Source organism: Mustela erminea, chromosome 15 (genome assembly GCF_009829155.1).
Source record: "Mustela erminea isolate mMusErm1 chromosome 15, mMusErm1.Pri, whole genome shotgun sequence".
Classification (NCBI taxonomy): domain Eukaryota; kingdom Metazoa; phylum Chordata; class Mammalia; order Carnivora; family Mustelidae; genus Mustela; species Mustela erminea.
In genome coordinates, this window is record NC_045628.1 from 19,240,579 (window position 1) to 19,384,757 (window position 144,179).

At 34.8% G+C, this 144,179-nt stretch overlaps 1 protein-coding gene and 1 long non-coding RNA gene across 3 annotated transcripts; both read left to right on the forward strand.

The window, feature by feature from the left end:
* The first annotated feature begins 17,964 nt into the window (after positions 1-17,964).
* LOC116574243 lies at positions 17,965-90,652 on the forward strand. Of its 2 annotated transcripts, XR_004279163.1 has the most exons (5): positions 17,965-18,138; positions 23,469-23,583; positions 76,083-76,139; positions 78,369-78,578; positions 90,612-90,652. It is a non-coding gene; the product is annotated as an uncharacterized LOC116574243 (long non-coding RNA). The 2 variants fall into 2 exon arrangements; XR_004279164.1 differs by lacking the exon at positions 76,083-76,139.
* On the forward strand, positions 66,519-68,668 carry LOC116574242 (stress-induced-phosphoprotein 1-like). The gene is given in 2 exon segments (XM_032314909.1): positions 66,519-67,466; positions 67,469-68,668. Coding segments are annotated over 2 exon segments (1,629 nt in total). The 5' UTR covers positions 66,519-66,601; the 3' UTR covers positions 68,233-68,668.
* Positions 90,653-144,179: the final 53,527 nt, after the last annotated feature.

Genomic DNA, 144,179 nt, shown 5'->3' on the forward strand with positions numbered 1-144,179 from the left:
CACATAGAGAGAAATTTAATTTTTTTATTTTAATATGTATATATTTTATTTTGTACAATACAAATCTCTCACATTATTCCAGACTAAAGAAATGATGTATATGATCAGAATGGACATGGTTTCTGAAAATTTTAGAATATATTACATTACTAACTTTAGCTTTGTTTTGTTATGAGAATATTTTCAGTGGTGATTGATATTTTAAGTCATTCTAAAACACAAATTCCTTTTTATATAAAATGACTCTATTGAATTTAATATTTCAAATTTGCACTTGGAATGCAAAGATTTTAAAAATAATATATACTCAAAAAGTAATTATATAGTTGGAGGTTGAAATCCAATGTTTTAAAAAACATAACTGGAGATGATTATTTATTTGTAATATTGCTTAGCTCTCTTGCATTTATTAAAATTATTTTTATATAATTTAGTAGAATAAATCCTGAGTTTCTGTAATTTACTGAATGATCTCTAACTCAAATATTATCAGCTTATATACTTAATGTCTATTATTAAACAACTAAACATCAAAGAAATTAATGAAGAAAATTGAATTTATCATTCAGAATTGTTTATTAGAGATATTTATATAAGATAAATGTATTGATAAATTGATTCCAGATAAAAATCCCCAAACTCAAAGAAGGAACATTCAGGGAGCTTTAGAACAAACTGAAAATTAATAATACGACATGCTAGAGGGTATTACTGTAGTCATCTTAAGGGCATTACCTAGAGACAAATTTATATTAAAATATATAAAGGTTCTTCTATATTCCATTTGTAGTAGACAAGCCACTTTATCAGAAATACTTTCAAAATGTCATTATTGTATTATTAAATGAGTTTTTAAAAACGTTAATGCTAGCCAAAATGATCAAATGAGGAAGGATTGACATTGACACCTTTGTATTTCTCCCTATCCCATCTTAGAACGCTAGATGAATGGGAAGAGACAAACCGGGGAGGTTGCCGGTATGCAAAGCAATGTCTGACTGTGACTGAATTGACAGGACAATTCTGCGGACCAGAAATTCAATTAAGTCATTTGAAGCAATTCCCTTCTTTCCCTTCCTTATGGCTTCTACCTTATAACGATCCATACTTTCCAGCCTCCAACCAGGGACCATGATTTCCCTTGTACATATCACTCTCTGTCCCCATTTCCTTCCCTTCTATTCTTTGAAATTTTACTAGGAATCCCATTCACCTGATAGGCGGTGCCAATGCTGACATTTTCAGTACACTGAAAGCAACAGTGGACATATTACTTCTTCAAATCATTTTTTTCTTTCTACCTTTTTACAGGCCTTAGATGCCATTCTTTTCACAATGCAAAATAAATACAATATATTCAATTAAATCACATTTAGTGTAGTCTCCAAATAGAAAATACAAGCCAGACAAAGCTACCAACATAGTCTCAGTTATTGTTATTTGATCAGTTCCACTTTTAAAAACAGTATCAGTTTCTTACTCGTAGAGAGAATAATTATTTGATCTACAAAATGTAAATGATTGGACAGGGTAGTTTTGCTACAAAAACACTTCGAAATTCAACTCAAGTAAGTATCTTGAAAAACATTTGAGAAATGCTTTCGAGGGCTTCCTGGGTGGCTCAGTCAGTTAAGTGTCTGCGATCAACTCAGGTCATGATCCCAGGGTCTTGGAATCAAGTCCCACTTCAGGCTATTTGCTCTTGGAGAGCCTGCTTCTCCCTCTGCCTTTCCCCCTGACTCATGTTCTCTCTCTGACAAATAAATAAAATCTTAGGAAAGAAAAGAAAAGAAAAGAAAAGAAAAGAAAAGAAAAGAAAAGAAAAGAAAAGAAAAGAAAAGAAAAGAAAAATGCTTCTGAAAAACAGTTATTTGAAAAAAAAAAGAAAAATAGTGATTTGAAAGTCATCATAAAACTGAACATTGTTATAGATATATGGTATATCTTAATTAGATATATTGTAATGTAATAATGGATAGACTGTAAATAAGAAATGAATTTGGTGAACTCTTCATATCTTTCAGAATTTTTTTTTTAAAGATTTTATTTATTTATCTAACAGAGAGACATCACAAGCAGGCAGAAAGGCAGGAAGAGAGAGAGAGAGGAGGGAGCAGGCTCCCTCCTGAGCAGAGAGCCCGATGCAGGGTTCTATCCCAGGATTCTGAGATCATGACCTGAGCCGAAGGCAGCGGCTTAACCCACTGAGCCACCCAGGCGCCCCTTCTTTCAGAATTTTTAATACAATTATTTTACCAGAAACAAAACTTGAATTATTTAAAAAATACAACCTAAAGATTTAGTCCATGAACCCTTTATTATATAGTTCTCAATGTATGGCTAACACCCAAATACTTAACAGAGAGGTCTCAATCTATATTGCTACTTATATTAATGATAGCTAAATATCCCTTGGTGCTTGAGTAGGGTGCCACACCAAAGTACTGAAAGTCTAACTCAACTCATCTGGGCAGGTCTCAGAAATGGAATGATTAAGAGGAGGACTGAATGTGGTACAGAATAGATACAGAGGCATTTGTTAGAACCAGCTCTTCCAAAGAAGGTATCAGTAACTTTTCAGCATGAGAAACATTTTCTGACAAGTTAACCTTTAACTATATGGATAAGTGGAAGTGCTTATGATGAAAATGAGATAAAATAGCAGGGGGAAAGGAAAATGGAATGAACAGAAGCAATCCATCCTCCTTTAGGCCACTGACCAATTTCAGCATGTTTATCAGGTTTATATCAAGACCATGGCCCTTGCCATTGTCATTTAGAGGCCTCCTGACCATTTCAATTTCTCCTCTTCGTTGTGGATCTGTCCCTTAATTTGTCTCTCCTCCATAGCCATTCCTTAGAGCCATAGTACCTCCTTTCAGCCTCAAACAACAATTCTAGATAACTGTAGCTTTTATGTTTGTGACTATATTACATATTGCCTCTTTATAATCCCCTTTCTTCTTCTTCTTCTTCTTCTTCTTCTTCTTCTTCTTCTTCTTCTTCTTCTTCGTCTTCGTCTTCGTCTTCTTCTTCTTCTTCGTCTTCGTCTTCTTCTTCTTCTTCTTTTGGTATTTTATAGTTGGGCAATTCTTTTAATCCCTTCTTCTTTCCCCCATTTAAAAAAAGGGAGTGGGCTCATAAATGTTGGGTGACTGTAAGGTCTTTTTTTTCTTTTGAAAGAAATTTTTGATTTGAAAAAGTGTTGGACATCGGACATATGCTCATAGAAAGTCTGTACGACCAGTTTCTCTTTAAATTTCCATGGGCTAATAACTTGAGGTGACCTTGCATGCAGGTTGGCAGCATCTGTATCTCCTGTGCTAGGAGCATTTCTCATCTGTTGCCTCAGTCTCCACCACTCCCTATTATTTACCTTCTTGGCTGTTCTACTCATTTTCTTTGTTTACTGTTCCCTGGAAGCATTTGATACTGTATTCTTGTAATGAGCCCTGAAGCACTGTGTTACAGAGCTAGAAATGGACCAATGAGTTAATAATTCAATAAATAGGTACCCTCTCTTGGAAGACTGGCAGAAATATCTATATATTTATTGTTCACCAATATCTATATTTTCATTTCTTTGACAGACTTCTAGTTTACATTTCCAACACCCTTGGCAGTAATGTAGTGTCATGTGATTGAGTCCTCATAAGTGGAATATAAAAGGAAATGAGGAAGTCCCTCCTGGGCTTGGCTTCTAATAACTTCCTGACCTCTTTCAAGCTCTCTCTTTCTTTATGTGACTATAAACAATTAAGTGGAGGTTTCTGAGATCTTAAATGTGGCACAGCTTTGAGACGAAAGGAGCCAGTGCACTTGATTGACAATGTGGAAGAGTGACTACTGCTTACCTGCCTTGTAATATGCCATGAGACAAGCACAGAATTTAACTGAGATGAGCCACGGGGAATTGTAGGATATTTGTAAGATAAGATAGATTATCCTGATTAGTAAAACTGCACTACATGGAAATTCTAATTTATAGCAATTGCTATAGTGTTATATAACTAATTATTTTCTTACAGTTTTTAACCACAAATTAATGGCATGACTATTTTTAAGAGGTTTCCTTGTCTCTTGGAAACATTCTTCTCGATTTCTGTTTTTTATCTTCAAATCAAGAAGTGATATTTTGATATGTTGATATGACATTTGTTAAATTAAATTGAAAGAGATCTGTAAGTCTTACCAATAAGTTGGACATGTAATTTACTCTCCAAGCTAGGACACTTGAAAGTAAAACATTTTGCTAAAAATAATTGAAAAACAAATTTATAACAAATTATAAAACAAAAATTGTTGTAAAACAATAATTTTACAATAACAAATTGGTTTATTAGGTATTTGTAAAAAAAACTTTCATATTTTTTCAATTTCTTCTAGTTTTTAAAAATAAAATTCTTGGGGCGCCTGGGTGGCTCAGTGGGTTAAAGCCTCTGCCTTCGGCTCAGGTCATGATCTCAGGGTCCTGGGATGCAGCCCCACATCGGGCTCTCTGCCCCGCAGGGAGCCTGCTTCCCTTCCTCTCTCTCTGCCTGCCTCTCTGCCTACTTGTGATCTATCTCTCTGTCAAATAAATAAATAAATAAAATCTTTTAAAATAAATAAGTAAATAAATAAAATTCTTGAGGCTCCTTAGATGGCTCAGTTGGTTAAGCATCTGCCTTGGGCTCATGGCATGACCTCAGGGTCCTGGAATGGAGCCCCATGCTGGGCTCCCTGCTTAGCCCAGGGAACCTGCTTCTTCCTCTCCTCCCTTCCTCCCACTCATGCTCTCACTCAACATCACTCTTTCTCTCTCTCAAATGAATACAATAAAATCTTAAAAAATATAATTAAAAAAGGAAATAAAATAAAATTATTTATAAAATGTATTAAGTAGTGTAGTGCATAAACAATGAATGCTGGAACACTGAAAAGAAATAAAATAAAATAAAATGAAAAAAAATTCTCCCCCCCAAAAGTATAAAGTAATATTTATACATATACGTCAGCAAAATTTAAAAAAATAACTATTTTATATTGATTATCTAAACAAAAATAAGCGAATCAGAAAACTTATTCTTGTCATATATTTACATATTTTAACCACTTTCCCAACCATATGAGTTTTTAATACCAAGTGATTTGTACATTTCTAAAGAATGTATCTTTTCAATAGTTGACGGATTAACATTTTAAATTTTTATAATAAATTTGATCATGACTTCATCATAATTAATTTGTATGCTTAAGTAATTAAAAATATTTGACACATTCAATTGACTCTTAAGCTCAGACCAGAATATTTTTAATTGGGAGAAAGCTCAGAAAAAGTCCTGGTAAGAAAACAATAGTATCAATTTTTTTTAACTATTCAAATTTGAAAATATTATAGGCCAAATGTTTAACAGCTACTCTCCTTCACCTGTGAATTCCAGAGTGTCTTTTTTCAAATAAATATTTATATGAGGAAAAAAAACCAACATTCTATTCGCTCTTCCTTATTTCGAGCTTTGTTTTAAATAACTTCAATATCCTAAAAGGTTAAAAGGATTAGATTTTAGTTCTTCATTCACTGAATATTCTATTAAAATTCCTACCTGATTTCAAATAAATTTTAACTAAAATACAAAGTGCTGCTTTAAAAAATGTCTAAAACCACACTGGGTTTTTAAAGGTGATTTCTAAAGGTTTTTCCAAAGGTCAGATATTTTTTAAATACAACTGATAATGGGCACTAGAAGAAACAGATGTAATATCATGCAGAAATTTAAGAGCCACATAACAAAATATTTTTAATTCAGTTATGTTCAGTTTTTGTGAGTATGTGTGTTTGCATATGTGTATATATATGTGTGTGCATGTAGTACATATTATATTTTGATAGCTATAGCTTCTATTTCAATTGCTGGAATATGATAATTTATTTGAATGTAAGAGTAAATTATGTCCGTGTCTTGAAACCTATTTCAAGTACACTTTTTACTCCATGTGTTTTAAATTTATTAAGGATCATTTTTATATGATACTTTCTGCCCCACCAAAATTTATCATTAATGTTGACTTTATGGTAGCATTAACTAACGTTTGATGTTTAATCTTTGACAAAATGAACTTCTAATAGCTTCACTCCGATTTCATAAACTGGATGAAAGTATGCAGCCGATAGCAAGTATTAAGTAACTTCTTATTTGAAGTATCTGATGGTATTGATATAAAACTGGAATAATTACTTTACCTGTGAAGGATTTTCTGATAACAAAGCGAGTATATAGACTATTTTTCATGCTGTATAAGAAAAATTGAAGATGAAAATAGAATAAAAATAATTAAGAAAGCAACCTTTGGGTAAAATTTTTTTTTATATATATGTAAACACTTTCATAACAGCTTTAAGTTTGTAAAGATAATAATAGAACTTGACCAAAATAATAGAGATAGACAACAGAACTCTAACCAGGTGACATTTTCAAATATGGTTCTATGGTAAAGAATGATTCCTTTTTAGCACAGAAACTTCAGTTGTTAAATCCTTACAATTTGAACACGTACTTATTCACACATCAACTAGCTTTATTAATTCTTCCTCATCAGACTTGATATCTTAGACTTCCTGGACTGAATCTTGTCACCAAGATGGGCAGTAAGTATTGGCCAACATTCTGAGTGGTTACGTAATCAATAACAACTTTCTTGAACAGTAAAATCATATAACTAAATTTTCCAACAAATTTATATATTTTGGGGGTGCCTGGGTGGCTCACCATGGTTGAGCTTCTCCCTTAGACTCAGGTCATGATCTCCAGGTCCTAGGATTGAGTCCCATATCAGGATCCCAGCTCAAAGGGAAGTCTGCTTCTCCCTCTCCCTCTGCCTTTCCCCCTGCTTGTGTGCTCTCTCTCTCTCTCTAATGAATAAATAAAATCTTTAAAAAAGTATATTTTTTAGTTTATTGTCACTGAATATTTTTTTAATAGCACAAAGCAGCCAAATGAAAGTGTGACCAAACAATAAATAGAGTTAGAGCTTTGAACCATAAATGACAAAAATAATATGTATGACAAAAGCATCCAAACCAATATGTTCTTTTGCAGGGCTACTGAATTTCTATGAAATACATATATTTAAAATATAATTAGTGTATGATTTCTCCTTACTCCTTGTGGCTTTTGGTGTCTTGTAAACATTATCAGGTGTCATTCATGGCACATCTAGCTATTTATTAAAGGGTCAATAAGGACAGCCAAGTGAGAGAATGTACTTCATGTTATTAGTTAAAATGTTATCTTTAAAGAGATTAGTTCTGGGGCACCTGGGTGGCTCAGTGGTTAAGCCTCTGCCTTCAGCTCAGCTCATGATCTCGGGGTCTTGGGATTGAGCCCCGCATTGGGCTCTTTGCTCAGCAGGAGCCTGCTTCCCCCTTTCTCTCTCTGCCTGCCTCTCTGACTACTTGTGATCACTGTAAAATTAATAAATAAGTAAATTAGAAAAAAAAGAGATTAGTTCTCTTGGGTCTTGGAAAGTTTAGGGAATGAGAACTGGGATTTTAGTTGTCTTTCAGACTTAAATGAATGGTAAAACTCAGTTCACTACTCACGAGTCTCTACCACTCCAGGGACAAAGGCAGAAGATGAAAGTGAAAATATGCCATACTCATCCTAGGTGAATGCAACTATTGATAATAATTTTTAATAACAATGACAAATCAGGAACAAATACTAAATAAACCAGATGGGTCTCAGGGACAGTAGGTTCAACTGGATATATCCCTGGAAAACCAGCATCTGTTCACCCATGATATTGACACTTCTATACCAAAGAACCACATTTGAAATTGTCACCTGGATAGAGTTCTGTCGTCTATTCCTGTAATTTTGATTGAGTTCCATTATTGCATTTATGAACTGAAAGCTGATATGAACCTTAAAGTTCTAGGAAAGAAAAATCTCACTCAAATAGCTACAAATAATGAGTGTCGTATCTGGATGGATTGCTAATCACAATAAACAACCTAATATTCTCATTTTTAATCCAGTTACATTTGTGCACAGTGAGTCACATAAATTTAATCCAGAATTACAATTATTTAATGTTCTTATCATTCAACAGTCAGAAGTTTTAAAAAAATGCTGAATGTATTATAAAGTGAAAAAGCCCATTGGATTAAAGAATACTTGGGTATTCAGTTGCTTGCTCAGGAAGGGAGTTGAGAAAATGGAAGACTCTATAAACAGCGACACAAAGGTCCCTTTGCCATTAACATCTGTGACAGCCATGGTTATTAATATTATAACCATTTTTCACAGCAGGAATGGTTTCAACTTCCATTTTATATTACAACAAATAATTTGGGAAATGATTAATGAGATTTTTAATTATAGATTGAGTTTATCTTAAAACAATCTGTGGCACTACAGCTGGAAAGGATCAGGCTTTAATTACATCCAGGAAAAACCCCACAGTGAAGCAAAACACGTCCATTTCAGGATGCCCAGACCTTCTCCATGACTGGTTCACCTTCACACTTGGCTGCTTAGCTCTGTTTTTTAGCACATGGTGCTAATGAGGCCACAGTCATGTTTTCACTCCCCATATGTGCCAGTTAGCTTCTCTCTGTTCCCGTGCTACAGATTGTTTTCCTAAACTTGTGCTGCCAACTCAAAGATTTCTCCGCTCATTCACCTGGGAGACCTGGCAAAAAAGCATGGAAGATTCATCATCAAATTAAAACTACTGTCGATGGCTTGGAGATGGGGTAAGAAGGCTTGCTTGGAAAAATCAGTGTCAGTATAGTCTTCAAAATGGCATATTACTTCAGAGGCTTCCTCTGCCTTGATTACTGTTAGTTTTACTTTAAAAAATAATTACTTTAGGGAGACAGCATAGAGTAAAAGGACCCTAGACTAGGATTTTAAAAGCCAGATTTTATTCTGATCACTTTGCCGAAGTAGCTGTATGACCTTGAACTGTTACCTAATTAACCTATGCTCATTATCCTTATTTGTGAAGTCCGAGTATTGCCTCAGATAATTGTCCACCGGAGGAGCTCCAAGTGTTTATAATTCCATGACTCAAGATGTCAGGCACTGGAAGCATTATTGGACATGAAGCTGGAGGCTAAAAAGGGGGACCTGATGAATCTCACAAACTCAAACTGAATCTCAGGCAGATGGTTATTAGTCGTTAGTTGTCAGAGTGTCTTGTTGAGCAAAAATGTGCTCCCATTGACTTCCAGGTGCTTCTGTTTTGTAGCGCTGGTTTTCCAGTTTGTTGCTTCCAGGAAGAGAGCGACATCAGCCTTTAGGCCGGTGGGAGAAATACATGATATTGGTCTCGATGAATTTGCTCACTAACTATCTTTCTTTCGTTTATCCAAGCAGACTTCTGCTGTAGGCTTGGAATGAAGGCATTCTTCCTTGTCAAGTCCTGGTAATTATTTTTCACCATAAATAAGCACAGAGCCCTTTTCAGCTATGCATCAGCGAGTAACTGTCAGAAGACAAGTGCCATGACAAGAAATGTCCTTCCTTAAAATGATTTATTTATTTCTACCCAAAGACACCTTGTGGAGGGGAGAGGTTGACATGAAGTCTTTCCGCTTCACGTAAGAAAATGTTCTTGTTTACTGATCGAAAGAGGAATAGATAAAGTTATATTTAACATAAGTGCTTATCATAAAGACTTCCTGTTCGTTTTAACAAATATAGGCTGAATAGGAATCATAACAAAGGGAATTCTTGTTGAGGAATATAAATTATTACACATCAAAAGCAACAGTACTCATTTTTAGTTTATTCATAGTAACTGATTGGGGTGGGGTAGACTGTGAATGCTTTTATTTATGAATTAATGGATTTCCATGGCTTAGTGTTTGTGAGACATAACTTTGAGTATTGTTCCACAGATAATCAGCAATATATGTACATAATACAAATACTGGTTTTCATTCACTCACACACACAGACACACAGACACAGAATATTAATGGTCATTTATCCTAACTTTTCATTTTATCCCATTGATTCTTGCTTCAGGTTATAGGATAAGAGAGGGACAAACAACTTTGTCTTTCCGATTTTGCAACTTTTGTTGCTTTCTCTATTTCATCCTCATTCTGTGTGTGGAATGGAAATAATTAACATTAGAGTCTATTGCCATAAATTTTACAAGGATCTAGCATTATTCATTTTTCATAAATTTGTGGAGAATGTGGTGAAGTAATTAAAGGGGAAACACTATCCTTGATGAGGAAGAGGGCTCATGTCCAATTGGGGAAACACATATACCAGACTGCCTCAGTATCTTTGCTGCCTTTGAAAGTCACTGTATATGATGTTGTGCTAGTAAAATAACTTTATAGGAATCAGACAAATGCATTAATTAATTTTAATTGAGGACAATTTTTTGGCATTTTTATTTTGATGTGAGGAATAAAAGTCATTAAGTATCTGTTTATATCCTTTATGTAGAGTTTAACTGAGTAGGAGGAGACTAATACATTTTGTGGTAGTATTACTGATGGTTTATTAGCAATATTACTACACTTAGATTTTGGAAGAAATAAGTTTTGGAGAAAGAGTAAATTCTAAGTTGTCAGGACAACGACATAGAAAGGAATGTTAGGTTTTCCTCTTCTGCATCAAAACTCCTCCTCATTTCTCTCTTCATGATGTCACAAATTGGATAAGAAAATATTGATGAGAAATATCTCAAATCAGAATCAAAATGTTATGTTCAAATACTGAAAGCACTGTGTTTAAGATCAGGAGACAGAGAAGAATGTCAAAAACCACCTTACTATTATTGTTTCGGAACTAAGGGAAGAAGCTATTGGAGCCAAGAAAGAAGCAAGAGATGTACATTTGGAAAAAAAAAAAAAAAGGGCAGAGTGAAATTTATTATTCTCAGTTGACCTGATTATGTGAGTAGAAAATCTAAACCTAAACCTAAGAAAATCTAAAAGAATCACATAAGTTTTTTTGAGTCAACAATCAAATTAAGTAGGAGGGCAGGTCAAATTAATAATCAAGAATCAAAAACATTTACTATATAAACTGTCGCAAGATAAATCATATTTTGGAAAAAAAATATCCTATTTCAATAGCAAATAAAAATAAAGACAGCAGTTCTTCCTTAATCTATCTGTTGAAAACAATAACAAATAAATAAGAGAAGGTTTTTTTTTAATAAGTAGGTAAAATATGCCAACTTCCTTGTGGAAAATGAATTAGTTTGCCATGAAAATCTGAAAAGCATGAATGATAAACTAACTAGAATCTTGGGTAACAAAATATATATTGAAGCAATATTATATAAAATACATTTTAGATAATTTATGGACTTTTATTCTTGTATTTCTTTTTTAAACAACAATCTGGTTGGCAATAAAACATGTTTAGATTATAGGACATTTTTATGTTTTGGGTATTAAACCTCCGACTATTAAAAAAAGGTTGTTATTTTCAAACCTTTATGTTACCAGTATATCAAAATCAGAGCATAAAGGGCATAAAGTTGCTTTAGGTCATGTTTAGGTACTGTTTAACTACTTTTTCTTTAGCTGATAAGCCATCACAAAATTAAGGACTAGGTTTAAATAACTACAAAGCCAATTCTAAAATTATATCATTATGCTCTACTTTGGAAATTGAGCACATATTCTGTAGAAAAGTTAGTGGAGATTTAATTGATTTGCCACATTTCTTAAATAAAGCAGATGCTCGTTAACTCCTTTGCATTGTGCTTTCTTCTATAAAATGGCAATTGTGCAGAAGAATTGGAAGAACATATTTGAAAGGGCCTCTGTATTGACACACATCACTGCTCTTCTTCCACGCATGCTCCTTAGTCATCATAAAGCAGGTGGCACCAATGGCAGAAGATAAAGAAATATCAAGGATTAACCATCCATCACGAATACCCAACAGTTTACCTTGTCCTTGAAAAAATAACTCAAACTCAATTTTAAATATCAATGTAAACAATCATATGCGCTTCCAGAAAGTGCACTAGAAGCAATGTACTTTAAAGTTAGTTCAGTTAACCAGCAGTTTGATGATTTTAAATCCAAAATTAGAGAAATGGAAGAAAGGGTAAAACTACTGGAAAAACACAGTAGGGAATGTAAGTAGAGTGTGAAAACTGCTGTGGAACAGATTGCTGTTATAATTAGAGACAACATTTCACTCTCCTTTAAATACGAGTCCCTGGAAATTGCTCTGAGTAAAAGAGAGGGAGACACAGATGTTTCAGTGCACAGCTGGCGGGAATCACAAAGACCATAGTCAGACACAAACCAGTTGAAAAATAAACCAGCTAACTAAGTAACAGTAACACCTGGCTAGACCTTAGATGCAAATATATATTGTTCTTAATAGATTACAGTAAACCCACCCACCCGAGAGGGTTGATGGTGAAGAAGATATTTACCTGGTACAAAATACATTGCATGTATATAACGATTTCTCTAAGTCTCATGATAGATAGAAGTGAAAAGCCTAAATATAAAAGAACGAGATATTTGAAACGTATAAGCTCAATATAGGGTTAATCGTAGCTTTAACATTAAATTATGTCTCATATAAATCTTGCGAAGAAGCAACCAAACATTTGGTGATGAATCAAGATTCTTTCTCCTGTACAGTTAAAAGAACCTTGAATGCATGACCAGGAAGAACATTCCACATGCCCAGTTTCTGGGCTCACCAGCCTTCTGCATGTTCTCTGAAGGATCACACATCCTCTACCCTCTCTCTTATTTAGTCTTGCTACAGCAGTGGTAGGCAAATAAAAAAAGAATACATGTTCTTTTGGCTTAATTGACCCGAATCTCAGAAATAGCATGATTCCTCATTTTGTCCTCTCGTATTTTAATTTTATCAAATAACAACACATACATGAGTGTTTTCTTCCATCTCTTTCTCCCCTTCCTCTTCCTCCTTCATCTTCCTCCTCTCCTCCTCCTATTCCTCCTTCTCCTTCTCCTCCTCCTTCTTCTTTGTTTCCACAAAATACACAGAACAGTTCCTAACAGCACATTAGCTGTACAATTGTACTTGCAGACCTATCCGCTAGATTTTCTTAGGCTGTTCCGGTATTTGCCAAAAACACATTATCCCGTGAGTGTGAAGATTGTCCGTGAGGTGGTAAGTGACTGTTACCCGGCCTCTAGGAATCCACAGGCTGTCTGTGTTTGCCCTTCCCCAAAGCAACCCGGGAAGCCTGATCTACTTGTCTCTACAATGCAGACAATTTTCACTTTTCTTGCCTTTGCTTCATTCTGCTAGGGAGTGTAAAGAAGAACAATCTCTCTGATGAGAATCCCGATACTCAAAGAGCCTTTCTTCAGAGTGTCTCCCTTCCTTCTGATTGCTGTCCCATGGAACACTCGTACTTCAGCATCATGAGGAGAGGAGCAAGTCTTTTCTTCTAAGTTTGGGACATGCTATGTTTTACTGGATATGGTTTAATCAGCTGGGTTGGTTTTTTTTTTTTTTTTGAGATTTTATTTACTTATTTGACAGAGACACAGCAAGAGAGGGAACACAAGCAGGGGTGGGGTGGGAGAGGGAAAAGCAGGCTTCCGGCTGAGCAGGGAGCCTGACGTGGGGCTCAATCCCAGGAACCTGCGATCATGACCTGAGCAGAAGGCAGATGCTTAATGACTGAGCCACCCAGGTGCCCCTTATCAGCTGTTGTTGATAAATGTATTGTACAGAAGAGATGTAGTAATCTAATCCCATCTTCCCTTCCCTAACACTTGCATATTAAGGAAATATTTGCTATAGCTCAATTTCATGTGTTAACAATCACTTGTTTGTAAGTGTCTTGACTACCTCTATTGATCAAAAAAATGATTCTATCTTTTGTTTTGGAAGACTGCAGAACAGGCACAAAAGAAAGAATGAATCCAAGTTACTGATTTAAAAAAATGTGGAATATATTATGAAGATGATACTAGATCAACAAACACAGTGGCTCAGACTTTTTTTTTTTTTTTTAAAGATTTCATTTATTTATTTGACAGAGAGAGATCACAAGTAGGCAGAGAGGCAGGCAGAGAGAGAGGAAGGGAAGCAGGCTCCCTGTGGAGCAGAGAGTTGGATGTGGGGCTTGATCCCAGGACTCAGGGATCATGACCTAAGACAAAGGCAGAGGCTTTAACTCCCTGAACCAGGCGCCCCTGGCTCAGACAATTTTTTTTTTTTTTAAAGGCATTGTTTAAACTTAGAAACTTCTATTCATCTGTAAGAATAGAATTTTAGTGCAATTCCTTAGTCGAACTCTGAAGCCCCAGATGATATGACATTATACTCTTTAATAACTCTGCATAGTGCTCCAAATTTATTGATCACATTCAAAATAATGTACCTAATGACTGTATTTCCCACCAGAAGGATTTCTGCATAAAGCAAAGAAAATATTTTCTTCTAGTGCTCTGAACAGGACGTGCACATACTAAAAACTAATTAAACACTTTCTGATTTACTAATTATTCATTCACTCATTAACTTCACGGATTTTATTAAGCACCTGCCATTGCGGGACTTACAGACTACAGTAAGAGATCAGACAATAAATCTGTTACATCATCTGTTTCATTAAAAGAAGAGAAATGTTGATGCTAGCATAGGGAGTAGGGTAAGGTAGACCTCATAAAGAGACTGTGATTAGAACAAATCTGAAGGAAGTGAGCTAGATTTCCACTTGAATTTCTAAGTGAAAACTGCTCTAGGCAGAGAAAAAGCAGGAAAATATCTAATATATTCAAGGAACAGAAATTACTTTTGTTGAAGTATTATTAAGAATCTAGATGTAAAACAGACAAAAAAAAAAAAGAATCTAGATGCATTTTTTACATTCTCTCCTCTTCCTAAAGAGGCTCTGTTTTTGTGTTTTTTTCCCCCTCAGGGTGGCTTTAGAGATTCCCCATGAATTATTTTCACAGTTATGGTGACAGGAATCCAAATACTATCTTTTGACACCACAGATCTGTTTTCCAACAGACATTCATTCCTTCCATCTGAAACGACCATGGAGAAAATAGAGTTGAGATGTAATAGAGCTTAAAATCAACTTTATTAAATTGAATTTCTCCAGAATTGAGAAGACATCTCACTTTTTCTATTGCCTTCAGGTAAACACTTCCAAAGTGGTATTTTAATAACCATTTAAGCACACAAGGACAGCTGTTCAGGTGGTCTCAGAGAGGATGAAAAATTGCATATGTCATCTGCCAGAGCAGATACTAAATTACCTTGGCCTACAGAAACTTTTTATTTGCCTAGGAGGTATTTATTTTCCCACTTGAGGTGTTGGAAAAACAATGGTCTAAACTTCCTGTGACAGAAAATATATCAGTGAAAACTTAGCATCACTTTATTCTTTTATTATATACTGTTACTAGTGGCCTAAACTTTCTATGACAGAACATCAGTGAAAATAGCATCACTTTCATCTTATACTACATCCCATGTTACTATGTTTCTAGGTTTATGGATAGCATATGTCAAGGATTTGATCATTTCTTAATAAGCATTTCTTTAACATTTCACATCACCTATTCAATCAAAAGAACACACAGTTCATGGAGATTTAAATTACATATTTTCTTCTTAAAGTTGGTAGATTCATGCTTCACATGCTACTTTTCTAAGTACTTTTTTTTTTTTCCCTTGGAGTCATTTCAATATAATCAATCTCTTGAGCTTTGTTAATGCACTGAAAAGTAATTAATTGAAAATATTATTTCAGTATTACATCTAACATTGAATGTCTATGAGAATACCTTGGTAAATTTGTGGTGGTTTATGCCAAAAGAGGAAAAAGAATGAATACAAGATGATTTTTGTTACTTATTAAAGTGCTTTTCAGTGTTGCCTACAATTCTCCATATAAACAAATTTTTATTTTGTTACTTATTAAAGTGCTTTTCAGTGTTGCCTACAATTCTCCATATAAACAAATTTTTATTTTATATAAAAATGTTGACTCGTATAGTGATTGTTTGAATTAAGAAAAAGAACAAAGCACCTCACATTCCTTTGGATGGTCACCATCAAACTTACAAGTGTTGGTGAAGGTGGGGAGAAATTGGAATATTCACACACACCGTGAGAATGTAACAAGGTACAGGTGCTCTGGAAAACAGTATGAAATTTCCTCTAAAATTAAAAATAGACTTACCATTTGATCTAGCGATTACACTTCTAGGTATTTACCTAAAATAATTGAAAGCAGGGTCTCAAAAATATATATTCATATGCTCATATATGTAACAGCATTAGTCACAAAAGCTACAACGTAGAAGCAGTTCAAGTGTCCCTTGATGGATGAATGGATAAGCAAAATGTATGTACCCAAAATCTGTATACACACACTGGAATATTATTCCTCTATGAAAAGGTAGGAAATTCTAACAAATCCTCCAACACAGATGAAGGTTACAGACATTATGCTAAGTGAATAAATCCAGTCACAAAAAATAGCTACTACATCATTCTACTTACATGAGGCACATAGAATAGTCATAATTATATAGACAGAAAGTAGAAATGTGATTACCAGAGGCTGGGGGAAAGGGAGACATCAGAGTTATTGTTTAGTAGGTACAGAGTTTCAGTTTTACAAGATGAAAAGTGTTCTAGAATTGGGTGGTGGTGATGGTAGCACAGCATTGTGAATGCATTAATATCAGTAACTTGTACATTTCACATGATAAGCACCTTGCAGGAAAATTTTAAATGTCCTTACCCTGAAACTTCTGTCTGTATTATTTTGCCATCATTGTTGTGCCTATTTCTTAGGTAGTTTTATCCATATTTAATTTCTGTTGAGTTTAAAATTAACATGATGTGAACATACTTCATTATAAATGGCTGCTGAATATCCTGTTAATGAATGTTTTGTAGTTCTCTTTTTGTGAGCAGACTTCTTCCCTTTCCCTCTCCCCCTCCACTTCCCCTTCTCAGTCTTCTTCTTCTTTTTGACCTGGTAACTAAATAAAGCTTCAATGAACTACTGTGCCTAACAGATAGGATCATTTCCTCAGATATGCAAATGTGAAATAAATTGAATCAAGAAATATAAACTTAAGATACATCTTGGAGTGTTAGTTACAGAATTACTATTAAGGCTACATAAAAGGGTAATTTGACTTCATCAAATAGAAATTTCACCTGCAGTGTTAGTTTTGATTATGTGTCCTTTTGCCTACTGAATTATAAATACATATCCCATTCATTATAAAATAAGACCTTTCTCATGCTTATTTACTTATTATTCCTTTTTTGTTTTGTCTTTTTCTTATTTTTTTGTTTTCAACAATGTATTTGAATTAGCTGACAATGTAATAAAATATTATCTATAAAAATGGTTAAAATGGTAAATTTTATTTCATGTGTATTTTACTGTATTAAAAATCATTGAAAAAAATCAGTACAAAAGAATTGATATAATTCTAATGTATAAAGTTTGATTAAATTGTAAACACATGAAGCAATATTAATCATATCAATGTCACAAACTGAAAAGAAAAAATGCCATTTCTGTTCCCCCAAATCTTAGCATCACATTGACAAATTAGGATCTACACACAGGAAAAATGATGATTGAATAAATTTCATTATGTAGTTATAAATTATGATTATATTTGATAAGTTATCTGATAATGAGAAAAAATATTATAAGCACTTCAGATATTCTGACTTTTCATTTTTAATGGTTAAAAAAGAGGAGTTATATAAAATGTATATTCCTAAACTGTGTCTAATAAACAAAAGTCCACTTGGGAGGGAAAAAAAAAGGTCTCAGTTAGGATTTATTCGATACATATTCAAGGTTATGAACTGTTTTCTTGCGATGACTTTTCATTCAATGTGCTTGTTGAAAGAGGTCATTGAGAGGACATGACCGCAGGTTGACCTGCGAGCCCATCCGGGCAATTGGAGGCTCCTCAGCCCCTCCCCTTGGAATGTTCTGCCAACCATTCCTGAGGTGGGAGCAGTTTCAAGGATGCAGCCTTGAGAAGGTTGAGGCCTTCGGGACCTGGATCTGTGGCAGAATCCTGTCAAGGGTACTGCGTGAACCTTTAAGATGCTGGCGGCAGCCACGGAGATCTGCTCGTCTGGCGGCCGCCTACGACAAGCCTCATAAGTAAGTTCTCTTGCTTGTTCAACCTGCCACCTACCAGTCAGGGGTGGCGGTCCCTGTGAGGTCCCTCCTGGCCCTTTGGGTGCGGGGCCAGCGTCGGATTTCAGCTGGAGAGCTTCCAGGGCTGCCAAGTAACAGAACCCGAGCAAATCCTCCTCCTCCAGGCTCCTGCGTGTGCTTTTTTGACTAGAGGACCCACAACAGCATAATGAGTTAAACAGTTTTTTTTGTTTTTTGTTTTTTTTTTAAAGATTATATTTATTTATTTGACAGAGAGAGATCGCAGGCAGGCAGAGACAGAGAGGAGGAAGCAGGCTCCCTGGGGAGCAGAGAGCCCGATGCGGGGCTCGATCCTGGGACCCGGGGATCATGACCCGAGCGGAAGGCAGAGGCTTTAGCCCACCGAGCCATCCAGGCGCCCCAACGAGTTAAACAGTTTTAAAATACATGATCGTATTTGTCCGCTTACCTTCTACAACGTAAGAACTGAGAGTTGTATAAATCCACAGGGCAAATCCTGTTTGACTTCTCCCATTAGCAGAACATACGGGCCGGCTGTGTTTCCCTCCTCCCGCAGAGGCCGCTTTTCAAGAATTAGGGTGACCTTGGGGCGCCTGGGTGGCTCAGTGGGTTAAGCCGCTGCCTTCGGCTCAGGTCATGATCTCATGATCTCATGATCTCATGATCGAGCCCCGCATCGGGCTCTCTGCTCAGCGGGGAGCCCGCTTCCCTCTCTCTCTCTCTCTGCCTGCCTCTCTGCCTACTTGTGATTTCTCTCTGTCAAATAAATAGATGAAATCTTAAAAAAAAAAAAAAAAAAGAATTAGGGTGACCTTGTACAGAGCTGATCCAAACCCCGCACAAGGACCCATTTCTTTCACAGTATCCATAGATAAATTTCAAAATTTGCAGTTAATCAGGGGATACTCACAGAACTAATGCTATTTAAAAAGTCCATGTAAATATTTATCATAGAAAATGTTAAAAATCCCCCCCCACCCAAAAGGGTTGACTAAGCAAGTTGAATCATGACCAATAATCCTGGTGAGATTATATATATAAATCCTGCTTTAAGTTGAATGTAGACCAAATGGACATGAAAAAACACATTTTTCATATCCTATATTGGCTAAATAAATGATACTGCTTAATTTTGCCTTAGAAAAATACATATATGTGTCCATATAATGGATATAATAAATCGATTTTGATACATGTTTAAAATGTTCTATTAAATAAAATTATTATTTTACTAATATATCTAACACTGGATACCTATACATTTTTAATTTGGGAAGTTTGTAGCAATTTGTGGCAGTGTAGGAAAAGGAATAAATATAAACTTACACCTCATTTCCCTTATCTGTTTCTTCATCTCAATTTTTAACTTCTGTATATAATTCAAAAAATATATGTATTAGCCATATCAGAATTACTATTAAGGCTACATAAAAGAGTAATTTGACTTCATCAAATAGAAATTTCTTCCTGTCACATAAATAGTATAAAGGAGGACTGTTCAGACAAGATACGACAGCTTCATTATGTCCTCAGTGACCCAAACTTCTTTAGCCTTCTATTCCATCTTCCTTAGTGTGCACCGTTCATCCTCGTTCTTGTAGAATGGCTTCTGCATCTCCAGCTATCATACTTGTGTCCCCGCACAAGAGAGAGGAAAGAAGAAAGGTGATAAACAGAAGGTGTGCATGGATTCTACAGGTTTGCCAACCCTAACAAGCTAAAAGCAACAGATAAAGGTTTTATTATATGAAAAAATAGGATAAATATTTTTAATTTTCTTTAAGCATAAGAGATTCGAATTAGGAGTCAGATTGTGGGCAGCAATCAAGAGAGTTAGAAACCTTTTCATTATAACTATGAACAGGGCTATAACACAAAAGATAAAAGAATGGGTCAGATATTTGTTATTATCTAGAATCAGGAAGGGGGCCAAGAAGAAAGCAACAATTAAACCAAAAAGAATGGATGCCAGGTTTTAAAGTGCATAGAAATGTTGACTTTAGGAAATCAACATCAAGGCTGTGGCTGGTTACAGAGCTTGCACTGAAAGAAACATAAAATAGGAAGTTATTCTTTATACTCCATATACCTTTTAATTTCTTTTGGTTAGAAAACTAGACTAAATATGAGTGATTCACTACTATTAAGAGGAAATGATAGCAATTTGTTGCCAATAGGAGGATTATCTTAAACATTGATTTTTTATCTTGGCTGGAGTAAGTGTAGGTCTTTTAGAATTATAATATCTATCCCAGATACTACAAAACATTCAAGTGCACTTTTTAAGAAAACATAGACTTGCTGAACAAGTCTTCTGATGAGAGATTTCACCTGTATAAACACAGTAGGGGAATATATATTGGTCCCACTAGTCTATTGAGCCTCCTGCTGTTTCAATCCAACTGTGGCAAGGCTTTTAAGGATTAGTATAGACCAGAATGTTTGGCTAGAGAAAAATTAACTGGCAAAAACAAAACACCCCAAGTGGTTCTAAACACAAAACTGAATTTTGAAGTGACTCTCAATCTCTCTCTTTCCCTATATATGTGTGTTTGTGTGTATATTTTTCTATCTTTAAAAGCTATAATTAAACCCTTATTGCAATTAAATAGCTTAGAGAAAGTGCTAGAAAAGTATCTGTTCCATAGTAAGCACTTGGTCAAAAAGTATCTCTTATGAAAAAAAAAAAATTCCTAGAAGAACAAAATACAATTGTTTTTTAAGAGTTTAATTAGAAGGTGCCATTTTATACATCACTGATTTTCAAACTTTAGGCCCTCAAACCCCTTTTGTAAAAACCATTTTATGGAGACTTTCAATGTCAAAAAATGTAATAGAACTATTCTAATTAAAACAGAAGTCTGGAACCCTGCTCCCTCTGCCCCTCAATCCAATGCCTTGAGACTCCACGGGCAAGTCCAAGTTGCCCTAGGAATCCTCAAACATATTAAATGTGGTAGAACAGGCCATGCAGAAATTTATACTTCTAGTTTTAGAATAATATTTCAAATTTGAAATGTTCTTGTCTCTCTATGTTGTTGATTGTTCAATATCATATCATGAACCATAGCTACTTCTTGTTCTTTTTTAAAAAGTAGTTTTATTGAAATCTGCCATTGTAATATATTTCAAGAAACTTTAAGCCGGTGAGAACCAAGCTATTAAATTAGGCTACTGGTCTATACTCCCTTTTCCTAATGTATCATTATGGGATACTCCCAGTAATCCTTTTTTTTTTTTTTTAAACAATTCTTTCTATTCTCCTCGTACTAATCTGGGAATTAAAATGTTGTTATGTTATTCAATTATTTTCATTTGGGTTCTTACTCAGCATTTTAAATCAAGAGCAAGTGGCACACAACAAAAAATTGGATTATTTGGAATTCATGTCAGTGGCAGTATCAAATACTAGAGCGTGAAAGTAACCTTCTAAAGAAGTAGTGACTTTTTTAGATCATAATTCCTCTGGGACCTGACCTTCATTCTTATGTATTTTCCAAATTTGGCTTTATGTTCTATTGATTTTATAAACTGAATAATGACTTTCCGTAGATCCCATTTTTAAAATAATAACAAAAGTCAGACCTGGTTTCTAAGAACCTGATTTGTTCCTTAAACTTTATGTATATATATGCATATATATGTAAACTCATATAGACACACTTACATAATCATGCCATTTAAGTATTGGATTATTATTGAGATGACTTTCTTTGATACTATTCTCTTTGTTTTATTTCACTGATTTTATCAGCTTCTCAATACATGATTTTGGTTAGTAATACTAATTTAACTTTAATAGTAAATTGCATAAATTTTCTACTGTTGGTACATCACATACATCTTTAATTCTGATAATCAAATGATTGTGTTAAATAGTGATGTTTCTAATACATACATTTAATTTCTACCTCATACTACTAAAGGTATAAATGCTCCAAATTCTAAGCCTAAACCAGCATATATTTTGAAATAGTTTTGAAGTGTAATGCCTTTAAAGTGTATTCCCATGAAAACTAAAGTGTAAAACTCATCTTTTTTTTTTTTTTTTAAAGTTTTAAGTTAGGAGCAAAAGCAAATGGAAAGCAGGGAGTTCCTACATATCTTCTGCCCTGATGCACTCATCACCATGGTACATTTGCCACAGTTGACACACCAGGATTAACATCAGTATCACCCCAAATCCATAGTTTACCTTAGACTTCACTCTTGGTGTTGCATGTTCTATGTTTTTTGACAAGTATATTAACATGTATTTACCATGGTATCATACAAGATAGTTTCACTATCCTAAAAATACCATATTCTCTACCTATTCTTTTTTCCCTGCATAAAAAACCCTCTGATAACCGCTAGTATATTTAGTAACCATAGTTTTGCCTTTTCTAGAATGTCATGTAGTTGGAATGATAGAGTAAGTAGGTTTTACTGATTTCTTTCTTTCACTTACTCCAATGCATTTAAATTTCCTCCATGACTTTTCATGGCTCAATAGCTTATTTATCTGCCAGTACATAGTATTACATTGTACAGATGTATCAAAGTTGATTTTTCCATTTACCTACTGAAGGACATCTTAGCTGCTTCTAAGTTTCAGCATTTAGAAATACACTGCCATGTATATACATATGTTGGTTTTTATGTAGACAAAAATTTTCAGCTTGTTCGGATAATACCAAGGAGCACAATTGCTGAAATGTATGTAAGTGTTTGGTTTTATAAGAAACTATGAAGCTGTCTTTCAAAGTGGCTGTAGTATTTTGCATTCCCAACAGCAGTGAATGAGAGTTCCTGCAGCTCTACCCTTCAACCAGCATTTGGTGGTGTCAGCATTAGAGATTTTAGCTGTTCTAATATTGTTATGTATTTTGAATTATGTTGTTTTTCTGAGGTCTTGCTATTATTGTCCTGTTAGTTTGGTTTATTCTTCATAAAAAGATGTCTTGTCAGTAATACCTAACCTAAAGTATATGGCAAAAATCCCATTTTTCATGAACATATCAAAATATAACAGTGATTTGTCCGAGAAATTTCTCTGCAGTTATTTCCTATGAATGGTCTTAATGTCCTTATTGTTTCTTTCCCTGAAGAGAGCAATGACTGTGCTATTCTTACTTTTCATTATATTCAATTAGATAATCATCCTTATTGAAAATGGTTTCCCAATCTTTCTTTGGGGAATCAGATTTTGCTTTATGTAAGGAAGATAAATTCTTGCTTAGCATAAACCTATTTCCTTACTGTGGCAGACACTGTTGGTTGCTTTCTCGATCCTCCCTCTTCCTCACCAACTGACTCTTGATTTTGCTTAGGTGCCAAACTGACCAGCCTCAGAGAAGTATCCGAGCAAGTCAGAGCAATCTGATTCCATTTTGCTTCTGGTTGGAGCACTGGAACTCAGCTACTCAGTTCTACTCAGGCAGACAGGTAAGGTGCAGTCCATGAGCTATATATATATATATATGGAGAGAGAGAGAGAGTTTCTTGATAAAATAGAGATAGACAAGTTCCTTTGGCCGTCTTCTTTCTAAATCGGTCTATGAAAATATGTTCACTGGAGCTATGGCAGCTACTTTGTGACTAGGAAGAAAGAAGTAATATGTTGAAATGCACATGGGGTGGGGCGCCTGGGTAGCTTAGTGGGTTAAGCCTCTGACTTTGGCTCAGGTCATGAACCCAGAGTCCTGCCTCAGGCTCTTTGCTCAGAGGGGAGCCTTCTTCCCCCTCTCTCTCAGCCTGCCTCTCTGCCTACTTGTGATCTCTCTCTCTCAAGTAAGTAAAAAAAAAATAAATAAATAAATGCAAATGGGAAAATGATAAGAGTTTGTTTTTTATGTGAATTTTGACTTACGGAATCACTCACAATACCACCTATTTCCATACTGTTTGCTTTGTGACATACTTGTCTTCATATTAAAGACACTAGGATCTGATATTCTGTTACTTGCAGCCAAATGAATGCTAACTGAAACTGTCCCCTAAATAGAAGATATAGTGCAAATGGACTTGCCCATATCTTTGAAACATGATCAGTGTTTTTTACATCATTAAAAAAAATGTCATCTGGCTTTCTTGCAGTCCAATTAAGCCCTAAACCTCTCAAGTACAGGGTGTTACTTAATTATAAAATTTACCTGCTCTTAAAATTCATATTTATAAGAAATTTAAAGCATCTTTTTGTTTGTACTTTGTATTTGTGCCTTCACCTGATCTCAAGCCACTTTAAACAGAAAAAACCCAAGATATTAATTTCTATTGCATTTGTCATCTCTCAAACTGTACTCGCCAAATCTAGAAAATATGAAGACAAAAGTTCATAATAGGTAAAATTTCTAATATGAATTACTTTAATTTCCTTCTTCTGTATCTTACAATTCTTATTCTAATTTAATTTATTAATTTAATTTATTTTATTTTAATTTTATATTATTTTAATTTTCAAGTAGAGCCAAATGGGTTACACAGCTCCTTCTTTTTTTTTTTTTAAAGCTTTTATTTATTTATTTGTCAGAGAGAGAGCGAGTGACAGCGAGCACAGGCAGACAGAGTGGAAGGCAGAGTCAGAGGGAGAAGCAGGCTCCCTGCGGAGCAAGGAGCCTGATGTGGGACTCAATCCCAGGACGCTGGGATCATGACCTGAGCCGAAGGCAGCTGCTTAACCAACTGAGCCACCCAGGCGTCCCACACAGCTCCTTCTTAATCAGCAATACCCACCTACCCCACCCCTAAACAACTGGCACACAAAACATACATTCTGTTAATGAAATTCTTTCTATTTTGAGATTAAGATTAGTAGCAATGGATTAAGAGAGTGCTCTTTGACAAAAACTCTCATTTTCTTCCATTTGCATTTGGAATAAAATTCAAAGTTCTTACCACTGAGGGTTATGCTGCTAACTCTCTCTCTGTGTCTTTATAAAATATCCCCACAAAGTCTCATAGTTGCGAAATTCTCCAAAGTATTTCCAAACACAGAGTCCAAGACTTTATAAACATAGGACCTGGGATTGTCTTTTCCCAGAGAGCTTCACTTCTCATTATTTTGCTTTTCCTGCAAATATTACCAACTCAGAGAGTTCTCTTCCATTCACTCTACTGAAGCTTCTGCTTCCCAGCTAGTCAACACAAGATGGCTTTTGTTTGTTATTTCATATCACTTTTCCTTTCCTGAATACATATTTTAATCTATGTCCCTACTTCATTATTGCCAACCCTTTTTTCCCAACACTGACACAAAGTATGACCCATGAGAATACCTTGTAAATTTCACTCTCACTCATCATAATGCTTGGCAAACAAGTGTTTTGAAAATAGACTTTTGAATAAATACATGAGTAAATGAATAATGATTTATAATAATGATATAAATGAAAATGATTTTAGACTCCCTTTTCTTCTTTCATTCTCAGGGGCTTAAACTTCAGCCTGCTCAGCAAGTTGATTCACCGTTTCCTTTCTCTTTCAATTTTCATAAACAAATATGATGTACTTCTTAGAAGTGCTCTGGTATCAATTGTTTAATTAATATTTTTCTGCCATACCAGATAGGATAACCAGTATCCTTTTGGTAACATTTACCCAGAGATAAAAAGTTTTTATTTTCATCCATTTAACTGAACTATGATTGGATTTTTTTTGAACATTCTAAAAATATTTTTAAAGTTTAGATAGTCTAATTATCTGATATTCTAATTATCATATTCCTCATATTCATAATAAATCTTTTATAAATTTTTATAACTATTTTATAACATGGAATGGTTTTTTTTGGGAAAAATTTATGTATTCCTCTTTAGTAGCCGTTGAATTAACAAACAAAATCAATTTATTAGTATCAGAAGTTTGTAAGTATTATTGCACATAATTGAATTCAGGAAATACAACAAACACAAAAATAACAAATACATAGGGTCATTTTCAACTACAAAAAAAGTATGGTGAATAATTTTTCATATTCAAATATTTTCTTGTTTTTATAAATGTATTATATGCATGGATACTCACAATCACAACACTGTATATCCATTTAACATGATACTATATTACTCTTTCCCCCTAATATTATGTTTCAAGTATTCAAACTGATATGGGACCTTATTTAAAATGGCTGTGTGATTAATTGTATTGGCGTGTATTGGCATTAGACCAATTTATATTAAAATGTTGTTTCTGGGGGTGCCTTGAGGGCTCAGTTAGTTAAATGTCTGACTCTTGATTTCTGCTCAGGATATGATCTTAGGGTTGTGAGATCAGCCCCATGTTGCTTCTGTGCTCAGCAGGGCAACTGTTTGAGATTCTCTCCCTCTCTCTCTTCATCTGCTGTTCCCCATGCTTGTGCACTCTTTCTCTAATAAATGAATAAATAGATCTTTAAAATGTCATTTGTTAAATATTAACAGGGATTTTTGAATTGTTACACATTTCTTAAAGCTATAAATTCTTCATTTGCAAAACAGATAGTGTCTAAATTTAGAGATGTTATCGTAATTAAATGAGATAAAAATATATATGTATATGTGTTATATATAATAATGTATGTGATTATGTGTATATAATATACATATATGCACATATATACATACACATATTTTATATATAATGTATATATAATATATCAGTACCTGGTGGTTATAATTTTCAAAAGTTCTTCATATTGCATGTTACAGTAGCTACCCAATATATATTTCTGATTGAATTGAATTTTGTCCATTACAGCCATGAACTTTAATTTATTGAATGATTTATATGTCTTGGGTTATTTACCTTTTTCTGATTATGAAGTATAACAAATGTTTTAGGAAGTATTTCTATTAATACAAAAGTTTAATATGAAAATAGACATACAAATTTAGATAGGGACAGAAACCTTTTTCCTTTTTTTAAAAGATTTTATTTATTTCTTTGAGCGTGTGCGCACATGAGAGAGAGAGAGAGAGGGAGAATGAGCGGGGGTGGGAGTGTAGAGGGGGAGGGAAAAACAGATTCCCTGATGAATACAGAGCCTGACATGGGCTCGATTCCAGGATCCTGAGATCATGACCTGAGCTGAAGTCATGCTTAACCAACTCAGCCACCCAGGCATCCTCAGAAACCTTTTTCTTATTTACTCTCCAAGAACAGCTCTACTTATATTAAGGCACATTTACATAATGCTCTCTTTTCATAGAAAATACCTTTAGAATTCATGTACTTGAAAGCATTTATTGGAGCCACCTACAATGTCTTGAGAATATAAGTTACATATTGCATATTGAATAAAAGATTAATATTGTAAAGAGTTATGCTTCTAGATCAGTGTTTATAAACAAAGCATGATGTTCTCTTCTGCCCTTTTCTTCCCCATCCTACTCTGCATGGGTGGTTTAGGATTACACAAGGCTTTCTTGAAAGTTCCAGTGGTTGAGGTTGGTGTGGGCATTTAGTTTTGAGCTGGCAGAAGTCGTAAACACCCTGAGTTGCACAGAGCCTCTATACAAAGTAGTAATCTATTTTGAAATGTCAGAACTAACCTCATTTGAAATAATGAGAGGTAGATGTATAATATCTATATGGAATTAAGATTCCGAATTTGTAATGTTAGAAGATACCAAGCCTTCAAAAAAAAAAAAAAAAACAATAGTATCAGAATCCTCTACCTTTAATTAAAAGAAAATTTTTCTAAAAATATATTAAATTTGTCATCTTGGGTTTTCTTATTATATTATCTTGTCTAGTGTAACCAGATATCATTCTCAAGGCATGAAAAATTCGTTTAACCCCTTCCAATTATTTTTACCTCTTTTTATGTTATACATGTTTTTGTTTTGGCTAGAAATTCCAAATGAAAATGCTAAATAAAAAAGTTTATAGTGGTCATCATTTTTTATCGCTTCTTGTAATAGTTGAAAAAATTAGAAATTCTTTATAATCCATTGTTATTTTAATAAAATTTTAAATTTCTCACTACTTTGATTAAGACTTTATCTTATAGCCTTTTAAAATTATCAACAATCTTTTTTTTCATTTTGACATCTTGCATGGTTTTTAAATTGTTTTGTCTATAAGAGTTAAAATACTGTATGTCCAATGTTAAATTTCTCAGTTGTGTAAAAATTCAAATGATACATATGATTACAAATACACATGACTATGGTTTTAGATTTTTTAAAAAGGAATAATGCTTCCTTTTAAGATTTAACAGGGAATAAGTCATTCCTTCAAATAAACACCAGCTATCATTTATATATATATATATATAAAATAAAAGAATATAAAATTATATATATACACATACATATATATAATTTTATATTCTTTTATTTATTATTCTTATAAATCTTTAATTCAATCAAATTTTTTCTGGTAGAGTCTTTGGTCATCTAATTCTTTAGTAAGTAAAATCACTGCTGTTTTTCAAGATCTTTCCCTGCTTGGGTTACAGCTGCTTTTATGTTCTCTGGTGATTTGTTGGTCTACGTACTCAAAGCCGTATTGCCTTCTTTCTCAAACTGTTTCAAGTTTATCATCCACTTCCATCTGGTCAGTGTAATCACGTTAACCATTTACCATCTGTTTAATCTGCTCATACTCTGTTAATACCACTGAAGGAAGATGAGGACTCCACTAGATATCCCTACCCTCTGACCTCAGCTGCATTTCAGGCTGGACAGCAAACAGGCTGGACAGGCCAAACACAACTCACTAGAGGCACTTTCACTGGCCTCAGATTTGCTTTCAGCTTCAAGGTAACATTCTTTTTACCTAAACCTCAATTCCTCTTCTTATATATATCATTGTTGTTTAAACTTTGATGGTCCATTTCCAGCCTGTTGGACTATATTGCCTAACCTCTATAAAAATCTTGTGAAATGAAGAAAAACTACAGATGCTTACTGACAAGATTTAGAGGAATGTTAAATAAAGTAATTAAAGTCCTTAGAAGTGTGTCTGGTAAATCAGCAGTGCTCAGTAAATGTTAACAATTAGTATTACTTATCATAATCACCAAAGCTCCCCCAAATTATTTTACTTTACATAAATGATGACTAGTGGTATTGGAAAATCCTTCATTATTTAAATAGTATTAAAATGTTGATATTAGAAATGATAAGCTCTTCTATGAAGGACATTCTAGTCACTTCAGATTAATTACTCATGAAATAGTCTATTACATATTAAAGTCAGAACTATAGAATTTAAAAGAGGTAAGGACTCAAGATTTTCTTATTTTGGGGTGCCTTGGTGGCTCAGTCAGTTAAGCATCCAATTCTTGATTTTAGTTCTGGTCCTGATCTCAGGGTCATGAGATTGAGCCCTGCCTCGGGCTCTGTGCTCACTGAGGAATCTGCTTCAAGATTCTTTTCCTCTGTTCCTCTCCATTGCCATCCCCACCCACTCACCTGCTCTTTTAAAATAAATAAATAAATAAATCTTTTCAAATAAAGATTTCCCTTATTTTAAGATCTTTAATCAATGAAAAAGCCAGAAAGAATGTGATTTGTCCAAGGACCTTCCGTCAAAGCTTCACCAAAACAATTAATATTAGAGGAAAATAGGTTCGGCTTCCATCAAAGCTTCACCAAAACAATTAATATTAGAGGAAAATAGGTTCGGTACATGTTAAAAATCAATTTCTGTGTTTCATCATTCACCAAGATTATCAGAAACTATAGAATATCAAACAAACAGGCCCTTATTCTGGTTATCATTTCTAATGTTATTTTAATGTATGTTTTAAGAGTAGAATTTCAACTGAGGATTCAATTCACTGGCTTATTTATTTTATTTATATTAGAGAAACAGAGGCCTAATATGTGCTACCATTAAGCTAAGTAAGTATTTTATAAATAACACCAAACTTGAGCTTCATATAACCCTACTAAATAAGTACTCCTAGGATTCTCACTTCTTTAAAGATTTTTTTTTAAAGATGAATTTGCTCTTTCAAACAAATATTGGTCCCAATTCTTGCACGCAAACTTCCTCATATTTCATTGTTTCCCAGTCAAACTGTGTTTATCTGGCTGATCAAGCCTTCTACTTCCAGGCAGAATCAGGTAAAATGAGATGAAATAGGGTATTTGAGTTTATAACCAGTTTTTTATCATTTACCCTCTATGATTATAGTCTAGGAAGACTGTGACCCTAGAAAATGACTGTATAAATATATGTTTGCAAGGTGCTTGTTGAAAGACTCCTTGACAGGTTCCATATCTCTTTTATTATCAGGTGTCCTCTAAAAGAAACCTAAGATACATCTAATAATTGCACAAATAAATTCAAGAATTTGTTGTCTACCATGGAATAAGGAGTAATTTGGTGAAGTTCTGATTTCATAGTGTAATAGCATGTATTATAGTACCTGTAAACATACCATAATCCTTCTATCCAATTTCCTACTAAACTTTTAAGTATTTAAAGTTGCCTAATAACACAGTGGTAGTGTGACTCACGTATGTTCCTCAATCAGACTTTGGTTTCTTTTTCTTAAAATTTTTAGTATCCTTTTCCATTGATTTCCTTTACCAAAAAGTGTTTGCTCAGCTTTTGAAATATGCAAAAGATTAGGGTTGCTCATACACTGATTACCATTTTACTGCAGGATTTCTGAAACATGTATCTCCTTGTTATATACATCCCAAACTATAGCTTCTGTGAAATACCTAAGCTTTAGATTTGCATTTCAAAGAAGATTGCAAACTTTGCATTATAGTAAAAGTAACTATTTGATGCTTTCATGGAAAACAATGTTTAAGTTCTATTTAATCTGCAAGGTCAACTCTAGATCTAGCATTTTTATTACACAGAGTTAGGATCCAGAGTGTTTATATTTGGAAGCTTTTATTTAACTATTGATTTTATGCTTATCTTTTTCTATCTCTTTGACTGATAATGCAGAAGTAATGCAAATAGGTACAAAAGAGTCTTCAGTAAAATTTTTGGAAATAGGTATAATGGAAAAGCACTATTTCCACCTAGGTATCTGAATTACATCTGAGTAAATGCAGAACTAAGATACTCAGTAGGGATGGAAGCAGCCACAGGCCATTTCCTTCTTAGGAATGACTTGTCATTTGCTTTATTGAATTTAAATCATTTAGAACTCTTAGTGTCCTCAGCTCTATGATAAAATCTGATTTTCTAATTTAACCAATTTGTTTTCATGCTTAGGATGGAACAATGGCCTTTTCAAATTCTTTCTTTACTAGTACAAGCACCCATAATCTTCAGGCCTTATACTACGTGTTGGGAATACAAAATTGTTTTCCCATTCTTATTTAGAGGATTAGTAGGCTATACATGTTTGTAATCAATATAAGCATCATAGTAGAGATTTGTCATGTAACATATAAGTAGCAGGTAAGAAGGAATCCAGTTCTATCTAGAAAAAGAAGAAATAGCAAGGTAGGAATGAATAAGGGTTTTAGGAGTCCTCACTGGTTCTGAGACTGGTGAAGAGGGCTGGCTCTCCCTCCCCTGTGTATACCACACTGCTTGAATTCATTTACTTGAGTTATTTCTAGTTTTGGGCAATAACAAGTGAAGTTCTTGTGAACAAGCCAAGTTCCTCTTCATGTACAAGTCAATGTAGAAACACTTCCTTTCATTTCTCTTGGATAAATGCTGAGTGCATTTTCTGGCTCATGGAGTCCATTTATGTTTCCCTTTCTGAAAAACTTCCCAACCACGTTCCAAAATAGTTACACCATTTTACATTCCCACAAATAGTGTGTGAGAGTTCCATTTGTTCCATATGTTTGTCAATACTTGGTAGTCAGTCTTTTTGCTTTTAGCCATTCTGAGTGTGCAGTAGTATCATATTGTGATTCTAATTTGCATTTCTCTAATGATTAATGATGTTGGGTATCTTTTCATACACCAATTTCAGATCCTTATTTGGTGAAGCGTCTGATCAAATAGTTTGCTCATTTTAAAAATTGGATTGCTGGTTTTCATATGAATCTTGAAAATGTGTTTTGTTCTGGATACAGATAATTTATCAGATATATTATTTATAAACACTTTTTAATACAGCCCATATCTTGTATTTTTCCTCTTAGTGGTATATTTCAAATAACAGAAGTTTTACATTTTGATAAAGCAAATCTATCGTTTTTTTGGCTAGACTGTGGTTTTGGTATTGTATTTAAGAAATTGTTGCCTAATCTGGGGTTACAAAGATTTTCTCTCATCTTTTGTTCCAGAAGTTCTATAGTTTCAGGTTTTGCCTTTGCGTGTATGATTCATTTTGAATTAGTGTTTTAATATGGTGTGAACTAAGGAACAACGTTCTTTAAAAAATATATGAATATCCAGTTTTTCCAATACAATTTCTGCAAGATCTGTACTTTCTCCTTTGAACTGCTTTTGCTCGTTAATCAAAGATCAGCTGTCCCTGTAAGTTAGTGTGTTTTCACGATGCTTTATTCTGTTCCGTTGTCTATTTGCTTACCTTTAAACTGAAATTTGAAATCAGGTACTGTTAGTCCTTTAACTTGGTTCTTTTTAAAGATTATTTTGGCTCTTTACGTCCTTTGTATTTTGATATGAATTTTGAAATCAGCTTATGAATTTCTGAAAAATTATAGTTGGAATACTGATAAGGACTGTGTTCCACCTGTAATAAATTTGGGTAGTATTGCCATTTTAGCAGTAGTAATTTTTCTGAGTCCTGGACGTTGGATGTTTTTCCATTTATCTAGAGTTCCTTGAATTTTTCTGACCAGTGTTTTGTGCTTTTCACACTTCTTGTTAAATTTGACCTTAAGTACCAATTATTTTATACTTTTATATATTTTATATTATTTTATACTTTGATGTTATGGTAAATATTATTTGTCTTAATTTTTCAATTGTTCATTGCTATTATGTAAAATACAATTATTTTTTGTAGCTTACTCTTTTATTCTGCAACCTTGCTGAATTCACTTATTAGTTCTAGCAGTCCCTTATGTAGATCTCATTGGATTTTCTATATAAATGGCCATGCTGTCTCCATTTAAAGACAGCTATGTTTTTTTTCCTTTATATCCTGGATGCCTTTTATTTATCTGGCTTTTAGCTTGCTAATTTGATGTCTTGCATTGATTGATTTTCAAATGTTGAACTAAACTTGAATCCTAGGATAAACCACATTAGGACATGGAGCATTTAGATCCATAGATGGATTGTTATGTAGATAGAGTCAATTTGCTAAAATTTTGGTTAAGATTTTGGCTCTTGGGTTCATGAGGGAATTTGTGCTGTTTTTTATTCCGTTTGTTTTGTTTTTTTGTAGTGTCTTTGTCTCATTTTGATATTAGGATCTTGCTAACCCAATAAAACAAGAAGTCTTTACTATGTTTCAATTTTTTGAAAAAAATTTTTTTAGAATTAATATTATTTCTTCCTTGAATAATATGTTCACTCTACTAGTAAAGCCATCTGGATCAGGAGCATTCCTCCCAATAAATGTTTTAATAAGAAATGTAATTTTTTTAATATCAATTCTCATTCCTGATAACTGAAGCTTTAGTTTTTTTCTCTTCCCCTTATCCCCAACTATCTGAGTAGAAATTTATCAATTTCATTGGTCTTCTCAAAGGATCAGCTCTGGGCTTCATTGATTTTTCTATTTTCCTATTTTTCTAGATTACAGATTTCTACTCAGATCTCTATTATTCCCTTCCTTTTCTTTGAATTTTATATTCCCTTTTTTCTTAATTTCTTATGGTGGTTGCTGAAATAAATGACTTAACAAAGCATTTCTGTTTTTATAGTATAGGCATATAGCCCTATAAATTAATTATCCTCTAAGTATCCTTATTTCTTCATTAACATCCCACATATTTTAAAATATCTTGTTTTCATTTTCACTCAGTTAAAATACTTTATAACTTTTATTTTTATGTATTATTTGGATTATGTGTTAGTTGGAAGTATGTTATTTAGCTGCTTAATATTTTGTGATTTTATAGAGATCTGTTACTAATTTCTAACTTAATCACATTAGGATTAGAGACAGTACCATTAAAATAATTGATGTTTGTTCATGGCCCAGATTAAGATCTATCTCAATAAATATCCCACCTATTCTAGAAAAATTTGTGAGTTTCACTTTTGTTAGGTACAGGGTTCTTTAGATATCATGGTAGTAAAGTTAGTCAATATATTCTATTTTTTCTAAGATTTTATTTATTTATTTGTCAGAGAGAGAGAAAGCACAAGTAGGCAGAGTGGCAGGCATATAAGAGGGAGAAGCAGGCTCTCTGCTAAGCATGGAGCCCAATGTGGGGCTCGATCCCACACTCCAGGATCATGACCCCAGCTGAAGGCAGCCCCTTAACCAACTGAGCCACCCAGGCACCCCATAGTCACTATATTCTTACTGACTTTATATGCTCTTGTTTTGTCAATTATTATTAGAATCATATTCAAATCTCAACTTGTAACTGTGGCATTTGTTAGTTCTCATTGTAGTTCTGTCAGTTGCAACTTCATGTGTTTTGGATTTGGTTAATAGATGTGTAATGTTTAGGTGTATTATGTCCTCTTGATAGGTTGACCACTTTATCACTATGGTAATATGGTAATACTTTTTTGCATAGACATATTTTGTTTGACACTCATAAAGCCAACCTAGCTTTCTTTTGTTTGGTGTTAGCGTGATATAATTTTTTATTCACTTACTAATTTGTGTCTATATTCAATGTGCATTTAGCTTAGGTATCACATAGTTGGGTCTTGCTTTTTAAAATTCAGCCTGACACTTTTTGACATTTAATTGAGGCTTCTCATACTGGAAAAAAATTTGGTAGTATTAGCCATTTTATACTTCATAGTTCAAAAATCCAAACAGAATTCCCATGAGTTTCCCAAACAGGCAGAAATAAAATTTTTAATGCAATATTTTCTGGCCATAAGAAATAGGGGGCATTCTAGGGGCCCATCATTGAGAAGTGGATGCATATAGGAGGATACAAACTAAGAAATACTTTGAAGTGTTCAAAAGCCAAAAAAATCTACTGTGATAAGCAATGTGCTTAGATCTTTAAACAATGTTGAGTAAAAAGTATCACATAGAAAACTCTCTATATCAAAATGCCATTTATCTAAATGTGTGTTTGAAATACATGCCAGGTGTATATATACCACATCTTCTTGATCCATTCATCTGTTGATGGACATCTAGGTTCTTTCCATAGTTTGGCTATTGTGGACATTGCTGCTATAAACATACACAATGGAATACTATGCAGCCATCAAAAGAAATGAAATCTTGCCATTTGCGACAACATGGATGGAACTAGAGCGTATCATGCTTAGTGAAATAAGTCAAGCTGAGAAAGACAACTATCATATGATCTCCCTGATATGAGGAAGTGGTGATGCAACATGGGGGCTTAAGTGGGTAGGAGAAGAATCAAAGAAACAAGATGGGATTGGGAGGGAGACAAACCATAAGTGACTCTTAATCTCACAAAACAAACTGAGGGTTGCTGGGGGGAGGGGGTTTGGGAGAAGGGGGTGGGATTATGGACATTGGGGAGGGTATGTGCTTTGGTGAGTGCTGTGAAGTGTGTAAACCTGGTGATTCACAGACCTGTACCCCTGGGGATAAAAATATATGTTTATAAAAATAAAAAATCAAAAAATAAATAAAAATAAATAAATAAATAAAAGAAATACATGCCAGGCTATATAATTAAAATAATTTATAAAAACTCAAGGTTACACACTAAGCACTTTGGATAGAGGGGAATATAAGAAGGGAATATGCAAAACAGAAAACAAAGAGATGCATGAATAATATGTAACTAAAACTAAATGGTAATTTACTCCTCAGATCCAAAAATTAATTAAAACAATTAAGTAATTAATTTGTAAAAGATTTTATTTATTTCTTTATTTGAGAGAGAGAATACAAACATGAGTGGGGGGAGGGCCAAGGAAGGAGAAAGAGGGAAAGGGAGAGAATCTCAAGCAAGAGTCTATGCTGTGGAGGAGCCAGAAGTAAGGCTTAATCCCATGACCCTGAGATCATGACCGGAGCTCAAACCAAGAGTCAGATGCTTAATTGATTGAGCTAGCCAGGCAACTCTAAAAATTAATTAAAATTTAAAATGAAAAATAAAATAATTGTAATATTTTATCACAATTATTTCATTTACCATTAAGGAAATAAACCTTTGAACCAGGTGTTTGTAAGACAGAAGGTATACTTATGAAGTTATTGATTATTTATTACCCTCTAGAGTATGCTCATATTAGTTATCATGAAAATTAGCTTAGTATGAATTATAGAAATATATTTAAGTACTTCATGTTTCTGTTAATTCATGCATGCCATTATGCAATTATCAAGAAATGTTAAGCAGAGATCAATTACTGACCCTAATCAATATTACAAAGTCAGACTTTACAATTAACTAGAGTTAGATTATGAGCTTGAATTTTAGTCATGTCTAGACAGTTTCTAACATAGCCTTCTTAATCATCCACACCCAATATCTCTGGGAAAAAAAAAAAAAAAGGTAAAAGGATGGCAGTAAAACTAAGAATCAAATGCAATATGTTTCCTGAGTTTGAATCAAACTTCCATTAACCATGTATTCGATGGATCTGAACTTTAAAAAACCAATCATTTACACAATATTGTATGTCAAATATATTTCAATTAAAACTCTGTCACCACTGCCAACAACCGAGGCCTCGTCTGAGAACAGCCTGAGCCACAGCTGGCACACGGAGCTCTTCAGGGGGCACTGCTCACTTCACCGTCTCCTAGACGTGTTTATTTATTATGACAGTTTTTGGCAAATGGCAGTCAACTCTCTAAAGAATGTGGTGATTTTTCTAATGCTCCCACAAGTGACATTCAGGCCAGCCTTGGTCCTGAGAGCAGCATCACCAGTTTAAATGAGGTATTGATGTCCTTTTCATTCACACCTACTACCTCCTTCAGTTCAGGATATCTTGCTCTTTTACTTTATTCCTGAAAAGCAGAAAGACTTTTTACTATCTCTCTTGGGTAATCTAATACTTAGGTCGGTGCATGTATCTGTTTTTACTCTTTAAACGACAGGCCCTACCCTGGCATGTTTGGTCTTCACTTCATACAGAAGAATGTCAAGTGTCAGCTCCTTCAATTGTAATTTCTCAGATATAATCAAATTTAGATAAACAAACTCAATAGATGTCACCCATAACCAAAAATAAGCAAATGGATACATAAATAAATAACCTTTAGTTTGGTGCATGTATTATATAATTTTCATTGAACTTTATGAATTTTATGTCTGGCTTGTCCCAAGACCTCCAGCACAGTGTCCTGGTGTGTGTGCATATGTGTGTGTAACTTATATTGTATCTTTATATCCAGGGTACACTGAGTCGCCCCACTAATTTTGCCAAAAGTACTCATTATCTAATTTTCTTTTATTCCAGAAGAAAAGTTAGACTTTATTTTGAAAGTACTGTGTCAGGGATCCCAAAGATCACAGTCAGGTTGGATGATTTTCTGGAAGGATTCATAGAATTCAGAAGAGCTGTTACACTTCTGATTATGGTTTATTACAATGAAAGGATCCAGAATACCATTAGGGAAGGAAAAAGATGCTTACAATGGAGTCTAGGAGAGTCAAGGATGATGTTCCACTTGTCCTCCCTCAATAAAGTCACAGGGACAAAGTTACCAGAAACAGTATGTCACAACACATGTGATGTGTTGTCAATCAGGAAGGCTCACTTGAGCCTTGGCCTCCAGGGTGTTTATTGGAGGTCAGTTACTTTGGCATGTAGCTCCTAAAAGTCAAGCTGATACCTGTGATCCAAAGCTCCAGGAATTAGGAAAAAAAAAAAAAAAGACTCTCACCATAAACTACATTGTTATTATAAACTATCTGACATGCTCCAAGATTTCAAATATACAAAGATACTTTCTTTAGGCAGGATGTTCCAAGGGTTCAGATTATCTCCAGGAGTTGGTGAAGGTTAGTTCTGAAGACTATGAAATGCAAAGAGTTTTAACAACCTAGATCCCCTGATTTAACTCTTCCACAGTAAATTAGAAGATACAGGGATATGGAATAGCGAGCTTCTCTTTCTCATTTTTGTTTAGTGGCATCTTTATAAAAGGATGGAGGCAGTAGCAATTGGTAAAATGGCCTGATAGAGAAATGTTCCTTGAAACTACTATTTTTACTTAAATTGAACATATACTTAGGAGGATAAGAAGAGCTGCAGTTAATCTCACCATATCCAAACTGATTCTTGGTAGTTCTATTTCTCTAATATCCTCTGGCAAAAATTTCCAGTGGGAAGCTTCCAGAAGAATGGACAACTGTTAAATGGGATTCTTGTGTTCCCATTGACACACTTAGTCTGGAATCTTACACCAGCTAATGGTCTACATGGCATCCTTTGTTCACTGAGTGCATACTCTGGGAGCCATAACTGTATTTTCTGGATCTACTCTCATTCCCTGGCATTTCTCCATTAGCAGTTTGGATGTAATGGTGTAGTGTGCTTGGCTCAATTTGATGGCAAGCTTTCAAGTGAGGCTGCTGATTATTACACCACAGTTCAACAACTCTGGGTGATAGTGCACAAAAACATAACCTTTCTGTTATGCCTGTGGCATTTGGCAGGGCACACAAGTGCAGAGAGACCATTAGCAGAAAGAACCCATTATCATTCAGAGTTGATCCTGAGCACTCAGAATCCTGGATGCGGTGTAAAACATGGCTTTCTTCTTTCCATCTGCCTCTTTTCAGTCTACACGCAACCTTCTTTAAGTGGATTCCTGGAATCTCCTTATTTCTGGAACTTGTCATTTCACTTTTACTTCTCTGGGTTCTGTACAGAATTCCAGCTTCATCCTGCTTATGGCCAGTTTAGTTGATGTCATTGAGCTAGGCTTGCTCCTTATGTCTGAAACCGGAGAGATCAGGTGATCCTATGTGGCCTAGATTAGAAAGACACATTTAAATGTGGACACTATGAAGGACCATTATATTCAGGGAACTGCAAACTTGTCTTCAGCTAATATGAATATCACTTTGCTCTCATGGCCTAAATTTGATGTATTTTTATGTTCAAAATCCTGGAGACCAGATTAGGGGTTATAACTATCCTCTTCATATCATAATATGAATAAGATATTCTCAACATTTTCTTTGCTTTCATCTAGTGGAACCATTACTGTTAACAGAAAACTTATCAGAAATGCTAATTCTTGGGGCGGGCACCTGGGTGGCTCAGTCCATAAGCATCCAACTCCTGATTTTGGCTCAGGTCATGATCAGGGTGGTGAGATCAAGCTCCATGTCAGCCTCCATGCTCAGTGCAGAGTCTGCTTAGAATGCTTTCTTTCCCTTTCCCTCTGCCTTTCTCCCTGCTAATGTGTGCACTAAATAAATAAACAAATAAATAAATAAAATCTATTTGAAAAAAGAAAAAGAAATGCTAATTCTCAGGCTCACATAGACATACTGACTCAGAAGCTCTGGAGATGGTTCCCAGAAATTTGTGTTTTTAATAAATCCTTCAAGTACTTCTGAGAACATCCAAGTTTGGAAGCACTGCCTTAAAAAAAATGAGAAAATGGAAAATAAGTATTTGTTTAGGAATTGGAAATTAAGGATTAATGTTATTAGTATAGCTTATGCTTGCGATAAAAGAAAAAAAATCATGGAGGTAAGTTATGGTTTGGATGGTGAATAGATCTAGGAAGACAATGGATGATAGATACATATATTGTCTCAGTCATTCCATCTAAATAAAAATGCTTGCTGCTTTGCCAAAATTTCTTCCTTTTGTCAAATAAAGCAGCTCATCCGTGAACAGTAATTTTTGACTTGAGAGGGCTCCCTTTGCTTCTATGGATCTGTTAATTGAGAAGCTCTTTCTTCCCATTTTTTTGAATGCAAATTTTGTGTAAATATGCAAATGGAATTATGTCCCTGCTTCCAATGGAACAGATTAGATTGCCTGGAGGGATGGTATCTAGTCAAAGTCAAACTTGTTTCTGACATACAGGACCTATGTAGAGATGCAGAAGTAGGTTAAATTACAGATTATCTAGATCACTTATTGATGTTTCTCAAAAAAGGAAACAAAGCAAATGGTGGTATAGACCAGAATAAGTCAATTCTTTCTTTAGAAAGGTCAATGCCCACCCATCCCTTAGAAATTTATCAATCCAGAAGATAGACACTTCTGTCATCAGATTGCTTACTCTTGGCCCAGGAGACTTAGATTTTGCAGATAGAGATCTGTGTGGCTTCTACTTTTGTTTAGTTCCCTCTAAGAGAAATGTATTTAAAGTTTTAAAGTATGCTTAAAAAAATGGTAGAAAGTATCTAGAAATTACTCAACTCAGTCTTAAAACAATTTTACTATATATACATATTGTTTCTCCCTGTTCCAATCAGGAAAAAAACTCTGGACTCAAAATCAAGAAACCATGTATAGGCCCAGCAGGGTATTTTTCAGTAAGTATGCTCCTAGTCTTGAAAAGTATCAGAGCGCCAGCTAAAGTTGCTATTACATTTTATTCAAGATCTACACGTGTCCTGCATATCAGTTTGACTATCTCATTGTCACTTTATGGGGTTGACAGAACAAACATCCCACCAAAGATTATGTTTTTTTTAATCCCTGGAATTTGTAAATATTATACCTTGTGTAGAAAAGAGGGCATGGCAAATGTGATTAAGGTTATGATATGGAGATTATTCTGGATTATCTATGCAAACCCAATCTAATAATGAATCCTTAAGAGCAGACAGACTTTCCTGATGGTGGTTGGAGAGAGATGTGACTGGAAGAAGTTCAGAGAGATGTGGTATAAGAAAAATGTGTCTCCCAGTTTCTAGGTCTGAGATGGAGGGGCTGTATCCAAAGACTGGAGAGAGTTTTCTGGGACCTGAGAATGGCCATTAGCTGATGGCAGCAGGGAAATGGGGACCTCTGACCTTCCACTGCAAGAAACTAAATTCTGCCAATAGAAGAATGAGCAAATAAACAGATTCTCCCTATAGCTTGCAGGAAAAGGAACACAGTCCTGCTGACATTTTGATTTTATACTAGGGAAGCCCATACCAGACTTCTGACCTACAACAACTATAAGATGATAAAATTGTATTGCTTTAACTCAGGTTTGTGGTAATTTGTTATGGTAGCAGTAGAAAACTGATACCCTTCAAACCTAATATTTCAAAAATTTATCTTTTAACATTGCTCTAAACTGGATCCTCCTCCAAGTTTCCCTGTCTCCATGAATGGAGTCATCATTCACTGATGTTCATGCCCTCCCATCTATTTTAGGTGTATCCATCTACGGGATAAAAGCCTCTGTCAGCATGATCTTTCTAAGAATGATGAGGGGAAATGGGCATTGGGCAGATCACTGGCAGTGTCTGCCACGTGCAGAACATGTGAACAAGTCCATTGCTGAGATATATGTAGCCCAGGAGACGGGTACAAATGGAGGGTGTATGTGCTACTTGTCTGCATCTTTAGAATGTCCTGCATCAGTGTAACAAATTTCTAATGTGCTGTCTCTTCTGACTTGTCAGATAGATCTTAAAGTCCAGGTAGACAAGATTTGAATTTAGGATTCTCAAACTCCTGGTGGTTCTGTTTCTGTCCATAGTATTGCAAAGAGAGCTGGAACATACCCAGACCCTAATGCATGAGACTCAGAGAAGAGCCCCCTCAGCATAGTTACAAAAGATGAACAAAAAAGTAAAAATGCTCAGTATTCATCATTATGATGCTCTAGTTGGCAGACAGGGAATAAATGACAAACATAAATATGTGGTGAGTTGTAGATTGTGACAAATCCAATTTCACTAAATGTCATCAAATTTTTATGAAAGTGGTTATATCAGTTTTCTATTGCTGTGTAACAAATCACTACAAACTTAGTAACTTGAAACAAAATATGTTTATTATCTCACAATTTCTGCATTCAGAAATTTGGGACTGGCTTAATTGGATCTTCTGTTAGGGTCTTCCAAGGCTTCCATCAAGGTGTTGGCTGAACTGAATTTCCATTCTGGTGAGTCAACTGAAGAAAAATCTCATTTCAAGCTCCTTGCTAGCAAAATTCATTTTCTTGCATCTGTATCATAGGGGGCCCTGTTTCTCCCCCACATGGATGTTAGCCAGAAGTTCTTCTGTTGTTCTAGAGATCACCTACATTTCCTAGGAGCTGCCAATAGTTCCTACCATGAAGGCTTCTCCAACGTGACTGCTTACTTCAATAAAACTATACAGTGCTTGGAATCTTTGACTTCAGAGAAGGCCAAGCTCCTAGGGATAGTCAATTCACTAAGGCAGGCCAATTCAAGATATTTTCTTTTCATTAACTCAAAAACAAGCAGTAACAAACCTTAATTATAGCTGCAATACTTCTTGACCTCTCTATATTCTATAGATTAGAAGGAAGTTACTGGTCTCGCTCATTCTCAGGGGATTATAGGGAAGAGAAATGCCAGGGGACTGGGATCACTGGAGCAACTTTAGGGTCTGTATGACACATGGAGTATATGATCTATTTTACATTGTTGAATATTCTTTTTATTTTTTGATGATGAATATTTTTGACAACACTTGGTGCTGTCAGTTGTTTTATTCGTCTATAGGGTATGGATTGCTTTATCTTACTGCTTTCAGTTGGCATTTCTTTCATTATTAGTCATATTGACTTTTTTCATTTTTTAATTTTATATTCCTCATTAGGATTTCCTTTTCATTGTATTCACTGTTTATCTCTTTTGCTGTTATTTTCTCAGATTTTTAATAACTATTTGCCTTATGGGATGCAGCCAATATACAATTATGTGACATTAAAATTCCTTCCGCTCCAATTCCTGTTGTAACTTTTTTTAACATTAATATAATTTAACTAATCTTTTTATGTTTCATGATTTTTGGAACATTTTAAAGAAATGTCTCATGTATAAATACATAAAAGAATTTCTCTCTCTCTTAAGTTTCAAATATTATATTAAAAATTAGTTATTTAATTGACATGGAATTTTTGTGTGTGAGTGGTAGGGATTTGTATTTATGTTTTCCCATATGTGTGTCAGTTACTGGATCTATTTACAGAAGTATTATCTTTGTCTACTTTTTATTTTTCCATCCCATCCAATATCCGATTTTAATCTTGCCTGGAGTTTTATTTTTGTCATTGGATGATTTTTACCAATACCACAATATGTTATTCTATAATAAGCCTTGATATTTAATGGAACTTAATATGTGGAATTTACATTTTTTTCTTCTTCAAAGTTGACATTTTTGTTTTTGGCCTTTTCTTTTCTTTTTTCTTTTTTTTTTTTAAGATTTTATTTATTTATTTGACAGAGAGAGATCACAAGTAGGCAGAGAGGCAGGCAGAGAGAGAGAGAGGAGGAAGCAGGCTTCCTGCTGAGCAGAGAGCCCGATGCGGGACTCGATCCCAGGACCCTGAGATCATGACCTGAGCTGAAGGCAGTGGCTTAACCCACTGAGCCACCCAGGCGCCCGGCCTTTTCTTTTTAATACACATTTTAATATTAATTTATTTTCTCAGATCAAAAGGGTTAAAAATAAGGTGGGGAATTTTGGTTAGAAATGCATTGTTTTTATATGCTGATGTCAGTATAATTGACCTTATCATATTGTTATCTTCCTATAAATAAACATGAGATATCTATTCATTTATTCATTCATTTTTCCACAAATGTGAGCTGCCTATTCATTTATTACATTTTCCTTTTTCCTTTTAAAGGTTTTCTTTATTTATAAGAGAGAGAGAATGAGTGAGAGAGAGAGCGAGCGCGGGAGGTGGGGGGGAGAGGGAGAAGCAGCCTCCCCACTGAGCAGAGAGCCTGATGTGGGGTTCGATCCCAGGGTCCTGGGATCATTACCAGCCACCGAGGTGCCCCTAAAATATATTTAAAGATTTTATTTATTTGTTTATTTTAGAGAGGGAGAGCCTGAGCAGTGGGGGGAGGGGCAGAGGGAGAGGGAGGAAGAGAAAGAATCTCAAGCAGACTCTCCTCAGAGCTTGGAGCCCACACTGCGACTGGATCCCACCACCCTGAGACCACAGCCAAAATCAAGAGTCAGATGCTCAACCAACTGAGCCATCCAGTCATCCCTAAAATGTATTTAGTAGTATATTTTTCTTTTTTCTTTCCAAACATAAGTTCTGTATTTGTTTAAGAATTATTGATCTCTAATTTACTTTCAGAGTAATTTAAAGTTGAAAGAATTGAGAAAAGAAAGGTTACAGGCCTGAGGTCAAAGCAAATAGGTAGAGTGGAAAATCAAACACTTGCTATGTGCATTCATGTCTGAATTTTTATAACTATCCATGCTACATCCTATTTCACTTCCTTTCTTCATGTGTTTGTGAATTTTGAGTGTATCAAATCATTTAATATTTATAGTAATAAAGTATATTAACACATTTAGTTATAAAATGACTTTAATAGTTTAACTGGAGAAATATGTCAACATAGCTTATAATTGACTTTTAAGAAATACGAGCATCTAAATTTATTAGAGTGGCAAAGATATATACAATTAAATACAGGAAAAGCAATTATTAAATCTGTATTATCAAATAAGTTAATTACAGTGGCCAGATATGTATATATTATTTTGAATCCATTAGAAAATTTCAGAGAAATATTAGCAAAAAAATCTATAAATTTAATATCAAATTTCCATTGCAAGTGCTAGGAAAACTCCTCACATGCCCCATAGACTTATTTTACTATAGTAATTCAGATGGTCTGAATTGATTGAAATGGAAAATTATTGACTTAAACTATTTCAGAGAAAACCAGCTGTTGAAGTCAGCTGTTCTGATATAAATAAACAAGTTAAACCATAACAGCAGAATCTTAGAAATTTGGAAACTTAATCATGCCATCTGGAAATAAATAGACTAATCAGAGAATGCAAATTTAGAGAAAATAAAATTATAAATAACTTAAAACACAATAACAAAAATATATTATCTTTACCCTAAATATATTATCTTTACCCATTTGCTCACTACTTATGAGATGACTGAATCTTTTTTATTTCTGTTACACTGTAGTATTATATTTCTATTAGTACAAATAGTTAATTTTTTTAAGGAGACAGATGGTAATTTCTAAGCTTTTTCTATGCATAAACTAAGTTGCATTTCATTATGTGACTCGGGTTTATTGCCTGTAAGTCAATTCATGGAAATTTTCAATATGGAGATCAGAATGTTGGGGTGTGTGTGTGTGTGTGTGTGTTTCTGTATATGTGTGTAGAGAGAAAGAGACAGAGACGGAGACATAGAATACAATCTTAGTTCCTCTGAAAGATTTTTTGAAACCTTCTTAATCTTTAAATTCAACAGCACTCCAAAGTGGAAAAATGTCCAAGAAATAATGAAGACAGTTGTCTCTATAACAATAAACAATAATTTAATAATACTGAGCGTGGGCTTTCAAACTTACATCTCTGTGTATGTATGTAATACAACCAGCTCAGAATTGATTGCCTTGGTCACCTGGCTAATAGCAGCAGCTACTGCTGCACTGTCCAAACTTCCTAAACCCTGTTACACTCTACACTTGGGGCAGAATTGCATGTTCCGAGATAAATGATTATAGAATCATTTCAGAAGTTGTGTGATTGCCTGTTTCATAAACTTAATTTTGTACACCATTCACATTTCAGTAACCTGTTATTTCCATTACACAATTGAGGAAATTTCTACTGGTAAAAATGTAGGAGTCATACAAATGAGTCTTCTAAATATCCCATATAGGGTTCATTTCATTTAATCAATCATTAATATCCCTTTGCATTAATAATAACAAAATTAAATATAACCTGTACATAATGAATGGTTACAGTGAGCATAATTTCAGTCACTTGAAGAGAATTAGAATGCATTAATTTGTGACAGTCTTATGAATATTGATGCCACACATATATGATAAAATAAATTCTGATATTTCAAATTGCAGTCTGTATATTTATGATGAATTTTGCAATTTGCAAGATAGAGAAAGACAAAGAAAAATGGAAGAGAAATACAGAAGATAGAGTGGGTTTGATTCAAATCTCTAACTCTTTGTTCAGAAATAGAACTGCCATAGACAGAGAGATTTTCTACTCTGAATTAAACCAATAATGACAGTTCTCTGTAGTCATTTTGGCTCCCACTAAATCCTTCTTCCATGAGTTCTCAGAATTCCACTTTGATAATACTCAATTACAGAGCTAATATTTTTTCAAAGAATAAAACCACTATTTTCTTGTTTTTTATTTCAATGCAGGGGAAAATGCCATTATTTTCATTTGAAGAGTGTGGAAAATAGGGCTTATACATGTGAGTTCTTCCAGAGATGCTTTTTAGATCTGGTGATACCCAGTCTAGTATTATCAAATTGTTGTACATCTAACTGCAATATTTTAACTATCTTTGAAAGCAATAGGCATAGACATTTTCCCCCAGAAAGAATCTATATCTGAAAAATTTACACATGTTGTAATATTGAAATACTTTGCTAAATTTAATTCAAGTAAATATTGCTTTAGTAGGAACCAGATTGATTTATTTCTGTCTCCTGGCCAAGGGAAATCATGCATATTTCAGCAAAAGCATTCTACAAAATTTGAGTAGGAAAAATCCTTGATCAAGATCACCAAAGTACTGTTTGTTCTATGGGAAAGCTATCCGAGGTAGCCTACAATTTTACGAGGTGTGAATCCTATTCTCTAACCATTGTTCTTGATGTTATTGTTCTGGGGTGGATTGGGTTCAACTCTTGAGCTGAATTACCAGAAACCTGTTCTCTCAACAGTTATGGTCTGATACCGTGTGCACTGTATTAGCTGTTTTTCTTTTTATTTTACAATTTGGAAAAGACAAAAGATGATAATAAATATGTCAAAATAATGGCATAACAACATAAGTACTTAAATTAGTCCTTGTCATGAGGATAGAAGCTGAGAAAATATAAGAAACTAGGTATATGAAAGGGTTTGCTTCATTTGCTTAATTATTTGTGAACAATAATAGGATTTTGTTTATAAAAGTGAGCTGCACAAAAATTTAACTTTCAGTTCATTATTCTTTGAATATTTACTAGGTATCATACTTTGTGCAAAGGGATCTTTGTGCTTACTTGAATTTCATCCTTACAATGACCATAAGAGTGTGAAAGTCATAGAAGAGGAAAGAGGTTTGTCAAGGAACTACACTGACAAAGCTCCTTGGGCAGAATCTGGCTCAAGTGTTCCAGCCACCAAACCCAAGATGTCAACCACACCTTTAGAATTTACCCCAGGAATGCAGCTTCACATTGCCCTGAATGGTTGATTTTTTCCCCCCTTTTAAGAAAATAAACTTCAGTTTTAGGAAAGTTAGTTGGTCCTCTACATCAACAACAAACACAGTGGAATAACCATCATTTACTTCCCAAGAGGCATATACAGAATTTACCTTTAGTACTGTGGTGTTTAGATCAAAGAAATGCCTTAGGCCACAAGGATATTTCTCTCTAGGAGGTCAGTAAGCTCCTCTCCCCTGCAGGAAGGCTTTGAGGGGAAAAGGATCCTTAGGCTGGTACTTTTGGTACCGTTACTACTTGAGATTTTACTTCTGATTCTTCTTAGGAAACTTCTTAGGAAATACTTATCCAGAGATAGATGCTTCAGGAAAATAAAGCCTTTGCTCATCACTTCAAAGACTGTAAGAAAAACAAAGTCATCATTACATTTTGAAGAGAGTGGCCATGCGTGATAATTCAGGTGCCTAGGAAGAAACAGTAGCTTTTTAGATTAACATCAATAAAATGCTTTAATTTAAAACAATTTAGAAGATGAACACTCAGTTCCGAAGTCTAAACTATTTGTAGATCAAAAGGCAGGATTTAAAATTGAGATTTAATTTTTTAGTTATTTTATACTATACATTCAAGGACATGGAAGGGCAGGAAAATTATGCCAGGAAGCAATTTCCTAAGAAATTAGAATATAGTGATAACTTGCATGCTTGTATAAATTTTGTTACATGAATTCTCCACATAGCCGAAGCTACAGATTGAAATGAACATTTTTTATAATGTGTGCTTTCTTCAAAGGACTTCCAAAACAATATAGCAAAAAAGCATGAAATTAAAATTGCTTTCCAAAGAAGAGCATACAGTTTGCATCTGCTTCAGATTCTCTTAGCACTTTAATTTTGAAGTTATACTTATACAATAGTTAATTACAGATGGAAAAATCCAATCAATCAGCCAGCTGCTTTGATTGTACTGCGCCAGGTAACTGCTTTCACTGATGTGTGCCCCACTTAATTTAAAAGACATGTCAACAGATAGGAATGTGATTTTTGTGAGTGCTGGTATGTGTGTGTGTGTGTGTGTGTGTGTGTCTTTTTTTTTTTTTAAGATTTTATTTATTTATTTGAGAGAGAGAGAGTACATGGGATGAGAGAGGTCAGCAGGAGAAGCAAATTCCCTGGTGAGCAGAGAGTCCAATGCGGGACTTGATGCCGGGACTCCAGGATCATGACCCAAGCCAAAGGCTGTCGCTTAATTGAGCCACCCAGGTGCTGTTTGTGTGTGTGTGTCTTAACAAGACAGAAATCCAAGGGCGTTGTGACAGTCTGAGACCAAACAATCTGATTAAAAAAAAAATGTATTTCTCAAGTTTTATACTTAAAAGCAACCAATCTGATTGCCTTTTCATGATTCCTCTAGTGTAATTAATTAGTTGGCTTAATTTTTGTTTGGCAGTATTGTTAAACACAGTTCATGTGAGCGTCTTTGGAATTCTGTTTTGTTTTTTAAGATTTTATTTATTTATTTGACAGACAGAGATCACAAGTAGGCAGAGAGGCAGGCAGAGAAAGAGAGGGGGAAGCAGGCTTCCCCCTGTGCAGAGCCCGATGTGGGGCTAGATCCCAGGACCCTGAGATCATGACTTGATCTGAAGGCAGAGGCTTAACCCACTGAGCCACCCAGGCGCCTCTGGAATTCTGCTTTTTATATAATTTAAGAAAAGGAAAGTCCCACATCATTTCACAAAGGATTTCAGGTATTACATATTAAACAGACATTAACTGAGATAGCAAACATCATAACTATATATATATATATATATATATATATATATATATACACATATATATACCATATAGATATAAACTGTATATATTTACACATAAATATAAAATATATAAAAGAAATTTGTAAAATACATTTAAAAAGGCAATGAATCAAGATAAAAAAGAGACAAAAGCCATTATGAGGTTGTAAGAGGGACTGATCATATCACATTAATTTCAAAACATCAGCAAAGCTAAAACTTTTCACTATTTTATGATTTTATTTTCGAAAATATAGCTATGTTTTTATGTGCACCTTACAAGCAACATTTTTTGGGTTCTAAATTCCAAAAGGAACTTCTCACATAGGGCTTTATAAAGAGAGGTGTGAACAGTTGATATCCTGTGGCTAATTTTAGATGCATTAGCTGACAAAACCGGATTGGACAATGTTGGAGTTGATGAGTTTAATTTTCCTCCTATTCCTCAAAATAAAAATATACACAACAAACATATAAGGAAGTAGTTGAGTTCTAACCCTGCTCAGGAATTTTCTTGAAACCACTGCTCTACCTTAAAGATGAGTAATAAATAGGATGCATATTCTGAAATTCCACTTTCTGCACTTTCCCCCCATTCCGTGTGTTGGGCAGTATAGAATCTTTCAAAAATATACACTCTGGACAGACAGGCTAGAAATGCAGTCACCATCTGACCCCCTGATTGTGTGTACCATTGGCTTCTTTTATGAGTCTTATCTTCTTAAAAATGGATTTAGTAACTTCTATCTCATAGAGATTTTTTTAATGATTAAATGAGATAGTTGGCACCCAAAGCCTAGGTGTTATTATAAATAAATGCCCAAGTTATTATAAAACACAGAAATCCAAATATTTACTAGATTGAGAGAGAGGAATAAGGTTGGATAGATTAAGATATTAAAAGGATTATTTAATATTTAATATACTTTTGAAACTCAATATTATACATGGATATTGTAGATGATTATTTTCTTAACAACATACTTCTTTCATTTGTATTGCTTCAGTGATACCCTTGACTTATTTCCGTTCAATCCTAAGTGCCCTGTTTTTATTGCAGAGATAAAATAGAAGTATGGTCTCCAAGATTAGATATTGGAGATATCTCTAGACAAGGTTAGATATTGGATATTAGATATTTCTACCTTATAGGAAGGAAGGAAGGAAGGCAGAGAAGAAGGAAGGGAGGGAGGAAGAAATCTTTCCAGGCTGCTCTCAGTATTTTTCTGTCTTCCTGGCCCGATTGTTGAGTGGGCTAGACTAGGTTTGCCCTCAGTGGCCAGCAAAGTAATACAGCCCTTTCAAGTCCAAAGACCTCTCTCAATAGGCTGGACTAAAATACGGCATATACTTCCCAGGCTTAATGTGAAAATGAAGAATACTTGATCATCTTCCTTGAATATGTTTCCTGTTTATTTGCATAGATGTGGCCTGTGGAAATTAATCAATATGTATATATATCCAGTGTTAGTTTTAACGTACATATTGATATGTATTACCCTTTCTTGCATAACAAGTTACCTCAAATCAAATGTTGACTATAGCAGTTTCCATGAATCAGGAATTAAATCAGGAATCAGCTTAAGTGGGAAATCATTCCTCATGGTCTCCCGGGGGCTTGCCATCCAGCGACTGACCAGGGCTAATCTTTCCAGGGCTTGACTGGGGAAGGTCCTGCTTCCCATTTCGTGTGAATCTTGACAAGTCCTAGTTCTTTGCCATGTGTGCCTCTCCCTTTGCCATGTGTGTCCCAGAATATCCCCATAAGATGGCAGCAAACTTCTCCCAGGGCAAGTAATTCAAGAGAGAGTTGGAAAGGGGAGCAAAGGAGTAGAGACAGAGAAATAAATAAAAGAAAATTCAAAATGCAAAGCTGCAGTCTTTTTAGAATCTAATTCAGAAGAGGCAACCGATCTCTTCTCTCACATTTTATTCTCTCCAGAAATGAGTCATAAAAATCAGTCTACACTCAAGTAGGGGGAATTAAATTTTACCTGTTGAGGGGAGAAGTATCTAAGCATTTGTGGATATAGCTTTAATACTACAATGTATTTGTCTAAAGACTTAACCCATCTTTATATTCTGGATATTTATTTAAAGCAAATAAAGCTAATGTAGCTGCTGTTACTAAAAGCTAAAAAAAAAAATTGCTTTTATATACAATACTGCAGAGAATTAAACTGAATCCAGCAAGGTCCTGCTTATATAATGGTTTTTGTACTGACTTATTTATTTTTACTATCCATCCAGATAATTAAGATTAGTCAATCTGAGTTCTAGAGATAATTCAGAGGTTGTGCTTTTTATCTTCATATGAACAGTGTATCCAAGACTATCTGACCCATGGCTTCTCCCTTCTCACCTTAATTACTGAGAACATTTTTGTTTTAAAGCTATAGATCTTTTCTCTTGGTTTGTGGTACCAAAATTTCCATTAATTATTTGTATAACTGGACAACTCATAAAAATTCATTCTGCCTTTAAGTACCTATGATATGCTCATTTTAGAAATGCAGATTGTACAGGTCTGAGAGATGAGTTTTTCTTTGTTTCCATCTTGGAGAAAATATTGAGAGCTAATAGGGATACAGACACTCACAGTAGCCAGATGCACCCTGAGGACCTTCTGCTTTTTGTTCATAACCTTTTCTTTTTTTTTTTCATTCTTCATGAAGCAGCTTGATGTTTATATTTTTATGCTACCTACCGATGTTTGCAAAAAAGAAAAAGCTTTAATACTCTTGGATCTGTTCTATTTGCAACTTCTTAGATTTTCTTTCTGTAAGTAGCTGTAGTTTGCTTGACACAAAAGCCTGGCTAATGCTCTTTTTAATGGTTGAGTAAGGCTGAAAGTATTCACATCAATTTCCTATTGCCACAAAATGATCTGGGTCATGGCAATCTACAAGCCAAGTTACTAGACCATTACTAAACTACCATCGCATAAGGATAAGTTAGCAAGTTTGACCTTTTAAGCTAAACTGCAAAATGTTCTTTTGATTAAAGTCTACAACAGTCCCCAGAGATCTCCAGGGCTGAATGTTAGGGATTTAACACAACACTGAGATCTTGGCAGATAAATGTACCTTTACTCATAAGCTTTTCAACTCACACACGGTTTTAAATTCCCCTGCTCTATAGAATTACCATTCTGCGCTTAGTTTTATTTTGAAGGCAGTTGCACTCATTTTCAAGATGAGGACTCATGACCAGGAAGCCAATTTAACCCAAGCAAGTAAAAGCTTTATTCTTCCAGAGAAAATTAGCTATTTCAGGATAAATACTTTAATTTGTCCTTTCAGCCTAAGTTTACGGGAAATTCCTGGCCACTTTTGAATACTTTTCTGATTTCTCCCTTGACTATTATTCCTCTTGCCTTTTCAATTTTTTTTTCCCATTCTTAATTCCTAATTCACCTCCAGAGAATAATAGCTCAGTAAACCTTTTATCATTGTAATTTTTGTACACTGCTGTACCCAATATTTTTTTCTAATCTGGTCTATATATTTTGGTATGTATTTTCTACAATGCTAGCTTGAACATAAATCTAAACCATGTATCATCAATAGCAGCTTTATTGTAGATGCACATGAATATTTTCATTTTCACATTTTTATGTTTACTGGCATAGAAAATATATTATAGAGCTAGAAAGTACATGTAGGTAACCATTTAATTATTTTGTCTTCCACAAAACAACATCAAAGAGTAAATAAATGTCATTTCTTCCTTCTAAGTTGGGAAACTCAGACTTCTAAGTTCCTCTTCAGAATTGAATAACATTAGTTCTTTAGAGTTAATGAGAAAACTTTCAAGGATTTTGGTTGATATGTGGGTACAATTACTTTGTGGTTTATTTTTCCAGGTTATATTCTTTTGCCTGGTTATGCTTGTTAAATATATTTATATAAAAGAAAATTGTTTCAGTATGACTATTTTATTAATATACCTAGTAGTAAACAGGAAATATTTATTGGATTTGCACTTCATTTTTTCTAATAATAGTTTTGTGCTCTTTCAAATCTAGTAGTTTTTTTGGGATTTATGCTTCTGCCCAAACTGCCCAAACTTTATTATTTTTTATAACTAAGTTTATTTTACCTCAGGAGTCTTCCTTCTTCACTGAAGTTTTATAAATTTTTCAAACTCTGCTATTTGAAGGTCAAGAGATCCTCAGAATTTTTCCAGGAGCTACTTCCATGAGTGAGAGAAGGAGGTGGGCAGATAACTTCCAGGATCATATCCTAACAGCAATCCTAATATTTCTTCCTTAATTTGTATTGTGTATTAATTTGTGGAGTACTTGTATAGTTTTCATTTGCTCTAAGGGTAGTATCTAAATACATTTGATGGCCATGGCTCTAAGGTGTCATTTGGTTTTCAATATTATTTTTCTACTACATATTATGCTTCCTCTGTATATTATTTGCTTATTCTTTTGTCCACTGCTAACTTCAGGTCTTCACTAACATTAATTTACATTTATTTTGACCCTCCATATCCTCATATTTCATATCCTAACTTTCCAATTTAAAAACACGTGCATCTTTAAAAATAAAACAAAACAAAACACATGCATCTCTCTCTCTCTCTCTCATCTTCTGTCTCTGTGAATTATGTCAAACAGGAATGGGATTTACTCACAATCAGACTTGGTCATATACCTTAACTAAGACCATATTTATCATTTATAACCTATGAATTTATCTTTGACTTAGTTGGTTAATTTATCCTGAATACCTTGGCCAATATATTATCTAATAAAAACAAGTGAGAAGAGTCTTGCTAATTTCTAAGTTGTGAAAGAAGGGGCAACTCATCTCTGTAAGACATCTCTGTAAGAAGATTATCTAAATGGATCATTGCATACTGAGATGGTTCTATACTTTGGCTGTTACCCTGAAGACATCACAGAAAAACATTGCTGTCAATTGTGTTTTAAAGTTTATTGAAGAAGTTGTTTTCGTAATTATTAAATAATATTTGATAAATCTTACAACACATAGTTGTATTAACTGATTGGTGACTATATTGAATAGCTATATATTATGTGAATAAATGTTTCTTGTATACTTACTTGGCCTCCCCATATCTAAAAGTTCCTGGGAAATAAATTGCTCCTTCAGAGTACATGTGAATTTTACATAGTTTATTCTCAGGTATCCATTTTGCCACTGGTTAAAGCTCAAAGCTCTTTCTAAAATTTCTTAATAAAGTACAAGTAAGCATGTTTTAAAAAATCATGGAGTAAGTGTAAATATAAAATTCGTGGAATTCAGTCAGTTAGTGTACATATTGTATCATCTATCCTGTGTAGAATATTAGGTTAGAGGAGAAGTCGTAAGAAAAATAAAAATAGATAGTCATGTCTTCAGAGAGCTTAATACCACTTTTATAGACAGTGTGCACGTAGGAAGTTACAATTAAAAATACAACACAGTATATCTTAGGCATCATATGAACAGTATAGAACATTACTTTTTCAGAGTTTTAAGGAGACTTGAGATAATCACAAATAGCTAAGTTTTTATAAAGTTACATGTATTTATTTGAGATTTCGTTTTGACTGAGGGAAAGAGGAATAAGGCTGTGTTGGTGGCCAACTCCACCTCTATTTTCCTCCACCTTGTCTCCTTAACAGTTTCCCGAGTCTGTTCCAGTATCTACCCTCATCCAATAGAGATTCATTCATACTGAAACCTAAGGCATGGGTCTTAGTTATTTTAATCAAATCAGGGGATCCCATTTCCTTTGGTATAAATAGATTTAATGACTATGTGATTTAGCTGTGGCCAATAAGATGCTGGGGGAATTCAGGGGATCACTAGTAGCTTCCTCACAATTAATAAGAAAAATAATAAATACAAGGATAGACAATCTCTTTTGCTGTGTTTATCTCCTGAAACTGTTGTAGGCATCTTGTTAAAATAAGAATACTCAGTGAAAAGATAAAAAGCTCTTATACTAAGAGTAAAGCTTTTAAGTGTAAAAACTCTTATAGTAAAGGGAAAAGAAGAAAACCTTTGGGTGACTGCAAATATTTTAACAACTGAATATTCCAACTCAAAAGGGTTCCTTATATTTGGACTATTGATTAAGAAAGTCAACTATTATCCTCATTGCTATTGTGTTGAGGCAGACTTTTCCACTCCTTGCATTTATCAATATAAAATATATCTTATAGTATGGAGAATGGAGAGTATGAACCATGCTGGAGAGATAGAGAGGGTTATGCTTACTTATTCACAAGGAGTAAGTTGTTTTAAATGGGCTTAGGGAAGGTACTTGGCATTGAAGATATGTTAATATCAGTCATAAAAATCATCCAATAGGTAAACACCTTAAGATCAGCAAGAACCAGTAAAAACAGAGCTTACACATTTTGGCAAACTACTACTTGTAAGGTACTGTACTAAAGATGTTTGACACATTGTTGGCTTGTCTTATAATTAGAGGTAAATTAGAGGACAGTATGGATGTTGGGAGAAAGGAGACCTAAGATTAGGCAGTGACATTACTAGAGACCTTATAGGCAGTCCTCAAAAATGTCCATGGCCAGAGCTTATTAAATACTGACTTAAAGGAATTGACAGTGGGGAGAAGGCATGATAGATGTGATACATTGGGAATTCAATTATAGCTTATATTTTGTTTTTGGTGCTTTTTGATGTGCACTTATGTGTTGGTAGAAAATCAGATTTTCAAATGTCAGAAAGGTTCATGACCCAATTACATTATGTATCAGACAATCAAAATATGTAGGAGTAGATCTTTCCTTTTAGAAAGACTTTTCATTTTCTGTCATTCTGAACGAATATCCAGAAAATATAAATACACACAGCCACACACATTAAAATATAAAAAAAGGATATATTGCTACAAGATTTCCTTCCACATCTAGCAAATATTCTCTTGACCTCCTAAGTATTGGCAGGTGATGGAAGAGGCATATAGGATCTCTCCATCTGCTTGCAAATCAGGACAATTTTTCTCTTTTAGGGGGTGAAGCATACATCTGCCATCAAAGCAGAGGCTTGATTAAGCTTTACATATCATGTGATCAGTGAACACATTTCTATATTTGAGAAATTGGTTGACTATTAAACTTAATTTCAAAGTTGTTGGGTTTTCTAATTCTGTTTTCTGTAAAAGAGAATGGATCAAAAACTTATTCAGATGCTGCTTTAAACTAGAAGCTCTAGGATTTCTTTTCCTTAGATAGAGGTGAGACATATCTAACTTTAGGTAGCAGTAAAAGAGCTGAGGGAGAAGGAGAAGCTGAAGATTTTGGAGAGAGGATCATTGAAGGAGTGAGGTTAAGAGAGCAAAGACTAGTCCTGAAAAGTAACAAGGACGTGACTGGAATACTGTGGGGGCTGATGAGTTGAAAGTGGTAGATTAAAGGTCGAGAAGATGGTAAATTGGAGAGTTCTTGCTTGATGTTCTTATGCTCAGTAAAGTAGAAATTGAGGTACTCTATTTTGATCAAAAAAGATGGAACGTTGAGCTTGGATAAAAAGGGGAAGATTTGTTCTGTGCGAAGTAAACTATGAAATCCACAGAACAAAAACACAAAGGTTACAAAAGATGAATGAAGAGACAGACAGAGTTAGTCAGGAAAAGTATGTCATGGGTCAGGTAAAAAAAAAAAAATGCTCATTAATCTTTTCCAGTAAATTAAAATATAGAATGGAGATGTTGGATGATCTGATGTACTGACAAAATGGAAGGGAAGAGAATGTCATTTATATTTGGAGAAAATGAAACGTTTGCTACTGCCTGGATATGACATTGGTTCTATTTTTATGCTTGTTTATTTTAATAATGGGGACACAGTAGTTTGCCTAGGTCTTTTTTTGAGAATGTAATGTGGATACAAACAATAGCAAATTTGAGTAGATATCACCGTTAAGGGAATGATGTGAAAGCAGGTAAGCTTCTATACTTGCAACTTTTCGTTACCTGCTGCTGCTAATTCCCTTTCATCTTACGATGCCCATGCTCACTTTTAGAGCATTACTAGTTTCCTTTATCTGGCTCCCCACAAATCACAACCTTAACAGCATTGGTCACGTCTATTTTATTGTACCTTCATACATAAAATTTCCATTACTTCAGTTTTCTATAATTTCTAGGTGGAAATAGCAACCCCATACACTTAATTATCACACATGCAACTTTTGGTGATGAAGTAAACGGTACTTTTATGGATTTTAAGCTTTTAATAAAACTGGAGATTCCAGAGGGGACTTTATCCATAAAATGCTCTAGAGCATTATCAAAAGCAAAATCTATTGTTATAGTTCTAATAAAAGGAAATGAGTGGTTTTTATAATTTCTAATCTATTTGGGAGAAGAAAACAGTATGTGGAGTGTCTAATTTGATAATGATGGTCCTTTTTTTTTTTTTTTTTTACAGATTTTTAAAATTTATTTGACAGAGATCACAAGTAGGCAGAGAGGCAGGCAGAGAGAGAGAGAGGGAAGCAGGCTCCCTGTGGAGCAGAGAGCCCGATGTGGGGCTCGATCCCAGGACCCTGGGATCATGACCTGAGCCCAAGGCAGAGGCTTTAACCCATTGAGCCACCCAGGCCCCCAAAATGATAATTCTTAACACTTATATACTGTTGTATACTATTTAAAATATTTTAACTTGTCTTATTTGAATCATACTAATTTCTTAGAAGGTAGGAAAAACAGCTAATAATTCTAACTTTGTCATTACTTTATCCTGGCACATTTTGACTAAAGAGAACCAAGACCAAAAATGTGTATTTCCTTGCCTACAGTTAGTAACAATGCCTCTACCTCAATTCAGTTCCTTTTCTTCTGTGATGATTTCCACAGGATGAATCACAATGTGTTCAGGATATATTACTCTGTCATAACAAACCCGATATTCCAGTTTTCTTTTTTTCTAAGAGTTATGCGACTTGAATAGTGATTTGCAAGCTCTGAAAACTGATGAAAAACAAACTGCATTCAATTTCTTACCTTACATAATCCTAACGTGCCTCTCTTTCATCTCTTTAAAGAGAGCGCTATGCTGGACTAAAGCAAGAACCATTAATCACAGGAGCACAGTGAAGGCATAGACCTTTTTGCAGAGAACTTATTTGGGTCATCCCAACTGATCTCTTCTTATCATTAGAAATAGTGATTTCACTTGTGATAACTAATGGAATATTTCTCCTGCACTGTATTCTAAGCAGTGCCCCAGTTCTGCACTATTCTTAGCAATTCAGTTTCTGAAAGGCACACTGACAGCTTGAATGCAAACATCCTTGCCGGATAAACTAGACCTGCAACATTATTTGTCTTATTCTGTCCCCAAAACATTTAGATCAGTAACACTTTGCCATTATGAGTTTATTTTCTCTTAATCTAAATACAGCTAGATTTTTTCCCCCCAAAATGTATAATGATATTAAAATGCGAAAACAAAAGACAAAGCAAAATAAACACCCTTATGCCAGATACTCTTAACTGTGTAATTAATTTTCTGCTGACACACGAGCATTGTATCACCTATAGCAATCATTGAGTGAACACCAGTGAAAGGCAATAAACAAGAGATAAGCTTTAAACTAAGAAAGACCTGGGTCTTAGTCCTGTATCAGCTCCTATCTCTGGAGCTATGTGTCTGAACTCGGTGAATATCAGTTTTCTCAATTAAGAAAGCAAACAGTGAAAATACTAATACTCCTCTGGAGTTGTTTTAAGTCTTAAATGTATTGCATATGTTCAGAATGCCTTTATATTTGTGGAATGAAAATACTAGTATTGCTTTTAAAGTTTTTGTTGTTGTTGTTTATTTATTTATTTATTATATTTTATATATATATATAATTTATTTATTTATTTGATATATAGAGAGAGATCACAGGCAGAGGCTTAAACCACTGAGCCACCCAGGCGCCCCTAGTTAGCTTTTAAAACGTTTTAAAACATTACTTCAAAGATGTGCGTATAACCAGTTCATCCCTATGATAATTGTGTCATACAACAAACCACCGAACTTAGTAGCTGGAAACAATACTCATTTCTTATCTCATACTTTCTGTAGGTCAGAGGTCTGGGTTTTCTAAGTTGAGTTCTCTGCTCTAAAGTTCACAAGATTAAAATCAAGGTATTGGCTGGTATCTGGCCTCATCTGGAGGGTGGTCTAGGGGAGGACTTGCTTTTAAGCCCCCACACATTGTTGGCAGAATTCATTTCCTTTAGCTATAAAATTCTGGCTTCTTTAAAGGCAGAACGGAAAGAGAATGATTCTGTAAATTTGATTCTCTAACTAGAGGTAAGAATTGGGCCTTCTTTCAAAAGGATCACCTGATTGGTTGGGTCACTCACTGGTAATCTTTCTTGATTAACAGAAGTCAGCTGACTAGGTGCTTTAATTACATCTGCACATTTCTCCATTTTTGCCTTTACCATTGGTGAGAATCCGGTCATAGGTTCTGCTCTTATTCAAGGAGAGGGAGTTATTCAAAAGTGTAGTTTATTGGGGATCACCTTAAGGTGTGTACACCACAATGCTTTGAGTAAAAAATGTGTATATTGATGTAGAAGAAATAAAGACCAGACCAGGAAAATAAGAATGGAAGGGAGGAGAAGAATAAATGGCAATTTTTGAATACTTTGCCCCCTGTTAAGACTTAATGCTTCCCTTTCTTCTTGCACACCACTGAAGGTGGGAGGGTACTTGGACCTGCACCTTGAAATGCAGAGGCTGCATTTTAAAAGATTGAAATTCTCTTTCAAATTCTTTTTGATATATGGGATTTAAGAGTTTTATGGACAGTCCTCCGCTATTTCTGGCAAGTGATTTTAAATCGTTTTGAAGTCATATACTACATAGAGTAGCTTGAGTCTAACACTTGGGGGAAAAATTTTTCAAGAAATTTATATCTGAACTCAAACAAGCTTTAAGGTATCTGGAAAACTTATCTTCTCTTTGTATTTGATGAAAATTTAAGCCCTACAGATTATCTTGAAGATTAGATTATAGGCAAAATTGTGGCACTGGTTAGGTTTCTTTTATTACATACTAACAATTGACTGTACTTTGCATTTTAAAGATATATTGACTTCTGTTCATTATAGAATCTTTTAGAACTAATAAAAAAATTAGAAGAAGAATCAAAACCCAAATGCATTCCAGTTACCCAGTGGCAAAAAATATGTGTTGGTATATTTATTTCAAAGTATTTTGATGTATATTTTTGTGATGAACTTGTTTCATATAAGTATGGTCCTATTAAATATATGATTAAGTTTTGTGAGGGCATTTCATTTGCCTTGATCATGTAAACATTTTTATGACATCAAAAAGCATTTGTTATATCTTTATTATACTTGAGTGTACTAGTGAGAGACAGAAAAATTAATCATCAGAAATTTTTTAGTTTCTAGAAGCACTAGTTTTCTAGAAGCACTAAAATATACTTAAAAACATAAGACATTTATTATAGATTAGTTACCTTTTCTTATGTTAGAAATGTTGGGTGTTTATAATTTATAATTATAATTTCCTACTGTGAATAATGGAATAACAAATACTTTTATCTACATCGGATTTTATCTACACTATTGTTTTGGATTTAAGATTATTACATGGGAGGTGTAGTTACTTGGCCAAATGTATATTGGAATATTATTTTATTTATTTTATTTTATTTTAGAAGGAGAGAGAGAGAGAACACAAGGAGGAGAAGGCGGAGCAGATGGAGAGGGACAAGCACATTCAATGCTGAGTGCAGAGCCCAACACAGGGCTCTATCCTATAATCTTGAGATCATGACCTGGGTCTGACACTTAACTGATGGAGCCACCCAGGTGCCCCTATGCTATGTTTATGGCTCTTTTATGTTTCTCACATATTTCCAGGGGTCAATTAAGCAGCTGCCTTTGGCTTGGGTCATGATCCCAGACTCCTGGGCTTGAGTCCTGCCTCAGACGTCTCATTCACCATGAAGTCTGCTTCTCCCTCTCCTTCTGTCTCTCTCCCCTGCTTTTGCTCTCTCTCTCTCAAAAAAGTAAAATCTTTAAAAAATAAAATTTCCAAAGATGTGTCCAAGATGACCATTTAGCTATTTTCTTATGAATCTTTGAGATCCACACCAAAATATCTACTCTTTTTGTATTGGTAACACTTCTTTGTTTCTCGTTCCTATCCCTGTCTCTCACAATGAAGCTCTTCCTCCAGAAAAGAAAAGAAAAGAAATAAATGCTTTAAATAATAATTATCCATATACCTCAAAAATGTAAAACAATACTTGCTGAGGGTATTTAGGGTAACTTAAATGCTTTTTGTGCACAGTTAAAGAGGTTTGAGGTTTATGAACTGTTTGGATTTGCTAGCATATTTTGGAAGTATAATTATGTTAAGAAGTACTTTGAAGAAACAACTCTTTAAGGTGACAGATGTAATCAATAAAGTTGGGTTGAGACTATAGTTTGACAAAGTTTATCTCTCCTTCATATATATGAATTATGCAGACTATGGTTTTTTAATAGAGAGGGAGCATAGACTCAAAACAATTCATGGCTGTGTGGTAGCTCCACTCCACCTAGTTCAGAAACAAAAAAATATTCAACAGATTTTATGGACCATTTGCTGATCATCATGCTTAGACTCCCATACCTTTCACAAGTTTGACTCATCACAAATTTGACATATTTAGCCATATTGTAGCCCAGTGTTATTTCATAATAAAGTTGTATTCGGACAACTTAAACTGAGGTCATACCTAAGTCTTGTTCCTCCTGGCCAAGGAAATGACATCCTTTCAATTTCTTAAGTTAGAACCCACTGAGCATCTTCAGTTCCTTCGTTTAAGGGAAGAAATTTTGTTGAAAGCACTATTCTAAGTACATTGTACTTAGCCTTTCATTCTCGGAAAGAAATTAGACTAAATGCCTGAAGACTTAGAGATGCTAAAGGGCAGGATCAGGAGTCAGGCATCCAGATTCTTGTATATGTATACTTTGATCCACATTACCACATTTCTTTCCAAATGCACCTGGTAACGGAATCCTTCTTGTACATGTTGGCATATTCTTGGACTCATGGAGTCTCCACTAGGGTACAAGTTTTGTGGGAAACGTTTGATCAATTGTTTCACCTTCCTGAGTCATTCCAAATAAGGAAAGTTTTATGAGCCTATTACTTTGGGTTGTTTCCATTGATAGATACTAACACAAAGCCTAAGACTATGCTGTATCACTTTCTAGGGAAATAAATAATTTAAGATATTTTAATGAATTTTGCTTAAGATGTTATTATTTTTACCCACCAAACAAGAGAAAATGAAGCCTATATATTGATTTCTTTTTTAAAAAGATTTTATGAGGGGCGCCTGGGTGGCTCAGCGGGTTAAGCCTCTGCCTTCGGCTCAGGTCATGAACTCGGAGTCCTGGGATCGAGCCCCACATCCGGCTCTCTGCTTGGCAGGGAGCCTGCTTCCTCCTCTCTCTCTGCCTGCCTCTCTGCCTGCTTGTGATCTCTCTCAATAAATCTCTCTCAAATAAATAAATAAAATCTTTAAATAAATAAATAAAAAGATGTTATGAATCTATTTGAGAGAGAGAGACATATAGTGACAGAGATAACAAGGGAGAGCACAAGCGGGGAGCAGAGGGAGGAACAGGCTCCCGCTGAGCAGGGATGTGGGGCTCGATCCCAGGACCCTGGGATCATGACCTGAGCTGAAGGCAGACACTTAACTGAGCCACCGAGGTGCCTCTATATATTGATTCCATCCAAACAATGACAGCATTGAACTGTTTGTGAGCTTGAATGCTAGGATTTAATTTGAAGTCTAAGTTGTTCATGAAACATTGGACATAGTCTTGGAGGGCCAGAGTTAGTTAGCTCCTCATTCCCCTGACTCTACCTTTATCTCATATTGATGTAAGTCTCTCAATTCCCTGTAATTCTAAATACTTCCAGTCAAATATAAGGAGGTGGTGGCACATTGAAAGCCTGGGATATGAATTCAGTAATAACGAGAGACAGAGGGAAAAAAAAAAAGTATTGAAAATTTTATAGTCTGGAAGTTACAAATTTTTATGCAGTGCTTTGGGCTATGGTTGAACTATATACCACTTTAAATTAGAAGCCCTAATTCACTCTTTATGAGAAGAAGAAGAATTACAAAAGTATTCCTTTTACTTCCTGCTGAATCATATTAACTAATGCTGGAGACCACAGAAAGCCAACTTGGGGCTGTTAATATTAACTTGCCTTCCATCCCAAGACTTAAAAGAAAGATTCAAGGAGAAACTGGGTCATCAGAGAAGAAGGACAGGAGAGTTTCAGGTCAACACTGAATCTGCATATAGTGTTCCCTGCTCAAAATAGTTAAAGAGAGAAAAGAAAAAAAGGAATTATTCTGGATCTAACAGTAAGTTTGTTCACTAGTTTATTCCAAGTTGAGAGGACATCATTGTTTTGGAAGAATAAACATAGAAACCTTATTTCAAGGCTTCTGCTTTTTGTTAATTAAAAATTAGAAAACATGAAACGAGATAATGTCATGAAAAGGCTACTGATGAAAATGGAACGGGAAGAGACAAAATACAATTGTGTAAAAAACAAATCCAATAGAAATTTAAAAATGCATTTTATGTAAAGAACAGAAATGACAATGAAGAAAATATAATCGGTAATATGAAGGATAATCTTAAAATGCTGTTAGAGAATGCAGATAAAGAAAGGGGGCTTTAAAATCTGATTAAGATGATTACTATCCAACAGAAAAACTTGGAAAAGCTCTAACCAAAGAGATGCTTATAAGCACCTGAAACAGAAATGGAATATACTTTTAAACACATACCAGAAATTATTAACCAATTAGGCCAGGAGTGGGGGACTTTTTTTTTTTTTTTCAATTGAAAAATAAAGGAAAAAACTCTACAGGCCCTGATCTCGAAAATAAGTAGAAGAAAATAATTGTCATATCAATTACCTAGTATTTTTTAAATTTTTATTTATTTATTTATTTATTTGACAGAGAGAGAGCACAAGTAGGCGGAGAGGCAGGCAGAGAGAGAGAGAGAGAGGAGGAAGCAGGCTCATGCCAAGCAGAGAGCCCGATTCAGGGCTCTATCCAGGACCCTGGGACCATGACCTGAGCTAAAAGCAGAAGTTTTAACCCACTGAACCACCCAGGTGCTCCCTTATTATTTTTTTTTTTTAAGATTTTATTTATTTGACAGAGGGAGACAGCGAGAGAGGGAACACAAGAAGAGAGAGAGAGAGAGAGAGAGAGAGAGAGGGAGAAGCAGGCTTTCTGCCTAGGGGAGAGCCTGAGGCAGTGCTTGATCCCAGGACCCTGGGATCATGACCTGAGCTGAAGGCAGAAGCTAAATGACTGAGCCACTCAGGCTCTCCTCAGTTACCTAATATTGAACAAAATGTTAGTGATCTAGTAATTATATTTTTTACCAAGTTATTTCCAAAGATAATTGGGGAAAATAATCAGATATTTAAGAGTATGAAATTATAACCAAATTCTAAAAACACAAGTCTTTAAAGCCCTTTTCAAATTATCTGATATAAATGCCAAATAGAATCAAGAATTCACATAAGGCCTTTATAAGCCCATCATCTTATGTAAAACATAAGCACAATATTAAATCTTTAAAAAATTTAAATATGATGCTGTGCTTTAATTCAATCTTACAACAGTACTCCAACAAAATATATATAATTTGTATTTTAATTGTTCCTGCCATTTTACAACAGTGAGCTTTAATACCCCATTTTCACTCCACATGGTGTCTTTCTCTATGATTAGATTTTCCTAGGAAATCAAAAGAAAATTCTTTAAATTTATGGATATGTAATTGTAATAACAACATTGGATTTGTATAAGGCAAATACTCACTACTGAAATACAAATCAATTGTTAATTTGACTTGGAATTGCTTAATGAAATTGAAATTTAACATAGAAGTTATTAGTAACTGGAGAGATGGTTGCAAAAATTACACTGTTAAAAGTTGTCAAAGATTTAATGCAAATAAGTAGTTGATTTAAAGGTTTTATTCTCATTGGTAGAGTTGAGATCAGTACTTTTAGATTGCTTAATTAATCCATTAATCTATTTTATCTCCTATAGTGCATGCTATATAGTTAACTCTTTTATTCATTTTACTAGGGTGTCTGTCTACGAGGTGACCTGATTGTTATGATTTATTCATTAATGGCAACAAAATACTGCTAATTGCATTATATCCATTATCTTTTGGCTTTACTGTTATATGCATAACTAGTTTATGATTATTTTTCTTGCATAATTAACTAAATGAGCTAAGAGTTCAGATTAATTTGAAAAGGCATCATGAATCTATGTAAAAAGAGTGTTACAGAAGAACCCTCCCAATTATGAGACTTACAACCTTGGGCCCATCACTTAACCTCTTTCAGACTAATTTCCTTTCCACCTATAAGATAGGTTTATGGAGATAGCTCTGTGTGATTTATGGATTTTGTCAGTATTATATATTGGAATACGTATGAAATTAATATACTGAACTTTGTGAACTTACTGAACTTAATATACTTTTGTTATTATTGTATTGATAGAAAGTCTTACTATGCTCTCATAAATTTGAAAGAAAGATTGTAGATCAAAGTCTAGTTCTGTGATTATTGAAAAATTAAGTGGTGAAATTCTGTTATCATTTGGGAAAGAAGAGACTGAGGTTAGATATGTTGATACCTTTAGTGACTAGGTTAATAATGCCTACAGCATATATATTACAAAAAATGCATACAACATATGCAGAACAATGGTGGACAGAATTTTCACAGAATAAGAGAGCAGTACTATAGACTTTACAGGCCAAGAGGCAATTTTAGGATATTGTGTAGATATTTATTAATCACTTAAAATATTTTTAAAAAACACATTTTTAGCTGGTGGAGATTGAAACCAAGTGGGAATGGAGGTGGGATGGGGGCAGATTTTGTTCATTGACCATAGTCTGCTAACCCCTGGCATAGAGCAAAATTTTCTACTTTTAGAAAGTTAGTTGTCCAAACTTCTTTTGATAATCATACCATTGAATTTTATATTTCCACAGATATGATTCTTCTTCACTTACCTGATCATCATGTGGGAAAAATAATATTGGTTTTGCATAATGAATACATGCAGAAATAAAGGATATTGTAATTTTTGTTTAGTTTGTAATCCACAAGTTAAGTAAAGAAAAATGTGTATCAAAGAATTTGGGGGGGTCCCGGCAGCTTCTAGTAGGTTCCAGAAGGCGGTGCGTGCGGTTGGGAACGCGGAGCGGACAGAGTCGATTTAACGGGGTTCCGGGCCGGGCTATGGAGCAGGTAAATGAGCTGAAAGAGAAGGGCAATAAGGCCCTGAGTGCGGGCAACATCGAAGACGCGCTCCAGTGCTACTCGGAGGCCATTAAGTTAGACCCCAAGAACCACGTGCTCTACAGCAACCGCTCGGCGGCCTACGCCAAGAAGGGCGACTACCAGAAGGCCTATGAGGATGGCTGCAAGACCGTGGACTTGAAGCCTGACTGGGCCAAGGGCTATTCGCGGAAAGCAGCAGCTCTTGAGTTCTTAAACCGATTTGAAGAAGCCAAGCGAACCTACGAAGAGGGTTTTAAACATGAACCAAATAATCCTCAGCTCAGAGAGGGCTTACAGAGCATGGAGGCCCGGCTGGCAGAGCAGAAGTTCATGAACCCTTTCAACATGCCTAATCTGTACCAGAAGTTGGAGAATGATCCCAGGACCAGGACGCTGCTCGCTGATCCCACCTACAGGGAGCTGATAGAGCAGCTACGAAATAAGCCGACCGACCTGGGCACGAAACTGCAAGATCCCCGGATCATGACCACTCTCAGCGTCCTGCTGGGAGTGGACCTGGGCAGTATGGATGAGGAGGAGGAAGTGGGAACGCCTCCCCCACCTCCTCCTCCCAAGAAGGACACTAAGCCAGAACCGATGGAAGAAGATCTCCCAGAGAACAAGAAGCAGGCGCTGAAAGAGAAGGAGTTGGGGAATGAGGCCTACAAGAAGAAAGACTTTGACACAGCCCTGAAACACTATGACAGAGCCAAGGACCTGGACCCCACCAACATGACTTACATGACCAACCAAGCAGCTGTGTACTTCGAGAAGGGCGACTACAGTAAATGCCGGGAGCTTTGTGAGAAGGCCATCGAAGTGGGGGCGAAAACCGAGAAGACTATCGACAGATTGCCAAAGCTTACGCTCGAATTGGCAACTCTTACTTCAAAGAAGAAAAGTACAAGGATGCCATTCATTTCTATAACAAGTCTTTGGCAGAGCACAGAACCCCAGATGTGCTCAAGAAATGCCAACAGGCGGAGAAAATTCTGAAGGAGCAGGAGCGGCTGGCTTACATAAACCCCGACCTGGCCTTGGAGGAGAAGAACAAAGGCAACGAATGTTTTCAGAAAGGGGACTATCCCCAGGCCATGAAGCATTATACAGAAGCCATCAAACGGAACCCAAAAGATGCCAAATTGTACAGCAATCGAGCCGCCTGCTACACCAAACTTGGGGAGTTCCAGCTGGCGCTCAAGGACTGTGAGGAGTGTATCCAGCTGGAACCGACCTTCATCAAGGGCTACACCCAGAAGGCAGCCGCGCTGGAGGCCATGAAGAACTACACGAAAGCCATGGACGTCTACCAGAAGGCCTTAGATCTGGACTCCAACTGTAAGGAGGCGGTGGATGGTTACCAGCGCTGTGTGATGGCCCAGTACAACCGCCACGACAGCCCCAAAGACGTGAAGGGACGGGCCATGGCTGACCCCGAGGTGCAGCAGATCATGAGCGACCCGGCCATGCGGCTCATCCTGGAGCAGATGCAGAAGGACCCCCAGGCGCTCAGCGAACACCTGAAGAATCCTGTAATCGCACAGAAGATCCAGAAGCTGATGGACGTGGGTCTGATCGCAATTCGGTGATGACTCGCTCGTCATCCCCTCCCTTCGCCCTCCTGTGGAAAGAGGAGCTGGGACCGCGGCAAGCAGCGCTGAGCAGAGGGGAGAGCAGGGGAGAGTGAGCAGCTTCTCTCTATATATTTACATAGACCTCCGTGGAAGATAGAGACTCGTGTTTGCGTTACTCGCACCGCCGCTGCCTCTGGGCCCTCCCAGCACACCCATGGTCTCTTCCGCTGCCCTTGGGTTCCCTGTTCCCTTCCCCGCCCTCCGTCGCTGTCTCAGCTGCTCTCCCATAGTTGGTTATTTTTTATTTGGGGCAGTGGGCCTGTGTGGGGAGGGGAGGCTGTTCTTCCCCGACCTCGGGTCCCAGCTGTCGTCACATTGTTAACTCCACATGCCCTTCTCCAATAAAACAAGCCAGTCGGGCGTGGTTATAAAAAAAAAAAAAAAAAAAAAAGAATTTGAATTTCCCTTTGTGAGGACATTCCAAACAGAACAGGTGTAGTTGGGAAATATTTTCACCTCTAGAACTCTTTCTAAAACTTACTGACTAAAACAGATAATAATCATTTAACTGGAAAATAAGTCTCAGTCGGCTAAAAAAATTGCTTATAAATAGTAGGTTTTTTTTTTTTTTAATCTTTCTGCAGCGTGGAAAACAAGTCTGTGGTTTACTATTAATAGTCAAGCATTTTTGTCACAGAATTATGACCCATGCAGGAGGAGTAATTAAGTCCATCACACACAATAATAAGTGCTGCTGACATTCTCAAAAGGAACCAGAATGTGGTTCTCTGATGAACTGAAAGACTAAGTAGATATTTAAGAGAGATTTTGTTCTTGTCTCAAAATTTGAGTTTTGTCTTGACAGATGCTTTTAAAATTGCCCAAAACAATCTTGTTTGGTATAAAATTGTGTTCCACGCAAACATATTGGTGTTTAAATACTTACTGCATTATTACGGTCATGTGGACAATATTGCTGTTGGCTCATGCCAGGCGCTGCTTCCCTTTAAGCATTAAACTCTGAAGTCAGAGCACCATGCATAGGAAAGTGGTACAGAACTGTTTAATCCCATAGGCTGGTAAATGCTAGGGATGAGGAATCTGACTTAGGGGTTACTCCTATTGCTCGGACAGTGAAGTGGCCTGAATTGAAGAACTTTGAAAACATTAGGGCAATAATATTAATAATAGCTAAACAAGTGTGGGGCACCTGAGTAGCTCGGTCTGTTAAGTGTCTGCCTTCAGCTCAGGTCATGATCCCAGGGTCCTGGGATCCAGCCCGGAGTTGGGCTCCCTGCTCAGCTGGAGCCTGCTTCTCCCTCTACCTCTGTATCTCCTTGCCCCTACTCATGTTCTCTCTTGCTATCTCTCCCTCTCAAATAAATAAATAAATAAATAAATAAATAATTTTTTGTTTTAAGTCTAAACAAGTAAGACCTTTTAAAAAATCCTTTAGACTATGAAAATGAAAGATACTGTTCTTCTGGGGTCTAGGTAGCAGGTGAGACACAATAAATTGCAAAGGTTGGGTATAGCCATAATTAACTAATTAAAGAAATGGTTATTAAGTGCTGGAATTGTTCAGATACTGTGCTCGATGTGTAAGTCCTACAGACACACATCTTTCAGGAGAAGATAACATTTTAACAGAGGCTGGAGCTATTGGTCTTACAATGTGCATGTGGCCCAATTATGTTGTAAGTAACCACAGAGGTTAAGAGAATTTGGCATGTTTTTTCCTGGTCTTTGACTATTGCAATTTCTTGTGACTTGTGACTGCGTTTCTTGTTCCCATCTTTGGTCCTTTCATGTGTTTTCTTTGACTACTAGTTTCCCCCACTACACACAGATGCTAAAGCACAACCTACTCCTTCCATTCTAATTTTATTAGTCATCATAGTTTCTTGGTGCTGGTAGAAGAGGTATTAATTCCAAGGTATAAATGGAATTTTCTAAATAGTATTGCTGTTATTATCTTCCTTTTAGAACTGAGCAAAAGAAAACAGATGGAAAACATAGGTTTGAATGGCAAATATTAATATAACACAAATATTAATAATCAGGATAATGGATCAGTAAGATGTGGACATGCAGGGAATTCATATTTTTAATTACTAAATGTATCATGTAAAGAAAGGAAAAGAAGCTAAGCAAAAATAACCAACTTCTCCAGTCCACTTATAAAGTGGATTGAGGAACAAGTAAATCAAAGAGATTATCTCCTCTATTAACAAAATTGATCTGGATGAAGCAAGAGGAGATTTTCTTAAATTTTTTTTAAGTTTCTTGACTTATTTGAGTAATCTGTACACCGAGTGTGGGGCTTGAACTCACAACCCTGAGATGAAGAGTTGCATGCTCTGAACAAACACACAAAGAGAAGAAAAAAAAAAAAACAACAGTTGCATGCTCTTCCGACTGAGCCAGCCAGCCACCCCTAGAAGGAGACACTTCTGATAAGAAAGGCAACCTAGGAGTAATTCCCACATGATGAGACTGTATCTAGGCACATCTTATGTATTTAGATAAAATGTGAAGAACAGATTTTCTCCATGAAACATTAAATATGTGATTCAGAATAACTTGTATTCTCAAGATGGCTCATCTTTTTATATTTTTGAAATCACAACTGGAGAAAACTTACATTGTGAATGCTTTCTTACATGGAACCAGACATAGAATGGAAATAATAGTAAAAACTAAAACTAAAAGAGACAATTTTTCTGTTTTTAGATTATAAGGAAAATGAGATTGACAACTTCTTTAATGTTTGAAGTTAAAAATATAAAATCAACATAAAAAATTAAAAAATCACATTTTGAACTTCTACAGTTTGAAAACATTTGTTACAAAGTAGTAGATAACTGAAATAAAGACAAAAACGATTTATAGTAAAGTACAATAAAATTTAAAAGAGTTTTCTTTAAATAACTTACACTTAATAATGACCACAAAAATATGTTTCATTTCCTTTCGCTTTCAGGGACCATGTTTTTTTTTTTTTTTTTTTTTTTAATTTTTTTGTCAAAGGGGAGGGGGGACAAGAGAGGGAAGCCACAGGTGGGGGGAGAGGGAGAAGCAGGCTCCCCATGGAACAAGAAGCCAGATGCGGGACTCTATCCCAGGACTCTGGAACCATGACCTGAGCCGAAGGCAGACGCCTAATCGACTGAACCACCCAGGTGTTCCACGAACATGATTATTTCTGGTAATTCTGACTAAATGAAATCAGTAAATTAATATAACCTTACAGGAGGTGTGTGTATGTGTGTGTGTACAGGTGTGTGTGCCTTCTCTCCTTGTTGATTTAAAGGCTTCATTATGGATATAGTATGTGTTCATATCAATGTGTTCACATATGAGTGTTGGAGAGTATTAGAAAAAACCACAAGTGATGCCCCGGGGATAATATTTCTCTCCCAATCTCCCATATGCTTTTCTTAATGATCTCTGATAGGAAAAAAATATATATATATTTTCTGCATCTTCTTCCTAATCATGGTTTTCTTTTCCTAACAGAGTTCAGATAGTACCTTTTCCATCCCTTTTCTCTACTAATATAATGCACAGTATTGATTTCATGTATTTAAACTTTATAAGCCATATTCTATTAAATACTTTGACTCATTATTATATTTGTGAGATTCATCTGTAAATATCGATAGCTGTTGGTTCACGTTCAAAGGGGTGAAAACAGTATGTATTATTTATCAGTTCTCTACTTGAAAGAATGAAAATTGTTTCCAAATTGTTCTATTATAAGTAATGCTGTAATATTCTTACTATCCATCCCTCCTAGTGTTCCTATGGGAAAGTTATCCTAGTGTATATACATAGAACTGTAATCACAGGATTTGATTTATACACATCTTCAATTAATTGATAATGACAAATAGTTATCTCAAGTATTTATACCCATTTATGCTTACATGTGAGTGCTCCTGTTTCTGCATATCTTCATCAACATGGGTATTATTAGATTTTGTTGGTTTTTTTTCCATCTGGTGTCTTGAAAGTGTATCTTACTATTTTATTATATTTCCTTGGTATATGCATATATAATTGTATTTGTATATATAGAATAAACATATACATACGTGTGTGTTTGTATATGTAGTATGTACAGTAAAAATAACAAATGGATTAGACTAATAAACACTACATTCAAGTGAGTGTTTACTTGTGATAGGCATGAAGGAGTGTGACTCTGGAGATAAGTTGCTTGGCATATATATATATATATGCAATATTTTTTTAAAAACTAAGTATATATCTAGAGGTATGCATTAACATTACTTTATTAATACAATGTGTTACATTAATTTTGTACTTTTAAATAGTCTGAGGTATTTAAAACTTTTATTTTATAAAAACAACATATGCATGATCATTGTAGCAGACACCCTTGCCTAGATCTTACCACATCAATTGTCAAGTCATATTATTTCTTCTCCAGCCTCTCTTGCAGCCATAAAGGGTCATGTAGCTATGTTGTGACAGTGTAGGCATAAAAATTTTTCTGAGAGATTCTGGGGGATAGTTTCTCTGTTTTTGAAAGAAATGAGCCACAGAGAAAGGGGTTTTGCATCCTGACTGGATTTCCCTGCTTTCTGACTTTGAATACAGTTGTGACACTTAGAGATATAATGGCCATCTTGCTGTCAAAAAACAAAAAGTCAACACTGTGAGAATTCTAGAGATGTGGTTGTATTTTAAAACTACCAAACAGCCCGGATCACCAATCTCTGATTTTTTGTTATCTATATCATATATTTATTACTAATTAAGTTAGTTATTTTTATGTTTCTGTTCATACGGTTGAATGCTTTTTAACTTATAAAAATTTAAATGTTTTGAAATAATCAGAATATCTTAAAGAAAATAAATGTTAAATATAATCTCATACAGACATAGTTCCCTATACTGCTTGACAAATTAGGTTACTCCTCTTAGATTTGCTTTATTTTGCCCTGACCTCCCCTCCCACATCCTCTTTTCTTAGAAAGTCATTTTATGTGGAGTCCTCTCTCTTTAGGTAATTCAGATGAATCACATCAGGAAAAACAGTATACATTATGATGCTTATGTGAAAATTGGCTCAGACTTCTCTGGCAAGTCTAAGAGAGTCACTGACAACATTCCACATGTGGGCACACACAGTTCCACACAAATGTCACAGCCCCGTAACTAATACTGATCATTCCTAAGAATGATCTCACTTGGGTTAGTTTTCACTCTGATAAATTTCTTTCCATTTATGTTTGCAGCTGTTCTGATATTAATAGATTTCCTTTCTAGTTGACATGCTTCCTCTCCTCCTAAAGCAGCCCCCTTTACTCTTCCAGCCATTTACACTTATACCTATTAATCTCCCAGCATTTCTTGTTTGAGGTCTACCCATACATCAGCATCAGTTTTTAATCCATTTGGAGAACATTCAAAAAAGTTACTGTACATGCCCTGTCGGTCATCAACCATAACATACAAGCTAACAGTTGAAAAGAAGTATCAACATACTATCATCATGAGCATATTGCAACCTAGCCATTGCTTTATTTTTGTTCAGTCAGCTCTACTGACCTCCTGGTGGACAGTCATGATATCAATGAGCTGTAATTCGTGCAGCAGCACTTCCATGACACCTCACAGCATGCCAATGATCAGTACAGATAGATATATGCTGATGGGCAGCAGTCTTTTTTTTTAAATTTAATTTTATTTTTTCAGCACTCCAAGATTCATTGTTTATGCACCACACCCAGGACTCCAGGCAGTATGTCCCCTTCTTAATACCCATCACCAGACTCATCCATCCCTCCACTCTCCTCCCTTCCAAAACCCTCAGTTTGTTTCATTCTGATGGAAGTCAGTATGTAGATTTCTCCCTGTAGTCAAAGGCTTGACTACTTGAACAATCTTCCTTCCTTCCTTCAATGCAATATGGTTATCAACTCAATGGACTTTTATTCCTGTTGGTCTTTCTTGCATTGAATTCCATTTATTCTATATGTGTTCACTGAGATTTTTAATTTTTATTTATTTTTAAAGATTTATTTATTTATTTGAGAGAGAGAGAGAGAGACCAAGCAATGGGGAAGGAGAAACAGACTCCCTGCTGAGCAGGGGGATTAACCCACCTAGACACCCCCAACTGAGATTTAAAAGTAATACTTCCAAATTAAGGTTGTGTGTTGCAGAATTACTTATCAATTGGAATCTCTCCTTTAATGTCTCTAAAAATATAAATTTTTCCTCTCTGTCAAATTCAGAGAAACATTTTTTAAAAATTATTTTACCTATTTATTCAACAGAGAGAGAGATCACAAGTAGGCAGAGAGAGAGGGGGAAGCAGGCTCTCTGATGAGCAGAGAGCCCAATGCCCATTCCGATGGGAGGCTTGATCTCAGGGTCCTCAGCCAAAAGCAGGGGCTTAACCCACTGAGCCACCCAGGTGCCCCAAATTCAAAGAAACATTTTTATCAGAGATGTTTGATTATGGGTTGGTGTCTGCTCTGAGAGGTGATCTTGGCTATGGGTGTTCCATGACATGTAATTTCTCCTTGCATCCTGGAACTTCAGGAGAATTTACTCTAGATTTAAATTACTAAATTCATTATTTTCATTATTTTTTGCCCGTAATATAGAATTATGTTCCAGATTTTAACCATTATCATTCTTATTTTGTTGAGGCTGATGGTTTGCCCGTAATATAGAATTATGTTCCAGATTTTAACCATTATCATTCTTATTTTGTTGAGGCTGTACAGTAACCTAGTTAGGCATCATATATATATCTCCTAATTTCAGAAATACTCTTTCTTAGGCTTTTTATATACCTAATTGTCATGAAGTAGCACTGACATTTTCCCATGTACATGCCAGCTTTTGCATTCTCAGCATGGGCTGAAGTGACTTGTTCCCTTGGTCAATCATGTATGATAAGATGTTTTTAGCCAGTTTGTTCATTCTCATTTTATTATTTAATTAGTAGAATTCATTAAAATAAACAGAAACTACTCTAGCTATTTTAATACAGGACTTGGGTACTTAAGGAATTATTTGAAGGACTCTAATCTAGGCCTTTTGAGTGACCACTTCACAACTAATCCTCTAGGGGAACAACTTGCTTTCAGACTGTCACTGGAGCTAAGCCATAGTGAGAAAACCTGTCATATTTATAAGACTAGATTATGGACTTCCAACGTCACTGGCCAGAAATTAGATAGTCACATTAAAATGCTGGAACAATTGCAACCATCTCTTGATTCAAGGAACTAGGGAATGGACATGACATCAGTTTGCTGCCATAGGAAACTTCCATCTAAGAATTTGGCTGCAACACAGGAGATACAAATACCCCACTTCTGCCTTCCAAATATCTCAAGACTGCTTCTGATTAGCAGAATTTAATTCATATCTGAAATTCTGGTTAGAGAGGAAAATGTAGTGTTCAATAGTCATTAAAAATTATGGGATAGTTGAAGCACATTGAGACATCCAATCAAAATTATCTACTATGGATAATTATGCTCTTAGTGTTTTTAATATAATAAATAATATATAGCAGCTCTAAAAGTATCATTGTTCTTGAGATCATTGCCAGACTTTTTTTTTTTAAAGATTTGTTTATTTATTTTTAGAGAGATGAGAGTAGGGGAATGGGGCAGAGGGAGATAATCTCAAGTAGACTCCCTGCTGAGTGTGGAACCCAATGAGGGATTCAATCCCACTATCCCAAGATCATGACCCAAACAGAAATCAAGAGTCTGTCTCTTATCTAAATGAGCCATCCAGCTGTCCCATTGCCAGACATTTTAAATTCTCATTTACATTAGACTTTCTTGAATGTATGCTTTTGGTTTCAGAAAAGAGTGTACCGACTGCCATTGTCTCCCATGAGCTCAAATTGAGATGGAATAAGTGTAAGTAATAAATGTGTATTATATGTGTTGAAGGAATGTCCTGGATAACATAAAATTAAAGTGGATGCTAAAATTTGAAAGTATCAGCTAAATTTTTAAATATTACTATCATTTTAGTTTGTTCAAATTATCCATGCAATTAGTTATCTCGGAAGACATTTATTTACCCAATGATAGTGAGACATGCAAATATTTTTCATAGATAGGGAGTTTCTAAATAGATTTTGAATTTCATAGAAGAGACCATTGACCTGAAATTCAAGGTATTATTGATTTGCAAGGTAGTACTCATTTTATTGTACAGTTTTATGTCTTATTTCCAGAAATATTGAGTAAGTTTGAGTAAAACTTACTCAATATTTTATTTTTACTTACTTGAGTAAAACAAAAAAAAAAATTGAGTAAGAAATGGCCTTACTCAATTTGACTTAACCTACTATCTGTGAGTTTTTAAGTCATTGGGCAAAATGATTACTGTTTTTATTATTGCAGTCATAGCTAAAAGCAAATTACCAAAACAATAAAAGTATTATCAAGCATGTTTTGTTGGTTCTTGATCAAAATGTTTTATGCTGAAAATACTAGGTTTGTGTGTTATTTGTAAGATAAACAAATGATCTAATTTAGATTCAATTACATATTTCTTTCATAGACGTAGCCTCATTTTTTGTCTTGTTATGGGTAATAAATTTATATAATGTCCCTAAATGACAACCAGTGTAAAAAGTTAGAAAATGAAAAAAAAAATATGCTAGTGACTACAGATTCTCACAAGTGATTGAAAATTTAATGATTCATAATGACTTGGCAAATTCATGAGCAGTAGTTTAATCAAAAAATTATTGTTGACATAATTGCATGTTTAGTTAATTCCCATAAAATTTATAAAATTTATTTGCTTTGGACATTCTTGATTTGTTGTCTCACCAACACATGATTCTGACTCAAATTTTTTATAAAAGAAAAAAAGTAGACTCACCAATGATTAATTTAAAATAAGTTTAAGGCACTTAGGTGGCTGGACAGATAAGCATCTGACTCAATTTCAGCTGAGGTCATGATCGCAGGATGGTAGGTTTGAGCCCCACCTTGGGCTCTGTACTGGGAATGGAGCCTGCATAAAATTCTCTCTCTTCCTTTCTCTCTGCCCCTTCCCACTCAATCTCTCTCTCTCTTAAATAATATAAAATTAATTAATTAAAATAAGTTCAATTACTTTTACATAATGTTTAACAATTCAGTGTGATTTTCAAGACTTAAATGTAATTATGTTTGTCTTTCATATTTTAAAGTATATTCATTTTGAATATTGCTCACAGTTTTCAAAAATTATAGACTTTAAACATTTTTAATAAATTCATCAGCTCCGTTATATACATCATTTCTGTAAATAATGGTTAACTAAATTTGATTATCTTTTGTATACTCAGTAGTAGACGTGCTATTAGAAGCCTTCTCACCCACGGTTTTGAGGGATTTTGAAGTAGAAAAGTGCACCTAACTTCCTATTCCATACTAATTTTAAGGGTCATCACAAATAATCCTAGATTCCCATTACTATATTTTAAGAACCAATTCAATCAAATTTCTCAACTCATAACTTTGTAACAATTCTCAGTAGTATAAGCAGTGGAGAAGGTCTGAGGTTGAGAGAAGGGAACTTTGTGGACATTACAAGTTTGAGATGCTTATAAGACATTCATGCAGAAAGGTCAAATCAGCACCTCAATAAAATGGTCAAATTTGAATGTATAAATCAGAATCAACATACAGATGGTATTTGATAGTGTGAGTGTCAATGAGCTCAACCTGGAAGATCCTGTCTACAGAAAAAAAAGAAGGCTTAAAACTAAAGCTCAGGTCAGTGCCACTTTAAGCAATTATGCAGAGGAGGAACTGCCAGAGTGGATTTCACACAACCAGGACACAACCAGGAGGAACCTGGAAGGATTTTCAAAATATGGGAGCGGATCAGTCAGCCATGTCAAATCCTTCCATGGAACTGAGTTAAATGAGGACAAATGATTTCCCCTTGGGTTTGACAAAAAGTGTGAGGTACTGGTGATATTTAAGGGATCTTTTTAATTTGGGGCCAGATATATCATTTGTAGGGCTCAGTGCAAAATGAAAATGTGGTTCCTTTAGTTCAGATAGCAGGGAGAAATTGATGTTAAGGGTACTAAAATATGAAAGTTTTTTTTCCCCCATTTTTTTTTTTTCCTTCCACAGGCTCTCTCTTAAACTGTCACAGTGATTTCTGGCAATTTAATGTTGTGTTACGCAGCATGGAGATAATCACCAATAGAGTACAGATCCTTGCAGGCATCAGGGTTCCATCATCTGGATGATGGATTCACACCTGTGTGCACAACCACTGAACTGGACTGACATCCCATGACCAGTAAGGATGAGGCAGCAAAGCCTAGTATGGGACCTTCTGTAAGTTTTCTGTTCCAACTCTTGCTTAATGGGTGACTAGCCAAAAGTTTGTAATGTCTAACTGGGACATGTTTGATACCTAGATTAGAAATGGGAGGTAGATTTGATCCTGCCACATGTCCCGCTTAATATATCATGGTGCTAGACAGCTGCTGCTATGCTCTAACCTGAGACAATAGGGAACATGCTTTCCTGACTGCACCCCTCCTAACACAGACTTCTGCTGGGGATGGCCTTGGGCAGCGGTAACTGGGAAGGGGGAGACTGGGTGGGACCTGGGTGCCAAGGGCAACAGCAGCAAATATTCTGTAATACATTCCAGAAAGTCAGGGAGGTGCTAGGAGGGATACCATGTGTTAACCATGCTCCAAGATAAGTTTATCAAGAATTTTATGATGGGCTGGAGGGAACCTGGGTGGCTCAGCTGGTTAAGCAACTGCCTTCTGCTCAGGTCATGATCCTGGAGTCCTGGGATCAAATCCCACATCTGGCTCCCTGCTCGGTGAGGAGCCTGCTTCTCCCTCTGATCTCTACCTTCTCATGCTCACTTTCTCATTCTCTCTCTCTCTCTCTCAAATAAATAAATAAAATATTAAAAAAACTTTCATGATGGAAACACGAGAGCATTTATTTCCAAAAGCATGTTCCCTCTGAGCATGTGGTCATATATGATTACCCTGGTCTTAAACCCAGGAAGCTGGCTCTGTTTTCTGTGGAAGGTTAGAAACTAATACTTCAAGGAAGTGGACTAGGAGATGATTGTTATCGCTGTGACGTGACCATTCTGTTTTCATCAATGGGTTTTAAATTTTAGTTCTTTTAATTTAACCCCTCCAAGTACAACTACAAACTGTGGGCAGCAGCTTAAATAGATGCTCATCAACTTATCTTCCAAATTTTTATTTAAACGGGGTCCCTTGTGGTCTTACCTGTGTTTGTATAATTTAATGTCATACAGGAAATTGAGTATTTATGGAAAAACTTGGAAGTCCTCTCCACTGTAATGTATCTGCTCTCAGTTTCCCGGCAGTCTTGGTCAGCTTGAACTCCAGATCTTGCCTCCCTAGGACAATAAGTTAGTGTGTTTCCACTTCATTTCAAGCTGCTCCCTGATTTGAGCACTTTAGTATGTATATTGTGTTTCCTTTCCCTCGAGGGCTAAATCCATTTGCAGTAAGAAATTTTATTTGATCAAAACCTTCAAAGAGCGGGACTTGATGTATAATATTCTTGATCTGAGGGAAGGTTGATACAATGCAAATTAATCTACCTTTGTCAGTACTGGGACTTCATTTGATATTCCGGCCAATAAAATTCAAGAAGAAATCTTCTGCAGACCTTCTTGAATGTCTATGTCTATTTTTAAAAAAATGGACAGGTAATACTAGGTACTGAAATTTCTGTTGTTCTTTTTGTCTAGATTTTGGACTGTGTTTCTAGAGCTGGGGTAGTCATTTTGTGACTAGAGAGCTATAAGCAGGAGTTCAGAAAGCCAATGCACCACAAATGGTTGAGAAGAATGACAAAAATGGGTTAAGGTTTTGAGAGCTCTTCGACTCTCTAAGTTAGCACTTAAGTTTAATCCCAGACTAGTTGTTAGATGACAGAAGTGTACAGATACTTTTTAAGCCACAGTTTTTTGCTTTTGTGTCACTTGTAGCCAAGCTATTTCTAATAGATACAACTATTCTCTGAGTTTATCCTAGAATGTCAAATACTCAGAAGTATTGGATAAAATAACCTGGATAATTATACTTGAAATGGCAATTGTCTCATATTTCTTGATAGTGTTCCTCTTTTCCTCTGCCTCCATTCTGCTTTCCTTGTAATTACATATTCTGGGTGACTAGGACGTTGTTAAGTTATGTTAGAAGTCATAATCTGACTGCTCTTCTGGAGTTTCTTGCTAATATCTGTATCATTATCTCTATCTGTATCAATATTCATATCTATACATCCTATTATTTCATTTCTCTGGAGAACCTAGACTAATATAGAAAGATGATAAGTAGGTAGGTAAATAGACTTATTTTCAGAAGGTGGCTCACATGATCATGGGGGCTGGCAAGTCTGAAATTTTCAGAGCAGAATGGTAGGGGCTGGAAATTCTTTGAGTTAATGTTGCAGTCCAAAGTCCAAAGTCAGTCTGAAAGCAGAATTCTTTCCTCTTTAAGGGACCTTATACTTTTCTCTTAAAGCCTACAACTGATTGGATGAAGCCTACCCATACCACACAGTCATCTGCTTGATTCAAACTCTATTAATTTAAATGCTAATCCATACCATCTAGACTGTTGTTTGACCAAACAGCTGTGCACCATAACCTAGCCAAGCTGCTAAGCTGGCACATAAAATAAAAAATATACATATGCATGTGTGCACAGGGGTATCTTGGAGAAACGGTTGTTTTTACTGACTTGACAATACTGTATCACAAGTTACTATAAGCCATGTGTATATTTTGAGTTTCATATAATATCTTTTTATTTACCTATGTAATTGATAATTAGATATGGGCCACACTGTGTTGTAAGCATTATTTTTATGTGGTGATCTGATTGAGCAGTGTTACCGAGATATAGTCAAATATTATTCTGGATGCTTCCATAGAATGTTTTTAGATGAGATTAACATTTAAAGCAGTGGACTTTGAGTAGAGCAGATTTTCCTCTATAAGATGAGTGGGCTTCATTCAAAAATTGAAGGTCTTCAGAGAGAATAGACTAACCTCGTTGGAGCTAGAAGGATTTCTGCCAGCAGATTATTTCAACTGTAGCATGGATCTTTCCTGGTCTTCAGACTGTTGGCCCACTCTTAAGATTTTGGACATGCCAGCTTTCATAATTGCATAATCCAATTTCTTAAGATAAATATATATATTTATTTATGTATATGCTATTGGCTCTGTTTTCTGGAAAACCCTAAACAATAAAGCACTTCTTCCAATTGTGAGGTTATTGATGCTTTGATAAATGCTGTGTGATGTAGAGAAGTTGGAAAACAAAAAAAAAAACATATTAATTCAAATAGGTTAAAAGTTGTTGATGCATTATTGTGCTCATTATTTAGTATTATTACACGTAATTCATTAAGTCAAAAGAAAACTTGTTTTTTTTTTATGGTTAGAACTTCTTTTTCTTTTTATTTTTTATTTATTTTTTTTTTAATTTTTATTTATTTTTTTATTTCCAGCATAACAGTATTCATTATTTTTGCACCACACCCCGTGCTCCATGCAATCCGTGCCCTCTATAATACCCACCACCTGGTACCCCAACCTCCCACCCCCCGTCCCTTCAAAACCCTCAGATTGTTTTTCAGAGTCCATAGTCTCTCATGGTTCACCTCCCCTTCCAATTTCCCCCAACTCCCTTCTCCACTCTAAGTCCCCATGTCCTCCATGCTATTTGTTATGCTCCACAAATAACTGAAACCATATGATAATTGACTCTCTCTGCTGGACTTATTTCACTCAGCATAATCTCTTCCAGTCCCGTCCATGTTGCTACAAAAGTTGGGTATTCATCCTTTCTGATGGAGGCATAATACTCTATCCCCAGGGGTACAGGTCTGTGAATCACCAGGTTTACACACTTCACAGCACTCACCAAAGCACATACCCTCCCCAATGTCCATAATCCCACCCCCTTCTCCCAAACCCCCCCCCCCCCAGCAACCCTCAGTTTGTTTTGTGAGATTAAAAGTCACTTATGGTTTGTCTCCCTCCCAATCCCATCTTGTTTCATTTATTCTTCTCCTACCCACTTAAGCCCCCATGTTGCATCACCACTTCCTCATATCAGGGAGATCATATGATAGTTGTCTTTCTCTGCTTGACTTATTTCGCTAAGCATGATACGCTCTAGTTCCATCCATGTTGTCGCAAATGGCAAGATTTCATTTCTTTTGATGGCTGCATAGTATTCCATTGTGTATATATACCACATCTTCTTGATCCATTCATCTGTTGATGGACATCTAGGTTCTTTCCATAGTTTGGCTATTGTGGACATTGCTGCTATAAACATTCTGGTGCACGTGCCCCTTTGGATCACTACGTTTGTATCCTTAGGGTAAATACCCAATAGTGCAATTGCTGGGTCATAGGGCAGTTCTATTTTCAACATTTTGAGGAACCTCCATGCTGTTTTCCAGAGTGGCTGCACCAGCTTGCATTCCCACCAACAGTGTAGGAGGGTTCCCCTTTCTCCGCATCCTCGCCAGCATCTGTCATTTCCTGACTTGTTTATTTTAGCCATTCTGACTGGTGTGAGGTGATATCTCATTGTGGTTTTGATTTGTATTTCCCTGATGCCGAGTGATATGGAGCACTTTTTCATGTGTCTGTTGGCCATCTGGATGTCTTCTTTGCAGAAATTTCTGTTCATGTCCTCTGCCCATTTCTTGATTGGATTATTTGTTCTTTGGGTGTTGAGTTTGCTAAGTTCTTTATAGATTCTGGACACTAGTCCTTTATCTGATATGTCATTTGCAAATATCTTCTCCCATTCTGTCAGTTGTCTTTTGATTTTGTTAACTGTTTCCTTTGCTGTGCAAAAGCTTTTGATCTTGATGAAATCCCAATAGTTCATTTTTGCCCTTGCTTCCCTTGCCTTTTGCGTTGTTCCTAGGAAGATGTTGCTGCGGTTGAGGTCAAAGAGGTTGCTGCCTGTGTTCTCCTCAAGGATTTTGATGGATTCCTTTCGCACATTGAGGTCCTTCATCCATTTTGAGTCTATTTTTGTGTGTGGTGTAAGGAAATGGTCCAATTTCATTTTTCTGCATGTGGCTGTCCAATTTTCCCAGCACCATTTATTGAAGAGGCTGTCTTTTTGCCATTGGACATTCTTTCCTGCTTTGTCGAAGATTAGTTGACCATAGAGTTGAGGGTCTATTTCTGGGCTCTCTATTCTGTTCCATTGATCTATGTGTCTGTTTTTGTGCCAGTACCATGCTGTCTTGATGACGACAGCTTTGTAATAGAGCTTGAAGTCCGGAATTGTGATGCCACCAACGTTGGCTTTCTTTTTCAATATCCCTTTGGCTATTCGAGGTCTTTTCTGGTTCCATATAAATTTTAGCATTATTTGTTCCATTTCTTTGAAAAAGATGGATGGTACTTTGATAGGAATTGCATTAAATGTGTAGATTGCTTTAGGTAGCATAGACATTTTCACAATATTTATTCTTCCAATCCAGGAGCATGGAACATTTTTCCATTTCTTTGTGTCTTCCTCAATTTCTTTCATGAGTACTTTATAGTTTTCTGAGTATAGATTCTGTGTCTCTTTGGTTAGGTTTATTCCTAGGTATCTTATGGTTTTGGGTGCAATTGTAAATGGGATTGACTCCTTAATTTCTCTTTCTTCTGTCTTGCTGTTGGTGTAGAGAAATGCAACTGATTTCTGTGCATTGATTTTATATCCTGACACTTTACTGAATTCCTGTATAAGTTCTAGCAGTTTTGGAGTGGAGTCTTTTGGGTTTTCCACATATAGTATCATATCATCTGCGAAGAGTGATAATTTGACTTCTTCTTTGCCGATTTGGATGCCTTTAATTTCCTTTTGTTGTCTGATTGCTGAGGCTAGGACCTCTAGTACTATGTTGAATAGCAGTGGTGATAATGGACATCCCTGCCGTGTTCCTGACTTTAGCGGAAAAGCTTTCAGTTTTTCTCCATTGAGAATGATATTTGCGGTGGGTTTTTCATAGATGGCTTTGATGATATTGAGGTATGTGCCCTCTATCCCTACACTTTGAAGAGTTTTGATCAGGAAGGGATGCTGTACTTTGTCAAATGCTTTTTCAGCATCTATTGAGAGTATCATATGGTTCTTGTTCTTTCTTTTATTGATGTGTTGTATCACATTGACTGATTTGCGGATGTTGAACCAACCTTGCAGCTCTGGAATAAATCCCACTTGGTCGTGGTGAATAATCTTTTTAATGTACTGTTGAATCCTATTGGCTAGTATTTTGTTGAGTATTTTCACATCTGTGTTCATCAAGGATATCGTTCTATAGCTCTCTTTTTTGGTGGGATCCTTGTCTGGTTTTAGGATCAAGGTGATGCTGGCCTCATAAAATGAGTTTGGAAGTTTTCCTTCCATTTCTATTTTTTGGAACAGTTTCAGGAGAATAGGAATTAGTTCTTCTTTAAATGTTTGGTAGAATTCCCCCGGGAAGCCGTCTGGCCCTGGGCTTTTGTTTGTTTGGAGATTTTTAATGACTGTTTCAATCTCCTTACTGGTTATGGGTCTGTTCAGGCTTTCTATTTCTTCCTGGTTCAGTTGTGGTAGTTTATATGTTTTTAGGAATGCATCCATTTCTTCCAGATTGTCAAATTTATTGGCGTAGAGTTGCTCATAGTATGTTCTTATAATAGTTTGTATTTCTTTGGTGTTAGTTGTGATCTCTCCTCTTTCATTCATGATTTTATTTATTTGGGTCCTTTCTCTTTTCTTTTTGATAAGTCGGGCCAGGGGTTTATCAATTTTATTAATTCTTTCAAAGAACCAGCTCCTAGTTTCGTTGATTTGTTCTATTGTTTTTTTTGGTTTCTATTTCATTGATTTCTGCTCTGATCTTTATGATTTCTCTCCTCCTGCTGGGCTTAGGGTTTCTTTCTTGTTCTTTCTCCAGCTCCTTTAGGTGTAGGGTTAGGTTGTGTACCTGAGACCTTTCTTGTTTCTTGAGAAAGGCTTGTACCGCTATATATTTTCCTCTCAGGACTGCCTTTGTTGTGTCCCACAGATTTTGAACCGTTGTATTTTCATTATCATTTGTTTCCATGATTTTTTTCAATTCTTCTTTAATTTCCCGGTTGACCCATTCATTCTTTAGAAGGATGCTGTTTAGTCTCCATGTATTTGGGTTCTTTCCAAACTTCCTTTTGTGGTTGAGTTCTAGCTTTAGAGCATTGTGGTCTGAAAATATGCAGGGAATGATCCCAATCTTTTGATACCGGTTGAGTCCTGATTTAGGACCGAGGATGTGATCTATTCTGGAGAATGTTCCATGTGCACTAGAGAAGAATGTGTATTCTGTTGCTTTGGGATGAAATATTCTGAATATATCTGTGATGTCCATCTGGTCCAGTGTGTCGTTTAAGGCCTTTATTTCCTTGCTGATCTTTTGCTTGGATGATCTGTCCATTTCAGTGAGGGGAGTGTTAAAGTCCCCTACTATTATTGTATTATTGTTGATGTGTTTCTTTGATTTTGTTATTAATTGGTTTATATAGTTGGCTGCTCCCACGTTGGGGGCATAGATATTTAAAATTGTTAAATCTTCTTGTTGGACAGACCCTTTGAGTATGATATAGTGTCCTTCCTCATCTCTTATTATAGTCTTTGGCTTAAAATCTAATTGATCTGATATAAGGATTGCCACTCCTGCTTTCTTCTGATGTCCATTAGCATGGTAAATTCTTTTCCACCCCCTCACTTTAAATCTGGAGGTGTCTTCGGGCTTAAAATGAGTTTCTTGGAGGCAACATATAGATGGGTTTTGTTTTTTTATCCATTCTGATAGCCTGTGTCTTTTGACAGGGGCATTTAGCCCATTAACATTCAGGGTAACTATTGAGAGATATGAATTTAGTGCCATTGTATTGCCTGTAAGTTGACTGTTACTGTATATGGTCTCTGTTCCTTTCTGATCTACCACTTGTAGGCTCTCTCTTTGCTTAGAGGACCCCTTTCAATATTTCCTGTAGAGCTGGTTTGGTATTTGCAAATTCTTTCAGTTTTTGTTTGTCCTGGAAGCTTTTAATCTCTCCTTCTATTTTCAATGATAGCCTAGCTGGATATAGTATTCTTGGCTGCATGTTTTTCTTGTTTAGTGCTCTGAAAATATCATGCCAGCTCTTTCTGGCCTGCCAGGTCTCTGTGGATAAGTCAGCTGCCAATCTAATATTTTTACCATTGTATGTTACAGACTTCTTTTCCCGGGCTGCTTTCAGGATTTTCTCTTTGTCACTGAGACTTGTAAATTTTACTATTAGGTGACGGGGTGTGGGCCTATTCCTATTGATTTTGAGGGGCGTTCTCTGAACCTCCTGAATTTTGATGCTCGTTCCCTTTGCCATATTGGGGAAATTCTCCCCAATAATTCTCTCCAGTATACCTTCTGCTCCCCTCTCTCTTTCTTCTTCTTCTGGAATCCCAATTATTCTAATGTTGTTTCGTCTTATGGTGTCACTTATCTCTCGAATTCTCCCCTCGTGGTCCAGTAGCTGTTTGTCCCTCTTTTGCTCAGCTTCTTTATTCTCTGTCATTTGGTCTTCTATATCACTAATTCTTTCTTCTGCCTCATTTATCCTAGCAGTGAGAGCCTCCATTTTTGATTGCACTTCATTAATAGCTTTTTTTATTTCAACTTGGTTAGATTTTAGTTCTTTTATTTCTCCAGAAAGGGCTTTTATATCTCTCGAGAGGGTTTCTCTAATATCTTCCATGCCTTTTTCGAGCCCGGCTAGAACCTTGAGAATTGTCTTCTGAACTCTAGATCTGACATATTACCAATGTCTGTATTGATTAGGTCCCTAGCCTTCGGTACTGCCTCTTGTTCTTTTTTTTGTGTTGAATTTTTCCGTCTTGTCATTTTGTCCAGATAAGAGTATATGAAGGGGCAAGTAAAATACTAAAAGGGTGGCAACAACCCCAGGAAAAAATGCTTTAACCAAATTAGAAGAGATCCAAAATCGTGAGGGGGGAGAAAGGGGATAAAACGAGGTTCAAAAAGGAAGAAAAAAAAAAAAAAAAAAAGAAAAAAGAAAAGAAAAGAATTAAAAAAAAAAAGGAAAACACCTTTCAGAAAGTGGTTGTTTTTCTGTTTCCAGAATTGCTGTTCTTCTTCTCTTCGATCTGCCGATGGATTTTCAGGTGTTTGCAATCTTTAGATAAGCTATCTAGCTGATCTCCGGCTAGCTAGGGCAGTCTCAGCCTGCTACTTCTCCGCCATCTTGACTCCTCCTTCTTTTTCTTTTTAAAACATGCTCAATTTCTCTGATTCACCCACTGGTTTTTTTTTTTTTTTTTCTGTCAGTTAATTCAATTTAGTTCTCTTTTGTCATTTTGCCTTTGTTGTTTCAATTTGACTTATTCTTATTTTTACATCACAAGCTTTACTTGCCCTTTTCTAAACAGAAGCTTTCCTTAAAAAAAAAAAATCATCATTATTCTTTCTCAAACTCAGTACGTCCTTTAAGTCCAGGAAGAAGAGCCTTTCTTAGATCCCAACATTTAGAAGGTCATGTATCACACAAACACTGTTCAGGCTCAAGATGCTTCTGTAACATCCCCCACAGTTGGTTATATCTTGAAAGCTTCTGTGATATGCTGCTGTTGATACTAGAATAAACACTGCCTAGAAAAATAATATGTGTTTGAGCAGCAGAAGAACTTAGGTAAACACATGAAAATTTATTAAAATGATGAATTTTACCTCCAGATAACAGGAGCACAGTTGATTCTTTCTTAACATGGAGTTATTTCTTTGCTTTTCTAATCATTCTTTTTATTGCTTTCTTTTGTGTTCTAATACATGGTATTGGAAGTGTTATTAATAGTAACACTATTCACAACAGTTTCAAATCTTGCACAAAACAATTTATGAATCCAAGTCAAGGGTATGTGACTGACAACTGAACTATCTTTTACATTTCTGTAGTTTTGGAATATTTCACGAGAAAAAAAAAGAAAGTGCTGGGTATTATGTATGATATGTTTTTGTGTAAGAAAGGTAAAATAAGAGGGTTGCCTGGGTAGCTCAGTCGTTAAGCAACTGCCTTTGGCTCAGGACATTATCCCAGGGTCCTGGGATCGAGTCCCACATCAGTCTCCTTGCTCAGTGAGAGCTTGCTTCTCCCTCTGCATCTCCCCTCTTTGGTGCTCTCTCTCTGTCAAATAAGTATATAAAATCTTTTAAAAAAGAGAAATTTTAAAAAGAAATAATACATGTTTATGTTTTCTTGTATCTGCATAAAAATTAGAAGAGAATATTGATGGACATGTGGGAAACAGGTGAGAAAGGGTAAATAAAGCAAGAAGACTTCTTTTTGGAAATACATTAATACATCTTTTTATTTTGAATATATTTTTATTCAATTAAAAATAGTAAGATTATTGTGGCAGCTGGGTAGCTCATTCAGTTGAGTGTCCAACTCTTGATTTCTGCTTGGGTCATGATCTCAGGGTCATGAGATCCAGCCCTGCACTGGGCTCCTCACTCAGAGTGGAATCTGCTTGAGAGCCTCTCTCTCCCATTCCCCCTCTCATCCAATTCTCTCTCTCTCTCTCAAATAAATAAATAAATCTAAAAACTAATAGACCAATTGCCTGAATGTAGGCTGACAGATCTCTGTGGCTATGCGAGAGTGAGGAAAAGGGAACTGCTTGCATGATTTGGGGGCTAGCTCATCATTGGAGCTCTCTATAATATTTTAGGTTTAATGTAATTGTTTTAGATTTATATGTCTCTAATTTCATACAATAGTTATGCAGTTACCTAGATGGATGACCTTTGGTTAATTTTTTCACTTTTATGAACTTTAATGTCTTCATTCATCATATAGAAAATTAAGTAATTAGTAGGGTATCTGAGAACAAAAATGAGATGATAAAAGTAAAACATTTAGACTGGTACCTATTATTTATTCAGTGTTGCATCCAAACAAGAGTTAACCATTATCATCATCACTATAATTTCATTAGATTTAAAGGAAGTATATTATGAATTAGGAAATATGTTTGTGAGAAGAGCTATGTTAAAGATCAAATCCTCACTTAAGCTCCCTATATTTCTGTTGGAAATATGAAGCATATTTTAGTGCAAAGGAAAGAAGCCATGGGGATGTTTCAGGAAACCATTGCTTCTGTCTAGAAGCAGGAAAGTGAGAATCAGACTGTCAAGAATGCACATGGTAATGCAAAACCAGACAAACTAAAAGGATTTTCAAAAGATACATAACTGGGGTGTCTGGGTCACTCAGTTGGTTAAATGTCTGATTCTTGATTTTGGTTTAGGTTATGACCTCAGGATTGTGAGACTGAGCTCCCATCAGGCTCCATGTTTAGGGGGGAGTGTGCTTAGGATTCTCTCCCCACTACCCCGTGTCATTCCACTGCCCCTCCCCCTGCTCACGCATACTCTTTCTCTTAAAAAAAATAATAAATGAATTTTTAAAAATTGAATATATGTGTGGAATGGAGACAGACAATCTTAAAAATTGAAATCAGGTGTTGGAAGATGTAACTAAAATAATGAGAAGAGTAAGAGAAGGAGAAGGACTTTATAAGTTCATTTTATTGTCAGCATGCCCAAGTGAATTGTTAATTATATTTTGGTTATTATATTAGTTTTTCATTGCTACTGTAAAATATTGCCAAACTTGATGACTAAAAATAACAGACTTACCTTTTTATATTTCCAAGTACCAAAAGTCCTAAATGGATCTCACAGGACTCCAGTCAAAGCATTGGCAAGTCTAGGTTCCTTCCAGAGGTCCTAGGGAGAAAAAAACCTATTTATTTATTTTTCCAGTTTCAAGGGACTGTACAGATCCCTTGGCTCATGACTTCTGCCTTATTCAGAGACAGGAATTGCTAATTGGGTCTATTTTATGTAACATTTCTGATGGTGCTGCTGTCTCCCTCTGATTTTCGAGGACTCATGTTTACATTGAGTCCACCTAGATAATCAAGGATAATTCCCTTATTTTCATGTCTGTTGATTAGCAACCGCAATTCCATTTCCAACTTTAATTTCCTTTGCCATGCAATATAATGGATTCACAGATCCTAGGATTAAGATGTGGATATGTTTGAGGAGTCATCATGCTGCCTAAAAGAAGCATGTTATATATAAAGCTCTTATATTAGATACATCATTATTTTAAAAGATTATCTTGAGGAAAATGATAACTGGAGTTGGGAGGGGACAAATAATAGGGGCAGGGAGTGAGGGATGAAATTGATAAGTGCTACAGTACCCAGCTCTCTCTAATAATGTCCATTGTTTTATATGAAGGAAGAAGGCGGGCAGGCAGGAAGGAAGGAAAGAAGGGAGAGAGAGAGAGGAAGGGAAAGAAAGAAGAAAGAAAGAAAAAAAGAAGAGAAAGAAAGAAGGAAAATAAAGGAATAAAGAGAGAAAAGAAAGGAAGAAAGGATAGATCAGGTAACTATCTCAGAACAGATATATTCAATAATTTCCAAGTAAGTAGAATGTGAAGCTTTACAGCAACTTAAAAAGCAATTAAACATAAGAACATTATAGTTCCATTTCTTAAAAAATACACCTAAGACATAGCAATAACATCAATAAATAAAATAACCTATAATTTAAAAAATGAGGCATTTCAAACTTATTGGATCTGTAAAACTTTGAAAACATTTTGCAAAATGATTACATAGAATAAGTTCAAATAATTCCATGCTTTATAATGATAGCCACTTAATTTTAGGACACTTTGTGAAGCTATAGATGTTGAAAAGTTAAAAAGTCTCTGTCTATATTCATTATTTATTTATTTGTTTATTTTAATTTCTAGCTTTAAAAGAGCATAATTTCAAATGCCAAGGCTTAGAACTCTGGGATGGGAAATGTATATGTTTACTTTTTGTACTATGTGTTTTAATGGCATCATTTAAACTCTAATTATGCATGAAATTATATTGGATTTCTTGCTAAATGCAAAGGATGAAATGTTTTCATGATTCATTCTTTCTTTGGTAAACATTTCTAAAACTGTATTGCTGATACAGCTCATCAACTAAACCTTATGAGAAATGAAATGTATGGGAGGAAAACACTAATTAGGGAGATTTTCTTTCCCAAATACACATGTGGAATTCCTATTAATGTCAATCACAAGGAGATGTCTTTCTGCCGTATACCCCAGGTAAGAACACATCTTCCCTTGTCTTTCCAATTATAAACACAACAGTTTTTTTTTTAATTGTTAACAAGATGACTACATTCTATAAAACTTCGGTTTCCACAAAAAAGTATATGATTTAAGCTGAAGTATATTCAGATAATATTTATATTATGAAATGTATTTTTCAAAAGCAATTTTGAATTAATTTGCTTTATGATGGTCTTATTAGCATTATTTCTGTAACTGAATTTTCCAGTGAATATTAGCTAAGATTTACTGTTAGTTTTGGGGGAAAGTAGCATACTTGATTCTTTGTACGTTATTTTTAAGTGATTATGTTTGAACTGAATATTACTGAATACTACAATGTAGACTACATAGGTGTTCTCCATAATCTATAAACACTGCAGTGCACTAATTTAATATACAATTTACTGAACATTTAGGGATTTCACCATGCTGTGGTAATGTGTAAAATCATTCTGAATACTACACAATATATGAATGCATACTGTTACTCTTGTTTAGGACAAAAAAGAAAAGAGAGAACAAAAAAGAAGCAGTGTGTTCTACCAGATATACACATAACTCTGCTTATAAGCTAATTCTTAAAAGGTATGCAAAAAGAAAATATTAAATTATATCAACAAAGATTAATTTCTCCACAGATAGTAAAAATTACTTCCAGTCCTTCAGACTGCTTTGTGTATTGCATGGATTTCAGTCAGAGTTCCCCAGAGAAATGTAACTAATCCATTATATCCTATCATATAGGCTGAGATCTAGAAGCCAGTGAAATAGAAACAATGGTACATAGTTCAGTCCTAGGCTAAAGTCCTGCCAGAGCTCCTATGTTGAAGACAGGAGAACATGGGTGGATGTCACAGCTAAATAAGATGTAGAATTTGGCCTTCTTTCACTTTCTTGTTTATTTAGGCCCCCAATGGATTGGATAGTATTCACCCAAATTCGTGAAAGTGTATCTTCTTTACTCAGTCTACTGATTCAAATGCTAGTCTATTCTGGAAACATGCTCACAGACACACCCCAAAATAATATTTGCCAGTTCTCTGCGCACCCCTTAGCTCAGTCAAGCTGACACATAAAATTAACTTTTACACATAGTGACTCCAAAATATTGCAGGCTCAAAAACTCCAGGACATATGCAGTAACCATGATATTATTTATCATTTATATTGGGTATAGGGATGATGGCTTAAAATTTATTTGGAAGATGGATTGAACTCACAACTGAAGGCAATAAAATCTAGAGTAAAAATGTTTGAGTTAATATTTATTTCCAAATATGTTCCAAGCATAAGCAATATTACACTATTTTACATCATTTTAGTAAACCACTGAGTGAGGCTTCCTACATAGTACATAAGAGCATTATGAAGATATTTTATCCTAATTCTTACTAACTCACCAGCATGTGCTTAACAAATTGGGTGTCTTTATAGAAGACCTGTAAAAAAGTTTAAGTCATTTAAAAAGGGATCGGTTGAGCTTTCGGTTTTAGTTCCAACGTGTAAAGATCTTGGCAGTTGACATGCCCACCTTCACAACAAGAAAAATATGGACAAACAGACCTATTAGATAACTAAATTTGCAGGGCAAAATCTGACATCAAAATCTGGAGACAGGAAAATCCAGAGAGTCATAACCAACATCTGCTTCCCTGAAGCACAAGCTGCTGGAACAATATATTTGTAGAGACATGTAAATAGAATCTTTAACAAGTTGCTGCAAGTTTTGTGTGGACTAGCCGGAGAAATAGACATTTCAGGGGCTGCAATCAGGAAGTATCCTGTGCTTTCATGGGTTTTATCTCCAGGAACCCCATTAGGAGCTCATGTTTAAGAGCCAAGAAAGATACTCTGGTGATTCTGACAGGTCAGGGGATGAATAATCTTTCTACTACAAGACCAGAACCTACTCCACAAAAGCCTGCCTTCCAGGAGGGAAAACTTCATCAGAACCCTGTCCCAGAGCTGTGAGGGGAGGGCATTCCTCTCATTTTGTTAAAAGTAAAGGAATGGAGAAAGAGTCAACATTTTAACACCAGCTGGAGTAATTTCAGAAAAAGCTGACTTTAGAGCAAGGAAAATTACCAGTACATTGAAAAGCTTACTATATAATGATTATGTTGTCAGTACTCCAAAAAGTGATACCAATGTTAGATCTGTATGCACCTAATAACAGAGGATCACAATACAGGAGACAAGAAACTGATAAAACTACAGGGAAAATAGATAAATATGCAGTTATACTTGGAGAATTCACTACCTCCCGTAACTGGTAGATCAAGCAGGCATGCATTAGTAAGGATATAGTTGACTTGAAGAGCATTATCAACCAACTTTATCTAATTAAAATCTATACAACATATTGTCTAACAACAGCAAAATAAAATTTACTTCCAAACATAGAGAGAATATTTACCAAGATAGAACTACTTTTGGTCATAACACCTTAACAAATTTGAAGAAGTAAAAATTGTTCAAAATGCATTCTCAGAAAACAGAATTATCTAGAAGTCAACAGAAAGACAGCTGGAAAATTTCAAAGTATTTGGTAATTAAACAACATGTTGCAAAATAGCACATGGGCCAAAGAAAATGTCAGAAAAGAAATTTAAAATATTTTGAACTAATTTTAAATGCAAGGTACAACACTATATGAGATAGCAAAGGCAGGAAGACAGTGCTGGGGAATTTATAATGTTAAATGCATATATTAGAAATGAGACAGATCTGAAATCACTAAATTCTATGACACAAAGCTAAACCATTTTAGCTTCCATAACAAGAAATTAAAGACAGAAGAGAAACTTAAGCTAAAAACAAGTAGAAGAAAAGAAATAATAAAACTTAAAGCTGACATCAATAAAACTGAAAACAGGAAAATGATAAGAGAAAATCAACAAAACCAAAAGCTGTTTGAAAAGATCAGTAAAACTGATAACATTCTAGTCAAGCTATCCAACAAAGACACAACTGTCAATATCAGAAAAGAATGAACAGTCATCACTCTTCTCTCATGAGCAGGAATAAAAAAAGATAATAAAGAAATGTAAGGAATAATTCTATGCCCACAAATAATTTAGATGAAATGGAACAGTTCCTTGAAGGACACAAACTACCAAAATCTCATACAAGGATGAATAGGTTGTGTCGATAGCCCTGTATTTATTAAACAGGTTTAATCAAAAAAAAAAAAAGGTTTAATCAATAATTAACTTAAAAAGAACTTTCAAAAAAACTAATCAACTGGTCCATACAATTTCACTGGAGAGTTCGTTGAAGAAAGAAATTATATCAATTCTCCACAAAACAAAAGCAGAAAGAACTTCCTAATAGACCATGTGAGCCACCTCTTCTAAGACTTCAAACTTCAATGTTCCCAAAAGACATTACTAACCTGAAACACTGTGGAACAACATCTCTCATGAGCATAAACTCAAAGATCCTCAACAAAATATTAGCATATTGAATTAAAAATTTACAAACAGAAGTATACAAAACGAACAAGAGGGATTTTATTCTAACTCTACAAGGCTGATTCAACATTCAGAAATTAATCAGTATAATCAGCCACACACACAGATTAAAGAAGAATCTACTGATAATATCAATGAACACCTAATATCCATTCATGATCGAAATTCTCTTCAAACTAGGAAAGAAAGGAAAGTTCCTCAGTTTGTTTAAAAACAACTTAAAAGCAAAACAAAACTATAGTTGACTTCACAAGTAATTGTGAGAGATAGACAATTTCCCTTTAGATCAGAAACAATTCAAGTATGTCCAATCTCATCACTCCTACCAACATCCTACTGGAATTCTTAGCTGGTACAATAGGACCAAAAAAAGGGGGGAATGAAGGTTTACAGATTAGAAAAGAAAAAATAAACTTATCTCTGTTTGCAGATGACATAATTTCTTATCCAGAAAATCCAAAAGAATAAGCAACAATAAAAGTGAAAGTTCTGGAAATAATAAAGACATTACAAAATACAGAGTTAATGTACAAAATCAACTGCTTTCCTATATACTGGCAACAACTAATTAGAATTTGAAAGAAAATATATCATTTAAAGTAGCAGCCTGAAAAATGAAACAGTTAGGTATTATCCTCACAAGATATGTTGGGATCTGCATAGGAAAATCTGTAAATACTGAAGAAAAATTATCAAAGAAGATCTAAATAAATTAAAAGATATTCTAGTTCATTGATTGCAAGACTCACTACTGTTAAGATGTCATTTCTTACTAAATGGTGCTGAAATAAGCAGACATCTGTATGAGAAAAAAATATCGGCACAGACCTCACGTCTTTCACAAATATTAACTCAAAATGGATCATAGACCTAGATATAAAATGTGCTGTTATGAAAATTCTCTAAAAAATAGGAAAAAACTCTACATTCCTTCAAGTTTGATTTTAATTCCAACAGCATAATCCATGAAGGAGATAGCCATAAGCTGCATTTTATTAAAATTTTAAATTCTGCTCTGTAGAACACACCATTAAGAGAATAAAAATACAAGCCATAAACTGAGAGAATATATTATAAAATAGATGTCTAATGAGGAACATGTATCCATAATATTTGAAAGACCACAAATAATACTAACACAAGCATCCTAATTACATTTAGTCTCCTAACATAAGATGCTAATATATAATTGAGGATCCTAGATGTGTAGTATATGAGCATATTCTGTACTGTGTATACAGCAACTCTATAAAAATGTAACTGTTTTTAATTTCTTTTAAGTTTATTACAAAAAAAGTAATTCAAGAGGCTGAAGGACCATTAAGACCAATTGTCCTTTCCTGACTTCTCACCCATTATTGTGGCAGAATTAGGGCCTGCCACAGGAGAATAGGGATGGCATCACCCAAGCAGTCAAAGGAAATTAGAGCAAACAACTTTGTCATGATTGAACTAGAGTTGCACTCCAAAAGCTTAAATGTGTCTGTGCAGTGACATATAGCCATAAAATATGCATGGCCATAGACAAACTGATTGGTGAAGATTCCAGGTCTCTGAAATGAAGATTCTGAAGTTCAGAGTGGGGCAATCAAGACTAGATCAAATTCAAATCTTACCTCTGAATAAACGTGTTTTGTTTTAAGAAGGCCACCTATTAAGTGTAATATGTAAACACAACAGTAAACCATGGATTAAATAGAGAAAGAAAATTAGCCAGGAAGGGTGCTTAATAAATATTAATTGAGTGAATCAACAGATATCTCAACTTGTGACTCTAGCTTGACAATACTATCCACAAATTATATGGAAAACACTAATGAAAAAAGTTTAAGTTGGAAATTTTTATGTTTTAAATTATTTTCTCTAAGGTAGTGCATTTGTAACTGGGTAAGGGAACACTTAAGCATAAGAAAAAACCATAGGAACCTTTTTGCCCTCAAGAGAAATGAAGGCATGAGTGATACTAAAAGCGGGGATGGGGAGGCTGGGCAAGAACGGAATGGGTAGCATTTGATAACTTGGTAAATACAGAGAGTGCAGAGTGAGAGAGATGGTGAAATTAAAGAATTCTCTGCCCTTTACTGTTTTCTGACAGGCCATCCATGTAGAAAGCAATGCTTGTGTATCATAACTCAGATATTTAAATTATATTATGCTTCAGACTTAATGAGATTGGTCCAGAGGGAAATTTAGGGGATCTTTATGTTGTGACAGAGTGTTCATTAGCCATGGTAATAGCTGATTTTAAAGATCATTTGTTTTCTGTGAAAAGGAAAAAATATATATATATAATGTGTTTAAGTGGTTGTACTGATGTTCCGTTTTGACAATAATTACTACACAATTGTGAAGGGAAATTGGTCATTTGCAACTTGTAATGACAAATCTTAATCCTGTAATAACTGCAAATGTACTCCATTACATGTGTAATTGGCAGTAATCTGTAGCCAAGCACTGGTCCAGAAAGACAACAGTTGAGGACAAAATTCTCATTTTCTAGATGCATAGTGTTCCTTGAAATAAATAGCCTAATAACTCCAGTTATCGAACTATACATTCTTTTATAACGATATTAATATGCATTTCTTTATAATGTTCACATTTGTATTCAACTATCTGAAAAGACTAGGCAGTTGCCTTAATGAAATTCTCATCATTTACATTGAGGTTAAGGATATGCACTGCTTTGTATCTGAGTTTGGTTCTACATCATCTTTTATTGCCAATGTCATGCCTTTAAATCAGTGCCATGTAATGAGGGCTTCATGGATATTAAACTCATCACCCACAAAAAAGTGGTCTAGTAACACACCAACAGTTGCATACAGGTCAGTGTTATGACCAGCTTCCTAAACACTTAAGAAAATTGGTGCAGTGATGAGAAAGGAACAGGAAAATTAGTGAATATTTCTGGTGGCCACATTTAGTCATGATTGGTCAGTTCCCTTTCTTTTAAAGCTAGCAAATCTCATATGCTCCAGACAAGTGTAGCACCAGAAATTTTTGTTATACACAGTTTCTTTGTTTTCCTTTAAGAGGATAGATGCTTAAAGACATACGGGGCGCCTGGGTGGCTCAGTGGGTTAAGCCGCTGCCTTCGGCTCAGGTCATGATCTCAGGGTCCTGGGATCGAGTCCCGCATCGGGCTCTCTGCTCTGCAGGGAGCCTGCTTCCTCCTCTCTCTCTCTCCCTGCCTCTCTGCCTACTTGTGATCTCTCTCTGCCAAATAAATAAATAAAATCTTTAAAAAAAAAAAAAAGACATATTTTTACTTCTTATCTTTTTTATTTTTTTAAACTATTTTCACAAGGATGAATTTGTATGTAGGCCTGTAAATGTACATTGGACAAGGCTAAAATTCCTTTGATTATCCTTAATAGAACTCCCTGCTTATTTACCCAGACACAATCACATTTATGATTTTGGTGGATATATTTTCAGATTTCTTTCTATAAAGTTTTAAACACACACAGGTACACACACGCACACACACTTTCTGAAGTTTAAACGTGGCATATATCTAAATAAAGTTTTAGAGAAGGTTTACAAAGTGTATATGAGTCATTCTGGTAACACCTTTATAATATATATACACTCTGTTTCTGTTTTGGTGCCAGTACCATACTGTCTTGATGATGACAGCTCTGTAATAGAGCTTGAAGTCTGGAATTGTGATGGCACCAACTTTGGCTTTCTTTTTCAATATTCCTTTGGCTATTCAAGGTCTTTTCTGGTTCCATATAAATTTGAAGGTTATTTGTTCTATTTCTTTGAAAAAAAATGGATTAGGTAGAATAAACATTTTCACAGTTTTTGTTCTTCCATCCATGAGCATGGAACATTTTTACATTTCTTTGTGTCTTCCTCAATTTCTTTCATGAGTACTTTATAGTTTTCTGAGTGTAGATTCTTTGCCTCTTTGGTTAGGCTTATTCCTAGGTATCTTACGGTTTTGGGTGCAACTGCAAATAGGATTGACTCCTTAATTTCTCTTTCTTCTGTCTTGTTGTTAGTGTAAAGAAATGCAGCTTATTTCTGTGCATTGATTTTATATCCTAACACTTTACTGAATTCCTGTACAAGTTCTAACAGTTTTGGAGTGGAGGCTTTTGGGTTTTCCACATATAGTATCATATCATCTTCAAAGAGTGATAGTTTGACTTCTTCTTTGCCTATTTGGATGCCTTTAATTTCTTTTTGTTGTCTGATTGCTGAGGCTAGGACTTCTAGTACTATGTTGAATAGCAGTAGTGATAATGGACATCCCTGCCGTGTTCCTGACCTTAGTGGAAAAGCTTTCCGTTTTTCTCCATTGAGAATGATATTTGCAGTGGGTTTTTCAGAGATGGCTTTGATAATATTGAGATATGTGCCCTTTATCCCTACACTTTGAAGAGTTTTGATCAGGAAGGGATGCGGTACTTTGTCAAATGCTTTTTCAGCATCTATTGAGAGTATCGTATGTTTTTTGTTCTTTCTTTTATTAATGTATTGTATCACATTGATTGATTTGCGGATGTTGAACCAACCTTGCAGCCCTGGAATAAATCCCACTTGGTCGTGGTGAATAATCCTTTTAATGTACTGTTGGATCCTATTGGCTAGTATTTTGGTGAGAATTTTCACATCTGTGTTCATCAAGGATATTGGTCTGTAATTCTCTCATTTAAAAAAAAAAAACTTAATTTTTTTTTATTTTTTAAAAATTTTATTTATTTATTTGGCAGACAGAGATCACAAGTAGGCAGAAAGGCAGGCAGGGAGAGAGGAGGAAGCAGGATCCCCACTGAGCAGAGAGCCTGATACCTGGGCTTGATCCCAGGACCCTGGGATCATGACCTGAGCCGAAGGCAGAGTCTTTAACCCACTGAGCCACCCAGGCACCCCCAGTAATTCTCTTTTTTGGTGGGATCCTTGTCTGGTTTTGGGATCAAGGTGATGCTGGCCTCATAAAGTGAGTTTGGAAGTTTTCCTTCCATTTCTATTTTTTGAAACAGTTTCAGGAGAAAAAGAATTAATTCTTCTTTAAATGTTTGGTTGAATTCCCCTGGGAAGCCATCTGGCCCTGTGCTTTTGTTTGTTTGGAGATTTTTGTTGACTGTTTCAATCTCCTTACTGGTTATGGATCTGTTCAAGTTTTCTATTTCTTCCTGGTTCAGTTGTGGTAGATCAATGCAGCAGAACAGAGAGCTCCGAAATAGACCCTCAACTCTATGGTCAACTAATCTTTGACAAAGCAGGAAAGAATGTCCAATGGAAAAAAAAAAAAAAAAAAAACTAGCCTCTTCAACAAATGGTGCTGGGAAAATTGGACATCCCATGAAGAAAAATGAAATTGGACCACTTCCTTACTCCATACACGAAAATAGACTCAAAATGGATGAAGGACCTCAATGTGAGAAAGGAATCTATCAAAATCCTTGAGGAGAACACAGGTAGCAACCTCTTTGACCTCAGCCCCAGCAACATCTTCCTAGGAACATTGCCAAAGGCAATGGAAGAAAGGGCAAAAATGAACTATTGGGATTTCATCAAGATCAAAAGCTTTTGCACAGCAAAGGAAACAGTTAACAAAACCAAAAGACAACTGACAGAATGGGAGAAGATATTTGCAAACGACATATCAGATAAAGGGCTAATACCCAAAATCTATAAAGAGCTTAGCAAATTCAACACCCAAAGCAGAACTAATCCAATCAAGAAACGGGCAGACATGTCTGCAAAGAAGACATCCAGATGGCCAACAGACACATGAAAAAATGCTCCACATCTCTCAGCATCAGGGAACTACAAATCAAAACCACAATGAGATACCACCTCACACCAGTCAGAATGGCTAAAATTAACAAGTCAGGAAATGACAGATGCTGGTGAGGATGTGGAGAAAGGGGAATCCTCTGACACTGCTGGTGGGAATGCAAGCTGGTGCAGCCTCTCTGGAAAACAGTGTGGAGTTTCCTCAAAAAACTGAAAATAGAGCTGCCCTATGACCCAGCGATTGCACTGCTGGGTATATATCCTAAAGATACAAACGTGGTGCTCCGAAGGGGGACGTGCACCTGAATGTTTATAGCAGGAATGTCCACAATAGCCAAACTGTGGAAAGAACCTAGATGTCCATCAACAGATGAATGGAAAAAAAAAATATGTGGTATGTATACACAATGGAATACTATGCAGCCATCAAAAGAAATGAAATCTTGCCATTTGTGACGATGTGGATGGAACTAGAGGGTATTATGCTTAGCGAAGTGAGTCATTCGGAGAAAGACAACTATCATATGATCTCCCTGATATGAGGAAGTGGAGATGCAACATGGGGGAGGTTGGGGGGGTAGGAAAAGAAAAAATGAAAAAGATGGGATTGGGAGGGAGAGAAACCATAAAAGACTCAATCTCAAAAAACAGACTGAGGGTTGCTGGGGTGAGTGGCGACCGGAGAGGGTGGTGGGGATATGGACATTGGAGAGGGTATGTGCTATGATGAGTGCTGTGAAATGTGTAAACCTGGCGAGTCACAGACCTGTACCCCTGGGATAAAAACACATTATATGTTTATTAAAAATTTAAAAATAAATAAAGAATCATAAAATATATATATATATTATATATATACAAACTCTGAAAATAGAAGTGTTTATGTGCAAAAGAGACCTATATAAGAATGTATTGTTACGTAATTTACATTGCTTATAATAGCATTTATAATTTGGAAATAACCTTAATGCCTTTGAATAAGAGAATAGCTGAAATATTCTAGTATTTACAGATATAAAATCCATATAAAATCACATGTAGAAATTATATTTATCACATGTAGAAGTAATATTTAATATTCAATGATAATAAAGTTCTTGAAATGTACTAACATGGAAAACTGTATGGTTGCAAATTTTACTAAATGATACCTTACATACAAAAAAGTAATTCAAAATGGATCATAGAATTAAATATAAGATCCAAAACTATACAACTTCAAGAAGAAGACTTAAGATAAAATCTCTGTGATTTGATAAAGAATTTATATGGAGGCAATGACTCTACAGGGGACATGAGGCTAGATGGGAAGCTCTGTTCAAATAATGACATGCTTAGTAGTTTGTTAAGTACTTCTGGACTCTCCCTTTCTGCTATTCTGCTTTATTAAAAATAAAGATGGAAATTAATACATAATTACAAGGAAGTTTATATATTAATTTTAAATTTATAAATTGAATATCTCAGATATACTCTGAGTTTGGGATGACATGTAATTGTTAAGACATTAATATCTATCTATCTATATATGAAGATACATATAGATAAAGATATAGATATATTATCTTGAATTTAACATCTCATTTCTGGACCAAGGCAGATTATTATCATTTTAGCAGTAGCATCATCAGCTCTACATATGATGAAATATTCACAGTTCTCCAAATATGGCAGGAGACTTAATAGAGCAGGATGTGTTCTCATGATAGTTCAAATGATAGAGTGAAATATGATTAATTAAAATTATACTGGACGTTTTAGGCCAAATAAATAAAGACTTCCAGTTATCTAGTTTAGATAGGAAAGATAAAGCTTTATTTGCAGGTGACATAATCTGGTTGTAATAAAATTCCAAAGGAACACACACATGCACACACACACACGTGCGCAGATGCACACGCGTGCACACACACACACACACACACCTCTACTAAAACTAATAAAGCAAGGTTACATAAGAAATCACCTTCATGGATTGGAAACCTCATTATATCCAGATGGCAATTCTTAAATTGATCTATAGATTCAACGTGTTCTCTATGAAAATTCAACAGAGTTTTTGCAAAAAAAGTCAAGCTCATCCTAAAATGTATATAATAATTCCAATAACTTATGATACCCAAAATTATTCTGAAAATATGATCAAAATTGAAGGATCTATATTACCCAATTTCAAAATTTCCTATGAAGCTACAGTAACAACATAATGTAGTGTTTCTATAAGGATAGGCATGTAGTCAGTGGAATAAAATTGACAATTGGAAAGAATCCTTACATTTATTTTTAACAACAGTGCCAAGACAATCTGGTGAAGAAAGGATAGGTGTTTTTTGTTGCTGCTGTTGTTTTACATATGATGCTGAAAAAATTGGATACCTGTATGCAAGGAAGTAAACTTAGATCTTTATCTCACTTAACAAAAAAGTAATTCAAAATGGATCATAGAATTAAATATAAAATTCCAAACTATACAACTTCTAGAAGAAAAACTTAAGATAAAATCTTTGTGACCATGGATAGCAAAGAGTTCTTAAATACAACACCAGAGTCCAATCCAGGAAAAAAAGAAAAACAAAAGATAAATTGTACTACCTTGAAATTAAAACCTTTGTACTTCAAAAGATACTATTTAAAAAAAATGAAGGCCCAAGCATCTGATTGTGTGTAAATATTTGAAGATTGTATATTTGTTAGAGAACTATGTTAATATATATGGAACCCTTACAACTCTGTAATAAAAAATATCCCTATGAAACATTTGACAGAACATCTATACAGGTATATCACTAAGGAAAATTTTTCAAATGGCCAATATGCATATGAGAACATGCTTAATATCATTAGTCATAAGGAAAATGCATGTTAAAATCACAGTGACAGTCCACTCCCCCCTGCTATGGCTACAATCACAGATGAGCAAAAGCAAATGTTGGGAACAATGGGAAGAAAGGGAAACACTCTTACATTGTGTGGGAATGTAAAATGGTACCAAACTTTGAAAAGTAGTTTGTCAGCTTCTTGAACAGCTAACCATGAATTTAACATATGGTTCAGCAATTGTGCTCTGCTTCTTAAATTTAAAAAAAAAAAAAAAAATTGTAACAATATGCACAAATATTATAATTGTCTTCCACACAGAAGAGCTGACCTTCTCACCTTCTTTCCTCCAATTATAATTATTCAGAATGGATTTCTGCTTCCTGTTGCTGTGACAACTCTGAAGAAACTATTGCCACCTTTATTCATTGATTTTTCCAATTCTAGATAAGAGTTAAACCCTTTTTAACTTATCATCTTCCCTGTATCTCCATATTCAATTTGCCATCCATGCCATTACTTGTTACCTTATTTTTGTTCTTTCATTTCCTTTATCTGCCTTCTGACCCACCACTAGAGAAATATTCATACTTCAGTCCCTTCTTTCACGTCTCCTTCGGTTTTGTGACTGGCAGCTACACCATGACTTTTACATTATCAAGGAGCAGCATGTGGATACTCTCATTGGTAATTCTACTTATGTTTTATTTTTTGTCATCCCTTGGTTCTAAAAACTGTAAATCTTTAAACAGAATTTGAGACTATGTCATTTATTTTATTGCTTTATTTATTTATTTATTTATTTATTTATTTCTGTAAAATCAAATACTCTATGATTACATTTCCTCCTCTGCTTTAACTGGATATTAAAATCAATGTATCTGTGCCTCTCAGTGAAAATTGTCCATACCATCAAAGTCACATGGTTTTATTTGACCCTCAGCTGCTCAAATTGTGTCCTAAAATAATTTACTTCATATTTGAAATCTATATTTCTTGTAGATAATTTTTTTTTACTTTTCCTTTGGAATTTTTTTCTCTTTCCCCCTTACTAATTGAAGAATAGTGAATTTACACATTATTCATAACTATTCAGGCTTCTAATAATACCAATCAGTGCTGCTCCCAAGGAATATTTCTTCTAGAATTCCTTGGACTACTACTCCAAAATAGTACACTTGTTTCACAGGCTTCTGTTAGCTAAGCCATTCTGAGATGTTCTTTGGGTTTAGAGTCTCTGTATCCTGAGCCCCAGGACTTCCTCATTCTGAGACTTCTCCATTTATTGCAGGTTTTTCTCAAGCAACTTTCATGGCAAACTGCATGGGAGAAAAAAGATCTTAGTAATTGAATATTTGAAAGTGTATTTATTTTCTTTCACTGATGAAAAGTATTTTGAATATGCAATTCTAGGTTCTAAAAATGTCCCTTGAGGTATCTGAAGCACTTGTCTGACATTTTTTAGAGTTTCATGATGCTAATTAGAAGGTGCATGCCATCTGTTCATAGTCTCTTTGTAGGTAATCTCTTTTCTTTCTTCCTCCATGGTTTTATGATTATATCTTATTCTTAGAGCACAGAAATCTTATAAACATTTGTCTAGAAGGAGTTTTTTTAAATCATTAATTTCTTAAGCTTAATTTCTTAAGCTCAGGTAAACTTCCTTCTTAGATTTTTTTTTTTATTGTTTTCTTTACTTCATCCCACAAAACATCCACCCAATAATTCTTATCCTGTTTATAGAATTTCTGTTAGAATAATACTGGACTTTCAGGAGTAATTTAGCATTTCTTATATTTCTTGCTGCTATCTCTCTTAAACTCCAGCTCTGACTCATTACCCTATTTTCAGTTGATTACCTAGCATGGTATTTCATTGAGTACAGTGAAGCAATCAGAAAACAAACAAACAGACAAACAAAAAAACCCCCACAAACTGCCATATCCAGTTCTACCCATTTAATTAGCATACATTATTGGCTTTTCTTCTATAATGATTAAGTCTCTGTATGCCTATAAAAGGTCATGACCTTGTGCATTATATCCCCCATCTTCTCCTCAAACACTATAGTGGTTTTCATTGCTTCCTGCCTTGATTTCCTTCCAAGGCTGAAGCACTCTTGGTATAGTGGCTGGAAATCTTGATGGCTGACTTGGCCACATTAGTATCTCTGTCCAGAGCTTACTTTCTGCTGAAGACAGCTTCTTATACAAAGCTGTGCCCCCTTTCCAGGGCAGCCAGTTTCCAGTGACTAGCCAATAAAAGGGGCAAAGTCTCGCTCCTTCACTCAGATTTAGCACAGATTCAAAGGTCCTTTTTAGATTGGTCTTGCCCAGCCCTGCATCTTTTGCTCTCTTATATAAAGACAGGGCTGTCTATGTAATTTTCAGAGTTCAGTACAATTTAAAATTATATAGCCCTTTGTTCAAAAATGATTAATAATTCTGGAACGGTGTCAGCAGAGCATAAAACTAAGAGTGGGGTCCTTTTGAATATGAGGCTCTGTAAAGTCGCATACAGGTAACCTTCATGTGAAGCCTACCCTGCCCACAGACCTTAATCTTAAGTGAACTTTAATAAATAATTTTTAAAAAGGATAAAAATACATGTTTCAGGGGCACGTGGGTGACTCAGTGGGTTAGGCCGCTGCCTTCGGCTCAGGTCATGATCTCAGGGTCCTGGGATCGAGTCCCACATCGGGCTCTCTGCTCAGCGGGGAGCCTGCTTCCCTCTCTCTCTCTCTCTGCCTGCCTCTCTGCCTACTTGTGATCTCTCTCCGTCAAATAAATAAATAAAATCTTTAAAAAAAAATACATGTTTCAGTGTGTGTTTCTCAGAGACACCAATGTGCAGTAGGTACATATCTTCAATATTTCTCTTCAATCTCTCCGCCTATTAAAACTGTCCTTTCCTATTTACTGTATTTTTTTAGGGAGGGAGAGAGGAAGAAATAGTGGGAGGGGGAGCTGAAGGAGTGGAGAGAGAGAATCTTAAGCAAACTCCACACCCAGTGCAGAGCCCAGTGGAGGACTCAATTTCACAACCCTGAGATCATGACCTGAGCCGAAATTAAGAATTGGATACTTAACCAACTGAGCCACCCAAATGCCCCTACTGCATTATTTTATGAACAAATAAACAAGTTGCCCTTTTCATCAAACTAAAAACAAAGACGACTCATCAAAGTTGTTGTTATACTTATGTGTATAATTTTCTTATGCTTCATAATTATTTCAATTACTTTTTTTTCCTCCACCATTAACCATATTAGGTTAATATGGGGAAGACTATTTTTTTTGTTTCCAGGACCATATTCAAGCTATTTTCTCCTTTGTTGTGCACTTGTTTTTGGTCTCTTTTCATAAATAAACTTTTCTACTTTATAATGTTCTCCACTACTAAATGTTTGAGTGACTCAGGGCTAAGTCTTGTATTTCTTTTTTTTATATTTATATCATTCCCTTTGTAAACACCCAATTCCATGATTGAAATAACTTTCATAATTTAAAAAAGAGTCCCTAATTTAAACCTCCAGCAGGAACTTTCCTTTTAATTCTTGTTACTACTATGCATTAGCCATAAATTTTGCTAGTTTTCTGAATAAGGTGGCCATAACATCTACAAGTAATGACATTTTTTTTCTTTCCTTTTGATACTTTCAGCTATTTTTTCCCTCACAACATTGGCCAAAACCACAAACGATATGTTAAATGGTTGTAATACCTGGTATCTTTCTTTTGTTTCTGATTTTGAAGAGAATGCTTCCAAATTTCCTCCATTAAGTATAATGAACTAGTTTCTGTTTAGTATAGAATAGTAATAACATAAAGAACAAAAATGAATGAAATTAAAGTGAGTTATTAGGAAAATATGTGTCAGATATCATATATAAAATTAAGATGTAAGAAGGAGATCTTTGGTCACAATGTATTGTCAGGAATTGACTGTAGAACTGATAGAGCATATAAACTAATAGAAATTGCTAATGAAACAATTGCATGTAGTAAGGGAGCAGGGGAGAGACAAAGATAACTTCAAGGTTCATTGCCTCAAGAACTGTAAGGTTAGAATAGTCATTTACTAATATAAGGACTGTAGGTTGACCATGTTTGCAGTGGGAATGTTAGGGAGCATAGTGTTAAACTTAGCATTTTTGAGATGTTTAGTATTTAGCATTGTGGAAATGATAAGTAAGACATAGAACACATGATTCTGACATCTGTCCCATCTGTTTCTTGGACTGGTTTGAAACACCTGCAGAATGAAGGGTTAGAAATAGAAACTGAAAGAAGTATTTCTCAAGAAGGAGTTCAACCTTAGAAAAGAGGAGAAAGGAAGAAAAATTAACACAACTGAAAGGCAAAACAAAGCTCTAGGGAAAAAAATATGTGGTATTGGCATAAGAAGAGATAAATAAGTCAGTAGAGTAAAATAGAATGTTTAGGGACAGACAACATATTAAGAGACGCACAAACTCATTAGTAATTAATGACAGGCAAATGATCACTGTACACCTGCTAAATTGTTAATAATTAGAAATCTAGACAATGTTAGGTGTTAGGAGGAGTGTAGCAGAGGTACAAAACCTTTACACATGGATGCTGAGCATATAACCTGCTATAGGCATGCTACAGAATAATTTGATACAATTCAGTCAAATGAAGTATATACATATCTTTGAATTTTACCAGGGAGAGTCTCACACATCTCTAAGAGACCTGAACAAGGATGTGAGGAGTAGTAGTCAAGCTGGGTGTCCATCCGTGGGGTGTCCATCCGTAATACCACGTAGGCAGTATTCACAAGCTCAGCCCCCATTTGACCAAAGCCTTAGCAGACTGTCCCTAGGTCTTCCCCAGAATTTACAGTGGTAGGCAGTTGTGGGCAATTGCCACAAGGCCCTTGTGTGTGCCAGAGAGATACCTTATTTTGCAGAAGGCACAATTTCTTATGCATCACCCTGGTTCTAGCAATGCATAGAGTATGCCCCCTTGCCACTGCCCCTTTGGTGCATCTGCGGACTATAAAATCACCTAACTATGGTCACGAATTTGATTCTTCATGACTCAGTGCTTATCATCTAACATCTGGCCTCTACTTCAGTGACACCTATGGGCCACAAGTAACTGACACCATGTTGATCTTGCTTACGCTGAGTGTGCATTTGGGCTTATTGTGTCCTTTCCTTGCTGGGCAAATCTACGTCACACTTGCAGGCCCTCCAAAGGACTGTAGTAGTCACTTAGGAACTGTTGAATTTCTCGATAGTTGGTGAATGGGTGAAAAATGGCAGATACATATAAAAAACTCATGCAAAGCAGTTAGAAGCAATTTGTTAGCTATTCACAGAAAGCATGATAGATTTTGGAATGTAGATTCTCAGTAAAAATAAGCAAAAAATAAAATGAAGTCAAAGCAGAATAATATTTCCTTGAATGAATATATATGCACAAATGGGAATAAAAAATAGGGATATGAAGAAGTAATGAAATAAGAGAGGAGTCCAGCAGGGATTCTGATAATAGTGTGGATAGCTTTGGAATTTGATTAACTCTATCCTCTGTATCTAAAATTTACAGAGCCAAAACAAAGTACCAACAATGACAACAACAAAAATTGAACAATTGCTGTCCCTAAGATCAGGGCCTAGAGCTTGAAATAAATACAGTTACTAGACAGAAAGTCTTTGCAGTGTTTCCTTTAGGGAAAATAAAATCAATTTCTAGTGTTATACTCAGTTGGCAAGCATTTATCCACAACCCCAAACATCAAAGTTGTTTGTAATGAGATATTTTAGTTTATAGGTTGAGTTACCCTGTAGGTTAATAGACAGGTTAGCTGACTACTGGGATCTCTGGTGACCAATTATTCTTTGGAGAGAAGATTTCTTCTCTTTTTAAACCTTGAAATACAGTATATATGTTATTCTCATCTTCCTTTACCACTGGGTTATTTACCTACATGAGAACCTACATGGAGGGATTCTAATGAGACTAACCATTCTAAGAAAGCTGTTCTTCCTTAAGTTCAGTGTGAATTTCTGTCTTGGAAATGTTCTGTCTTGGAATTTCTGTCTATGTTGTATATTAGTTGGAATTTAACTGCTACAGGACATCAAAAACCCAAATTTAATCCGTTTAAGAATTTATGATAGTGTAACTGGTAGGATTAGAAAAGATTTAATTTATTCATGTAGGGGAATATGGACCTAAAAAGATTTTAAGAAACTTAAGCAATGAAAGTACTATATCTTTGTGAAAGTATTTACGATTTTTTTTTTTTAAGATGAGGTTTAATTTCTGAGGCAGGCATTCAGAAGTTGTTTCAATTCATTTGAATTCAAGCAAGTAGATTTCAACGCTTAGAATTTTAGTTTCCTCATCTTTGAGAGAGTGATAATAACATAGGAATCACATGGTTGTTCTGAACTTTTAATGAGAAATATATGTTAAAGGTTTTTTTCATGAACTGGAAAAAATTTATAGGTTACATATATATGTATATATATATATATATATATATATATATATATAATTTGAAGGTACCTTTTACATGTGTGTATATGTAGTATAGCAATGAAATAAAAATAAGCGCTTTGAAAGAATAGTGCATTTTTCATAAAACCAAATTATGATATAGGTTAAATACAGACAAACATGTAGAGCACTGGACAAGTAGTGTTTTGTCTTTTTTTTTTTAAGATTTTATTTATTTATTTTACAGAGAGAAATCACAAGTAGATGGAGAGGCAGGCAGAGAGAGAGAGAGAGAGGGAAGCAGGCTCCCTGCTGAGCAGAGAGCCCGATGCGGGGCTCGATCCCAGGACCCTGAGATCATGACCTGAGCCGAAGGCAGCGGCTTAACCCACTGAGCCACCCAGGCGCCCCTAGTGTTTTGTCTTGATGCAGAACATACATTTGGGCAAATAAACAGGAAGTGATTTTCTATTGTATGGAAATTTCAGTAAGTGCAGAATTTAATTTTGTGTATCTTCCCGTACAAGATTTCAAAGGAGAAAAGATGTGTGGGATAAAGTGGAAAAAGGATATGTGGGATAAAGTGGTATGGCTCCGGGCACCTGGGTGGCTCAGTGGGTTAAGCCTCTGCCTTTGGCTCAGGTCCTGGTCTCAGGGTCCTGGGATCGAGCCCCGCATCAGGCTCTCTGCTCAGCAGGGAGTCTACTCCCTCCTCTCTCTCTCTGTCTGCCTCTCTACCTACTTGTGACCTTTGTCAAATAAATAAATAAATAAATAATCTAAAAAAAAAGAGTGGTATGGCTCCTTTCATCACAAATAATCAAGGCTGTTTAATGATAGTTGAGCTGGTCTTCTGGATTAAAGACATGCAGTCACTGGAGTTATCTCTAGCAGAAATGACTGCTTGTCTTTAATCCAGGAAACCAGCTCAAGTATCATTTGTATTTTAGAGGACAATTTAGTAACTAGACACTCCTTTTTATTTTTTAATTTTTAAATTTTACTTATTTATTTATTTATTTATTTATTTATTTATTTATTTATTTATTAAACAGCCTTGGCTGTGGGGAGGAGTTCTCTGCTCTCCAGGAAACCTTGTTCTAGTGCTCAGAATGCTCAAGTCTGCACATCTTCAGACATGGCATGGTTGTCTAGAGCATGGCATTCCTGTAAGGATTTGCTGCAGAAATAAGACTTCTTTAAAGACTTTCTTATATGTTAAATGTTCTGTCAACATTCAGAAGAGGGAATCTGTCTAGGCAGCAGGCTAGCATGAAACAACATGTGAGCATTTATTTGAGAGGAATAAAATTGGAAATTCAATTCCCATTCACTATAATATCAAGCTTTCAAGGTATTTTTTTCCTGCACTTTTTAATATATAAGGCATACCTGAGCATATGGCAAGTACTTTTATCTGGGAGAACTTCTGCAGCAAACCTCCCTAATGCTCACGGTGCTACACATTCTGTGTCTAGCTGGCCATCCTGAACTCTGCGGATGGCATCACCACTCCACAGCCAAGGTGTCCCTCACAAACTTCTCCAGTTTTGGCAGAAAGATTCTTAACTCCATAGTGCCCTCCCCCACCTCCCCACCACATACCATTAGTCATTTCATTTGATTGCCAGAGTTTGGCCTTTGGTTCCCCTCGTGATTTTATTTACTCAGATCTCGGTTGTTTGGCCATTCTTTCCACTTTTATATCCTCTAGTAAAGTCGTGTTAAATGTCATTGGCTAAGAGTTCACTGTAGCCTTTACATAGTAGTAGATTATAAGAAGTTTTTAGTATAATTGTCATATGGTTCTGAGGGTAGCTATAGGCTTCTCTCACCAAATGCTGGCCAACCCTTGAGTAGAGAGAGGGTAGGATATTCTAGTCCCTGTCTAGGTCAGATTGCATTTTCACTTTCTTTTCTGGTTCTGGATGCTAGGACAGCACTGTGTATTTTGGATCCTACGATTGCACAGTTACTTCCTGGTATCAGTAGTTCACTGACCATCATGCATTGTTAGTGTAGACTGAGAGAAATTTCTGCTCCGGTTAGGGAAGAAATGGTATATACAATGTTCTGAAAAATGTGAAAGCTCTTCTCTCCTTTCTATATAACAAGTTTCACCCAATTGATTCTTACTTCTTAGATTATCCCTGAGATGGCATCACACTTTTTCCAGTCTCTTCCATCTCTTTCTTCCAGCTCCTCTTCTGTCTATCTTCATTGCTAATTGCAAAGATAGATTGTCCTTTGTGCCATCCAAGAGCTTTTTCCCTATCAATCTTATAATGATTGCATTGGACTTGACAGAAGTTGACTCTTCCAGGTGATACACTTCATTTGAGTTAAAGGAGTAAAGTGACAAAGAATCCTGTGGATAAGATATTTGGGGGGACAGTCTCACAATTTATTATCCATAAGAAAGGCCCTGTACAGAGCAACGTTGTGTGTGGAGAAGGGAGGGAAGTGATGAAGGAGTAATGTAGAAGCTATGGCAAGGAGGGGCAGAGGAAGTGAGACAGATTTCCGTGATTGGTAAAGGTGGCTTCCAACAGTAATCAGAGCTTATGTATATATTTATGTGCACAAACGGGGAAGAGACAGGGAGGGCTCTAGAGACACTAGCTTTGCCTTTAGAATTCTCCTTCAATTGTATTTTTTTCAGCTTTCTGGACAATTTTGACTAACTGCCTATCATGCACTAAACAATGAACACTATACAAAATGAAGTTAGTAAAGTTTGTGGATAAGTATATTCAACAGATACTGTAATTCTGTTTGTTCCCAATTCACTTTTTAAAACTATTCAGAAAATTCTTGAATAACATGTGTTACGTGATAAATTATTTCTCAAGAGTGAGACTGTCCACATTATGTGTTTATTGCCTTTTATTTTTATTGTTGTGTTGGATAGGATTCAAATATTCAATTATAAAGATTAAGTTGGAAATGTTAATTTTTAATTTAAAAGTCTATAAGGCAAATATTAATATTGGTATAGCTCTTGTTTTACTTTGTTCAAGATCTAATCCATTTAGATTAATGATTTTTAAGACATCAGTCAGCATGCATTTATTTTGATGAGCTCTATTATAAAATTTTATTTTTTTTTCAGACAGGATAGTCTTATACATTGTATATTCTAATATTATGTATTCACTTAGGAATTTTATTTGGTCGCAAATATTAATTTTAAAACATGGACTTAAAATGTATAGCTTTTATTCATGTATATTGTTGATACTAGAACATCAGCATTATAATGTAAAAATTATTGAGCAAATCAAAAAGCAAAAGCAAAAAATATAGAAATTCATCTTTTATTATTGAATTTACTAAAATCATCCAAATATGATCTTACTTTTTAAAAAAATTTTTCTCTTGGGCTTAATATATTTACTTCTAATTTCTGCAAATTGAAAATTTAAGATCTATAGAATAGCTCTTCCCAAGTAAATCCTGGTTCACCCTAAACATCTGGAGATTTTAGATAGTCCCAAACCACAAGTTCTCATGGTTATAGTGAACATGAAGTGTCCAGGGAGCCACTTTCAAATATAGGTAGGCAGTCCTAAACTCCCTTACCCTGCCTCACTCTTCTTTCCTGTGGAGACCACAAAAAAGGTGCTTGCTTACAGCTTCATTCTCTCTGCATCATGACTGATCACATGCTTTTCTGAGAGGCACTGCATGGCATACTGTACTCTCCCTGAGAAACTGTGAGTATAATGAAACTGTAAAACTCTTCATTTTCTTCATCTTGATCTGCATCTGGCCTTACTATCTCTCGCTCAAGATATATGGTTAAAACATTTAACCACAGGATCCACCTATCATTTGGAAAGGCATTTAAATGGTCACATATAAAATAGAATTAAAATTAAATGAATGATATATGGAATTATAGTACTTTTCTGAAAAGATAATGAAAATTGCTTGCCCTTTCTTTGGAGTAAATTAGGGGACTCTAATAAAAAACAAGTGGAGTTCAAAATGATTTTTATACTGGCAATGACCTCTGTGTGTACTACTTCCTGTGGAGCATATGAGGCATAGTAAATGGAAAGAAAAATTGTAATAATTACGAGATTTATTTCTTCACAATTTAAACAATGAGAACAAATTATACTTGCTAAATTCCAGGAAAGAACAAATTAAAAGGAAAGAGTGTACTGAGAAAAGCCACAAGGGCATTTTAGGTGCAGTGCCATTACTTTAATCAAATTGACACTGTATGCTCAGTCTGTCTCTACTGGTAATATATAACTGTGCTGATCCTTGTATTATAATAAATTTATTGGTGTTAAGAAATTAATGAAAATAAAAAATAATTAAAATGCTAAAGCTACCTCTATTATTATAACTCAGGTTGGAAAACTGTGAAAGCCTACCATATTAAATTGAATAGTGACACACAATAGGATATTGTCCAGGACAATTTTTAAGGAACAAGATGAGATTTGCTGGCATGAATATCCTATAATTTCTAATTAATTGACAACTTTTCATAAGAGTTTAAAAAGAATGTCAGTGCACAAATCGCACAAGCTTCTCCTTGTGTCTCAAAATGTTGAGCTACAAGGCAGTAGTAAGCATTAAGGACTGTAGTGTACTACAGAGTAGTACACTAGAGTAGTGTACTACTCTAAAGAAGTAGTAGTTTAGAGTAGTGTACTACTCTAAAGAACCACTTCACATCTTGATGAAGACATCATTAGGTATTAAAGTTAAGAAGATCTTGATGACATCTCATTCCTACTTTTTAAAACCATTTTGTTTTTCTTTTATCTTTTTTCTATTATAATGCATTTATTTTTAATATACATTACATTTCTGTCTACATATGATGATATTTTACATAGGAAACTAATTCTCTGTGCTCTCTTATTTTCATATTTTCCTTTATTTTTAAGTTATGATTAATATACTCTAAAGTTTATAATTTTTGGCATATAACTCTGCAAGATTTAACAAGATTTGTTGTAGAATCACTACTGTAATCAAGATATAGAAAAGTTCAATCAGTACCAAAAATTCTTCTTTGGCTCTTTGTTGTTAATTTCTTCTGCTTACTCTTAAACCTAGAAATTACTTACCTACTTTCAGTACTTCTTTTTGACCTCATACAGAATGTCATGTAATCAGAATCATACAGCCTGTAGCTGGCTTCTCCCTCTTCTTCTCCCTGTGCTTATGCTCTTTCTCTATCAAATAAATAAATAAAATCTTTTAAAAAATCAGTCAAAAAATTCACAAAATAAAAGGATGTAAAATATGATACCATATATCTAAAATGTGGGGGGTGGGGTGAGATAGGTGTAAAGAATGGGTTCAAACTTAAATGATCATCAACTTAACATAGACTGCTATATGCAGAAGATGTTATATACAAACCTAATGGTAACCACAAATCAAAAGCCAGTAATGGATATACAAAAAATAGAGAAAGTAATGCAACTATGTCACCCAAAAAAGCCAAGAGAGCAGGAGACAAGAGACAAGAGAGCAGGAGAAAAAAGGAACAGAAAAGAACTAACTACAAAAGAGCTACAAAACAACTATAAAACAAGTAACAGAATGGCAATAAATGCATACCTATCAATAATTACTTTGAATGCAAATGGACTAAATGCTCTTTTCCAAAGACATAGGGTGATGGAATGGATAAAACAAAACAGAACAAAAACAAAAACAAAAACAAAACCCAAGACACATCTATATGCTGCTTACAAGAGACTCAGTTAAAAAATGGATTAATGACCTAAATTTGAGACCCAAAACCATAAAAATCCTAGGAGAGAGCACAGATAGTAATTTCTCTGACATTGGCCATAGCGATACTTTTTCTGGATAGGTCCCCTGAGGCAAGGGTAACAAAATAAAAAATAAACTATTGAGAGTACATCAAAATAAAAAACTTCTGCACAAAGAAGAAAACAGCCAAGAAAAGTGAAAGAAAACCTACTGAATGGGAGAAGATCTTTGCAAATGATATACCTGACATATCTGATAAAAGGTTAGTATGCAAAATACATAAATAACTTATAAGACTCAATGCCAAAAATGCAATAATTCAGTTAAAAATGAGCAGAAGGCATGAATAAACATTTCTCCAAGGGGACATAGATATGGCCAACTGACACATGAAAAGACGCTCAGCATCACTCATCATCAGGGAAATGCAAATCAAGACTACAATGAGATATACCCTCACACCTGTCAGAATGACTAAAATAGAAAACACAAGAAACAACATGTTTTGGCAAGGATGTGGAGAAAAAGGAAGCCTTGTGCACTTTTGGTGGGAATGTAAACTTTTGCAACCACTGTGGGAAACAGAATGGAGGCTCCTCAAAAAATTAAATATATACCATTTAATCCAATAATTCTACTACAGGTATTTTCCCAAAAAAATATGAAAACACTAAATCAAATAGATATCTGTACCCCTATGCTTATTGCAGCATTATTTGCAGTAGCCAAATTATGGACACAGCTCAAGTGTCCATGGATAGATGAATGGGTAAAGAAAAAGTGGGGTATTCAGGCCTTAAAAAGAATGATATCTTGCCACTTACAACATAGATGTATCTAGAGAGTGTAATGCTGTGAAGTCAGTCAGAGAAAGACAAATGCAACAGAGAAAGACAAATGCTGTGAAATTTAAGAAACAAAACAAATGAACAAAGAAAAAAGACAAACCAAAAATAGATTATCTTCTATAGAAAAGAAACTTATGGTTACAAGGGGGGGGGGGTTGGGGTGGGAGGAGGATGGGTGAAATAGGTGAAGGGAATTAAGAGTATTCTTATCATGATGAGCACAAAGTATATCTAGAATTGTTGAATCACTATATTGTGCACCTGAAACTAATATAATACTGTATGTTAACTATACTGGAATTTAAAAAAAAAAAAAAAGAAAGAAAGAAAGAAAGAAAAGAAAAAAGAAAAAAACCTGTACTGCATTGAATTGCCTTTGAATTTGTCAGAAATTAATTGTTCTTACATATATGGGTGTATTTTGGACCTCCTATTCTGTTCCATTGATTTATATGCCTACTTTGCTGCCAATATCATGTTGTCTTGATTATTATGGATTTGTGGTGTGTCTTTCATTCTTTTCTCAGAATTATTTGACTTAGCTAGTTCTTTTACTTTTTCATATAAATTATTAAACCAACATTCATTTCTGCCAAAATCTTGCAATGATTTTGCTTTGCGTTGCTTAGACCTTATGCCATTTCTGGGAGAATTTGCATTTTTTTTTTGAATTTGCATCTTTATATATTGTATCTCCCCAGTCCTTAAACATGATACATCTTTCTGTCTCTTCAGGTCTTCTTTGTTTTTGTTTTTTGTTTTTGTTTTTGTTTTTTTCTTTTTTCTAATCAGTGTTTAGTAGTTTTCTGCATGCAGTTCTTACATATATTTTATTGATGAATATCTAATATTTCATGTTTTTTTGGTGCTATTACAAATGGTCTTATTTTTAAAGCTGAATTTCCTATTATCCATTACTAGTATTTAGGAATATAATTGCATATTTACATTCATATTGTATTGATATTGACCTTGCATCCTACAACTTCGCTAAACTCATTAGTTCTATTAGCTTTTCTGTAGGTACTTAGACATTCTGTATGTAGACAATCATGTGGTTTCCAAATAGAGTCAATTTTATTGCTTTCCTTCCAATCTTAATTGTTTATTTCTGTTTCTTGTTGTATTATTGCCTTAACTCAGTTAGTTTCGTTCATGCACTGATAATCACTTCACTAAAAAGGACCCCCTGAAGATCTCTGGAGTTCTCATCCTGTGCATGTCTTTCCTCTCTGGTGCCCTGTCCTGTAGGTTGTAGTTGTCTTGGCTTCATCTAATCCTCAACTCAAGGATATCCTGGTTCTGTCTATGACACTGTTCTCTGTTCCCCCCAGGTATTAAGTTTGGCGCTTTCATGTTTCCCATGTCTTAGGGATCACTGCTCTGCTGCCTATTTAATTTATTTTTTGAACTTTTTGGTTATTTAAGGATAGATGGTAAATATTATATCTGTTACTCCATCTTGGGTGGAAGCATAATTTCCCACCTCTTTTTGTATTCTTGATATTGAATATGACCAAATAAGTTGAAAATGGCTATGATAAAAGTAATTCACCTTCATATTTGTTACATGCCAGAAATGTCAAGGAATTTCTGTAAGAATACATACAGTATTATACTGAAGGAAAATGATAAAAGCCTAACTCAAAACTTACTTCTGTGAGAAAATAGCATGATGTAGTAATTAGGAGAAAAAAAAAGATAAATGAAGGACCTGGTTTTAATTTGGGTTCTCTCAAAAGCAGTCCCTGAAGTATAAACTTCAGAGCTAGTAATTTATTTGAGAGTCAATCCCATGGAGTGGAGGGAAGGAATGGCATGGGTTTGATACAGAAGGAAGGAAACACAAAATGAATCCTTACATAATAATAATCAAAATCATTCCTTAAGGGATTGGAAGCAGGGCATTAATAGATCAACTCCCTTTCCCTATTTGTTAAGAATTTCCCCCAGGAGTGTTAACTGCATTTTGAAGGGCTTAGCATTCTTCATTAAATTTTAGAGAAAAATTTGAGGCAGAAGAATTGAGAGACACTGTGTAGGGTACTTGAGCTGGGATATGGGATAGAGTTTCAAAGCTCTTTACTACAGTAATGCTCAAATTTTAGTGATTTGAAGGGTTATGACATAAGACATAAAAGGAATTTGCTACAAATCTAAATCTCATCTACAGTTACAAATAATCCAGGGTAGACAAAGGTCAAACAGAAAATAGGCCACTTGTAACTGCTTTTGGCCTTCCAGATTAATTCTTACAGCCACTTAACCTTGTGCTTGGGAGATCTAAGGACAAAGGTGAGCAAACCAACAGGAAAGCGAGTTTTAGACTTTACCAGTTATTCTTCAATGACATTGAAAGTCAGAGCAGTGGGGACTAGACCAAACAGGACCACATTTTCTTCCTGGAATGGAACTGGGGTCAAACACAAACAAGAAACAGAATGCTTTCTTGGTGCACAGCATTTGCCAAAGAAAGAAAGAGAAACATCAAATAACCAACAACTGAACAGAAATCAAGTTCTATTTACATCAACAAATTAAAAGAGGCAGTGGTGTTAAAATTAGAAAATTTCAAGGAGTAAGTTTTTTCTAATAATTCTATATGACTTAGTTATTTTTCATGTGCTGGGTATATATGCATTGTGAATTTGTATTCTAATGAGCAATATAGGCTACATACACACACACTCACAAATGGCTATTTTAACCTACTAGAAAACATAAATTTCAACATGGAAATGTAAAGGGTGTAATATAAAGCAATAATATTAAATTTATGAGTCTCAATTTCTAGACTACATTAGAAAATAAAAATTAGGAAGGATATATAATAAGAAATAAAATAGTGAATTCAACATAGTTGACAGAGAAGAATAATTAATAAAAATATATAACATATGAATCTCAAAAGTAAATTTGCTGATTTTAAAAACCCAGGATTGAGGGGGCTCCTGGGTGGCTCAGTGGGTTAAGCCACTGCCTTCGGCTCGGGTCATGATCTCAGAGTCCTGGGATCGAGTCCCGCATCGGGCTCTCTGCTCAGCAGGGAGCCTGCTTCCCTCTCTCTCTCTCTCTACCTGCCTCTCCATCTACTTGTGATTTCTCTCTGTCAAATAAATAAATAAAATCTTTAAAAAAAAAAAACCCAGGATTGAGAAATTAAAAGGATGATGGAATATATATACATCGTTCCTGCATTAAAAGCAATGCAAGAAAGATTAACATACATAAGTAGAAGCAGAAAAGTAAAACATTATATGAACATATAGGGATCTTTTTTATTAGTAAGTTAAATTTCAGCTTGTGAAATTGGCAGTCATAAATCATTCTGAACCAAAGAATTTAGCATTAAAGCATGTAAATAACAATTGTCAAAAATAAAGAAGAGATGAAAGAAACAAAACATAATCATAGACATTAGCATCCAGTATACCTCTGCAACCTGTCAAATAATTAAGAATTATTTATATAATCACAAATACAAAGTACCTATAATCATAAATACATCATAAATACTAAAATACATAGTACATATGATCAAATAATGACAGACAACTATTTTTCTATGCTTTCCATGTGTAAATAAAGTTTTGAGTAGGAAAGAAAATCTATCATTTGGCTGTAGATTATAATTCTCTCATTATCATATTTTATCAGAGGAAATTTAGTCTTCCTTGTATATTCTACATGACAAGATCAACTTTTTTTGGGAAGCATCTTTGACCTTAAATATAGTATTACAGCTGAAAACCCATATATACAGAGCTCAAGACAGTTATTTGCAGCATGGAAACAGCGAAGACAAGTTGTATGATAAGAAGAGTCAGTATTTTGATCCTGAGTCTTCCTAATGTTAAACAAAGGGAAAATATGATTTTTTAAAAAGCTAATATTTAGAAGTTTATGAATGACCAACTACTTCTTATATGTATTATGCATTACACATTTAATCCTCTCTGCAACTGTAAGAGATAAGTATAATATCATTCCTATTTTACAGATGAAGAAATTGATGCTTGAAAAGATTGATTTCATATGGCCAATTTCATATAGCTAGCAAAGGACAGCAGTGCTCAGGACCCTTGACATACACTCATAACTAATCTGCTGACATTAACAATTCTCATTTAAATAATGCAATTTAAGAAAAAAAAGTCAAAATAAATTTATATAAGTGTCAATTCCATACATTAGCCAATCCAAATACAGAAAATTATTATTTCTGCTGTATTTTTGGAGGCAGTTATTGATTTTGGCTTTTAATTTTAAGAGTTTTGGTTGATTTTCAAGGTTGTTTTTCACTAAGTCCATAATAAAATATATTGAGATATATCTGCTTTTGAAATAATGTCTGTGCTTAGTGGCAATTTCCTTTTATTTTGCTATTAACCAAAATAAGATCTCTTGTATCTCATTGCCTCTTCTGAATGTGGCTGATGCTCTGGTTTCCCAAATATCTACTGTTCAATGGGAATGAATCACTAACCATCTGTGACCACACTAACTTATTACTAACATATTATTGCATACCCAATAATTGTGGGTCTGAATTAATACTCCTCTATATCTCTTTGTGGAATAGTTCATGTACTACAAATTTGTTCTACCTAAGATTCATTGAAGACTCTAAAAAGAAGCAGTATATTTTATTTATTTATTTTTAAAGATTTATTTATTTGAGAGAGAGAGAGATAGAGATACTAAATCTATACTAAATACTAAATCACCTTCTTTCACCTTCTCACACACACTGTGTATGTGTGAGAAGGTGAGAGAAGGTGAGAGTAAATTCTCAAGTAGACTCCCCATTGAGTGTGAACCCCAATGGGGCTGGATCCCAGGACCCTGAGATCATGACCTGAGCCAAAATAAAGAGTCAGCTGCTCAGCCAACTAAGCCACCTAGGTGCCCCCAGAAGAAGCATATTTTTAAAAACCAGACAGGAAATGAATATTTACATTCAACAGTATTTTCCAAAGTGGTGTCAATTCTGTCCCTGCCCAGGTTTTTAATCAGAATAAGGCAGACAATTTCAAGGAGTGTTAAAGCAATATAAGGTTTGCTGAAGACTAATGGAAACTGGGTGTGACTTTCTTCTTGCAATTTAAGGACTTTTTATCTTTATGAGTAAGATCCCGTGATCATATGGACATCAGTTTCTTTGGTTATTTTATGATTATTTGTGCATCTCAATAAGGAGGAATGGTGTCAACGGTTACAATTTTGTTGAATTGAGAATCCTTGAAAGATTATTACTTCATCAAACTTCAGATATTAGATCACAATAATTAGATCATTTTTATGATGTCTTCTCCAAAAAGACACACTGACCCTTTGGAATAATGTAAACAAAACTTTCTTGATCTTCCATAGCTAGACCAAGTCCTTTTCCCATTTACTCTGTACCATGGCCCCACATTTGACCTCTTTCTTGTTGATTTAATGTCACTGATGGACTATTGGTTGTCTTACCTGATTCAAACAACTTTGGCAAAAGTTATATATTGGGAAGAGCTCAGGCTGGTCATCCCAGCAGATAGTCTTAGCTCTGTCAACTAAAATTAATTTCTCTAACAAGTTAATAGGTGATTGCATTTAGATTGGGGTGATTACTTGAAATGTGGTTCATAAATAAAGAATTCCCCCACCTCAGAAAATAATCAGAGAATTCTCATGGTTAAATTTTCTGTTATTTAAAATCTTATTTTAGTATCCTATAACATCATAGAACATTTTGTCACATTTGAGTTTTAGAAATATTTCTCCATCCTTAAAGAGTTGTACTCATTTTTTGTGTTGCCTGCTGACAGTTTTCAAGTCCATCACTCTGCTAGCCCTTTGGGCCCCACAGCTGGGAAAACTGCTAAGAAAGCCTGGACACTTCTTTTGGTGCAAGCAAGAAGTTGAAACTATGCAAGCCATGGTCCCATAAGAGGAAATACTCTCTCTGACCCCACCCAAGAATAAAATCCAAATCCAGTCACCTCTTCTCTCTCTCTCTCAAACCATTTCAGATCTACTTGAAGGCCTTTTCTGCCCCCTCCAGAAAGCCTTATTAGTTAAATAAGGAAGCTTACCATCATCATGTATGTTTGGCATTATCGGTCTTGACATTTGAACCACATTTTCAATGGACTTTCATCCCATCTCTCTATCCCACATCCCTTTCCATCTGGAAGGAAGGACACTTTGGCAAAGGGTCTGCCATCCCACTCTGATAGTTGTCTCAGAGCTATCCCCCGCTGTATGTTTGCTTATACAATAAAAATTGGCTTTTACTAAATGTAATTCACTTCATTAAATAATATCTCCCTAAACTGTTTTTATTTCTCTTACTAGGGCATATACTATGAAATTCCTGGTCATATATTGATAATTGTTTAACTTTTTATTTGTATGTAAATCCAGAAACTTGTGTGTAGATCAATAGCCAGAATGAAAGGACTTAGAGCTAGGAGAAATCATTTTCTATGGTTTATTATCCAACACCAATTGGTACCTGTGCTCCTTATGACAGCCAAAGTCATCCAACAGTAACTTTCTCTCACTGTATTTACATCTTCAGTTCTTAATCATTCAGTCTGGCTTTTGTTCATGGTACTCCCTGATTTTACCCTCACTGACCCCACTGTGCTGTGGTAATTTCCCCACATGTGAATGTGGTTCCTTTTCTGCTCGACTCAACTCTTCCTCCTTTAGCCCTTCCTTGTTGCCCTTCTGACTCCTGATTATTCTATGCCTAGTTTTCTATAACAATGTCCTCAAAACTGGCACTAGAAGCCCTTCTTACTGCTTCTCTAACTTCCTTTACTTCATCTGCTGAAGAACATACCACTGTCTATTGCTATGACCTATTCAATGTTCTGAATCCCACCAGATCTGAGTACTCGGTAGCCTGGGATGATGTACAATTTCTTCAAAGAGATGTTTTTTGAAACTAGGACAGTGACAGTCGATAAATAAACATTGAATTAGTGAAGCATCAAACTTCATGAAACATTAGTCATCAAATTAATTGCTAAAACAAATGGATCTAGAAAGAATGTGATTAATTAATGTTTGATAATTTCACCATTTATCCGTCTTCATCAGCAGAAGTGGCAGTAGAGTTTTCTCCCAGACTGGAAGAGAAATTCTTGAAATTGGTGGCTTGTCAAAGAGAAGATAGTGATTGGCTTCCAGGATCAAGCTGTCCATTATTTTTTCATCATAGGACAAATAACAACCTGTCTGCCAGCTTCTTATCCCTGTCCTAAAAGTAAGCATATTAATTGTGTTCCCAATCCCAATGTAATACAAACATATGTCCAATTCTTTCATTTGCGGGAAAAGCTGACACAAACAGGAAGCCCTTTCCAGTAATGTTAATGAATTGACTTAGTCCTTCGTGCCTAAAAATGAATAGTCATCCTAGGATCATAAGATATTCAAAGATCAATAATAGCATGAGCATTTAGAAGGACTAAAAGAAGAGAAAAAAAAGGAAATTTCAGAAGAAAAAATGTTTTTTAATAATCTCAGGAAGAAAAATACCACTGGCAGAAGAGAAAAGAAGAACAATTTCAAGAGCATTCATTTATGCTCATCAATTTTATAGTTAGGTAAAATTCAATAAATATTGATCATTAAGAATAAATAAGTTATTATTGTAAATTGGAGGGAGAGAGAGAACCATGTATGAAAACAGGAGACAACCATACATAGAGAACCTTGGAAAATCCTGCTTCTTATAGCAAAACTATTGACTGTTTTCCATTAGAGTTTTTCTGTCAGCTGGAAAAGGTAGAGCCTATAAACCTGGCATTAGTTTTCCCAAATATACTACTACAAATTCTGAATGATTCCAATCCCCTAAAATAATTTATATTGCATGTAACAGAAGAATTGACAAAAGCATGAGATATTCTTCTACAAATTGTGTATATGTCTCTGAGAAATAAGTCATGCTTCTTGTTTCTTAATATTTCTATTGGAAAGAAGACAGAGCCTAAGTATCATTCTTTTGGAGAGTAGACAAACTTAGGTATCATCAACCCAAGTGAAAGGGAGGACAATTACACTTTCTTTCATTGAAAAACAATCACCTTATGTTAACAAGTCAGATAGTAAATAATTTTAGTCTTCATGTATATGATGAGCAGGAGGTAACTTTGCATGATCTTTGCAAATATCTTTTGACAATGTTGAACTTTATCTGGTTTCTAGTCCTGAGAAAGTGAGATGGTTAAGAAATGTGTGTGCTCATTTGCATTTCAGGAAATGGTTAACCACAAAGGACCAGAAGTCTCCCCTCACTCCCTGCACATTCTGAGATAACACCCACTTCCGTTCTTCCAGGTGACTATCCTAAAACTCCTTGATGGTTCCCTTGTTTACCTCTCTTAAGCCCTAGTGATCCTTTTTTCCTTAGAGATATTCCTCGTAAATGAACATTCTCCCTATTGAAGTGGACTGAGTGAAAGCATCTCCTTAACTGTCCTGTGCTTTCTATATATAATGTATAAGGGAAAGTTGTTTCCCTTAATAGGAAGGCCAACAATTAGGTAAATTCCTTTGTTTCTATGATCAGGTCTTGTGTGAAGTAGGGCAATGAAAAATTCCAACTTTTGATGTAACAGGTATGTGACATAGATGGATACTCAGGAAAATAATACAAAAGGATTAGGTTCCAGACAAAAGAATTCCTTGTTCAGGCGATGCTCTGAAACAAAAGTCAACAACTCCCGACCTCCCCTATGAGTTCAAGCTGAGGAACCTATGAATCCGTCTGTGTGAGACCCAGAACAGACAACTGAGGTTCCTAAAGGGGATTTTAACACCACATTAATTACTAGCAATCCATCATAAGAAAAAAAAAAAAGATAAAAATCTGAATCTCCAGATTATTTTCCTTTAGGATCAGGGGTGGGAAAACAGAGTGTTAATGGCTTGGTTCCTCCTTAAACGTAGGTTTAGTTTTGTTCATAATGCTTAAATATATTGGTATCCTTTCTTTAAGTGTCAAGAATGAAGACTTGTGGGTACCTGAGAGGCTCAGTTGGTTAAGTGTCTTCCTTCGGCTCAGGTCATGATCCCAGAATCCTGGGATCCAGTCCCGCAGTGGGGAGTCTGCTTCTCCCTCTCCTTCTGCCCCCTGCTTATGCACTCTCTCTCCCTCAAATAAATAAAATATTTTTAAAAAAAGAAGACTTGTGAATTCATTTGGACCTTGAGGGTATCTAAACAGGATTTTGGTATATATATTTTTAATTTATCCAACTAACCAAAAGTTATAACAAAACATTTTATAAATAAGCAAATTAGACATTGGAAAAAATTAGGTCAAATATTGTTTTTTAACTTAATATTTTAAATACATCTGAACAGTTTATGTGTAAACATACTAATCTGAGTTTTTAGCAATTAGATGGTAGGCCTAAATCAAATAAATAGAAAAAGAGTTCTCAAAGTAAGAAGAAATATAGTGGATAGTAAGAGGAAACATAGAAGTCTGAAAGAATCTGAAAACTGTAAATCATCCTAATAATAGAGATTATCTAATGTAATTGAATAAATTATACTTTTGGAAAAATCTAAAAGCATGAAAATCAAAGAAAGCAAAATTACTTCAGACTAAAAATTATTAAGTGTCAAGAGCAATTCAAAAAGATGAATCTATCCTGTATATCTCTAAATAGCTTGAATGTTCGTTATCTGAAGCATTGTCTCTTTCTATTTCTTCAAAGCAGATAGAATAATTAAACCACTTAGAACTTTTGCTCTCTGGTATGCTTGATTTTCAAATTCAGAATTTTTGAAAAAGGGAAAGATGGATAAAGATACAAGCATTTGCAAATCTACACACTTTCTAGGGATATCTACTGACTTTAATTGATAATATTCCATTTGAAAACATTTAAACAGCATACTTCAGCTCCAGTTAGAGGATAATATGCATTGATAGAAACATCATAGCATCAGTAGGAAGCTTGGAACAGCACTGACTTACACCTGAAGCAGCAATCTCCAACTGCCTAGACAATGCAGTATTATTTAAAAAGGAAGGAGTTCTGTTGCATCTTGCAATGTGGATTCCTAGGATGGCTACAACCATGAAGCTGTGCTCATAAATGAATGCACACTGCATGTATGTGTGGCTTATAGACGCAGCCTCATTAAATATCAGTCACACCTGTTTACACAGTTCTTCAAATAGAACCTGTCAGCATCTGGAGAGGAAAGATGTCATACTGTACTGATAAAACAGAGACTGTTACTTAAGCATTGCTTAATCTAAGAAGGTTTTTACTCCCAAAAGATAATGTGGCTCTTCTCTAGCTGATTGTCATAAATCAACTTATTGCCCTTCTCTGTAAGAACATTTTAACACTGTGTTCCAAGCAGCAAGCTAGTCCTCCCGGTGCATGAAGGCAAGTCAGGAGAAGTACAGCTTCCCAGGAGAATTCAAGGAAGATAACCAGGTGTCAAAGTAAAAATTGCACAGGTCCAAGCTAAACAGGTGAAGACTCTTCAAGACTATTGCAATAAGGAAAAGAGTAGGAAATGGACTCCTTGAATTGGAGGGCTAGAGAGTTTTTAATAGCTGAGGTGGATGTAGTGATGGAGTCCTAGTCTCCCATAGTCCAGTCACAGACCTCTGTTTGATAATTGGCTTTATTCAAAGGAAAAGTAAATTCTGCTATCTTTATGACCAGAGGTAGTTTTACAACTTGGAGCAAGGTACCCACTGAAGATAGGCTCCTACGTTCCCAAGAAACAGAACAAGGGATTCTATGACATGGGTCATTTCACCACAAAATTATCTTTTTTCTGTCTTTGCAATTTCACCATATGAATCAGAGGTTACTCCTTTCCCCATGTACAAAATCTTCCCTGCTTCTCTTAGAACTTCTTCCCACACTTTTGTTATAGTTTCTTATAATGTCAACGCTATGGTCTAAGGGTTTATGTCCTCCTAAAGTTCATATGTTGAAATCCTGACTCTAAGAGTGGTGGTATTAGTAGTGGGGCTCTTGAGAAAAAATTAGATCTTGAGGGTGGAGTCCAAATGCATGGGATTGATGCACTTATAAAAGAGAAACTACAAAGCTCTCTACTGCCTTCAACCATATAAGGATACCAAAAAAAAAAAAGTCTATGACCCAGAAGAGGGCCCTCGCCTGACCATTCCAATGCCATGATTTCAGACTTCCAGTCCCTAGAACAGTTAGAAATAAATTTCTGTTGTTTGTAATCCACCCAGTGTGTGGTGTTTTGTTTTAGCTGTGCAAAGAGACCAAGACAGTCAGTGGTGATATACAACCTACACTTCCTTAGCTCTGACTGAGCTATGATTCTTTCTTACTAATATGATATAAAAACCTGCAGCTCAAAAGTGAGCTAGGAAGAAAATACTGCAGAGGTGTGGAAGTTTAGAACACAGCTTGAGACCTAAACTATACATAGTAAGAGCTATTTAGGAGTTGCTTTAATAAACCAATTTTGTGCTACCTTGATCTGCACAGGAAGATTCATTAATCTGTAACTGGGACAGGTCATATCTCTCATACTACAGCAGGAAGCATAATGAACTGGGTAAAGAGATATAGGAATTTGAGGACATACTATTTCGTAAGTATTACCACATATATACTTTGTTTTTGTACTGAGTTCACTCTGGTACAAATGCGCTTTAATGTTAATTCAGCAAACCAAAAGAGAAGCACTCTATCATACATATTTTTTTGTTCTCAAGCCATACACACACACACACACACACACACACACACACACCACAGTCACTCACACAGGCACATACATATGCAGAGAACTTATATTGAATATCTCATAGGTGCCATAATTGCTTTCCTTTTTTATCAAATTCTTGCTTATATACATCAAAAAAACCACATTTAATGTGTAAATTCTTTGAGTTTTGACAAAAGCAGCACCTTGTAACCTGTACTTCTTCCAAGATAAAAAACATTTTCATCACTCAGAAAGTCCTCTCAAGCCCTTTTTCAGTCACTACGCTCCTAGAGAGGCAACCTCTATGCAAATCTCTATCACCACAGATTGGATTAGTGTTGCTTGCTTCAGAAATGCATGTAAACGAAATCATGCACTTTGTACTCTTATGGGTCTGGCTTTTTACCCTCAATATAATGTTTTTGAGTTTTAACAATGCTGTTTAATAGTAGTTTGTACAGATATATTCCGAAATTGTTTGTCTATTCTCCTTTTTATGGTAATTCTCCTGTTACGGATTATCTCTAGTTTGTAACTATTGTAAATGAAACTGCTGTGAATACTTTCATGAGTCTTTGGGTAAAGCTTTTACTTCCTTTGGGTTTATATTTGTGTAAAGAATGGTTTAATTGTAGAATAGGTGTTTGTTTATAAGAAATTACACGAAGTTTTCAGCAGTGGTCATGCTATTGTACAAATCTGCCAACAATGTGTGAGTTTTTGATGTCCCACAACCTTACCAATATTGGGTGTGTTTAATATATTTTTTTTGTTTAATATTTTTAAGTTTAGCCATTCTATTGTTTAAATTTAATTAATTTAATTTTTTCAGAGTTCCAAAATTCATTGCTTATGCACCACACTTAGTGCTCCATGCAATACGTGCCCTCCATAATACCTACCATCAGGGTCATTCCACCCATCACCCACCTCCCCTCCAAAACCCTCAGTTTGTTTTTCAGGGTCCATAGCTATCTCCCCCTCCGATTTTCCCCCATTCACTTCTCATTTCCATCTCCCTATGTCTTCCGTGTTATCCCTTATGTTTCATAAGTGAAACTATCTGATAATTTACTCTCTCTGCTTGACTTATTTCACTCAGCATAATCTCTTCCAGTCCTGTCTATGTTGGTACAAAAGTTGGGTATTCATCCTTTTTGATGGAGGCATAATACTCCACTGTATATATGGACCATATCTTCTTTATCTATTCATCCATTGAAGGACATCTTGGTTCTTTCCACATTTGATGACTGTAGCCATTGCTACTATGAACATTGGAGTAGAGATGGCCCTTCTTTTCAATACATCTGTATCATTGGGGTAAATACCCAATAGTGTAATTGCAAGGTCATAGGGTAGTTCTATTTTTAATTTCTTAAGGAATCTCCACACTGTTTTCCAAAGTGGCTGCACCAACTTGTATTCCCACCAACAGTGTAAGTTTGCCTTTCTCCACATCCTCTCCAACATTTGTTTTTACTGTCTTGTTGATTTTGGTCATTCTTACTGGTGTAAGGTGGTATCTTAATGTGGTTTTGATTTGAATCTCCCTCATGGCTAATGATGATGAACATTTTTTCATGCGTCTGTTAGCCATTTGTATGTCTTCTTTGGAGAAGTGTCTGTTCATGTCTTCTGCCCATTTTTTGACATGATTATCTGTTTTGTGTGTGTTGAATTTGAGGAGTTCTTTACAGATTTTGGATGTCACCTCTTTGTCTTTAGTGTCATTTGTGAATATCTTCTCCCATTCTGTGGGTTGCCTCTTTGTTTTGTTGACTGTTTCCTTTGCTATGCAGAAGCTTTTGATCTAAATGAAGTCCCAAAAGTTCATTTTTGCTTTTGTTTCCTTTGCCTTTGGAGACGTGTCTTGAAATAAGTTGCTGTGGCTGATGTCAAAGAGGTTACTGCCTATGTTCTCCTCTAAGCTTTTGATAGATTCCTTCCTCATGTTGAGGTCTTTTATACAAATTAAGCCAACCCCACACATAAGAAGGGAAATAATAAAGATTAGAGCAGAGATCAATGAGATAGAAACTAGAGATACAGTAGAACACATAAACTAAACTAGAAGCTGGTTTTTTGAAAATCAATAAGACTGATAAACCATTGGCCAAACTAATCCAAAAGAAAAGAGAGAGGACACAAATTAATAAAATTATGAATGAAAAGGGAGAGATCACGACTGACACCAAGGAAGTAGAAACAATCATCAGACATTATTAAACTTAAATGCCAATAAGTTAAGCAACCTAGATGAAATGGATGCATTCCTGGAAACCTATAAACTTCCAAAACTGAATCAAAAAGAAATTGACAACCTGAATAAACCAACATCTAGTAACTGGATTGTAGCAGTGATTAAAAAAAAAAACCTCCCAAAAAGCAAGAGCCCAGGACCTGGCAGATTCCCTGGAGAATTCTACCAAACATTCAAAGAAGAAATAATATCTATTCTTCCAAAGCTATTTCAAAAAATAGAAGCAGAATGAAAACTTCCAGACTCTTTCTATGAAGCCAGCATTACCCTGATCCCCAAATCAGGCAAAAACCCCATTAGAAGGGAAAATTTCTGACCAATAGCCCTGATAAATATAGATGCCAAGATTCTCAACAATATCTTAGCAATTAGGGTCCAACAGTACATTAAAAAGATTATACACCATGACCAGGTGTGATTTATCCATGGATGCAAGTGTGGTTCAACATTCACAAATCAATCAATGTGATAGAACAAATCAATAAGGGAAGAGAGAAGAACGACATGGTCCTCTCAGTTGAGGCAAAAAAAGTACTTGACAAGATACAGCATCCATTCCTGATTAAAACGATTCAGAGTATAGGGATAGAGGGAATACATCAATTTCATAAAACCTATCTATGAAAAACCCACAACGAATATCATCCTCAATGGGGAAAAGCTGACAGCCTTCCCTTTGAGATCAAGAACATGAAAAGGATGTCCACTCTCACCACTGTTTTTCAACATAATACTAGAAGTCCTAGCAACAACAATTAGACAACAAAAAGAAATAAAAGGTATTCAGATTGGCAAAGAAGAAGTCAAACTCTCTCTTTCACAGACTTTATATGGAAAACCCAAAAGACACCACCCCCAAACTCCTAGAACTCACAGAGCAATTCAGTAACACAGCAGAATACAAAATCAATGCACAGAAATCAGCTGCTCTCTTATACACTAACAATGAAAATACAGAAAGGGAAATTAGAGAATCGATTCCATTTACTATAGCACCAAAAACCATAAGGTACCTGGGAGTAAACCGAACCAAAGAGGTAAAGGATTTGTACTCGAGGAACTATAGAACACTTACGAAAGAAATTGAAGAAGACACAAAAAGATCTGAAGAATAAACATTGTTAAAATGTCTGTACTGCCCAGAGAAATCTATACTTTCAATGCCATCCTGATCAAAATTCCACTGGCATTTTCCAAAGAGCTGGAACAAACAATCCTAAAATTTGTATGGAACCAGAAAAAACCCCGAATTGCTAAGGAAATTTTGAAAAAGAAAAACAAAACTGGGGTATCACGTTGCCTGAATTCAAGCCTTACTACAAAGCTGTGATCACCAAGACAGCAAGGTGCTGGCACAAAAACAGACATACGGACCAATGGAATAGAGTAGAGAGCCCACATATGGACCCTCAACTCGATGGTCAAATAATCTTCAACAAAGCAGGGGAAAATAACCAGTGGAAAAAAGACAGTCTCTTCAATAAATGGTGCTGGGAAAATTGTACAGCTATGTGTAGAAGAATGAATTTTGACCATTCTCTTACACCATACACAAAGATAAACTCAAAATGGATTAAAGTTTAGTCATTCTATTGAGTAGTATTGGGATTTGATTTTATAGTTCCCTAATTAATGATGCTGAGAAATGTTTCATGTGTTTATCACACGTATTTATGTCTCTTTTTGAATTGTGTGTTCAAATTCTGTTTTCTTTTTTTTTTCTTTGTCTATTTCATTGGGTTGTTTTTCTTCTTGTTATATTGACTCCTAGGAATGATCACTATATATTCTGTGTAAAAGTCTTGTCAGAAACATGTACTATAACTATGCCCCACCACTATGGCTCACCCATTCATTATTCTAAGCATCTTTGACAGACAAAAATTCTTAATTTTGATGAAGTCCAGTTTTTAATAGTACTTTTATTTATGTTTATTATGTTATTAAGTAAATTTTAAGATTTCCCCCTAATATAAGATTCCCTTATATAAATATAGGATATTTATGATTATTATGTTATTAAGTAAATTTTAAGGTATATATACAGTTATTACAGCATTATTTGATGGATAAAAGACAATTTTCTAATTCCAAGCCAGTATGATCTTTACATGTAGAAGAAAAGCATGGATCAATAAAATAGAATAGCGTCTAGAAGTAGAATCTTACATATACGATCAATTATAACTTTCAGCAAACAAGTCAAAGTGGTAAAATGGAGAAATAATAATACTTTTAAGGAAATTTTAATAGAAAAATTGAACATTTCCTTGAAAAGTGTACTTCAAACTTTACCTTGCACCATGTACAAAATCAGTTTTGAATTTGACTGTAGATCAAGATTTTAGTTTGGTATAAAATTCAAGGAATCAACAACAAAAACAAAAATCCCTGTGATCTTAGTTTAGGCAGTTTTAAAAAGCACAAACATTTAAAACAAAATTGATAAATTGAGCTTCATCCAAATTGAAAACTCTTTTTTTTAATAGAAAGTGTTAACAAAATAAAAAGATAAGTTATACACTGGGAGAAAATAATGCAATATACAAGTTTGATAAAGTGCTTCTATCCAGAACATGTACAGAGCTCTTATAATTCAATGATGAGACAAACAGAATAATATTGGGCAAAATATTTGAACAGTAACCAAGTAAGAGGTGTAAATCCAAATCATCACATGAATAGATGCATAATATTATTAATTAGCCACTTTGGCCGTTTCTTAGAGGTACACCTATACTTACCATAACCAGAAATCCCATTCTTAGATATTTACTTACTCAAGATAATTGAAAGTATATGTCACACAAAGACTGTATTTAAATACTTTAAAAAGATTTACTTATAATTTATAAAAATTGAGAACAATCGAAATGTCCATCTACTAGTGAATGAGTAAGCAAACTGCAGGGGAATAAAAAGCAATATAAAGAAATGAACCTTGATACAAGAAAATGGATGAATCCCAAAAGAATTATGTTGAGTGAAGTAAACCATTTACTGTTGTTACAGATGGTATGATTCTATCTGTAAAACGCTGTAGGGAAGATAAAGGTATAAATCACATAATTTGTTGCCAGGGCTAGATACTAGAGGAGATTAACCAAGAAGTGGCATGAAGAAATCTTCTGGAGTGATGGACAGATTCTTTTTTTTTTTTTTAAAGATGTATTTATTTTAGGGAGAGAAAGAGAGAACATGCATGCATGCACGGGGAGAGGCAGAGGAAGAGGGAGAGAAAGACTCTCAAGCAGACTCCGTGCTGAGTGTGGAACCCTAGAGAGGGCTCTATTCCAGGAAGCTGAGATCATGACCTGAGCCAAAGTTGAGTAAGATGCTTAATTGCGTCTGAGCCACCCAGCAACCGCATGATGGACGTATTTTATAACTTGGCTGTGGTAGTGTTTACACAAACACATTCATTTATATATAACATACACTTGAAAATTATGGGTTTTACTGTAGGTAAATTATACCTTCAATGAATCAAACTTTGAAAAATCAATTGATTTTGTAAGTAAGTTGTATTTTTAGGCTTTTTTATTCGGTAACATTGAACTAAATTTCTTCCTTATACCAATATCATAGTTTTATTTTAATGTGGTGCCTTGATATTAAATCTTGAAAATAGATATTTTAAATCCATCAAAATTGTCCTATTTTCAAGATTGCTTTAGCTATTCTAGGTCCTTGGATTTTCTATATAAATTTTTGAATCAGTTGTCAAATTCCTTTAAGAAAAAAGCAACCAGTATTTTGACTGGAATTTTGCTGAATTTAGAGATTGAATTAGGGAAAACTGTTGTCTTTAACACATTGAATCTCCCTAACCATAGTTTACTTTCTCTCAATAGATTCTGTAGTATTTTCCATTATATAATCATGTCATTTGTGAATATAAAGTTTTAGCCTGGGTGGCTCAGTGGGTTAAGCCTCTACCTTCGGCTCAGGTCATGATCTCAGGGTCCTGGGATCGAGCCCCGTGTCGGGCTCTCTGCTCAGCAGGAAGCCTGTTTCCCTTCCTTTCTCTCTCTGCCTGCCTCTCTGCCTACTTGTGATCTCCGTCTGTCAAATAAATAAATAAAATCTTTAAAAAAAAAAAATAAAGTTTTATTTTTCCTATGTGACTTTTATATATAACTATAACTATAAATGTATATAAATATATATGTAATATGTGTACAGTTATAAATAATTATATTTATAGTTATACATATATAACTATATTTAAAATATATAGTTATAAAAACTATATTTATAGTTTTTATAAGCTATACTTTTATAAATTATATTTATAGTTATAAAACTATATTTAAAATAGTTATAGTTATAAATATATATACTTATATTTATATATAAATTTAATGTATATTTATAATTATATATAACTATAAATATAAAATAAATACTGTAAATATTAGTAATAAATATTGACTACAAATAATGGCAAAGGATATCCTTGTTCTATGTTTAACATTAAGGAAAATAAATGTGTTCATTCTATCACCATTAAATGTGATAGGTAACTTCAGTTTCCCATAAATTTGTTTTTTGGCTGGGGTAGTTAAAACTTAGTCTTTTTATTTTGTTTTACTTTTTTGGTTTTATTGAGAAATAATTGATATATACCACTGTATCTGTTTGATGATATTGATTTTATTTGCATATATTATGAAAGGATTACCACACTAGATTTAGCCAACACTCATTTTCTGGTATGGATACAATACAAAGAAAAGAAAGGGAAAACGATGAAAAAAGTTCTTCTCCTTGTGATGAGAACTCAGGATTTATTCTCTTAACAACTTTCTCATCTGTCATACAGCAGTGTTAGCTACAGTCATCATGTTGTAAATTACATCTCCAGTACTTATTTATCTTATACCTGGAATTTTGTGCCTTTTGGCCACCTTCTTCTAATTCCCCCTCTTCCCCTTCACTTCAGGTAGCCACAAGTTGATCTCTAAATCTCTGAGTTTGTTTAGTGTGCATGTGTTGTTGTTGTTGCTGTTTGATTACACATGTGAGATCCTATAGTATTTGTCTTTGTCTGACTTATTTTACTTAGTGGAATACCTTTAAGGTCCATCCATGCTATTGAGGATGATATATTTCCTCATTTTTTTGTGGCTAAATAGTATTTCATTGTATATCTATGCTACAACTTCTTTAACTGTTCATTCATGGAAGGTCACTTAAGTTGTTTCTATGACTTGTCTACTGTAAATAATGCTGCTATGAATATGTGGTGAAGATAATCTTTTTGAGTTGGTGTTTTTGTTTCCTTTGGATATATTCCCAGAAGTGGAAATTCCTTTATCAGAATAGAACATAGTTTTTCTATTGCAATTTGCTGAATTTTTTTGTTTCTTTTCTCATCAATGTCATTTGCATCGATTGCAATGATTAGATTATGTTTATGCTTTACTCAATTAATATGATGAATTACATTGTTTTTAAATATTAAATTAACCTTGTATTCCCTAGGTAAATACTACTTGTTCAAATGTGTTATTATGATTAGGATTTACTGAATTCAATTTGCCAGTATTTTTCTGAGCACTTTCTTGCATCTCTATCTTTGAAAAGTATTCATCTACAATTTTTATTTCTAATTTCCCTCTCTAATTCAGAAGCAGGCTTATACAGTTCTTCAAAATTTTAGTAATTCCTTTAAGGAATTGCTCATTTCATCAAATAGTAAAATTAATTTCTATAAAATTGTTACTCCTTTGATTATTTTAAAAACTGTGAGATGTAAAGTGACACCTCATGTTTCATTCACAAAAATTTGTAATCTATGCTTTCTCTACCTTTAAATCAGATCAGCTTAGAATTTACAAAACTTACAGACTTTTAAAAAGATTTTATTTATTTATTTGACAGACAGAGAGTGTGAGAAAGAGAGATAGCAAGAGTGGGGGAGGAATGGAGGGAGGGGAGTAAGAGGGGGCAAGAATCTCAAGCAGGCCCTGCACAGAGCCCAATGTGGGGTCAATCTCAGGACCCTGAGACCATAATCTGAGCTGAAACTAAGAAGGTGGATGCTCAACTGACTGAGCCACCAGGTGACCCAATTTATAGACATTTTTAAAGCAATATTTTCTTTTATTTTATCTTTTGTTTTTCCCCTTTTAATTTTCTTGATTTCTGTTCTTTACTATTTTGTTTCTTCTACTCTAAATTTAATTTGCTCCTATTTTTCTATCTACTTAAGGTAGTACCTTAGGTCATTGATTTTAAATATTCTTTATTATTTATTATGAATATGTACACTGATAATTTTCCTGTAAGCACTATCTTCACTGCATTCTAAAAATTCATATTTTTATTATTACCCAGTTTGAAATATTTTGTTTTTCATTTAAGGCTTTTTGACTTATTATTTATTTAGAAGTGGGATTATTAGTTGTCACATTATTTTCAGATTTTATAGATTTTGTTTTGTTTGTAATTCAACTCATAACTGGCTGATTTAGCACACTGTAAAAAAATCTATTATTATATGTTTCAGATATTTACATAGCCTTACTGATGTATTGTCTACTTGTCTTACCACTCGCTGGTAGCTGTTAATATATCAACTTATGACATCAATTTCTCTGTTTCTTCCTTTGATTCTGCCAAACTTCAGGTGTTTTCAAGCTGTCATTAAATATTTAACATTGCATTCTTAATTGACTCTTTTTATCTATATGAAGTGTTTCTCTCTCCCTCCATTTCTTTTCTTTCTTCTCTCTGTTCTGTATATAGATATAGATATAGATATAGACAGATATAGCTGTTCCAGCTTTGTTATTTTTGCTAACTGTAACCTTTTTCTCTCATAATATTAACATGTAATATATGTTCCTTTAGAGCATGGCTACTTTACACAATGTATTTGTTATTTGTTTTATTTTCAAATCTGGCAATCCCTGACTTATAACTGAGGGCTTTAGACCATTTACATTAAGTTAGTATTTGTAATTTATGAGTTTTGTTGATCATCTAGTTTTTTGCATTCTATTTATGTGATTGTTCCTTTTGTTTTGTTTTATACATTTCCTGCCTTCATAATAAAAAAATGTTTTTTTAATTTATCTGTTTTATTACTTTAATTGGATTTTACTAATAAACTTCTGAATTCTCAGTTATTAATTTTGCTGTATATTTACCATTTTTGTTATCCTTCATTATTTCATGCATGTCCCTGTTTTTATCTAGCATTATTTCCTTTGATTTAAAGAAGTTTCTTTTGAAGCTTTTATTTATAGGAATAAAACATAGTTATTTGCTGTCCATTTTTTAAATGATTTTATTCTCTATACTTATAGGTTACAAAGTTTCATTTCATTTTTATTTCACCCCACTAAAGAATTACTCCTTTTTTCTGTTCATTTTTCTAGTTTGCCATTATTCTTCTCTTAGATGACCAGTCTGTATCTTTTTTCTCTGGCTATTTTTATGATTTTATTTTACCTCTTCACCAACTTCATTATGCTGTTCAAAGATATGGTTGCCTTTTGGGCTTTTGTGTTTTTTCTTTTTTTTACTGATGGAGTGTTTGTGTGTGTGTGTGTGTGTGTTTAGTTTTTGTTTTTTGTTGTTTTGCTTCTTAGTTTTGTTGCTTGATATTTTCATCAAAATTATAGTCACTACTTATAAATTATCTGTTCCATTCTCAATTTTATCTCCTTCTGAAATTCTAGGTAAATACATATCATACTGTTTAATGTAGGCAAACATATCACTAAAAACTCCATGCATTTATTTTTCTGTCTTTTATCTGTGTTTCAGTTTAGTTTCTATTTGAATTGTTTCCATGTTCATTGATCTTTGTTTTTCAATGTTCATTCTTACAATAAAGATGTCTTGTGAACTTTTTCTTTTCCAATATTCTACTTCTAATTTCTAGCATTTTGATTTGATATTCTTCTCTTCTTTTTCTATTGGGAATCTCTCCGTCTTTTCATTCATTATGTTCATTTGTTTTAACTTTTGAGCACATTTATAACTACTATTATTAAGTCCTTGTTTGATAATTATAACGTCTGGTTTATCTTTGGGTTTATGGTTATTGACTCACCTTTCTCAGGCTTATGTTTCATGTATTTGTAATTTTTACACACCTGGTAATTTTTGAAATAGTGGGTATTGTGCATACAATGTTTTGCTTATACCATTCTTTAGATAGTGTTGAATTTTGTTGTGCTGACTAGTTATTTATTTACCAGTGAGCTTGATATTATTGAGGTATGGCTTTAGAATTTGTTAGTTCACATCTTATATAGATGTTATTCTGTGGGTAAATTGAGGCTTCATTTCTCTGGAGATCTTTTCTAAGTATTCAGCAAGTTTCCTTCAGTGTGGTTGGCTGGAACTACAGTACACGCTAGCACTGAAATTTCTATATCATCTCTGACAACTCTTGATGCCCAGTTGTTCTTTGATCCTAACTTAATGGAATCTTATCACATGCATGTACGGCTTATCATTTAATCACAGTTTCAAGGAAACTCTTCCCCAGCTTTCTGGAATTCCTTATCTATACAGCTTTCCCCTCCAGCCACATCCATAGACAACTCTGATCTGGATTTCCTCCATCCAGTGGGAACATTGCTTTTTGTTTGGGCTTGATCTTTCTTTGTCATGTTTTGGAAATTGCCCCCTTTTGGAATTACATAATGAATATGAAGTTTGCCTTACTTCTTTTTGTTACATAAAGCTTCACACCCCTGATGTGTTCAGTACCTTAAAACATTAGTTCATATATATTTTGCTATTCTCTATTTATGTTAGGAGGCTAAGTCAGAAATGGGTATTCATGACCAAAACTCAGTGTGTTATCTTTTATTTAATCTTTATATTGAATCTCCTTTTTATAGCAGAAATATTTCTAAGAAAGAAGTTATGTGAGAGGGTTAGTCAATAACCTAGTCTGTCTGATTCCCAAACTCAGAAGCCTAACTTTTTGTAAGGTTGATTTTAGTTTTTTTTTTTAACTGTAGTTATGATTCAGAAACTGTTCTCATATATTTTTTAAACATTCCTTTTAGAATGAATGAGGTAATATGTTCAGATTCAGCATAAAATGGGCCACTTAAAGTGCAGTGTGTTATTACGGTAATTATTTTCATAACCTTCTTTCTCTGAATCAAGAACTAAATAAAGGTGCCACATAAACATAGGCTTGCATTGTGTTTACTTGCTTATGTGTCTGGTCTTGCTGTGGGATTATCCCTTAATTACAAGTTTAGCCTTGGCAGCCAAGATGAATATGAAATCATGTTAAACTCCAATCTGCCATTTCCCTTGTTCTTTTGCCAGTTAGGGTAGTTCTAATTGGGAAATAAATTTAAAATGCCTTCATGCAGATACCTTGTTGGAATAATTGCTGTAAATGCAAAATTTACAAAAAGATAAGTGATGCCAAGGAGCTAAAAGAAAATTAAGTAATTCATGTTATGAGACTTCAGAATTAGAAATGAGATGGCTTTTTTTTTTTTAAGCATTCATTATGCTTTGGTCAAAACTACATGGATGGCAGTCAGATTTTGACAAACACCAATATTTTGAATTATGATCAAAGGTGCATATTATATGAATCCTCCCTTGAACATACACAAAAGTTGATGATAATTTTTCTAATTTTAAGTACAAAAATATATGATATCTGCACTTTACAAAGTTCCAGTGAGAGTTTATGCTTTCTACTAACTCATTTTCCAGAAGAATTAGATACATCTTAACATGACACTGAAGAGATATGTAGCAGTTATTAAATAGTTCACTTGATTATTTGAAATATAATGTACACATAATGAGGCTGTAAGCATGAAAATAGAAATACTGATTTAATGCTATATGTAATTATATTATTAAAATAATAAAATGGTTTTACACAGAACTTTATAATCAAAATATTTACTTCTACATTGACCTTGTATGGATGTTACTTGTATTTTGTAAGGGTGTTCCTTAAGGAAATCAAAAGGGAAATGAACAAATGGTAAGTCCACATTTTGTCCTATGTGTCTATACCAAATATCCTCACTGAAGGCCTAATACTTGGCTTCCTGTAATACTTAGATTACAGAATGATGGCCAATGTTTAAAAAGTTAAAGAAAATGATAAACCATTGAATTTTAAATTTTTTCTTACTATGCCTATGATCAATAAAGTCCAGAAAGAGTAAATCCCTTGACTAATCTCACCTATTGTGTCCATGTGAGTCATACTTGCCTACTAATTTGACATGCTTTTCACACATATTGCTGCATGTTCCCATACAATTTTCAGGTGTATTTCTCTTTTTCTCATAAGTGATTCCATTAATCCCCAATGATCTACTGTGTATTCTTAGGAATTTCTAGATTGATTCTTTACCTTTGAAACTTAGTTCAGAGAAACAATAAGGTTGATTGATTTTTTTCCCTACTAAATTTGCTTGATGGTTTATTGAATTGTTCATACTGATTTTTGCTTTTGTACAACTTAAAGTAAAGTTATAAGGTCCAAATTCAAAATATGACCTGACGTTTTCTATAATAATTATAATAGGGACAATCATAAAAATGTGGCTTGTATATATTTAAAGTATATTATTATTTCATTAGAAGGATCTTTATAGAATTTACCATTCACTTACTGGTTTGGAACATATGGAAAGAAAAATACTGAGATGTAAAGTTATTTGGATATATTTGAATAGTTTTTCATAGTATTGAATTATTCAAGTTTTCTAATTTTCAATTTAATTTTCAATTATTCTGTACCACTTTTTTGTTTTACAATTTTATTTATTTACTTCGGTCTTGGATTTTAATCTTATCAGTATCAATGAAGTCTACATCTTGTTTCGCACAACAAGATTGGGGAATGCTGTATGCGATTTTCTCTATTCAGGTGCTCACAGTATATATTATTATATTAATAGTTCTGAAAAAAAATTACAGTAAAGAATTAACTCAACAAGCATTTATCCCAGCGTCTATGGGCTTAATGTGAATAAGTGGTTGCTTTATTTTTTTTTCATTTTATTTTATTTCTTTTCAGTCTTGCAGAATTCATTGTTTATGAACCACACCCAGTGCTCCATGCAATAAAAGGTTTTTCTGTTGAAGGTATAATCCCAAGCATCTTCTCTAGATATTGGTAGCCCTTTGGAAAATTTGGAAATCCTTCCCAGATGATCCTCAGGCAGGTGACCTCATGTTGACTGACTTCTGATTGATGAACTTCTTTGACTCACACTGCATCCCTGGCAAGTCCAGTTTCCAATGTTTCCCCACTAAGTTCCAGAGGTATGAGCAAGATTCTCTTTTCCACACAGCACAGAGGATGGTCCCTATCCTTCTCTGCCTGCCTACTCTTCCAGGCTGTCTTTCCCCAGTGTTTTCTACATTCACAGCCAGGTAAGCAAACCTCTCTTTACTGCCTCCTGACAGTTTTTAATTATTCTCTTAAGGTTTTCCCCCTGGATTAAGGAAGGGAGCCTGCTATATTCTTCTTCCATTACTAGGAAAGATGAGTGGAAAGATTGTGTTTATCTATTCAAAAACTTACCCTCCTCTCCAGTAAAGACTTAGCTCTTCTCATACTGATAAGTTGGAGATGTTTTGTTATCCAGGTTTTGTTAAAATGGCACTTCTCCGCAAATAGAGAGTACTTGTTGTCCTCACCATGTGGTGAGTCTCTGAACTTAAAATGTGGGATATATTCCTTTTGTTTTTAGTTGTGGTTCTTGACTATCAATTCTGGAAAAATAAGAAAATAAGTTCTTTAGTACTTAATGCCATCTGGTTTGTTTCTGTGTTTTTGTTCTTCTCTGTTTGGCTTTTTAGTATTTTATGATTCTAATGGAGTATCCACACTCAAAGACACTTCATACATCTCAGTTAATTTTTCCCTTTATTAAATGTACAATATAGCTGTTTTCAATGCCTATTACTCCCTTGAATTTTTCAGATTAATAAAATGATTAATCTACATTTGTGAAGCAGACTAATTACCAAGAGAGTATGTAGTTGTGAAGCATAGATTAAATCTAATATATTTTAAGTAGATTAGAAGCAATATATGGGTTGAACTCTCAAACTCAACTAAGGAAACAACTCCTACATGAGCTCCAAGTCAACTACATACATTTTTTTTTCCATAATAAAAAAGCAATTGAGCTAAAGCTTTGTCTAGCCAAAAATAGAGGCAGTTTATAAGGAAATAGTTGAATATAATACAAAGCCAGTATTTTAGTACTCATTGAAATAAACATTTCAAAATATCAACATACAATGTAAATGACTCAGGCTGACTTTTTTCTGTCAAACAAATTATTTTTACGTGTATTTTCACTTATATTATTTTTTAATCTTTTTTTCAAGTTTTTATTAAATTCTAGTTAGTTAAAATGTAGTATAATAGTTTAGTTTCAGGAGTAGAATTTAGTGATTTATCACTTACATGTAACACCCAGTTCTTAACACAACAAATTCCCTCCTTAATATCTACCACCCATTCAGCCCAACCCCTGCCCACCTCTCTTGTGCTTTGTCTTGTGCTTTGCCTGCCTCTCTTTTCCCCTCTTCTTCTTTGTTCATTTGTTTTGTTTCTTAAATTCTGCATATGATTAAAATCATATAATATTTGTCTTTCTCTGACTGACTTGTTTCACTTAGCATAATACACTCTGCCTCCATTCATGTCCTTGTAAAAGGCAAGATTTCATTATTTTTGATGGCTGAGTAATATTCCATTATGTAACGATACCACCTCTTCTTTGTCCATTCAACAGTCATTGGACATTTGGGCTCTTTCTATAATTTGGTATTATTCATAATGCTGCTGTAAACATCAGGGGGTGTGTGTGTCCCTTCAAATCAGTGTTTTGTATCCTTGGGGTTAACACCTAGTAGTGCAATTGCTGGGTCATAGGGCAGTTCTATTTTTAACTTTTGAGTAACTTCCATAACAAATTACTTTAAAAAATGCATTCAGGATATTTGATCCTTGTTTCAAGTATTCAAAGACAGACACAGTGCAGGTGATTTCCTTTAAAGAAAAGTGCATACAAATTTAATTTTTGTTCATTTCACTAATTGATATGTAAATTCCAAATTTATTCTACATCTTGCAATATGAAAGAAAAACTTTTTAACAATATTATTTGAAAATACTTTATGTGTTGAAATATTGATAGTAGTATGTTTTTCTGAATTCATTTTGCTGCACAACTCTCACATAAAATGTTTGGTTTATGTATTTGCATTTAATATAGGAATATCATGAAAATGACACTTAGTGCTATAACTTAATGGGAGAAGTCAGGAAATTAAGGCTATCAAACCAAATCTGGCCCTCAGTTGTTTCTGTAAACATTTATTAGAATGCAGACATATTCACTGCATATTGTTAATGACTGTTTTCATGCTAGAATAGTCAAGGTGAGTAGTTATGCCAGAGACATATAGGTTTACAAAGCCTAACATATTTACTATATGTTTCCTTATGGAAAAATTTTCTTGACCTCAACTCTATGAGAATATTGTAATTATCCCCATTTTACATTACAGATAACTGAATCTCAGAGAATTAAAC